Source organism: Drosophila gunungcola, unplaced genomic scaffold, assembly GCF_025200985.1.
Source record: "Drosophila gunungcola strain Sukarami unplaced genomic scaffold, Dgunungcola_SK_2 000010F, whole genome shotgun sequence".
NCBI classification, from domain to species: Eukaryota; Metazoa; Arthropoda; class Insecta; order Diptera; family Drosophilidae; genus Drosophila; species Drosophila gunungcola.
In genome coordinates this window covers 2,763,997-2,908,175 of record NW_026453198.1, presented here as the reverse complement: position 1 = coordinate 2,908,175, position 144,179 = coordinate 2,763,997, and the positions used below count along the sequence as shown (strand labels likewise).

The 144,179-nt window shown below is 39.6% G+C and overlaps 1 protein-coding gene across 2 annotated transcripts; it reads right to left on the bottom strand.

The window, feature by feature from the left end:
- Window positions 1-68,307: 68,307 nt before the first annotated feature.
- On the bottom strand, window positions 68,308-141,179 carry LOC128263665 (uncharacterized). 2 transcript variants are annotated; one of them, XM_052998737.1, is made up of 4 exons: window positions 141,054-141,179; window positions 68,983-69,602; window positions 68,802-68,916; window positions 68,308-68,745 (listed from the first exon to the last, which is right to left on the bottom strand). In XM_052998737.1, exons 1-4 carry the CDS (start codon window positions 141,115-141,117, stop codon window positions 68,399-68,401), a joined length of 1,146 nt encoding a protein of 381 aa, XP_052854697.1. In that variant the 5' UTR covers window positions 141,118-141,179; the 3' UTR covers window positions 68,308-68,398. The 2 variants fall into 2 exon arrangements, with proteins under 2 accessions (XP_052854697.1, XP_052854699.1); XM_052998739.1 differs by lacking the exon at window positions 141,054-141,179 and having other exon boundaries at window positions 68,983-69,127; window positions 69,306-69,493.
- Window positions 141,180-144,179: the final 3,000 nt, after the last annotated feature.

Sequence of the window (144,179 nt, the reverse complement as noted above, 5' to 3'; positions counted from 1 at the left end):
ATTAAACACATAGAAGTTCGGCACCACTTCAAACAGGATATGCATAAAAGTGGCGACATTGATGTGAAATACACACAAGCGAGGAGATGCCTGCGGACGTGATGACTAAAGGACTAAGCAGACTAAAGCATGTGAATTGTATCTCATCTTTAGGCATAACATGTATTTATTATTTAATTTACATATTGTTACTTTAAGAGATCGTGTTGTAAATTAGGGTTTTTCTAGCAAAGCAACAAGTTGGTTACACTACTCGCCGCGAGAAGATGTAAAAACTAAATACTTCTTAAAATTGCAAAGATTACTTCTTATAATCTTAACGTTCGGTTATAGAGCATTATTTATGGGCGGATTCTACCTATTGGAATCTCACGCAGGATTTTCACAAACTCCCACAGAGATCACATTGAATTTATGGCGGGTGAGGACGGACGGTCTCATCGCCGTTCTGGAGGGCCTCAATCCCGACGGGGTCGTCCTCGATTACCCGGGGGAAAAAGAGCACGACGGCCAGACTACGCCCACTCCGTCACAGGCGATCGTCATATCGGACGAGGGCGTGCCCACCGAGTACCCGCCGGCTGCCAAGGGCAGCAGAATCGGAAAGGAAACTGGCCTCAGCCCGAATCCGGTAGTGTACATGCAAACAGAGTACACCCTGTGCATCGGCAACAATGTTAGCCAAATCTGCAGGATCAGCACTCTTCAAGTGCTAACGTAATTTGACCAGCCTATTCCCACAGTTGGCGACTGCAACAATTATATCCATGTATGCAAATTATATTTATCACTAGTAATTTTGTTAAAAAAATAAATTTTTTTATGGAATTTGGTGTTAAACCATTTTATTTAATTTCCCAAGTACAATACACATTATTTTTCACATTCGAATTTTATACTTCCGAATTCTAAAATATTATCCAACGAACCTCAGCCAGAAGCTTTTCTTTGAGCTTCTAGAACTTTTCCTTTTGTTTAGAATATAAGCTTAGGATGGCATCATGGCATCCTATTGTGAAATTCAAATATGCTGACCGAAGCAATTTGTTTGGGCTTGGATCGCAATAGTTTGAAATTAGAACGCAATTGATTGGGCTTCGAGTGGAAACTTATGTTTACTTTAAGTTTTGTTTGTTTATCTTGGTAGGGAAACCAAAAGCGGACCCCAAAGCCAAAGACATGGGCAAAGACAAAGGCAAATGCAAAGGCATAGGCAAAGATTGTTTAAATTGAATTTTGAAAATTGTTTATTAATTCCATAGGCGGCCCGGTTTCACGGGTTGGTTAACTCTCCCCCTTCTAAAATGGATCGCCCCGATTCATTATGAATTTCTTTTAACGTTCTCTTAGTTTTGAAAAAAAAGCATTGGTCTTGGTTTATTTCTTTTTCTTTAAAAGTTTCTTCGTGGTTTGTATTTTCTTCTATTAAAATTTCTTCTTGGTTTGTATTTTCTTCTTTTAAAACTTTTTCTTGGTTTGTACTGATTTCTAGTTCTGGCCGTTGTTTTTTGGTTACAAAATTTCTGTATATTATATAAAGTAATAATATTATAAATATAATGATAAAAATTAATAATATAAAGGAAACTGATATTTGGTATTATTAATTTTTATAAATGGATTGACAATTTTTATATTGTCAAGAGTTAGCTCCGAATTATTTGAAGCAATATATTCGGAAATGTCATAATTTATGAATTTATGCTGAGCTATATAGTTTAATATTTTGAATTCGCTGTTAATGTAGATGTTGTTATTTATAATAATTGAGTCATTGAACAAAATTAAATGTGAACTTTTTAATTGAGTGTTGTCTACTTTATTTGTTCCTGTTATTAAAATGGCACCATCCTGTAAGATATCTATTTTATTATTAATTTCTCTTATTTTAGAGCAATTGGCTTTTTCGCCGTTTAATAATTTTATAAAACAATAAGTTTCAAAACTTAATTTACAATAGTTGTTAAACATTTCTTTCTTAAAATTAGTCATTAGGTAATATTTGTTTTTGCAATTGGAAACTCCATTATTTATTAATAATTTTCCATCGGATTTTGCAATAGCTCTTGTTTTGTAAAGGTCACATTTACCGTTAATCATGGGATATTTTATGTAAACTACAAGTAAATCATTAGTTAATAATATTTTAAAAGTTGATATGTCATTAGGTCAGATAAAACTACAGATTATTTTTCATGATTGTAATGTGATTAACCGCAAACGATGTTTTCCTAAAATTGTTTCCTCGTTGAAAACTACATTTTTTAAACTTTCAGTAAGATATTTACTTCATTAAATAATTTTGAATTTATTGTGAATTGCTTGTTGTTGTTTTCAATTAGGCTGTCTATTTTGTTCTGAACCTTTATGAAATCATCATGATCAGGAGTACCTGCTATCAATTTCCATAAAGTTCCTACATCATTAATTCCTCTTTTTTGTCTTTTGGCTTTATTTCCGATAAAGTTAATTTGATGAGTTTCAAGTCCATTGAAATTTCCCATTCTATTTCTACTTTTAATGTTTTGGTCAAAGATCTGGTTTCCGTGTTAAATATTTCTTCATAAAAACTTAAATTAGTTATGTGAAATAAATCTGCGTACGAATCGTACGTCAATACGTCTTTATTGTCCTTAAATAATAAGTATTCGTGACTTGTATAGTCAATTATTTCAGAACTTGTTAAAAGTATTAGGTTGAGTATAAGTACTGAAAAAAACATTTTTCTGAAAAAAATAATAAAAAATTGTTGTTTATATTAGATTTTAAGATTATCTTTATGAATAATCCTATTTCTGTTGTTGATTATTATTTTGTTGGGCAAATTTTCCTTTACAACTTGTTTTTTATGTCTGGATTTAAGTTTGTTTCGTTCCCCATGTTTCTTTTCATAAACAATTTGTCCTACATGATAATCTTTTTCTTTTCTGTTTTCATTATGGGTTTCTTACATTCTTGATTGTGTATTTTTCAAGATAATGGGAATATTATCATGAACAATTTTATTATAAAGGATATCAAATGGTTTTTAGTTTGTTGTGGAATGAATGCTCTGATTATATTTTTGAGCTGTTCTAATAACTATTTCGGAATAATTAGTTAAATTAAACTTCTCTTTTATGCAGCGAGCTATTTCTGTTAATGTCGAGTGTGCCCTTTCTACTTCTCCATTTGAAGTACTATGTCTTGGGTCGGCGTAATGTTAAGTAATTCCACACCTTTGTGCAATTGATTTAAATTGGGCCGAGGTTCGTTATCGGTCATAATTATTTTTGCTTGTGGAAATTGTTGAAGTAGTGCCATTACCATAATTTCAATGTTTAACGTATTTTGAATTTCTTTTACAACAACGTATTTTTAATACGCGTCTATACAAGTATAAATGTTAAATTTTGCGCGTAGTATATAACTATATGTAAATTGTATCCTTCTTTAGTTGGAATAGGGGCTTCCCCGATTGGAATTTTTATTGGGTGCCTGTTATATTTATTTTCATTACAAATCTCACAATTTTTGATATATTCTTTCAATTTTTTAAATAAGTTTGGCCAATAATATAACCTACTGATTTGTTTATAATTTTCATCTTTATATTTTTTTTTTTTTTGGGTAAAACTTTCTATGAAAGAATACCATATTTTCATTTCTACGGTGGGATTTTTGTCCGTAATCGTGAAAGACAAAGATTGTTGGTCCGTTTGGATTTCTACACCAATTACTCCGTACAAATAGTTTCTCAAATTTTTAAGGCCCATACTATGGCTAGCAGTTCCTTTTTGTTTGTGGCATAAAGTTGCTCGGTTTTATTAAGTGTTTTCGAAATGAAAGTAATTGGTTTGTTATCCTGTGATAATACCACCCCGATAGCTACGTCTGATGCGTCTGTTGTCAAAGTGAATTTTTTACTATAATCTTGTTGAACTAGTTCAGCTTGTGCTATTAGATTCTCTTTAAGTTCGTTAAAAGCTTGTATAGCTGAGTCGCCCAACTGTATTAAAACTTTTGTAGATATTCTTTTAAAAAATTTTCTTTTTTCCCCTCCTAAATATTTTGTAAGAGGTTTTGCAATTTTTGCACAATTACGGACACATTTTCGGTAATAGCCAGTTAAGCCTATAAAACTTCGAAGATCTGTAATATTTTGTGGTAACGGATACCTTGAAATTGCGAAAATTTTTTTAGGATCTGTTTTACATTAAAAGGAAAAATGTAATCAAGAAAGGAGGTTTCTAATTTAAAGAATTTAGATTTTTCGAGAGAAATTTTCATATTTTCTCTTTGTAAAATGCCTATTATCTGAGTAAAATCTGAGAAATGTTGCTCGATTGTGAAAAAATTATAATATCGTCCATGTAGAAGTGGCATGTTTTTCTTTCTTGTTCTCTGAGAATATCATCCATTGCTCTCTGAAAAATTCTGGGCGCATTTGTTAACCCGACAGGCATGCGTAAAAATTCAAATTTTCCGTTGTTAATAGAAAATTATGTTTTTTCAATATCTGAGTCTTTCATTAGAATTTGATGGAATCCTGATTCCAAATCAACATGTTGAAAAAAATTTTGCCTTTCCTAAGATGGCTAATATAACAGATGGGTCTTGCATCGGGTATCTATCCGGTATTGTGTTTAGGGCTACCGTCTTCGTTTTGACCCTTTTTGGGTACCACCAGTACTGACGAATTGTAAGGACTTCTACTCGGCCCTATAATATTTTCATTTATCATTCTATTGATTTCATTGTTAACGAAATCTGAAACTGATAACGCATAGGGATATTGTTTACTATAAATGGCCCTGTCGTTATTTGTATTTATTTCGCCCCGAATATCAGTTCTAAAAGGAATTTGTAGGTTTATTTTAGAGTGTTCCTTTTCAATTATGTCTATTCTTTTCTCCAAATCTTCATCTTCCTTATTTTGATATTATTTATTTTATTTCTTTCAGAATCCTTTGATCCCAAAGTTGTTACATTTTTATTGACGGATAGTTCGACGTCGGCGCGTTGAGGGTTTTGTTTTCCCAAACGTTTTAACTTTTTGGTGACGGAAAATTCTTCGTCGGCGTGCTCAGGATTTTTTTTCCCAAACTAAATAATTTTTTGTTGACGGATATTTCTACGTCGGCGTGTTCAGGACTTTTGGATCCAGAACTATACATTTTTTTGTTGACGGATAATTCAACGTCGGCGTGTTCAGTATTTTGAATCCCAAACTATACATTTTTTTGTTGACGGATAATTCTACGTCGGCTTGCTCAGGATTCTGAGATCCCAAGCAAAATAAACTTTTTCCACCATTTGTGAATTTGTTTTATATCCACTTTGCTCTTCAAAGTGTTTTTTTATAATATATTCTTTCAATGGAAGGATTTGTTAGCGATAATTGGTTTAAAGAATTATCCTCATCGTAAAGTAATGTTTCTTTTTTCCCGTTTTGATAGTCCTTTTTTGAATATCAATTACCGCTCCTATTTTTTTTAAAGGATTAAAACCTATAAGTAGGTCGGATTCTAACCCTTCTATTTCATAAAATGCTTGTCTTGTGTTAAATATCGTTATTAAATGATAATATTTTATTATTGTAAACCTATTAATGGTTGAAACTCTGTTGTAAATAGGGAGCTCGTTCTAATTCAGATGGTTTGTCTTGAGTGACGCTTATATTTGTTTTATTGCGCTTGGTTTTGATTATAATTATTTCTTGGATAATAATTATTATAATTTTGTCTGTTATTATTACCCCTGTTAAAATTATTATTAGGACGATTTTGATACTGGATTGATTCATCTATCTCCATGGGTTCAGGAGCAGACTGTACCTGATTGTTATTAAACTTCCAATTATTATTTTGTCCCCACTGATTATTATTATTCTGACTCTGATTGCATTGATTATTTTTAACTTGTTGCGGGGATCTTTGATTGTATCTCAAAAAATTTGAATTATTGTAATTAGTGGTCTTTTGATTAAAAGAATTATAATTTTGTTGCCATTGCTATAATTTGAGTTATAATTTCTATAACTCATTCCAACGAAATTTTGAGCGAATTTTGCTCTCATATTATTACTTTCCATCTCCTGTACAAACGCCTTTGCATTAGGCAAGTCAGTTGGGTTCATGGAATACAGAGTCGATGATGTTGGGCCGCTAAGGCCAGTTACGAAAACTCTTAGTGCACTCTGTCTATGTCTATCATTAATTTCTGAAGTGATTGGCTTATTACGACCATATGTCATTATAGTTTTGTTTGTCAGTAATGTTTGTTTCCTGTACACTTGGTTATATGTAGTATTCCATTACACTTAGTTTTCCTTGTGTAAGAATATTTAATTCTTGTTCGATAATGTGTAGCGGTCTTCTATTGCTAAAAACGAAATCTAATCTGGCTAAAATAGCATCAAAATTTAGGACTGTTCCGTGGATGGTTAGAGCATCGTTTGCTTTTCCTGTTATCTTGTTCCCTAATATTGATAGTGCTGCGAAATATCGCTTACTTTTTCGAATATACTGACTCATAGCGTCTTCTGCTGCTTCCCTCCAACTCACATAATTTTTTAAGTTCCTCCTTAAATTCTGGAACTGATTGAATGATTTCATAGGATTCTTCACATTTTATCAAATTGTCAACTTCTTCAATTTTATAACCTTCCATTCGTTTGAAGTTCTGTTTTTAGTGTTTCTATTTCGTTTTTTAAAGAATTTACCTCTGTTGAAAAATCTGTTTTATTAGTTCTTTGGTCAAAAAGGCTTGCTTTTCTAATTCTTGATTCGCCATTTTACTTGTGCTTGGCGTATCGGTCATTGCTAATTAATTAAATAGATTCAACAAATCTTCTAGATCTTCCAGGATGTATTATATAATTTATCTTTCAAATTAAATTTTTACTTAAAATATAATTGTTCTTATTTCTTACGATCTTTTAATTTTTAAGCTTGTCTTCTTTGATTATTATTATTATATATTATATATTACCAGCTATTTAAATGGATTATTGCATTAATTGATTTCCATTTAAATTTTTAAATCACGATCACTTTCACAATGCTGGGTGTCGTCGGTTTGTTGTGGATGTTTTAATTTTTCCACTAAAAACGGTTGGGTTTTTGCGGCGCAAGTTCCTTTTTTATATTAACTTGTTACAATTAATTATTTTTCAGAACTTTTTAATCACCGCCCCTCGTTGGGCGCCAATTATATATATCACTAGTAATTTTGCTAAAAAAATATATATTTTATTTTATTTAATTTGGGGTTACACCATTTTATTTAATTTCACAAGTTCAATACACTTTATTTTTCAGATTCGAATTTTTTACTTCCGAACTGTTTCTTGATCAAAGATGGACAGCCGGCTTAATTCTAAAATCTTATCCAACGAACCTCGGCCAGAAGCTTTTCTTTGAGCTTCTACAACTTTTCTTTTTGTTTAGAATATAAGCTTAGGATGAAATCATGGCATCCTATTGTAAAATTCAAATTTGCTGACCGATGCAATTTGTTCGGGCTTGGAATGCAATATTTTGAACTTAAAACGCAATTGATTAGGCTTCAAATGGAAACTTATGTTTACTTTAAGTTTTGTTTGTTTATCTTTATAGGGAAACCAAGAGCAGACCCCAAAGCCAAAGGCATGGCAAAGACAAAGGCCGTGACCGAGTGACAACTTTCCAAGAACCGAAGAATGACCTTGACACCCTGCAAATCAGAAGTCGCCGACCAACATCGGTTAAGAAGATGACTGCTGATTATAATTTAAGAAAAGGGTAGCGCACTTAAAGCTGTTATCTACAGTAGTTCAACATCTCCAGCGTGCGAAAAAAAGCTAATGATTTAGACAAAACCTAAAAATAATATATCAGAATAAAAACTCCAATTATTATTATCATTATAAAAAAAAATTTTAAGTGCGACTTTTGATAAAAATAAATGACAAAATAAAATTAAATATTCTTTTAATCTTAAAAATGGCTAAGGAATTACAACCCTATAAGCAATTGAAGAAGTTTATGTCAGGTATGCCTATTTTGCAAATAATTCAGAAATTAGCCTCAACGACTCCAATAGGCATATATGATTTAGAAATTAATTATTTGGAAACCTCCAATAAATTGCACTAAAACACAAAAAGCAATCAGTTGTAAATGACCACCCAATGCTAGGAAAAGCCCTTATATATGTAGTTTTTAAAATTAATTAATTAATTTCTACAAATAATGGAATGGAAGGAACTACGTAAAAAATTAAGAGAAGAAAAAAATATTTATGATAGATTTTATAAACCTTTGCTTCAACAAAGCTCGTTCACTAATATATGACCAACGAGACACGTTAGAAAAAGCACATTGGTCCCAAGTATCTACATTTTTGATCAAATTACGATCAAATTTGATAAGTATAAAAGAAAAATATAGTTTGGATATAACAGTTTCGACTATCCCAAACACACCACTGACATAGAACTAGAACCGGAAGCCGAAGAAATTGACTTAGAGGAAAAAGAAGAGTTTGATTCCGATAACGTAGAAATAAAAGAAAAATATTTCAGCGATCTAACAATACCCGCCATTTTAATTCAATCTGAGCTATCAGATCAAGAAATAACAGATTTTGATTCTGACAATAGCGTAGCAGAAAATAAACCTTGCACAATGGCCAACGAAGCAGCCGCCCAAAGGGCGTACATCAAAGATAATTTAAATGAATTCGATGGAAGAAAAATAAATCTAAAATAATTGGTGTCAACGCTTTACAAGGTCCAAAATTGATGCAATAATTACTAAACTACAAAGCACAATTGTTGGCGAAACCTCAGAAGTACTAAAAGCTAAAATGGCATATATCTACCAAAGGGGAAAAACAGCCACTCAATTCACAAACGAATTTGATAACCTTCGTAAATTACTAGAAGCATCTTATATCGACGAATGACTAAATGCAGAACAGGCAGACAAATTCAGCACAAAAGAAGCAATATCTACTTGGATAAAGAATTGCGAAAGCGGAAACACCAAAACAATTTTGGGAGCTAAATAACTAAATACATTCACTGCAGTACCCAACAAACAAATAACCAAAGTGTAATTTATACAAACAACCGATTGTAGGTGAAACTATCGAGGTAATTTCATACGTGCTAGAAATAACTTCTACCAGGGAAATTATCGCGGTAGAGGCCAATATTACCAATATAAAAATATTAGAGGAAATATTAAAAATCAACATAATAACAGCAGAAAACAAACAGGTTTCTTCCGAAATAACTCAAATAATAGAGGAAACTCAAATGCTTGAGTAAAAACCATTGAAACAGAACAGGAAAACTAAAAAATTCCATTAAGAAGAAAAGGCCACACAAAGTATATATAAAATAAATTTCAGTCTCAACATTAATATACAAATAAATAAAACTAAAACACCCTTAACCCTTTTAATAGATACAGGAGCTAATTTAAGTCTTCTAAAAATAAATTCTAATAACTATTATGACATAGACACAAAAAAAAAAAAAAATGTTTGGAATAGGAGAAGGTACTCTTAAATCAAAAGGCTTAACATTTATATAAATACAAACAGGAAAATTCGTAATCCCTTTCAAATTCCAAATAGTTAATGATGACTTTCCAATAACCTGTGATGGTGTAATAGGAATGGTCTTCCTAAAAACATTAAATTGCCAACTTGATTTCCAAACAGATCATGACTGGTTAATAGCTAGACCCGAAAACTTCGATCAAGAGATCAACATTCCAATTGTACATTCAATAGACAATAATCTAATAACATCATTTCTCTATCATAAGGCCAGAGCAAATCAAGTTGTATCCAGGCCTTCCGGTTCTCCAGAACACGAATTTGGTTGGATCATTGCTGGACAAATCAACATGTGCTCAAAAATGCCACAAAATTGCATGGTAGTTTCCTCAGCCGAGGAAGCCAAATGGTCGTCGCAAAAATTCTGGAAACTAAACGACATGGAACCATTAAATAAATACAGGACGATAGAGGAAAGACATTGCGGGAAACATTTTTTGGAAAATCTTCAACATGCACAAGACTGAAGGCTAATAGTCAGATGACCTTTTTCTGAAGATCCCTCAGCCCTGGGGAAGTCTTGCGATATTGCGACAAGTCGTTTCCTTTCGTTGGAACGAAGAACCAGCCCAGACATTGAAATTTTGTATAACGAATTTATGGCCGAATACGAAAAACTAGGTCATATGAAACAAGTATAGCCTAATCAAATACCAACTGGTAACCGGAAACTTTAAGAGTAGTTTTTGACGCTTCCTGTGAAACATCTATAGGAAATTCATTAAATGATGTACTTTATCCAGGACCAGTTGTTCAAAGTGATCTGTTTTCTATTCTATTGAGATTTAGAATTCACAAATATGTTTTTACGGCTAATATATAAAAAATGCATCGGCAAGTTTGGGATAAATCCAAAGAACCAATTCAATCAATTGTTCAATTGTTTGGCGCTACAATCCGTCTGAAGTAATAAAATCTTACCGGCTGAAAACTATGATTCATTGGCCAATAGAGCAATTGGCCAATAAACATTTAGAAAAATGGACATTGGGATCAAATGCACTGAAGAACGACTTCTATGTTGATGACTGCCTAACCGGAGCAGACACAATTATAGATGCTACAAGGATTCAAGGAGATTTGAACAAAACCCTGCTGACTTGTGGATTTAAGCTTGGAAAATTGTGCTCTAATTCACACCATCTACTAAAGAATTTTTCAACATACCAGTGCTAAGAAGATGGGAATTATTTGGAGCCCTAAGGATGACAACTTGTGTGGTAAGGCTCAAGAACATAACTCTCAAACAAAAAGGGTGGTACCCTCTGAGTCTAGTCAGTCTTTTTGCTCCAGTCATAATAAGAGAATAAATCTTTCAACAAAAAATCTTTCAGTCCTTAAACTATGTTGGGACACAGAGATTTCAGTTTCCTTAAGGGAGAGGTGGGAGGCCTTCGGACAGGACTTCGTATGTTTAAACAAAATAACTATTCCACGAGACATTTACGATGGAAAAATTTATCATAAGCAAGTACTACAAATATTTGTGGATGCTTCTGAAAAAGCGTTTGGTGCTGTTGCTTATATAAGAGCCATATATAAAACAGACCAATTCTGCGCTTATTATGCGCTAAATCAAAAGTAGGACCTCTTTAAAAGCAAAACCTACCGCGGCTGGAGGTATGTGCAGCTGTGTTAGGTGCAGAGCTTGATGAAAAGGTGAAAAAGGATCTAAACTTACAATCAGAATCCATAAAATGTCATTACTGGAATTTCCATACATTCGATGCAAATAGGTTGTCGAAAATACAAGAAACAACCTGTCCGAATCAATGGAGCCATGTGTCATCAAATCTCAACGCCGCAGATGTAGAGGGATACCCGCATCTCAATTAAACGCTCATACATTGTGGTTATACGGACCACTGTTTCTTCATAGATCTAAAGAGAAATGGCCAGCTCTATTTAAAGCTCCAAAGGATAACACTAGTTCTTTGGAACGGAAAATTAAAATTTTTATATTGACAACATGTTCACTAGGAGAAGAAATATATCGAATTAAAATTTGAAACTCGTTTAATCGCTTGAACGTATAATACGATTTTGTTATCGTAAAAATAGAAAACAAACCTAGCTACTGGAGTTTGACGAAATGGAACAAGGTAGGCGGATAATAATACGCTGTATACAACAGGCTGACTTCACAAATGAATTATAACGACCATTACCCAATAGCAGCAAGGTCGCTTCACTTCATCTCCATTTGGACGAAAACTCTATCATAAGAGTAGGAACAAGGGTGGAAAATGCCCCAATTTCTCGGGATGCAATGAATCCCTACTACCATATAATGACGAGATCGTCAAAATGCTGCTACATAAACTTCACGAAGAAAATATGCACTGTGGTCAAAATACTTTTAAGGGTATTGTACGACAACAGTATCACATTATCAAAATCACTCTAATGGTTAGAAACTTTATCATGAAATGCGTGCCATGTACCAGGTTTCTTCCAAAATTTCTTTCTCAAATAATGGGAAAACCTACCTGAGCATAGAGTCTCACAAAAGACGTTTTAATACCGAAGTCACAAAATAGACCGTTGCGGACCCTTCTAGATACACCACAAGGTCCGAGGCAACGACCTGATAAAGCATACATAGCAGTATTTGTATGTTTCTCCACAAAGGCTGTCCATCTGGAACTTGTGGGAAATTTAACGACTGCTGCATTCCTTGCTTGGTCCTCAAGAACTAGTGGGATGGTTCGAAGGGAGGCTTAGCTGAGGCCACCAGACGGGTCGCAGGTTGCGGATAGCGAACGACCTTCTGGGAACGTTAGTTGCGAATAAGCGCAAGCAAATAAGCAACCCCGGACAAACAGCGGGTATACCGATGGAGGTATACCGACAGGACGCTTGTTTGGCCGTCTTAACACCATAGCCTTACACACCCCCTCCCTCAAAATTACCTACCTCTATCCTATCCTCCACATCTCACCTCGGTGCCGGACTAAGGTGTCATTCGACCCGTGCCGATAGTCAGCCTGGCTGGGTGCCCGAGCTAACAAATAGCCCAGTCGCAAACGGAAGGTTCAGGCAAGTGGCGACCGTCTGTCCTAACTACGCCATACCCGGGTACGGCGGATCTCTGCCCGGGCGGACTATCTACTTCTCCGCAACTCGTGGGACCCCATGAAGAAGACAACAAATTTAAAAATCCCGCAGGATATCTCTGCAACCGGTGTCGCAAGACACTTCGAGGACAGATCCCTCGACGGCGACAGACCCCAGGCGGCAGCGCATCCGTCTAGGACTTCACCAGCAGCCCAGGCGAGAATACCTGCGCCGCAGTCATTCCCAGCCAGGGAGCGTGGTGTGCCAGCAGGAGCTACCCTACCAGCACGCCCACCTCTCGCGTCTGATAGGCCAAATTCTATTAGACAGCTGAAGAAGCAGGACGCTCTTTCAGCCCTAGGACAGGTGGGAGGACTGGACGACCCCAACAGGCGTGGCCTGCCATGGTCGAAGGCAAAGTGGTACCTTAGGTATCTTATGCAGGGCATGTCACCGGAGGAGGCCTTGAAGAAGGCAAAGGAGCCGAGGGAGCAGCCGCTGATCACCAGCCGCACACCACCAATGGACACCCCCAAGAGGTCTAGGCACGGGCAAGAGGGGCCTAGCACAGCAGCAGCAGCGGCAGAAAAGGCAAAGGTGCAGGCCAGGAAGATACCTTCCCAGCCCCACCAAAACCAGAAGCCGACAACCGCTGGAGGACGACCCTCTAGCTCGGCACCACCGGTCATCGGTACCCCGTCCGACATACGCGGAGGCTGCCAAGAAAGCTACGCTCATCAGGGTAGCCATACTCCCGGAGGGTTTCCCGGCGGCCAGCCTGACCGCGGAGGAACTATCCGGACTCCAGGAGTCGGTCATGAACGAGATGCTCACGTCAGCGTGGAGCGGTCCGCTCGTTTTCAGGGAATCCACTTCAGGGTGGGTTACCTGAATATCGACTGCCTGGATGAAGGCTCACCTGAGTGGCTTAAGACTGCCGTACCTCAGCTGCGGACGTGGAAGGGAGTACCCCTAGAAACCCGCACGGGAGCAGACATCCCGGCAGCTTACAACGCCACGTTGTTCTGCCCGAGGAGCTCAGACCGGACCAATGACGAGATACTAGCCTTTATTGGTTTCCAAAACCGTGTCGAGACGGACGCCTGGAAGGTCATCTCCAGGAAGATCGACGGACTCCTACGACTCCTGGTCGTAGGGATGGACCAGACCAGAAGGGATGAGATAGTGGAGCGTGACCACAAGATCAACTTCCGGTTTGGCCACGTCACCGTGAGCGGTCTGAAAAAGACTAGGAAAGCTCCGGAAGCGACACCCAATGAGGGTATCTGTAAGGCTGTCGAGGATACCCTCGAACCACTTAACGTGGAGCCGAAGTTGCAGAGTCGGGAGCAGGATGGACAATCCATCACCAGCATAGACATTGGGGACAACCAAGGGGATGGATACCCTATGTCATCCCAATAGCTGGCCCAGTAGCTACTCCTGGACGACAGCTGCGAGGAAGCCGAGGTTACCGTGATAGACGGTGGTGGAGAGACTTGCTCTCTCTCTTCACCAGACATCACGGAGCACCAAACCTCGGAGTGATGGCTGCAACAAGCAGCACTCGGCTAGCCCAGGTAAACATCCATCGGGCCAAAGCAGCATCTGCTGTCTTGGTGAGGATGTTCACCTCCCAACACCTCGGGCTAGCCCTTGTACGGGAGCCATGGTGGCACCATGGCGTTAAAGGCCTGTACACGAAAGACACTAAGGTAATATGCGATCCAGGAGGATTACCTCCCATATCATGCATCGTTTTAAGGAAAGATATCAATTATAGTATCTTTTCAGAGGTCATGAGCAGAGACTGCGGCGCCGTAACCATCAACGGCACAGAAGCTGCACCGAAGCTAGCAGTGGCCTCCGCCTACTTTGCCGGGAAGGAGGCCTGTCACCGCCAGGAATACCCGGGCTCGTGGACCACTGCCGGACGAACAAGATCCCCCTCATCATAGGATGTGATGCCAACGCGCATCATGTGATCTGGGGCAGCACGGATGTCAACAAATACTAGAATTTATTTTAAACAATAACCTAGAGATCTGTAATGTCGGCACCAGGCCGACATTTGTTACTAAGGTACGGGAAGAGGTGCTAGACATAACTCTGGCAACCAATTCATTTAAACCCCAAATTAGGAACTGGCATGTGTCACCAGAAGAATCCATGTCCGACCACAGGACAATTTTGTTTGAGGTAGCCTTCAATACAAAAAGATGTAACCCTAAAAGAAACCCCAGAAAGCAAACTGGGACAAATTCAAGTGAACTCTAGAGCTCAATCTTTCAACGAACCGTAAGGATACCCTAGACATCCCTTAGAATTAGACAGAGCGGTAGACAACTTAGGCCACAAAATAGTGAATGCCTTTGAAGACAGTTGTCAACGAGGGCGCGAGACTGCACAAAGCAATGGATAAAAGTGCAAGGGATAGTAATTTAGCCCTGAGAAAAGGGAATAACACCTTCACCTCCACGGATCGGAAGAAATTAGAATTGCTATTTGACACGCATTTCCCGGGGAGTACTCTCACTACGGGAAAAATAAGGCGTGATCAACATAGAACCCCTTGGACAGTAGCTAGTGACTGGGCAGCAGCCAAGTCTATAGTTACGCCCGAGAAACTCAAATGGGCTATTGGAACCTTCCAACCATTTAAATCACCGGGATTAGACATGATCTCTCCAGCTTTTTTACAGCAGGGGCAGGAACTACTCCTAACCCGCCTAAGAAGACTAATGGTGAGCAGCCTAGCCCTTGGGTACATCTCAAGTGCATGGTGCAGCGCTAGGGTGGTCTTCATCCCAAGATCGGGAAGAAAGATATCACCAGCCCAAAGTCCTCCAGACCTATCAGCTTAACTTCGTTTTGTCTTAAAACGTTGGAAAAACTGGTAGACTACAGTATCAGAAGAACAGCTCTCAGAGACTGTCCGCTGAAAAGCACACAGCATGCTTACAGAGCAGGCCGTTCAACAGACACTGCACTTTATCAACTATGTCGCACCCTAGAAGGGGCAATTGACAGCAAAGAAATAGCTATCTGTGCCTTTCTAGACATAGAGGGAGCCTTCGACAACACATCACATGATGATGTTCGAGCTGCCCTGTCCAGAAGGAACATAGATGTTACTACGAGCAAATGGATTGGAAACCTACTTGAATCCAGGCAAGCAACATGTACACTGGGTTCGGATAGCGTGACAATTGCAACCAGCAGAGGCTGCCCACAAGGAGGAGTACTCTCCTTTTTGCTATGGAGTCTGCTAGTAGATGAGCTTCTCAGCAAACTTGCTGAAAAGGAATCTAATGTCAGGGATACGCCGATGACATCGTGATAATCGCCAGGGGCAAATTTGAAGCGACACTCTGCGACATCGTCCCTCTCGGACTAAAGACAACGCTAGACTGGTGCAGGGAGGTTGGACTCAACTTAAATCCTGCTAAGACAGTCATCGTTCCCTTCACAAGGAAGTACAAACTACAGAGAATGAGACAAATCTCACTGCTAGGAACTCCTATAGAAACTAGCCGAGAGGTCAAATATCTAGGAATCACCTTGGATAGTAAGCTGAACTTCGCTTCCCATGTTGAAAAGACATTGGAAAAGTGTTACATAGCACTCTATACCTGTCGAAAAATTGCTGGAAAATCCTGGGGAACCAGGCCTCAGATAATACGATGGCTATACCTAATGATCGTGAGACCAATCTTCACTAACGGAGCACTTGCATGGGGTAAACGAGCTAAGCTCACCAGCATGCAAAACCAGCTAGGAAAGCTGCAAAGACTTGCCTGCGTATGCATGACAGGGGCAATGAGGACCTGTCCTACAACTGCCTTAGAAATTCTGATGGAGCTAACACCACTCAACTGTGTAATTGAAATTCAACGCAAAGCTACACTCCTGTGAATAAGCACTGAGGGCACAGGTAGTGGTTGCATTCTAAATAACAGGGATGCGACTAATCTGTTAGGTGAGGTGCCCCTAATACTCCACCCTAGGGATGAAATGACGAATTAATCTTCGAGCAGAACTTCACAGCACACCTAGGCAATAAGAAAGATTGGACCACATTGTCTGAAGTGCACCCTATGGCTAAACACACCATAGCATGGTACACAGATGGATCCCTGACACAACAAGGCACGGGCCTTGGAGTGGTAGGGCCTCGCATAAAATACCACGAATCCCTTGGCCAATATACCAGCATATTCCAGGCTGAGGTATGTGCCATTGGACGTTGTGCAGAGCTCAGCATACAGCGTGGATACAAGGAAAAGGACATATCGATCCTTTCGGACAGCCGAGCAGCAATTACTGCTTTACATAGTAACAAAATCACCTCGAAGCTAGTCCTAGAGGTGAAGAGTAAGCTAAATATATTGGGCAGCCGAAACAGGCTGGCCATCAGATGGATTCCCGGACATAAAGATATATCCGGAAATAAACTTGCCGATAAAATGGCAAAACTAGGAGCCGAACAGCCCCTGATAGGACCAGAGCCCTACTGTGGCATAGGGAGGCACACCATAAAAGAATACCTTAGGAAAGAGGAAGGCGCCATGAGGCAAGAACACTGGAGGAATACCCAGGCCTAAGGCAAGCCAAAACTCAAAAAAATAACTACAACAAGAAGAGGTTTAAGGAACTTATTCAACTAGGGAAAAATTCAATTAGGATCGTAACCGCATTACTAACCGGGCACTGTAGACTGAAAAGTCACCTAGGTAAGATAGAGAGACATAGAGGACGAAGCCTCAAAACACATCATCGCAGACTGTCCGGCATTAGCAAGTATAAGATGTAAAAATCTTAGGAACCAGAACTCTTACATCTGAGCTCCTAGGAAGAATCAACCCACTAAAACTCCTCGACTTTCCTTTGAGGAAGTGGGTTGATATCTGAGCTGTAGGCGCTGAATGGGGGTACAATAGATCTTACAGGTCGCCGTACACTAAACACCCCGATACTAATAATAATAATAATATTCTTTGGAGCATTACAACGATTTATAAGTCGTATGGGAAGTGTCAGACTCTATACTGCGACAATATTACAAATTTCGTTGGCACCAGCAACCAATTAAAAGAGTTAAAGGAAACAATCTACTCACAGCAGGCTAAGAACTCTTTAAATTTATTTTACCGAGATCCCCTCACTTTGCTGTATTATGGGAAGATGCAGTAAATCAGCAAAAATGCTATTACTAAAAAATGTGTCAACTGCTTAGCTCACCTTTGAGCAGTTCAGCACTGTTATCACAAATATCAGATGATCCTAATTAAATTACAGTACTTACACCAGGTAATTAACTGATTGGAGAAGCACTAGTCGCTCAGCTAGACCCAAAAAAACGCAAGGAAAAGAATGGGGAAGAGACCGAAGAAGACCAAGAACCAGAAAGGCGGAAGAGCCCATCCTTACCAATGCTATTCAGTTTTGATTCAAAGCTACGAATTTATTATGAATAAATTAGATCTACTCGACTAGCACTTCAGACTGGACAATCATAGCTTATTATAATTTAAAGCCGTACCTCGAAGATGTAAAGACATTTTAAATGTGTTCACATATACAACCAGTCCAAGCATGTGCTGCTGTATATCATCATTTAAACACGTTTATGAAGAAAAAAAACTGAAAATGATTTACTCCACATGTCAAGATCGCTTCGTTCTCCCTTGGATATTGTTGCAAATATTGCAAACAGTTTATTTGGCGTATTAGACACAGAATATGCCAAGAGGATGTCATTGATTATTAAAAAGATTAAATCGAATAAATATTACATTTTAGAATTAGTGAAGAATCAAGCTTCAATAATTGTTTCTACAATAATCATTATGAGACGAGATGAAGCTGCTATCGATAAAAGGATAAAAATAATGACTCAGCAAATGGAGGATATAGCTAATGCTCGTCTAGATTCAATGGTATATTGCTTTGTAGAATCAATTATCCATATTGGCGACAAGTCTTTAAAGAGTTGAGACATGTTCTGACAAAAGTACATCACAATGAAATTAGTCCCACTGCTCGTTTCTCCCAAACAGCTTCGACAACATTGAATAAACTTAAAATTCACATGCCTCAAGGAAAAATGCTCCCTCTCGTCAACGACGATATACTTCAACTATATAAGTTAATGAGGGCAGAAGCAAAAGTGTAATCTTAAATTATCACTGCCGTTGTTATCAACACAGTTATATATAACTTGAGTCCAATATAGATAATCATGAACAATAAATGATTGTGATGATAGATGAGTTCAATTCATTACTATTTCGTCAAGTGACTTTGAACTTTGTAACATACTTAAGGGCGAAGAGTATATTTGCTCAGATAATCAATCCATGTTCTCCATTGACAATCATTGCGAGTTTCAATTGTTTAATACAAATCCTCGTCATTGTGCCAAACAAAAAGTATACGAAATTATTCTCATGCCAATGATTGAAAACAAAAAATCAATGGATATTTCAATAAATCAATTAATCAACCATGATGATCAATTATCAACCATTACAATTGATAATATCGGACCTTTATTTATATCAGGTAACCGCTACTAAACATTAAAATTATCATATGCTCGATTTGGTAGTCTAACATGATCTTTAATCTTGCTAAATTTTCACAAGCAAATAATTCAATAAAGCTAAGATATAATGATTTAAATGAGCTCAGCAAAGAATTGATTCCAAGAATAAAATTAAAAATGCCAGACAAGGTCGTCGAACTACAACACGATTACATAAGTGCCTATGTCGCCCTAATTTTATTACTTGCGTTGATAATATGTATGGAGACGTTTCCAAAAGAAACGCCTCAACCAACCACGTCATCGTCAAAGGACATAGACTTGCCAGAGAGGTCAATGTTAATCAACTCCCCAAGAGTATCCGACGCCTTTGAGATCAATATTGGATGATGTTGAACACCTGTTCAACGGCCGGGAGTATGTTAGCGTACCACTTGAGTCGACGCATACAGACGGCGCTGGATCTGTCCGTTTTGCCTTCAAAGCCCGGATTCTATTTTACTCTTGCCTATAATTTCCGTGTGTGGGAGACAAACATGTTGACTCTGTATATCTTAGACCCTAAACAATGCAACATATTTTAACTAACACCCCATTCTACTTCTCCTGCCCCTTTGGTGGCCCCTTTGACCATGAAATCGTGTGTATAAACCCGACCTCTGCCCTAATAAAAATCATTACTCAAGGAATCCTTGTGTACTCAATTACTCTGCATTCTACGAGTCAGCATCGCTGTATCTTAGGTGTTGCTTTAGAGTCCTACTGTCACTAGATTATGTTCTAGGGCAACCATAAATTGAAACCTATTTTCTTAAGTACGGTCCAATGGATACATTTATTACGGACATTCAGTAATGATTTATGTAAAACATTGAAACATTGAAAAAATAACTTTCTAACCGCACACCACCACCAGACTTTAAGTACAATCGAAATAAGTCACAGAACATTTAACGGGTATGTTAGATCATACATCAGACAAAACAGATTGGGATGTTTGGCTTATTTACCTTTCATATTGTTTTAACACCACACCCTCTATGGTACAAGCATTCTTCCATATGAGCTTTTGTTTAGTAAATGCCTAAATTAAACATATCATTTAACACTTATGACAATATTACACCTCTATTATAATGTAGATGATTATGCCAAGGATCACATTTCAGATTTGAGAAATGCATATAAAAGAGGACGATCAATTTTGAACAAAATTATAAACGGCAAAAGAAATAACATGACACCATACTAATGATCTAGTGGAGCTCCGGTCGCTTGTGGACGTGTATTCTTACCGCTCCGGAAAAACAAATAGTGACTCGTCGAAAACGTTCGAAAAAATTTATAACGCGAGGTTTTTGCGATTGGCCGATGCTAATTCCATATCGTAAACTAAAGTTTTAATTAATTAGTAATGTTATCTTTACGCACTAACACTAAGTAAGACATTGGATCAACGCCAAAAACACCAGACGAAGCCCGTGAAAAGCTCAGAGAGAGCAAGACAAACCGTCGGTCTCTCCTTGGCCCGTACATGCTATTTCTCTTCACGAGTAATACTCTAGAACCGAAAGTGCAAGAAAGTGCTAGGTTTACTGACCGCCGAAAACCAGAGAGCTAGTTCTTGGTCTCCCGCTCAAACACTATGGAGAGAGCAATGCAAAACTCCAACAGAGCTTCTGCCAACCTAGTGCAACAACAACAGTATCTACAACGTCAACCACAATGTCTCTGTCGCCAACATGCAATAACGACTCCGCTCTCTTCTTTTGCAGCGGGTAAAGCAACAACACAACTAAGTGCAAAATCGGGTCAAACGGGAAAAAAAAAAGCTACGGCAGGTAAAATGACAATTCCGCAAGACGGGTTCGGCCATGCAGAGAGGCATGGATTGCTACATTAATATACCAAGCGCAAGCTAACACCCCCAAAAAATATGACGGCAATATGCCCAAAATAACCGTACCAACAAAGGCCCTGAAAATCTCCGGTCCATTAAATGAAAATAGATTTCCATTCTGGCGGAGCCTGAAACAGAGTACGAAGAATTAGCCCCAAAGAACTTAAGCCCCCACCTATCTTGTTCGGGAAAAGATCTCCAACGTCCTAGTCAACAAAATAGTTGTGCGTGTCGGAAAAGATAACTTTCATGTTATCCCGCTTATGAAAAAGAATATAAGCGAAACCAAACTTCAAACCAATCAGAAGATGATTTCCGAGCAGTGTCGAAGTACTTAAACGATGTTAAAAAGAATTACTACACGTACCAGCTGAAAAGTTGCAAAGGCTTACAAGTTGTGCTCAAGGGAATAGACCCGATGTGACCCCCTCCGAAATTATGAGAGGATTTAAAAGAAAACGGTTTTTGCGCAAAACATGTATAAATATTAAAAACAAAAACAAGCTGCCGCACACTTTTCAAGGTCGAGCTGGAGCCAGACAGCAGACTTTGAAAAAAAAAAACGCAGTGCACCCAATCTACAAGTTGCAGTACCTTCTGCAACTTCTGCACAGAGCCGAACATCGATAACATACAGCAGGCCATGGGGCAGCCACAAAGCAACATGGAAACTATAATGATACTTTGCAACAAAATATGATGGAATTTATGTCCTTCATGAAACCACCATGCAACTGTAATGCAAAACCAAAATATCTTGTTACAAATGCTTGCAGCTCAGCAGTCCAATAAATTATGCCTAGCCTTCAAATAACTCTGTGGAACGCCAGTGGTGTTTCACGGCATATACCTAAAATACTCAATTTCTGAACGAAAACCACATCGTCGTTATGTTGCTGGCAGAAACGCATCTCAACAGCAAATATAACTTTCAAATACGGGATACACGTTCTACGGCACCGATCATCCAGATGGTAAAGCACATGGTGGAATCAGCATCCTAATAAGAGACCGCATCAAACACCACTTTCACCAACGGTTTGCAAAAAATGATCTGCCAGCTACATCGATAAAATTACAATTAGGCAACTGCAACCTTGCCATTGCCGCTGTCTACTGCCCACCCCCGCTTTACAGTCTCCGAAAACCAATTCATGGACTTTGCAATTCACTTGGAGAGCGATTTATAGCAGCAGTGATTTCAACGCCAAGCACACACACTGGGGATCCCGCCTTGTGACCCCCAAAGGAAGGCAAACTATATAAATCACTCATCAAACCTGCAACAAACTGGACTACGTTTCACCAGGCAGTCCTACATACTGGCCTACAGATCCTAGAAACTACCTGATTAATTGATTTGCTGTGAACAAAAAATATTCCTCGCCATCTGATTCTGCAAAATCGCTTTTGGATCTATCATCAGACACGCTCACCAGTGCTAATAACTTTCTTCAAACCTGAAACTAATCGAGCACCCTGCAGGCGACGTCGCATCGAACCAACTGGCTGAAGTTCAAAAAGTACGTTGTTCCCACATTTGAAATAACTCCACAGCTCATACATCAAGGAGCGGACACTCGACTGCTATGCCAATGCACTGGCGTCTGTACTCGTCGCAGGCAGCCAAAGTCTCTACACCGCAAGGGATGAGGATGGCACACACACCAACACAAAACTAACCTTGAAATCGAAAAGCTTGTTTTGGAGAAAAGACGTTTGAGGTGTGCTTGGCAAACCAGCAGATCGCCATCCTCAAAACATAGTCTTAAGGAAGCTGGACGCAGACTTACCAGGGCTCTAAGGCACGAAGAAAGAAAAAGCACAACGCCAGTACATTGAGAACTTTCACCCAGCAGCACCAAGCATCCTTGTGGAGGGCCCACCCAAATCTAAGTGCGCCGGCCGAAACAGTAACTCCCATAAGAGACTCTTCAGGCAGCTGGGCCAGTAGCGACAAAGACAGAGCTTGTACATTTGCTTTACACCTATGCATAAAATCAGAATGTTACTGCAGGAAAACACTCACAGGATACTTGACTCGTACCTTTACAACAGAGCCTTCGCCGTGAGATGCAACACTACAATATCCGAGGATTACACGATAGAGGCTGGAGTTCTCAAGGTAGCGCCCTTGGTCCAACTCTATTTTTTCCTTTACACCGCAGATATTGCCACGAACGAGCGGCTAACTACTTCTACATTCGCAGACGATACTGCGATCCTAAGTCGGTCCAATACCCAATTCAGGCAACAGGACTGGCGTATAAAACAAAATGCGCAAAAGTGTAAGCACATAAAAGTTTACTCTTAACAGACAAACGTGTTCCCCGCTAACTCTGAGTAACACGCCACTTCCACAAGCTGACGATGTACGTACCTTGGCGTCCACCTAGACAGGTGACTTACATGGCGGAGACATTCGAAGCTAAGAAAATTCATCTAAACTAAAATCCAATAGCCTTCATTGGCTCATAAACGCTCGCTCCCCCTCTGCCTAGACTTCAAGGTCCTGCTCACAATTCAAAGCTTAAGCCAGTCTGGACTTACGGCTCCCAATTGTGAGCAGCAGTAACATCGATATTATCCAGCGAGCACAATCAAAAATCCTGAGAACTATCACTGGGGCACCTTGGTATGTTCGGAACGAGAACATCCACAGAGATCTTGGCATTCTACCCGTTAAATATGAAATATCAAAACAAAAAGCTTCCTACCACACCAAACTAACTTCTCATCCAAACCAGCTCGCCAGGGGCCTAGCCAGTTTCCAACCGGACCTGATACAACGAAATGACCTTCCAGCTCAGCAATAGTTTTTAGAGCCCTTTCATCTCGCTTCAGTCATCTAGACTGTCAGATATATTTAATTTAAGATTTTATATACTTATTGTTAGTCTCAATTCAGAGAAGATTCATAAATAAAATGCATATGTAAACAAAAAAAAAAAAAAAACTTAAGATTTATAATGAGAAGTAGGAGATAAGGTTTTATTAAAAAACGAAACAGATCATAAATTAGATAACCAGTTCTTAGGACCCTATGTAGTAATTGAAAGGAAGTTTATATACCCTTGCAGCTTTTGCAAAAACGAAACTAACTAAAAAAAAAATCAAAAAAAAAATTACAAAATAGAAAAGTTACATATAAAATATATAATATAAAAACTAATTTAAAGTAACTAAAAAAAAAAAATAAAAAACAGCAAAGTTATAATTTTTTTATACTTATTTTTCCGATTGTTCCTATAGGAGCTACATGATATAGTCTTCCGATTTTGATATTTTATTAAGTATATTTTATTAAAGATTTATTTTTTAATAAAAGCCGAACTACTTTATTAATTTTACTTCATTAAATGTATCAATCTAAAAAAAATAATTATACTATTATTAATTTTATTGATAAACAATTTAATATTCCTTTATTTTATTACGTATAGTTTTTACAAAAAACACAAGAAAAGAAAAAAATGCGCTAGTCACTAAAATATTATATATATATATATTATATAATATATATTATATAAATAATTTCAATACATTTTTTTTAAAAGGAGGGAGATGTGGTGTGCATGGATACAGAGTAAACACTGTATCATCGGCACAGTGTTAGCCCAATCTGCAAGATCAACACACTTCAAGTGCAAACGTAATTTGACCACACACGCCATCAGCGTCTGATAAGTAGCTCCAGCTTATTTCCACAGTTGGCGACTGCAACTATTATATCCAGGTATGCACATAACATTCCTTCTCTCTCTTCTGTGAGCGTCGCTCTCGGAGATAAACATAAGCTAAAACATAAGGCGGTTGCGGCGCTGCCGGCTTGACCGACAGCGCCGACTGCGCAGCACATAGAACTAAGCTAAGCTAAGAACAGAGGCGAGCACTCAAGAAATGACAGCGAAACAATTAACACAATAAAAAGCTAGTATAATAAAATATCAAGAGTGCGTTTTAAATTGGCTCATAACAATCCCCAGGACGACACCTTTTCGTGGGAGATGAGCAGCTCGGCGTGGTCCGGGGGACCAACAACGCGTGGAGATGCGAGAAGTCCTTCCGAGTGCCCAGAAGCCGTTAGCAGCTCAGACACGGACCACAGCCAAGGAGTCCATCGCGATGACACCCCCTTCTCCATAAACTGACAAGGACTGGGTCCGGCCGCCGGGCCACTGGGCATTCGAGTAGATGGGGGTCGCATTCCTCGCTCGCGTGTGGAACATCTCCGCCCACAGGAAGGCACCTGCCGGAGAGTAGACCGGAAGTACATCTTCCATGCCGGGGAGGCGGAATTTCGGGCCCAGATTAACAAGCGCGACGAGATCACTATCTCCCAACGAGGGAGAAGGGGAAGATGTAAGGAGCCCAAAGGCTCCACACAAATAAACTGTATAGTCTGAAATAAGACATAGTCCATAATCTTATAAGCATTCAGTATAAGTAGTAAATAAATTAGATTTAAGACCTGGAAGCCATAACAATAACTAGAAAAAAACGCTCATCCCAAGCCCTCACTCGCATTGCTAGACTGGAACGCTGGCCGCACAGGAACACACACCTCACAACGACACAGAACAGCGAAATCACAGTGAGCATCGGTCACATGAGCAGAATGGGAAAAAAAACCCAGTGGGCGATTACCACTCTTTCGGCATGTGGAGTGAAAGCCACGCATAGATCCGGGCAAAACGAAGCCCCTACCCAGCAGCAGCACCCGAACTAGAGCCCCATCAGCGGTTCAGAGCGGCCTCGTGGATCCCCAGGAAGGGAAGCCAGTCGTTAAGTGACGACTGAAGACAAGGAGGAGGTCAGGAGAGGAACGGTTGTGCCGGACCAGGACCAGCGGCGGAGCGCAAGCCTTTCCACACCGGGCGTGTGTATGCGCGAGCGAGATAGGTGAGTGGAACTACGTGAAACCGCAACAAGTGGTAAGCGAGCAAAATCCGGCCAAGAGTGGCCACGTGCATTTTTGAAAATCTCGGATAGCCTCGATGCGGTATCACCCTAGGCTAGATCGACTCAGAAAAAAAAAAAAAAACCTAAAATGTAATGGTGTAGGGAAACGAGATATTTGACCAAAAGCTAACATCAAAATCAACATGTACTTAATCAAACAAGAGGAAAAAAAAATAATTTTAGAAAAACAACAAAGATAAATTCAGATGGGCGATACATTGTGTCGATTAAATTTAAATGTATTATATTTTATGTCACCTTCGAAGATTCAAAGAAACAAACGACGGCTCGTCAAATCTACAAATCTGTAGAAAAAATTAAAATTTTAGCAAAAATTAATAATAACAAAAGTTTGGGTTGGTGGGTTGTGGGTTGGTGCACGAGTTCAAAAAGATATTTTTGACATTATCGTTGAATGTAGAAAATAGGAAAATGTAGTTTTTGCGGATGAAAAAATGTATCGTCAGATAAAGATTTATGATTATGATCAACAATATAAATATATTTAATAAAAATATTCTCCAAAGAAAACAATTAAAAATTATAAATTGACAACGATTACATATGGTACCGCATCCGAGTTCTGGTAGATATTACTCATAAATGTTAAAACAAATATCTAAATGAAATAATTTGGAATGATTTCTATATGACCAATTTAATTTAACTTATTTCACAAGATCTTCAAAAAGTTGGAATTAGTTTATGAAAATGGATTCCCAACAATTCCAAAGTATCGCAAACTGTTAAGAACACAGAAGATAACAAAGTGCTCGCTATTGAGCGTAATGAAAGCACTAAAAAAGGATGGTGTTATCGACATTATCCAAGGAAGACATAGATTATTGGAAAAATTATAGAGAAAATTTGTTATATTTAGATAATATTCGAATCCCAAGATGGGTTAGTTTCAAAAATTGTTTGGTAACACAGCTGCATGGAATTGCTGACGCTTACGAAATGGCATAAGCAGCTGTAGTGTATGCTAAAGTTGGAAACTGTGTGAATATAATAGCTAGCAAAAGTAAAGTCAATCCAATTAAAAGTAGAAAAACTATTCCCAAACTTGAGTTATGTGTAGCTCACTTACTCAGTGGATTGATTAAAAGAATTAATCAATTTATTGTTAGTACAGGAGAAATATGCGTTTGGAGTGATTCCGTTATGACTTTGGCATGGATATACAGCAAGGTCAAATTTATAAGACGAAAAATTGAGTGGAATCATGAACTGTCAGAAAAAATTCCTGAAGATTTAGCATTAAAGGAATTAGTTCTAACGAATTGACTAACTGTGATCTTTGGTGGAATGGTCCGAAATGGCTATCTGTGCGCCAGCAATCCACATGGAAACTGTATTCACAAATTCAATTTTAAATAATGAAACTAATGATCCTATTTACAACTTATTGAAAAAGTTGTTCAGTGAAGAAAAAATTATACGAGTAATAGTGTACATGAACAGATTCATTCAAGTTATTGTTCCTTTCATCAAGAATATCAATTCAGTGTAGATATATAAATATAATAAAGACAAATAATAGGATAGTATCGTTCAATCCATTTTTGGATAAGGATGGTATACTTCAAGTGGAGACTTAAATACTCCGGTGCAGAATATAAAGTAAAGGATCCAATAATTCTAGACAAGTGCCATTAAACAAACTCACAAATACACAGAAACTCTGCATGGAGGAATAAACCTTATGCAAAATTATATCTAAAGAAGGTATTGAATTTTTGGGTCAAAAAGCATTAAAAAGTGTTTGAAAGAATTGGTCTAGTGTTCGAGGTTCAAACAAAATACAGCTCAACTAATAATGGGCAATTTGCCTAAATACAGAGTTACGATGTCGTACCCTCACGCATACATTAGCGCTCTTTGTCTGCGTTGTCAGACGATTTCTCTCTTCTTGCTCTTCTGGTTTGTTTCTGATTCCTACATATATATGCATTTACCGTATAAAAAACTTAAATATTTACATTCACTCAGAAATTAGAAAAAAAATCGCAAAAAAATCTTTTTTTTTCAGCCTCGGAAACCATCAGCAATCAGAATAGCCCCAACCGTCCTCTTGAGAAAAAACTGAGGGAGATGGATAACGTGATTGAGAAGTTACAGCGAGCGACAATTTTTACGACACTGGATTTGACCAACGGTTATTTTCATGTTCCGGTAAAAGTAGACTCCCAAAAGTATACCTCATTTGTTACACAGAACGGACAGTACGAGTTCTTGTATGTGCCGTTTGGCATTTCGAACTCGCCGGCAGTTTTTACGCGTTTTATAATGGTTGTTCTCAGGGAGCTCATCAAAAACGGTGACGCAGTGGCTTACATGGATGATATTATCATCCCTAGCAGTGATGTCATAGAGGGAATACAAAAGCTGCAAAGAGTTTGTTTGCGCACTTGGCGCTTGTATTTGAAATCACTAGTTGTAGGGCGAGAGCGGTATTATAACTTTTACTTCTTTAGTTATTTAGGCCAGTAAATAAACGATATTTCTTGAAAATTAAACTCTTGTTTATTTACTCTCTTCGACAGCTTTTTGGTTATGTTCGCCCAGTGTGACCGCAGGCTGGAAAGTGAATTATACCACATATGGTATATCTTTTTGAATTTGAAACATTTATCTTCAACACTTTCCTTTGTGAGAATTAAAAAAAAACAATTCAATTGACAAACTTGAAAATTTTATGACTCTATATAAAGCATAAATAAATGGTGTTTTTCTCCTTCAGAAGAGTCCAATCTTGTTGCAAAGAATCCGGAGACGAATATTGAGGATCGGCTTCGTCATCATATCTGCGAGTTGTTCCTCAGTCGGGATTTGTTCGATCCCAAATTCTCCCTCAGCAATTCTTTCCCTGATGAAGAAGTGCTTGTTGGCTATGTGCTTGGTCCTCCGATGGAATTCGGGGTTTTGGGCCAGTCTCATGGCAGCAGCATTATTGACCTGGAAAATCGGGGCTCGGTCCAATCTGTCGATTTCCTGAAACAATCTTTTAAGCCAAATTATTTCTTTTGCAGCTTCATTGGTTGCTAACGATCTCAGCCTCTGTAGTAGAAATGGCCACCATAGTCTGCCTTTGACTTTTCCATGAAATGGCTCCTGAGACAAACATGATGATTATCCCTGATGTAGACCTCCCAGTCTTCTTGCAGCCACCAAAGTCAGCAGCGCTGTAGCATTCGCGGATTCCCTTCTTCTGTTTCCGATAGACTTTCCCAACGTTGATTGTTCCGGAAATGTAACGGAAAACCCTCTTCACTTGTGCAATGTTTTCTTTTGCAGGATTTTCAAGCGTTCTTGAAAGAAATCCGATGCTGAAAGCCAGGTCTGGCCTAGTCCAAGCATGAGGTACATGAGAGCTCCGATAGCTTGGCGATAAGGGAACGCAGTCGTCTCTGATTCTTTCCTTGCTGTCGTAATTTCCAAATTCTTGAGAAGTGGGGTTGAAACAGCTTTGCAATCCGAGAATCTGAATCGCTCCAAAACCCTTGTGGCAAATCTTTGTTGACTAATTTTTAGTCCATTTTCTTGTTTCTTGATTTCGAGTCCCAAGAAGCACTCAGCCTTGCTTGAGACAATTTTGAACTCTGATTTTAACTCGTCCAAAAATTCTTCCAAATCTTCGTATCTGTTGCTGCGGCGAGTCCGTCATCTACGTAAACAACGAGTAGAATTCTTTTGCCATTCCTTTCCCTGATGTAGAGACATGGATCTGCCTCGCTGACTTTGAAATTGTGTTTCCGCAGGAAACCTCCGAAGCGTTATTGCCAACATCTCGGCCTTTGCTTAAGCCCGTTGAGACTCTTCTTCAATCTGGACACAAGCCCCTGTCTTTGCTCGTATCCCTCAGGTTGTTGCATATAAATCTCCTTGTCGTCCAATTCACCGTATAGAAAAGCTGTCAAGACGTCAAACTGGACCAAAAACATATCATTTTTGGCTGCAACGCTCAACACTTAGCGGATTGTTTCCATTCTTGCGACAGAGCTAAAAGTTTGGTCGTAATCAATCCCTCGTCTCTGGGCGAATCCTTTGATGACCAAGTGAGCTTTGTATTTGTCGATACTTCCGTCGGGGTGGGTTTTGACTCGATAGACCGACTTGCACTTGGAAGTGCTTTCGATCCTCTGGGGAGTCTTGTCAAGCTCCAGGTTTCATTCTGATGTAAGGAATCAATTTCCCTGTCCATTGCCTTTTTTCCCCTCGACGTTGCTGTTGATGGCTTCATGGAAAGAATCTGGACTCTCCAGCACAAAATTCTCGGCTGCTGCTCCGTAATCATCCAGATGCTCCGGTCTCTTCCCTCAACCGCATTGGTTGCATTTCTCTCTTGTTGTTTTCTTCGTCAAAGCTTGTTTCTACTCCGGTTTCGTAATTGTCTTCGCTTCCTGTTTCGGCTGTGTCTTCTTTCAAGTCTTGCTCCTGAAGTGTCCCGCGTCTTCTTCTTCCTTGTCTTCGTCCTCGCTCTGGTGCAAGCTCACGTCTTCTTCTTCCTGGTCTTCTACGACGTCCTTGGATCCAAAATCTTGAAAAGGCAGGTTGATGCCTGGTTCACAATTGCTGAATTTCTCTTGAAACTTTACGTCCCTCGACACGACTACTTTGTGCTGCTCTGGTAAGTAAATACGATATCTCTCATCTCCGTCGTAACCAACCAGGTACCCCTTTTCAGCTTTTTCGTCCATCTTCTTCCTTTTTTGGCATGGAATGTGTACATAGCACGTCGATCCTACGATTCGAAGATGTTTGATTCTTGGTTTCTTGCCCAGCCAAAGTTGGTAAGGGCTCAGACCCTTCAATGAATATTTGTCCGTCCTATTGAGAACGTAGAATGCTGTGCTGACCAACTCGGCCCAAATTGCTTCTGGAAACTTTATTTCTGGATTAGATTAGTTCTCGCCATTTCGACTATCGTTCGATTTTCTCTCCACACACCACCGTTTTGTTCTGGAGTATAGGGAGCGGTGAGTCGAAAAGTTATACCAGCTTTCTGAACAGTTTCTCTCACTCCTGCACAGTCGATTTCTCCTCCATTGCCGCTCAGGTATTCTCGAATTGTGTGCCCTTGTTGCTTGGCGTGAGAAACCATGTGTCGCAGCACGTCCTTGACCTCTTATTTCTGCTTGACGATGTACCCGTATCGAAACCTGGTGAAAAGATCCTTAAAAACTACCAGATACCTGGAAAGAATCCTCAAATGGGCCGCAAACATCGCCTGACATCAGTTCCCCTGGCTTCATCGCTGGTTTCCTCGTTCCAAATGCGAATCGATGCGCTCGCAAAAGCTACTCTCAAGCTTGACTTGAATGCCCATTTCTCTTTTGAGCATGTCCTTGATGTGGTTCTTGTCCTGATGTCCCCACCTCTCGTGATAGAGTTGGATAATTGAAGTTCCTGAAGTTGCGACGTTGACATCGACGTTTCGTTCTGGAAGTATTTGCTCGATCGCTGCTCTGTAGAGTGTTCCTCCAACTTCTCTAGCTCCAACGAGGACAATCTTGTCGTTAATTTGAGGGTGCACTTGGTTGCTGACGACTCAAAACGACTGCTTGGATTATTGTCTTGGGCAGCCAAAACTGAAAACAGGTCCTTCGTTATATTGGGAACAAACCATACATTTTTCAAAGAAAGAAAAAGAATTTTTCCATTGACAATTGTTTCGACTTTGATTGTGCCCTGGCCCAAAGCTGACAAGGTTTCATTTCCAGCTGCTCTGATCCAACGACGATGCTCCTTTTGTGCTGTGGTAGAAAAAGCCTCCTGGCTTTCCTTTTCGTCATTTTCTTTTGTTCTAAAATTTCTCTCAAACATGACAATTTGATTAGTTAATTCGTCGAAAGTCTTTTCTTCTTCTTTTGTCAAGAGCATCCAACTTTGACGGAACGTTTCAAAGGTTTTTGGCAAAACATGTTTTACAAACAAGTATTTAATCTGGCAGCTTAGTTTCAATTTTAGCCTTCAAAGCTTGATTTAAATCGTTCCATAGACTACGCAATTTTGCTATGTGGGTTGATGCATCGTTACCTGGATTCCAAGAGAAAGCGAAAAACTCGTTGCACATCCTGAATACCTGGTCCTTCGCTGTTTCTTCAAACTGATTTTTCAGGGCTTCCCACGTATCGTGTGCTGTCTCCTTGTCCATGATCTTCTGGTACACCGAGTCCGTGACCGCAGTGGTAATAATGGATTTTGCATAGCTGTTGGCCTTACGAAAAAAGTCGCCCTTCTCCTTGTGCTTCTTTTCATCTTCTGTTGAGGCACCTTCTGGCAATGGATCCGGTTTGACGATCTTTCCGTCCAACGCGTCGAGAGCACCGTCGTGATAATCTATCAGGTCCCTAATTTTTCTTTTCCAAATCGGCCAATCGGTCGCACCTGAGAGCTTCGTGAAGTGCTTCGCCAAATCCATTGTAATCGAGCAAAATTTACTTTTTTCTTTTACTTTAAACTGAACAAAACGTTCCTGGGCCCATAACCTAATTTAACTTTTACTTCTTTAGTTATTTAGGCCAGTAAATAAACGATATTTCTTGAAAATTAAACTTGTTTATTTACTCTCTTCGACAGCTTTTTGTTTATGTTCGGCCAGTGTGACCGCAGGCTTTATCTTCAACAAGCGGGAGCCAATAAAGCTTTCGTCCGTTCGCTCCTGCGAATTCGCCCCGTCTCTCGCCGCCGTAGCATAAGTTAGGTTATAAGAGAAATTATTGAAATATTAAATTTAGTGATCAATCGAACGTCATCGTAACTACTCCTTTTCGTCGTCGTGCTTTCGAAATAGTTTCTTCACAAGTTTCGCAAAATAAATCGTCTCGAACCTTCTGCAGTCACAAGATTCGCGTTATTAATACAAAAGAGTATTACATTTTCTTGGGGACCCCGACGTGATAGCAGTAGAGTTCGCGAGTTGTTTTAATTTTTTTCGGTGAAAAACTATAACGATTACCAGCAAATACCCAAAACCAATTTATTCGTGTCGGTTCGGCCAAAAAATTAAATTCACCAATATTTCATCGCAGGAAATTTTCGGCCGTTCCTTGTGTTGCCCAACACGTTTCTGTAAATTTATTTGCTTAATTTGCTGCTGCCGGCAAATAGACGTAAAAAAGGAAGTTGTAATTATCAAGTCGGCCATCCAGGTATAGAGTGCTAAAAGTTGGAAGTTCATCTGTGGCGTTTTGTCAATTGTGTTTTGGCCCATCTTTCATCTTCTTTTTGCATCCGTGTAAAAATCGGTAGATAGTGAGCATTCTAACCAAGAAATAAAAATTTGCATGTACTAACAATCGAAACTTTGCAATAACCATAATATATTTTGAATTCTATGTGAATCGCTTTGGCCCATAAATACGCAAATAAAATACTCGTCGTCGACCCAATTAGTGCAAACTTCATTCCCCCCGTCGTAGTGAGCACCAATTTAGGGTTCGAGACAGAAATTTATTTCCTCTTTTGATCGGTTTACTTCCCTTTCCCCAAAAAATAACACAAATCGAACGCTACAGAGTATGGTTATATTTTAATAGTACGATTGATTAAGACTACGTTTTCTAACTATAATTATATCGAGCGTGATACTGCTTGATAAGTGGCGTCGGCGCTGCAGAAGGGCCGAATGTGGTACTGCTTGTTGATATCGACGCTGCGGAAGGGCCGAGTATATCGCAGCTCGTTGAGCATCGCACTGCTTTGAGTGCGGGATCGGCGCTACGGAAGGGCCGTATGTTGCACTGCTTGCTGATGTCACTGATCAATGGTTCGAGGAGCTGTTTATTGTTGCCAATGTGTGATGACTGAATACACTGCTTGTTGTCGTCGTTGTGCGGTAGCTGGGTGCACTGCTTGGTGTTTGCGCTTCGGGTTAGACGATTATGTACTGATTGGTGTAGACGATGCGCTGTGACTGGGTGCACTGCTTGGTGTCGGCGCTTCGAAAGGGTCAATTGTGCACTGCTTGGCGTCGTCGTGTCTCGTCGTTCTGGTAGGAACTCACTGAGATGGGCAGGAGTTACGAAAACCGTGCCAGTCTCAGCGATCACGACCGGGCCTGGGTGCGTATTCCTAAACCACACCGGGCGTCGGTGATCCTCACCAGGTCGTAGAGCCGAATTTAAACCGAACTCTTACGGATCCACCACCACTACAAAGACTAACTACCAGAACACTTACCCGGGTATTCCTCCTAGTTGTTGTTTCCTCGAGAGTCGTCGGAACGCAAGTTACTGGTCTGGGGATGTGTCTCCGCTTATATAGGCGCTGCTTAGCGATCTGTGACCAGATCGGACGATGATGATAATCCCGCTTTGGGTCATCGGGTTTACTGGGCGATGATTATCGGCAATCGATAACTTCGTCGAATAAGTGTGACCGGGTGCTGTTGGCTTTGGTTTGAATTAATAAAAGGCCAGTATTTGGAATGTTCTTATTAAGTTTTAATGTGAAAGTTGAATTTTTATATATTTGTGACGGTGGGTCGTCTATCTATCGTTCTATCATGCTTTGCAACCTTGCCTCTTTTGTTTCCTTTACCATTCCGGATCCAGGTGTGGTTTCGTTATACAGGCTCCCAGGTAGTCGTATTTCCTGTCCGTATAGTAGGTACGCCAAGCTGTATCCTGTTGATTCTGACCGGCTGCTATTGATGGCCATTGCTATTTCGGGTAGCCAGTCGTCCCACCGTGTGTGTTCGGTTCCGGAAAATTGAGCTATCATAGTTTTTATTGTCCTATTTGCCCTTTCGTCTGGGTTCTCTTGCGGGGTGTATGGCGCTGTTTACTGGTGGACGATTCCCCGTTTCTGTAACTGTGCCTTAAACTTATTACTCGTAAACTGTACCCCGTTGCCCGAGATGAGTTTTTTCGGTGTACCATATCGTGTGAGGATCTGTTCCCATAAAACTTTTAATACAATTACTGTTGTTGCTTTTCTGACGGCTGCTAGCTCCACCCACGTGGAGAACTTGTCGAACATCACTAGAAGCATGTTATTGCCGTGACTAGACCTCGGTAGTGGACCAACGAAGTCTATGCAGAGTGTTTCCCACGGTGCTTTTGCTATTTCTGTTAGCATTTTCCCTGCTGCCTGCTGCTGTGAGGTCTTGTACCGTTGGCATGTTTCACAGCGACGTACGTACTGTTGTATGTCTCTGTGCATCCCTTGCCAGTAGTACGATGCCATGACCCGATGCTTCGTTTTCCTAACCCCTAGAAGGTCTGCTGTAGCTTCGCTGTGGTTTTCTCGAAGCACTCGTTCTCTTTGGTTCTTTGCCACGCATAGCTTCCACGGTTGTGTATCCTCGTCTGCGGCGCACGACGGTAGATGTCTGTATAGTTTTCCTTCTATTACTGCGTAATCTGGCCATATTTCTGGTTCTTTTTCTATTGCTAGGAGTTTCTGTTTTATTCATTCGTCCTCCTCTACTTCGGCTCCGTGTATTTCTTCCTCGAGCATTCGAGATAATGCGTCTGCCACGACGTTAAGTTTGCCTTTGCGATAGCGTACCTCGTATGAGTATGGCTGCATTGTCAATGCCCATCTGGCAATGCGTCCTGAAGGGCTCTCGATCGAATTAAGACATTTAAGTGCTTGGTGGTCCGTGATGAAGACGAAGTGGTACCCTTTTAGGTACATCCTCATTTTCTGGATGCCCCAGTGTATTGCCAGGCACTCTTTTTCGGTAGCCGAGTAGTTTTGTTCTGTTTTTGTAAGCTTCCGGCTGGCATATGAAATAACGTGTTCTCCGTACTATTGGGTCAGTACAGCTCCTAGTCCGTAATTACTGGCGTCCGTCTGAAGTACAAAGGTTTTTTCAAAGTCCGGACAAGCCAGGACCGGTGCTTCGGTTTAGGCTTTCTTTAGGTTTTTGGTCGCCTCTTCTGTCTCCTCGGTCCCCTTCTTGACCAGGTTGTACAGCGGTTGAAGTTCGGGACGAATCTTCTGTACCAGGAGGCCACCCATAGGAAGCTGTGTACTTGCTTCGTTGTCTGTGGGCTTGGTATGTTGAGGATTGCGGCTTTCCTTTCTGGATCGGTGTCCTAGGTATTTAAGTTCTTCCTTAAAGAAGTGGCATTTCTCTGTGTTGATCTTTAGATTTGCCTTGCGGAATCGCCTCATTAACTGCTGTAGCTTCTCCAGGTGTTCCCGTATCGTGCGTCTGATTACCACTATGTCGTCCAGGTATGCGAACGCGAATGGTTCCATCTCTGGTCCGATGACTGAGTCTAGCGCTCTTTGAAACGTCTCTGGTGCTGTCTGTAATCCGAAGGGCATTACTTTCCACTGAAACAGTCCGCGTCCTGGTACCGTAAAGGCAGTGTACTGTTCACTGTCTTCGTCCATCGGTATCTGCCAGTAGCCACTTTTCAGATCCAGTGTGCTTATGTATTTTGCCTCGCGGAGTTGGTTGAAAATGTGATCCATTCGTGGTACTGGGTATGCGTCTCGCTCAGAGTGCTCGTTCAGTTGCCTATAGTCTATGCAAGGCCTCCATTCCTTGTTTTTCTTCTCCACGATTACCACTGGCGAACTGTAGGCGGAGTGCGAGGGTTCTATGAGGTTCTGTGCTATGAGTTCGTCGACTTGTTTGTTTATTATTGACTGCATTGCTGGGTTTCGAGGGTAGTACCTCTGTTTAGATTTTGTGGCTTGCAATGTGACTTACTCCTTTGATTTGGCTCATCATCTCTAACTCCCTATTGAGGGTTTGTGTCCCGAGTTGTATTGGTACTTCTAGTGCCTCTGTGACCGTTCTGTTTGTTCCGTCTGCAAGTCTTATGGCTTTAATTACTTGTTTTCTTTTCCCATGTCTGGCTATTCTACTGGCTAGTTCTTGGCCGATAAAACTCCGTGTGGCTCCTGTGTCAATTGCACCGCGAATTCTTGTGCTGCCTATGATGACTTGTGCTAGTAGACGTCGGCCGTTGAACTTTATTGATGTTGCGGGTGTGGTGTGTGCTCTGGGTACCCGCTCTGACCCCATGGGCGTCTTCCGTTTCCCGTCGTTTCATTTCTGCGGCAGCAATGAATTGTTCGTATTTCATCCTGCCCGCATACCCAGCAAAACAGTCTTGGTTGGTTATTGCATCCACGTGCTATGTGTCCCAGTAACTTCCTGGTGGTTGGTGTCCCAAGCGAGTTTCCGGTGTTTGTTGCGTTGTCTCCTGAGCTGTGTGCCCATGTGCTTGTAGTGCCTCGAATTCCTCGGCTAGTCGGAGGTATTCTGCTATTCTTTGGCATTTTCCACGTTTAGCATATCGCTTTAACTCCACTCGACTGTTTCGGTACACCCACTCCAGTTTTTTTCTTCTATGAGCGTAGTGAATCGCATGATTTTCTGAGTTCTAGCGCATATTCCTTAGCTGGCCCTGACCATTCTCGCCCTGGTGTCTATGAGTGATGCTTTCCATAGCTTTCTCCTCATGATCCGCTGGCCTGTAATACTCTAGGAATTCTTTCCGGAAGGTGCTCCATGACGGCATCGGGTATGGGTGGGTGTGCCACCAATCCAAGACACTGCCTCTGAGAAGTATTACCATTGCTCCTGCTACATGATCTAGATCTATGCCGTATGCCTCTGCTAATTCCTCTGTTCTACTAATGAAGTCTTCCGGGTTTCCAGTTCCGTCGTGTTCTTCTCCCCAACTTCGTATTACTCTCATCGTCGCCACTTTATTTCCTTCTGTCCTTGTGGGCTTAGGTCCAGGTTTTCCTTCGACAAATTCCATCGGGTTCGGCACTTGCAGATATTTATATTTTTCCTCGATGTGTTCCTCTGTGTCGGTTGTCCCACTAATGCCTTTCGGTTAGTTTCCTGTTCCGTTAGGTGCTGGTGATGGGCTTCTTGCGTGTTTCTGAGCAAGTTCTAAAAGGCGTTTGATAGTTTCCTCGCCGTGGTTGCCGTTCTTTATAAAATCTGACATTTGTCTTCCTCGTATGTCCTCGCAAAGTTTTTCTAGTTTGACCTCGAATTCTATTAGATAGGCTTCCAGCTGGGCTTTATTGGCATTGCTTATCCAGCCTCGAGTTAATTTGTCTGCCATTGTATTATTTTGTGTTGTGTTGAGGAAGAAGGTCTTTGGTGTTTCTATTTGAGGATACTGTCTTTTTGTGTTCAATTTGCTCGGGCGCCACTGTAACGACCTTGTTTTGGGAGGCGGTATAGCTCGCCGTGGCCAGGGTTCCAGACATAAATTTATTTCCTCTTTTGATCGGTTTACCTACCTTTCCCCAAAGAATAACACAAATCGAACGCTACAGAGTATGGTTATATTTTAATAGTACGATTGATTAAGACTACGTTTTCTAACTATAATTATATCGAGCGTGATACTGCTTGATAAGTGGCGACGGCGCTGCTGAAGGGCCGAATGTGGTACTGCTTGTTGATATCGACGCTGCGGAAGGGCCGAGTATATCGCAGCTCGTTGAGCATCGCACTGCTTTGAGTGCGGGATCGGCGCTACGGAAGGGCCGTATGTTGCACTGCTTGCTGATGTCACTGATCAATGGTTCGAGGAGCTGTTTATTGTTGCCAATGTGTGATGACTGAATACACTGCTTGTTGTCGTCGTTGTGCGGTAGCTGGGTGCACTGCTTGGTGTTTGCGCTTCGGGTTAGACGATTATGTACTGATTGGTGTAGACGATGCGCTGTGACTGGGTGCACTGCTTGGTGTCGGCGCTTCGAAAGGGTCAATTGTGCACTGCTTGGCGTCGTCGTGTCTCGTCGTTCTGGTAGGAACTCACTGAGATGGGCAGGAGTTACGAAAACCGTGCCAGTCTCAGCGATCACGACCGGGCCTGGGTGCGTATTCCTAAACCACACCGGGCGTCGGTGATCCTCACCAGGTCGTAGAGCCGAATTTAAACCGAACTCTTACGGATCCACCACCACTACAAAGACTAACTACCAGAACACTTACCCGGGTATTCCTCCTAGTTGTTGTTTCCTCGAGAGTCGTCGGAACGCAAGTTACTGGTCTGGGGATGTGTCTCCGCTTATATAGGCGCTGCTTAGCGATCTGTGACCAGATCGGACGATGATGATAATCCCGCTTTGGGTCATCGGGTTTACTGGGCGATGATTATCGGCAATCGATAACTTCGTCGAATAAGTGTGACCGGGTGCTGTTGGCTTTGGTTTGAATTAATAAAAGGCCAGTATTTGGAATGTTCTTATTAAGTTTTAATGTGAAAGTTGAATTTTTATATATTTGTGACGGTGGGTCGTCTATCTATCGTTCTATCATGCTTTGCAACCTTGCCTCTTTTGTTTCCTTTACCATTCCGGATCCAGGTGTGGTTTCGTTATACAGGCTCCCAGGTAGTCGTATTTCCTGTCCGTATAGTAGGTACGCCAAGCTGTATCCTGTTGATTCTGACCGGCTGCTATTGATGGCCATTGCTATTTCGGGTAGCCAGTCGTCCCACCGTGTGTGTTCGGTTCCGGAAAATTGAGCTATCATAGTTTTTATTGTCCTATTTGCCCTTTCGTCTGGGTTCTCTTGCGGGGTGTATGGCGCTGTTTACTGGTGGACGATTCCCCGTTTCTGTAACTGTGCCTTAAACTTATTACTCGTAAACTGTACCCCGTTGCCCGAGATGAGTTTTTTCGGTGTACCATATCGTGTGAGGATCTGTTCCCATAAAACTTTTAATACAATTACTGTTGTTGCTTTTCTGACGGCTGCTAGCTCCACCCACGTGGAGAACTTGTCGAACATCACTAGAAGCATGTTATTGCCGTGACTAGACCTCGGTAGTGGACCAACGAAGTCTATGCAGAGTGTTTCCCACGGTGCTTTTGCTATTTCTGTTAGCATTTTCCCTGCTGCCTGCTGCTGTGAGGTCTTGTACCGTTGGCATGTTTCACAGCGACGTACGTACTGTTGTATGTCTCTGTGCATCCCTTGCCAGTAGTACGATGCCATGACCCGATGCTTCGTTTTCCTAACCCCTAGAAGGTCTGCTGTAGCTTCGCTGTGGTTTTCTCGAAGCACTCGTTCTCTTTGGTTCTTTGCCACGCATAGCTTCCACGGTTGTGTATCCTCGTCTGCGGCGCACGACGGTAGATGTCTGTATAGTTTTCCTTCTATTACTGCGTAATCTGGCCATATTTCTGGTTCTTTTTCTATTGCTAGGAGTTTCTGTTTTATTCATTCGTCCTCCTCTACTTCGGCTCCGTGTATTTCTTCCTCGAGCATTCGAGATAATGCGTCTGCCACGACGTTAAGTTTGCCTTTGCGATAGCGTACCTCGTATGAGTATGGCTGCATTGTCAATGCCCATCTGGCAATGCGTCCTGAAGGGCTCTCGATCGAATTAAGACATTTAAGTGCTTGGTGGTCCGTGATGAAGACGAAGTGGTACCCTTTTAGGTACATCCTCATTTTCTGGATGCCCCAGTGTATTGCCAGGCACTCTTTTTCGGTAGCCGAGTAGTTTTGTTCTGTTTTTGTAAGCTTCCGGCTGGCATATGAAATAACGTGTTCTCCGTACTATTGGGTCAGTACAGCTCCTAGTCCGTAATTACTGGCGTCCGTCTGAAGTACAAAGGTTTTTTCAAAGTCCGGACAAGCCAGGACCGGTGCTTCGGTTTAGGCTTTCTTTAGGTTTTTGGTCGCCTCTTCTGTCTCCTCGGTCCCCTTCTTGACCAGGTTGTACAGCGGTTGAAGTTCGGGACGAATCTTCTGTACCAGGAGGCCACCCATAGGAAGCTGTGTACTTGCTTCGTTGTCTGTGGGCTTGGTATGTTGAGGATTGCGGCTTTCCTTTCTGGATCGGTGTCCTAGGTATTTAAGTTCTTCCTTAAAGAAGTGGCATTTCTCTGTGTTGATCTTTAGATTTGCCTTGCGGAATCGCCTCATTAACTGCTGTAGCTTCTCCAGGTGTTCCCGTATCGTGCGTCTGATTACCACTATGTCGTCCAGGTATGCGAACGCGAATGGTTCCATCTCTGGTCCGATGACTGAGTCTAGCGCTCTTTGAAACGTCTCTGGTGCTGTCTGTAATCCGAAGGGCATTACTTTCCACTGAAACAGTCCGCGTCCTGGTACCGTAAAGGCAGTGTACTGTTCACTGTCTTCGTCCATCGGTATCTGCCAGTAGCCACTTTTCAGATCCAGTGTGCTTATGTATTTTGCCTCGCGGAGTTGGTTGAAAATGTGATCCATTCGTGGTACTGGGTATGCGTCTCGCTCAGAGTGCTCGTTCAGTTGCCTATAGTCTATGCAAGGCCTCCATTCCTTGTTTTTCTTCTCCACGATTACCACTGGCGAACTGTAGGCGGAGTGCGAGGGTTCTATGAGGTTCTGTGCTATGAGTTCGTCGACTTGTTTGTTTATTATTGACTGCATTGCTGGGTTTCGAGGGTAGTACCTCTGTTTAGATTTTGTGGCTTGCAATGTGACTTACTCCTTTGATTTGGCTCATCATCTCTAACTCCCTATTGAGGGTTTGTGTCCCGAGTTGTATTGGTACTTCTAGTGCCTCTGTGACCGTTCTGTTTGTTCCGTCTGCAAGTCTTATGGCTTTAATTACTTGTTTTCTTTTCCCATGTCTGGCTATTCTACTGGCTAGTTCTTGGCCGATAAAACTCCGTGTGGCTCCTGTGTCAATTGCACCGCGAATTCTTGTGCTGCCTATGATGACTTGTGCTAGTAGACGTCGGCCGTTGAACTTTATTGATGTTGCGGGTGTGGTGTGTGCTCTGGGTACCCGCTCTGACCCCATGGGCGTCTTCCGTTTCCCGTCGTTTCATTTCTGCGGCAGCAATGAATTGTTCGTATTTCATCCTGCCCGCATACCCAGCAAAACAGTCTTGGTTGGTTATTGCATCCACGTGCTATGTGTCCCAGTAACTTCCTGGTGGTTGGTGTCCCAAGCGAGTTTCCGGTGTTTGTTGCGTTGTCTCCTGAGCTGTGTGCCCATGTGCTTGTAGTGCCTCGAATTCCTCGGCTAGTCGGAGGTATTCTGCTATTCTTTGGCATTTTCCACGTTTAGCATATCGCTTTAACTCCACTCGACTGTTTCGGTACACCCACTCCAGTTTTTTTCTTCTATGAGCGTAGTGAATCGCATGATTTTCTGAGTTCTAGCGCATATTCCTTAGCTGGCCCTGACCATTCTCGCCCTGGTGTCTATGAGTGATGCTTTCCATAGCTTTCTCCTCATGATCCGCTGGCCTGTAATACTCTAGGAATTCTTTCCGGAAGGTGCTCCATGACGGCATCGGGTATGGGTGGGTGTGCCACCAATCCAAGACACTGCCTCTGAGAAGTATTACCATTGCTCCTGCTACATGATCTAGATCTATGCCGTATGCCTCTGCTAATTCCTCTGTTCTACTAATGAAGTCTTCCGGGTTTCCAGTTCCGTCGTGTTCTTCTCCCCAACTTCGTATTACTCTCATCGTCGCCACTTTATTTCCTTCTGTCCTTGTGGGCTTAGGTCCAGGTTTTCCTTCGACAAATTCCATCGGGTTCGGCACTTGCAGATATTTATATTTTTCCTCGATGTGTTCCTCTGTGTCGGTTGTCCCACTAATGCCTTTCGGTTAGTTTCCTGTTCCGTTAGGTGCTGGTGATGGGCTTCTTGCGTGTTTCTGAGCAAGTTCTAAAAGGCGTTTGATAGTTTCCTCGCCGTGGTTGCCGTTCTTTATAAAATCTGACATTTGTCTTCCTCGTATGTCCTCGCAAAGTTTTTCTAGTTTGACCTCGAATTCTATTAGATAGGCTTCCAGCTGGGCTTTATTGGCATTGCTTATCCAGCCTCGAGTTAATTTGTCTGCCATTGTATTATTTTGTGTTGTGTTGAGGAAGAAGGTCTTTGGTGTTTCTATTTGAGGATACTGTCTTTTTGTGTTCAATTTGCTCGGGCGCCACTGTAACGACCTTGTTTTGGGAGGCGGTATAGCTCGCCGTGGCCAGGGTTCCAGACATAAATTTATTTCCTCTTTTGATCGGTTTACCTACCTTTCCCCAAAGAATAACACAAATCGAACGCTACAGAGTATGGTTATATTTTAATAGTACGATTGATTAAGACTACGTTTTCTAACTATAATTATATCGAGCGTGATACTGCTTGATAAGTGGCGACGGCGCTGCTGAAGGGCCGAATGTGGTACTGCTTGTTGATATCGACGCTGCGGAAGGGCCGAGTATTACGCAGCTCGTTGAGTATCGCACTGCTTTGTGTGTGGGATCAGCGCTACGGAAGGGCCGTATGTTGCACTGCTTGCTGCTGACATTGCACAATGGTTCGAGGAACTGCTTGGTGTTGCCGATATGTGATGACTAAGTGCACGGCTTCTTGTCGACGTTGTGCGGTAGCTGGGTGGATTGCTTGGTGTTGGCGCTTCGGGATAGACGATTATACACTGCTTGGTGTCGACGATGCGCTGTGGTTGGGTGCACTGCTTGGTGTCGGTGCTTTGAAAGGGTCGATTGTGCACTGCTTGGCGTCGTCGTGTCTCGTCGTTCTGGTAGGAACTCACTGAGATGGGCCGGAGTTACGAAAACAGTGCCGGGCTCAGCGATCACGACCGGGCCTGGGTGCGTATTCCTAAACCACACCGGGCGTCGGTGATCCTCACCAGGTCGTAGAGCCGAATTTAAACCGAACTCTTACGGATATACCACCACTACGAAGACTAACTACCAGAACACTTACCCGGGTATTTTTCCTAGTTGTTGTTTCCCCGAGAGTCGTCGGAACGCAAGTGACTGGTCTGGGGCTGTGTCTCCGCTTATATGGGCGATGCTTAGTGTGACCAGATCGGACGATGATGATAATCCCGCTTTGGGAAATTGGGTTTATTGGGCGATGATTATCGGCAATCGATAACTTCGTCGAATAAGTGTGGCTTTGGGCGCGCGTTTGAATAATAAAAGGCCAGTATTTGGAATGTTCTTTTTAAGTTTTAATGTGAAAGTTGAATTATTATATATTTGTGGCGGTGGGTCGTCACAAATATAATATTTCGAATTATATGTGAATCGCCTTGGCCCATAAACAAGCAAATAAAATACTCGTCGTCGACCCAATTAGTGCGAACTTAATTCCCCCAATTATCGTCATAAACAGCTGGAAAAAAGTGCAAATTGTGAAAAGTGTAGTTCTCAAAAATTAGCGGCAAAAACTTTCGCCGCAGTTTGTCTGAAGATTTTCCCGTGCTTTTCAGAATTTTACCGCGCTTTTCCAATTTTCCCTCGCTTTTCATAATTTTTGCGCGCCTTTCGGCAACAGGCTTTTATATTCGTTGCCCTTAGTTATCGGTCAGTGTATCATTCTCCGTTAGCATTTGCCTAGGAAGAGCCGCTAGCCGCGTACACATACACACGCACACCGACACCGCTGAAGCAGTGCAATTTTCGGCAAATCGAGAAATCCGCTCCGCCAGCAAATCGCCCGCCTCAATGCCGTCTCCCGAGCGTTGCTCTCCCAACTATTAGCGGAAAACACTCCGGATTTAAAAATTTTATAAGCCTTTTCGAAACTATCGTTGACAAAGATGACACTTTACACGATATTGAAAAATTCAATCATTTAATTTCGTGTTTAGCTGGAGACGCTTTAGGAACAGTTAGGGCCTTTCAAGTCACTACGGAAAATTATCCCAAAGCCTTTGCTAGCCTGAAGCGGGAGTACGATAATGATTGTCTTATTTTTTTTTGACAACATATCGACACTTTTTAATTTGCAAAAAATGTCCCAGCCTTCAGCTACAGCCTTGAGAACGCTCATCGACACGGTCACAGCCTTGTATGACTCCTTGCTGTCTATTGGGGATGATAGACGCATTACTAATGCTATTTTAATACATCTGGTAATGAGCAAGGTCGATGCAGGAACTAAAAGAAAATGGGAAGAACAGTTGATTATACTTCGCTTCCACTTTGGAGCGAATGTGAGGCGGGCCTCAACAGGCGATACCAACACATGGTAGCGGAAGAGGCTCTGTTCAATGCGTGTATTGCAATTCAGCTGAACATAAGATAGGAAACTGCGCTTCCTTCGCAGCCCTGACAGTTCAGCAAAGATTCGATTTCGCTAAAAAAAGCATAAGGGTGCATTAACTGTTTAAGAAAGGGTCACACGGTCAAAAATGCAAATCGAATAGATGTAGAGTGTGCAATTCTTCAAATCACACTTTGCTACACATATATTCCCCAAACACAAATCTCGCGTTGCCACCCCCTTCTCAGCCCACGCTCATGCAGGAGTCTCCATCCACGTCGCATTGTTTTGCATGCGAATGCATCGAATTGAGTCATTCTTGCAACTGCTGTTGTGAGCGTCCAAACCAAAAGTGACAAGTTTGTCTTAAATTTTGTGACCGATGAGGGTCAAAATTACAAGAGAGGACGTGTGCATGAGCTTGCGAGGCATTGGTGGAACTAATGCCCAAGCCACAAAAAAAATACACTCGATTGTGAAGTCGCGAGTAGGGAACAGCCAATTGTCGTCCGATTTTTGGATTATGAAAAATATTTCTGGTTATCATCCGGATCAAGCGGTGAACACCAGCGGGTGGAGGGTGCCTGAAAATATTCAGTTGGCAGATCCATTCTTCTTCAAGCCCCAAAAAATAGATATGCTTATCGGCGCTGAAACATTCTTTGAACTTTTATCTATTGGCCAGATAAAGCAGGGGCCTGAATTCCCCATCCTACAAAAGACAGTTCTCGGCTGGATAGTGTCAGGCAGATGTGCCTCTGAAAATAATAAAAACGCTGAAAAAATGGTACATCTCAGCTGCCAGGAGGAAGCGTTGGAGTCAATTGACACAACCCTGCAGAAATTTTGGTCTGTGGAGGACTTGCCGCCCAAGGCTAAAGTCCATACTCCTGAGCAACAACTCTGTCAACAACACTTTGAGAAAAATACTCAAAGATTGTCGTCCGATAGATTTTCGGTTCGTTTGCCGTTTAAATCTGACCCAAATACTCTTGGTTCGTCATACGAAGTCGCGAAACGTAGATTTTTGTCGCTAGAAAGGAAATTGTCAGAGGACCCTTCGCTGAAGAAGATGTATATTGAATTCATATGTGAATATGGGCCACATGTCCTCCACCAATGACAAAATTCCGAATACTCCGCACTATTTCATTCCGCACCAATGCGTTCTACGGCCACAAAGTACTTCAACTAAGTTGAGAGTAGTTTTCGATGCATCGAGCCGTACTTCTACGCAGGTAGCATTGAATGACATCTTGATGGTAGGCCCAACTATTCAAGAGGAGCTGTACTCGACTCTGCTTCGGTTAAGATTGCATAAGTTTACCCTTGCGGCCGACGTCAAAAAGATGTATCGCCAAGTGATGGTGGACGAAGCTCATCGTAACTTCCAGCTAATAGTATGGAGATGAGATCCTTCTGAGTCCCCGAAAATCTTTAAGTTGAACACCGTTACATATGGAACTTCGCCAGCACCCTTTTTGGCGATTCGGTGTTTAATGCGGCTAGGAGAGATGGCGCAAGCAACTCATCCAAAAGCCGCAAAGGTTATTCAGAATGATTTTTATGTTGACGATTTGTTGACTGGCGCCGGATGCGTTGAGGACCTGCAAAGCCTTCGAGACGAAGTTTCTCAGGTCTTGCAAGAGGCAGGCTTTGAATTGGCAAAGTGGTTTTCAAACAGCCCAGAGTTATCCGCATCTGATAGCGCTGTAATGCCACTTATGGCAGACTCAGACGTAACCAAGACCCTTGGCGTGGTTCGGTTACCGGTTAAAGATTACTTTCAATTTCGGTTGGATGACTCTTTCCTGGATCTTCGCGCGACAAAACGAAATATTTTGTCGGTGACTGCTCGGCTTTTCGACCCACTTGGCCTCTTGTGTCCTTTGGTCACAAAGGCAAATTTGTTGTTGAAGAAACTGTGGCTTCGAAAATTAGATTGGGTCGAGTCGCTACCGATGCACTTGCTTACATTGTGGGAGACGTTTAAAGCGACGCTTCTGCAGCTGCCGAAAATTAAGGTATCGCGATTCGTCAAAACAGATTCACAAGACCCGATTCAAATATATGGTTTCGCTGACGCTTCCATGCGAGCGTAAATGCTGAAGGTGTTAAAGTGTCTTTATTGACCGCCAAATCGAAAGTAGCTCCCCTTAAGATGAACACTTTGCCTCGCCTTGAGCTGTGTGCAGCTCACCTTTAAGCAGATCTCTATAATCGTGTCAGGCCATTGCTAAATTGTCCCATTGAGAATGTTTTCCTGTGGACAGATTCCGAGATCACTTTACACTGGATCAAAACCCATTTGGTTCGGTGGGCCTTCGTTCTTGCCAGACTCAGAAAATAATTGGCCTCTTAATACACATTTCGAGCTGACGGCTGATGTAGTGTCGATGGAGCTACGGAAATCGGCACTAGCTCTCGTAGTCAGCCCAGAGCCAAATTATTTGCTTCAGAAAATAAGGTCCTCTTCGTCGCACCTGAAGCTTCTGAGATTGTTTGTGTGGGTTTTTCGTTTTATTCAAAAGTGCAGAAAGGTCACAAAGCCATTTGAAAAAGTATTTCGCCAAGAAAACTGGATTTCGCTTTTGAGAAAATTGTCGAAGATATCCAATTTCACGAATTCAGGGACGACATAAAATTCGGAAAAATAATCCGGTAGCAACGAATATTCAAAAGCTAAACTCTTTTCTTCAGGAAAATAAATTAGATTGGTGTTCCTTGACATTGCTACGAGTTGGGGGTCGGTTATTGAATGCTCCTATCCCGTACGAAGCAAAATTTCCGTTGTTGCAGTCTAAAAGCTCACAGTTCGTCAGATTCATGTGTCATACTTGCACGTTACGAATTGTCACGCTGGCCCACGAGCTCTCGTAAGTCGTCTGCGCGAGAAAATATGGCTAGTTAATGCTCAAGAAGTCTGCCGACGAACAGTTCGGTCGTGCATGCGCTGCTTTCACTGCAAGCCGCAACTCTTGACTCAGATTATGGGGAATTTGCCAGCAGATAGACCTCGAGCTCTCCACCCGTTTAATATTTGTGGCGTTGATTTTTGTGGTGCATTCAGCACAACGTATCGTATCCGTCGTAAGCCACCGTACAAGTCGTACGTGGCCTTGTTCGTCTGTATTGCGTTCAAAGCGGTCCACTTAGAATTAGTGTCTGACCTAACCACTGATGCGTTCTTGTTGGCATTTCAAAGGTTCGTGAGTCTTCGCGGGATTCGGGAGAAGGTTTGGTGCGACAACGCCACCAACTTCGTCGGCGCAGATCGGCACACTCAGGGAGTTCATCAAAAAAAGGATGCGAGTTTGCGTTCATACCGCCCAGAGCACCGCACTTTGCAGGACTATGGGAGTGAAGTCTGCAAAGAACCTGTTCCTTCGGACGGTAGGCCAAGACCTCTTGACCGCGGAGGAACTCGGCACTCTTTTCACCAGCGTGGAAGCCGTGCTCAACTCCAGGCCCCTCGGAGCTCTAAGCAGCGACCCTAACGACGGCGAAGCCCTGACCCCCGGTCATCTGCTCATCGGCGGCCCTCTTCTGGCCCCACCATCAGCGACCCTCCCGGACCAGATCAGCCTGACCTGCTTGCGACGATGGCGAGGTGTCTCGTCTCTCAGGCACAGATTTTGGCAGCGATGGTCCCGGAAGTACATCTCCAGCCTCCAGCAGCGGTCCAAGTGGCACCAGAAGGAGCCCAACAGAAGACAACCTTCCGCCCCAGCAGTGGAGGATAGGACGAGTGGTAGCGGTGCACGCCGGCGCCGATAGGTTTGAGTGGCGGACTTCAGGACGCAGGAGGGGCAGTATCTGCGAACAGTCCACCGACTGGCCCTGTTGCCCGTTCTGGGTTGAAGGACGTCGTCCCTTCAGACAGGCGGTGTTTTCGCACTTGGCGCTTGCTTTTAAAATCACTCGTTGTAGGGCGAGAGCGGGAGCCAATAAAGCTTTCGTCCGTTCGCTCTTGCGAATTCGTCTCTCGCCACCGTAGCATAAGTTAGGTTCTATGAGAAATTACTGAAATATAAAATTTAGTGATCAATCGAACGTCATCGTATCTACTATTTTTCGTCGTCGTGCTTTCGAAATAGTTTCTTTACAAGTTTCGTAAAATAAATCGTCTCGAACCTAGTGCAGTCACAAGATTCGCGTTATTAATACAAAAGAGTATTAAATTTTCAGAGTTCATGAGGTCGCAGAACAGAATGGGTTGAATATCGATTGGACCAAGTGTCAAATTTTGCAGAGCAGGGTAGATTTTCTAGGATATATTGTCGAAAATGGTTCGATCACACCCAGCGATGAGAAAATCAAAAAGCCATATAGCGATTTCTTGGTTTGACATCATATTTTAGGAAGTTTGTGGATGGATACGCAGTAATAGTTAAGCCATTTTCAGATTTGCTGAGAAAGGATGTAAAGTTTGAGTTCAAGGAGTTACAGCAGGTAGCATTCGAGCATTTAAAGGCAGCGTTGACTAGCAAACCAGTTTTGAAACTGTACAATCCTAGGTCGGCTAGGAAAATACACACGGATGCGTCGAAGTTTGTTTTTGGGGCAGTTCTTCTACAAAAGGATCCAGAGGATGGACAGTTACACCCTGTCATGTACATGAGAAGAAAAACCAAGCGTTGTGAAGAAAAATATCACTCATACGATTTGGAGGTCCTAGCAGTCATAGGAGCGTTAACAAAATGGCGTATTTATGTTTTGGGAACGAAGTTCAAAATCATCACGGATTGTTACGCGTTCGCCATGACGATGAAAAAGAAAGAAGTTCCGTTGCGAGTGGCTAGGTGGGCAATGTATCTACAAGACTACGATTACGAGATAGAACATCGATCAGGTACAAAGATGAGGCATGTAGGCGCACTGAGTCGAGTAGCCTCGACCTTGTGTTGACTGACAGTGTAATGTACAAGTTGAAGGAAGCTCAGGTGGCAGACGAGTGGACAAATGTAATTAGGAATCTAGTTAAAACAAAGCACAGTGGTCGGTCTTGTATGGCAACCACGGCCATAAATACTTCGTTTTGGAACTTGTACCAAAAATCTAGAAAAATGTTATAAATATATAGGACAAGAATTGGCCAGATTGTACCACCATATCCTGTAGCTTTCATAGGAACAATCGGGAAAAATGAAAAAAAAATTATAACTTTTTTGATTTTTACATTTTTTGCTTAGTTCTTTAAGATTTAGTAAAAGTTTAATATTCCCGAGTTTCGGTTTTGATATTTTTGAAATCGGACAACTATATCATATAGCTTTCATTGATACGACACAGAACAGAACGCAATCGTGAGAACTGGCACTCCCAAGGAAAAAATAAGCAATTATTTTAAAGAAAAGAATATAAACACAAAACATAACACAAACCATAACACAAAAATAACAACAAACGACAATACAAACCAAAAAACGGCAACAAACTACAACACACAGCAGAAGCACTTGTTTTTTTTTAAATTGAGGTTAGGTTATCTTTTCGTATAATTGCAAGCCGTTAGGCAACTTTCGGCACTTGAATTAAACAGTCTTATATTCTTAAAATGCTTAAGAATATTATACAAAATATTTGTTTGTGCCGAAGAATGCCATCACAACTAAAACTCTAACCAAACACAGAAAAGGCAAATCAAGAAAGCTCACAATTATGTTCTAACTACAATATTGATTTACACAAAATACAACACATACTACATATACTTTTTGTTGTAAAATGGAAGTTAATACCTTTATTTATAATAATAAGCACTTTTATTGCACTAAAACATGTTTTAACAAGCTTAAAAATTTTTAAGGAGAGCTTCCATTGCACGTTGCTTACGCTGAAATACCCAATGAGTATCATGCTCTTTCTTTCGATGCTATTCTTGAATAGGACAGATAGAGCAAAACAAAAAGCTGAATAAATTTAAATAGCTACACCAATTATAAATAAGAATTGGTATATTTAAAATCAAAATTTTTACTTTGATTTTTTTATGGCCAGACAGAGAGTTGATTTACTTACACAGACTGTCGCCGCGATCGGTCGTGTTGTCGGACCGTGCTTAGTTTGTGCAAGCTTTCAAAAAGTGATAATTGGAAAAGTGCAAATCGAAAATAATCAAATTCCGCAAAGACCCTCGGGCACAAATAGGTAGATTGGTTTCTAACCAACCTACTACAACGCGAAAAGACGCTTCTTGCGATGTAATCGCAAACACAATTAATTAATTAATATACGCAGACTATAATTAAAGTGAAGACAATGAGCCAAAACGATATCCGCATGCAACGTCAGCGCGAGCAAGACGAGAGACGGCTCTCATCGATCAGAAATAATGCATATTTCTCGTTTACTGCAACCGAAAATTATGCAAACCCAGACAATACGCGGTCAATCACCCCCAGTTCGACTGACCTCTTGAACGTAACGAGCGAGAGAGCGCGCTCTTGTTCTCCCGCGCTACCATCGATGTCTCTAAAGCCAAAAAGTGCCGAGTGTACTCCAATGCATGTATGCACTGACCTACGCTTATCAGCAATAAGTAGCACAGCAGTGTCTTTAACCACTGCAACGGTAACAACAACAACAACAACAACAACAGCAGCAACGGTATCGACCAACCGTTTATTATCATCATCAGCAACTTCGCCATCGACAAACAAAACCCGTAGCCAACACAAAAACGGCGTTCGCTGCGCTGCCCGAAAAATACACAATAAGCAACGAAAATAAAAGGCCGGCTGTGCAGACTGGTATGGATCGCTACATCCAAATCAAAAGAAAGCTGAGCCCCCTAAATTCTAAGCGAAAAATAACCCGTGCCAATTATAATTCAGCTGAGACTGAAACGCCCATTAATACAAACAGATTTAAAATTTTGGAAGACGCTACTGACGAAGAGGTTGACGAAGCTACCGAAGCTGAGAAGAAGAAACCGAAGCCCCCCCCAATATACACCCGGGAGAAAAGCTGCAATGCACTTGTTAACAAAATAATTGAGCTTATTGGAAAAGATAACTTCCATATAATTCCCCTTGTGAAGGGCAGCATACACGAAACAAAAGTTCAAACGAAGAACGAAGACAATTACCGAGTGTTGTCTAAATATCTTAATGACAAGAAAAAGAACTTCTACACGTACCAACTTAAAAGCAGCAAGGGTCTGCAAGTTGTACTTAAAGGAATTGAATCCGATGTAACACCTGAAGAAGTAAAAAATGCACTACAAGACAAAGGATAGGAAACCGCAACCACTCTTCAAGATAGAGCTCGAACCGGAAACTAAGCCCCTTAATAGAAACAAAGTGCACCCCATATACAAACTTCAGTTCCTTCTCCACCGTAGAATCACAGTAGAGCAACCACATAAGCGCAATGGGCCGGTACAATGTACGAACTGCCAAGAATATGGCCATACAAAGTCATACTGCACACTACGCCCAGTGTGTGTAGTTTGTGGAGACCTTCATGACTCAGCACTCTGCCCAGCGAGCAAAAACGACTCCAATGTAAAAAAGTGCGGCAACTGTGGCGGCAATCATACAGCCAACTACAGAGGTTGCCCAATATACAAGGAGCTAAAAAGTCGCATCCATCAACGAGGAACCACTGCCCGCTCCCACAACGCACAGCTCACAGCATCAAAATCAAACCCTGAAGTCTTTTTTTCGACTGCACTCAGCTCCTCACTAGGACCCGTAACCCTCAACAAAAATGTGACATTTGCAAGCGCTCTAAAATTAGGACTGGCTCCTCCTGTATCTAAAACTTCATTTCCACAAGCAGCATGTCTAGAACACAACATGACTCAACAACGTCAACCAACGGAGCAGACACAAAGCAACTTTGAAGCAATGATAGTTAGCCTGCAACAAAGTCTAATGGAGTTTATGTCGTTTATGCGCACAACTATGCAAGATTTAATGCGAAACCAAATCTTCTGATTCAAATGCTGGTCTCACAACAACCAAAATAATTACGTCCCTACGAATTTCTACGTGGAACGCTACTTTCACAAACAGATACAATTTTCAAATAAGAGGCTACTCATTCTATGGAACAAATCATCCGGACGGTAAAGCACATGGTGGGACTGGCATTCTAATCAGAAGTCGTATTAAGCACCACTATTATAACAAAACTGCTAAAAACTATCTACAGGCCACATCTATAAGCATACAACTGATTACCGGCAACCAACTAACTCTAGCCGCCGTATACTGCCCCCCTCGTTTCAATATAACCGAATATGAGTTTTTGCAGTTCTTCAACACATTAGGTGACCATTTTATAGCAGCAGGAGACTACAATGCCAAACACACACACTGGGGATCTCGCCTCGTGACTCCAAAAGGGAAGCAGCTTTACAATGCAATCATAAAATCCAACAACAAGCTTGACTATGTCTCTTCTGGTAGACCAACATACTGGCCGACAGACCCAAAGAAACTACCCGATCTTATTGACTTAGCGATAACCAAAAATATTCCCAAAAATCTTATAAGCGCCGAATGCCTTTCGGATCTTTCATCTGATCACTCGCCGGTCTTATTTCATCTTCTCCAACAACCAGGAACATTAGAACACCAGTTTAACCTGACCTCACAAAAAACCAACTGGCTCAAGTTTCGAAAATATATTAGCTAACATATTGAGCTATGTCCTCGCCTCAACGACGAAGCTGACATAGACAGCTTTGTAACTACACTGGAGTCCGTACTCGTCACTGCGGCTCGAGTTTCCACACCCCAAACCTCAAATATTCAATGCAAGCAAAAGAAGAGAAATCTACAAATCGAACAGCTTGTCCTAGAAAAACGGCGCTTACGTCGGGAGTGGCAATTCTATAGATCGCCATCTGCTAGGCAGAACTTAAAATACGCCTCACGGCTACTAACTAAAGCTCTAAAACAAGAAGAATCATATTCCCAGCGCCGTTATATAGAGCAACTGTCATCAACTTGCTCAAAACACTCACTATGGAGAGCCCACCCATCTCTTAGCTCACCGAAAGAAACCGTGATGCCTATTAGAAACCCCTCAGGCGGCTGGGCGCGCAGCGATAAAGAAAGAGCCAGCACATTCGCCGACCACCTTAAAAATGTCTTTCAACCAAATCCTGCCACCAATGCATTCACTCTGCCGACTTTTGCATATGACACCCAGCTTCACCATAAGCCAATCGAGTTTCGCCCATTGGAAATCGTTAGCATCATCATCCAGGCTGCGACCTCATTACCCCTAAAATGATCACGGAGTTTCCATATTGTGCCGTTCGTACCATTACACATCTCTTCAATGCCATCTCTAAACATGGCCACTTTCCAAAAAGATGGAAAAAGTCAATTATTATAATGATTTCGAAGCCAGGAAAAGACCCCACATCCCACATACAGACCTATAAGCCTACTATCATGCTTATCTAAACTCTTTGAAAAATGCATATTGACTCGTATAAACACATATCTACGAATCCAGAATGGAATTCCATCACACCAATTCGGATTTCGAGAAAAACACGGAACGATTGAGCAGGTCAACCGAATAACATCAGAAATTCGAAACGCGTTCGAAAAACGTGAGTACTGCACCGCCATATTTCTGGACGTCTCTCAAGCGTTTGATAGAGTTTGGCTAGAAGGCCTAATGTACAAGATCAAGACAATGCTTCCCAGCAACACTCACAAACTTTTAGAGTCTTATCTACACGACAGAAAATTTGCTGTGAGATGTAACACTGCCATATCTGACGATTTTTCTATTTTGGCTGGAGTTTCCCAAGGTAGCGTGCTCGGGCCAACATTATATGTCCTCTACACAGCAGACATCCCGACAAGCAGTCGACTGACAACATCTACTTTTGCTGATGATACAGCTATACTCAGCTGTTCAAAATGTCCAATACAAGCAACTGCACAACTAGCTCTTCACTTGGCCGACGTTGAAAAATGGCGATTGGCGAATTAAAGTAAATGAACAAAAATGCAAGCACGTTACTTTCACCCTGAATAGGCAAAACTGCCCACCCCTCACATTATATGGGGGTATGCTAGCAATAGCAACATCGACATAATCCAGAGGGCTCAATCAAAAATCCTGAGAACGATCACCGGGGCAACGTGGTACGTTCGCAACGAATACATACATCGTGACTTGAACATCCCACCAGTCAAAGCAGTTATCGCAGAACAAAAGGATAAGTACCTCACCAAGCTATCTTTGCACCCCAACCACCTTGCAAGAGGTCTAACAAGGTTGTGCAACCAATCCCGTCTTCGTCGCAATGACTTACCTACCCAGCGACCAACTTGACGGACGCGCAACCAAAATTACAGTCCACTGTTAGTTAATGTTTAACTTTTTGGATTCGAAAACTTATTGTTAGTCTCAAAGCTAAGAGAAGATTCAATAAATAAAGCAAAGTTAATAAAAAAAAACAAAAAAAAGAGAGTTGATTGTAGTTCCATCTCAAATGGAGACTGAGATTATTCAGATTGCTCAAAAGCAAGGTCATTTTGCGGCAAAGAAAACACAGGTGATGGTGCAGAAATCCTATTTCATTCCAAAGTTGAGGGATAAAAAGCTAAAGTTGTAGGCAGCTGTGTGAAGTGCATCTTGGTTAACGCAAAATCCGGAAAACAAGAAGGATATCTAAATCCTATCGATAAGGGGGACAAACCTTTAGTCACTTATCACGTAAATCACGTAGGGCCGATGGAGATCACCAAGAAAAAATGTAATTATATCTTAGTAGTTGTCGATGCATTTTCGAAATACGTTTGGTTGTATCCGACGCGTAGTTCTGGTGTCGATGAGGTGCTAAACTGTTTAGACAGGCAGGCTATAATATTTGAAAACCCCTTCAGGATCGTGTCAGATCGGGGTGCAGCTTTCACATCGCTCTTATTTAATGAATACTGCGACAAAGAGAGGATCCAGCATTTATTGATCGCTACAGGTGTACCTCGAGGTAACGGGCAGGTTGAGAGAATGCATAAGATCGTGTTGCAATGTTGTCAAAGATGAGCCTAGAAAATCCAGGAAGTTGGTACAAACACGTGGGTAGAGGGCAGCAGCTAATAAACAATATCTATACAAAGTCAATGACTTAGTTGCGATTAAGCGTACACAGTATGGGGTGGGTTTAAAGTTGAAAGGAAAGTATCTTGGTCCCTATAAGGTCGTCAAAGTTCACAAGCATGGCAGGTATGATGTGGAGAAAGTGAAAGATAGCGAAGGACCTTTGAAAACTTCCACAGTATCTAAGTTTATGAAGGAGTTCGGGACGAACACCACGTCAGGAGGTCCGAATGTAGGAATCAGAAACAAACCAGAAGAGCAAGAAGAAGAAGAAATATACGGAGTGGACGTCGGTTCTGACAACACAGACAAAGATCGCTAATGTATGCGTGAGGGTAACAGATCAGGAACGAGAAGCTCTAATAAAGTCACTCGATGCCGAAATCTTAAGCAAAGCAGTCCACAGAGGCACACTCCACTTTGTAAATTCATTAAAGTTTAAAATAACACACAACACTCAGTTTGTTAATTAATCAAATATAATAATACTAAATAAATCATCAAAATAGTTTTTTACGTCGTCCTGGAAGTAATTCGTACTAACGGAACTCCCGGGGCCATATATACATATTTTTTAATATTTATTATTTATCCCGGTGCGGCGGTCGGTCGGAGTTTCTTCAAAAAAGTGGAACTTGCAATGCTTAAAGCCTGGACTCACAGTGATATTATAAAAATAAAATAAATTTAAATATATATATATATAATTAAATATTCGTACTATAAGTTTTACATAAAAAAAAACTTTATTTAATTTTATTTATCAACTAGTACAATTATTATTTGGAAGAACACGTCTTAATTGTTTTAGGTCTCAAACTGAACTCGCTTCTTAACTTAAACTTCTTTGACGATCATATTTCGGCTTTGAGCTTTAGAGCTTTCTATGAGTGGTGTTGGCGTTAATTGAGTGAGTTTTCTAATTGCCCTTTGGATTGTTGATTGATAATGCACCAGCCACTCAATCCGATTGTTTAGTCTAAGGCTTGGGTACATTTGCAATTAGATATTGGCTGATTGGGGTACTAAGGGTGTATGTGTGTGTAGGCGTGTGGACATGTGCATAAGAGTTATATGGGATTATGGATATGTCACTCCCCCATTATTTAAATTTGGCCTGTCCTCAGGTTGAAAGGGTTGGATATAACATTATATTTTCTTCTATCTTAACTGAGTTTGGTAGGTCGTTTACAATTTCTGTTCTTTTTGGTGTTTCTTCCGTTGGTTTTACAGATTTTACAATTAATTTTCTTGGTGTGTTCTTAAACTTATAGAATAGATACAATAATATGCTTATGATTGTAATTACAAAAGTAGATGCTGTTATTATTTGAAATACATTATTATATTTTGTATGTGCTTTATAATTTCTTTTGTTTGGATATATGACAGCGGTTCTAATTTTGTTACCTTATTGTTTATATAAATGCTTTGTGTATATTCTAAATTATTATTTGAAAGTATGAGTTCATCGAGCTGTACTGAACAATTAAGAATTTTAATAAAATTATTACCAAATATAGAAATTTCTTTATTAATGCAATTTTGATTTAAAATTGTTTTAGGGATATTCCATGTCAAAAAAATATTTGGTTCAACATAATTAATTTGGAAATTTTTATGTGTTTTGATATATTTACAGCTTGTGAATTCTTGTTTGATTTATCCATTTATACATTCATCGAATACTTCGTTTCCTGTTTCTTTATTAAATACTTTTTCTTCATGAAGGTAATACTTATCAAATATATTTTCTATTTGAATGGTATTATTATCATCTGGATACGGAATTATTTCAAAAATTGGTGCTTTTATGATTTCTGTAGCCAAGTGTAAGTTTTAATTTTCAACAATTTCTCAGAACTTATTCTTGTTAAATCATCATGTTTTAATAATTTTGGATTAAATATACCAAGTCTCGTCAACTGCATTCCCAACTCAATATCCTCTATGTATTTCGTAAAATGTTGTAAGTTAAATATTAAAACACTAGCTTGTTGTTCCCTTTCATCATCTTCTCTTAACTTATTAATAACTTCAATGCCATTATTTATTACATCAATAATCATATTTAAATCTGTGTTTTGTATATTTTTTTTCTGATAGGTTATTTATTTTCTGCTCTAACTCTTCCTTATCATCTTGATCTAATGTTCCGAATAAATATTTGTAAGTTGTGCCAATAATATTAAATAATCCTCGTTTGATACGTTTGGCTAGTTTAATTAAATTTATTTCTCTTTTGAGTTTTTCAGCTAAATAACGAATTTCTAAAATGTCATTAATTTCATTTGCTTCTTTTAAAAGACTTTCAAATATTTGTTCAGTTTTGGTTATGTTAATGCCTTAATAATGATATTCAAAATTGGTTGGAATACCTATTGACTCGGTTTTGAATACAAGGTATCCATTTTGGGCTTTAATCGGATTTATCTCAATGTTTTGTCCCACTGCCTTTTTAGTTATAGTCAATAAAATTATTGACAGAGTGATAATCTTAAGCAGATTGTTGTGCTCTTTGGTTTCCTTCTGCTTCCCTGGAATTATCGTATTTACTTTTATTAATTTTTTTTTTCTTTTTAAACTTTGATTTATAATGAGTTATCTTACTAATAGAGGTATAGTTTCTTCAAAATGTTTATCGTCTATTTTCTTCAGACTTCCTTTTTTTTAAATGGGTTTGTAGTTTTCGACTTTACTAATGGTGATTGTCTAAATCTTGTGTCTATTTCAAAATCATGTCGTTTCTCATTTAGCCTGTCAATCTTTTTCGTTTTTCTTTCTTGTGTAATATATTTGGGACTTCCTGCATACATGAATATGTCAGCTGGTATTCTATTCGTCGCATTATGTTTAGTTTTGTGATTATAAATGTAAAGAATTAATTCGAACTTAGTATACTTGTTTTCTATGTCTGTTTCCTTTCTATATCAGATATACCGTTTTTGCTCGTAGTTACTTGAATTTGTACTCCTTCTGAAATTAACCAATTGTGTAAGGCTACACCCATAAATGCTTTATGTCTTTTTAATATTTTTTCTTTGAATTCTGCATAAGTGAGGATATCTTCTAACTTTTTGATGCATCTTACTACTTTTGTTAAATAATTTGGATTGACTATTTCTAGATATGCTTGTTGGAATATGAGAAAATCTGAATCATCATGAAAGTACAATGCACTTTTTTTTGTGCACAAATATTCCTTGATGATATCTTTTGCGAAGGTGTTTGACATGTTTATGTAAGTTATTTTGATTTTTAGCTTATGAAAAAAATGTTGTATATCTCTAATTTCTTCATTTCCCTTAATAAATTCGATCTCTCGAGAATAATAGTTGATTGGTCTTTCTGTTATTGCAATGTTATTCTGATTATCTTCATTTGCGCTATGCACCGTTGCATCTATGCTATTTGCAGTTTCTCCTAATAAATTTTCTTCGGGGATGTCTTCGAACACATTTTCTTCTATTTTAACCTTGATAGTGCTTCGGCAACATAATTTTCTTTTCCTGGTAAATTTTTTATCTGATAATCGAATTCATTTAATTTAATCTTCCATCTTTGTAGTTATTTGGTTCCTTGGTTCTTTCTTTTTCTATTGTTGAATAATTAATTTCATGTTCATTTAATGTTCGGCTAGCATAACATATTGGTTTATGGTTTTGTGATAGAACTGCTCCTATAGCTATGTTGCTAGCATCTGTAGTTACAGAAAATGTTTTATCAAAGTCGGGATGAATTAATATGTGGTCAGAGGTGATTAAAATTTTCATTTTTTCAAATGCATCAATGTATGATTTTTCTTTAGTGTTTATTGTGGCACCTTTTTTCAATTTCATGGTCATGGGTTTAACTACGTTTGCAAAGTTTGCTATAAATTTCCTATAGAATCCACATAGTCCTAAAAATGATTTTATTTCTTTTGGCGTTTTTGGTAAATTTTTAATTGCACTAATCTTTTTGGGATTTGGTTTTATGCCTGTTGTGGTAACTACATGAACTAGAAATTCTGTTTCTTTTCTCATAAATTCGCATTTATCTAGTTGTAATTTTAAATTTGCATCTCGAAGTCTTCCAAATACTTTTCTCAATGATAAAATATGTTCTTCCAATTAAGTGGAAAAAATTATTATATCATTTAAGTAAACTAAACAATCTCTTCAAGTTAAGTCTTCTAGTAAATTGTTCACACATCTTTGGAAGGTGGCGGGCGCGTTTTTAAGTCCGAATGGCATACGTGTATATTTGGATTGTTGATTGATAATGCACCAGCCACTCAATCCGATTGTTTAGTCTAAGGCTTGGGTACATTTGCAATTAGATATTGGCTGATTGGGGTACTAAGGGTGTATGTGTGTGTAGGCGTGTGGACATGTGCATAAGAGTTATATGGGATTATGGATATGTCACTCCCCCATTCTTTAAATTTGGCCTGTCCTCAGGTTGAAAGGGTTGGATATAACATTATATTTTCTTCTATCTTAACTGAGTTTGGTAGGTCGTTTACAATTTCTGTACTTTTTGGTGTTTCTTCCGTTGGTTTTACAGATTTTACAATTAATTTTCTTGGTGTGTTCTTAAACTTATAGAATAGATACAATAATATGCTTATGATTGTAATTACAAAAGTAGATGCTGTTATTATTTGAAATACATTATTATATTTTGTATGTGCTTTTATAATTTCTTTTGTTTGGATATATGACAGCGGTTCTAATTTTGTTACCTTATTGTTTATATAAATGCTTTGTGTATATTCTAAATTATTATTTGAAAGTATGAGTTCATCGAGCTGTACTGAACAATTAAGAATTTTAATAAAATTATTACCAAATATAAAATTTCTTTATTAATGCAATTTTGATTTAAAATTGTTTTAGGGATATTCCATGTCAAAAAAATATTTGGTTCAACATAATTAATTTGGAAATTTTTATGTGTTTTGATATATTTACAGCTTGTGAATTCTTGTTTGATTTATCCATTTATACATTCATCGAATACTTCGTTTCCTGTTTCTTTATTAAATACTTTTTCTTCATGAAGGTAATACTTATCAAATATATTTTCTATTTGAATGGTATTATTATCATCTGGATACGGAATTATTTCAAAAATTGGTGCTTTTATGATTTCTGTAGCCAAGTGTAAGTTTTAATTTTCAACAATTTCTCAGAACTTATTCTTGTTACATCATCATGTTTTAATAATTTTGGATTAAATATACCAAGTCTCGTCAACTGCATTCCCAACTCAATATCCTCTATGTATTTCGTAAAATGTTGTAAGTTAAATATTAAAACACTAGCTTGCTGTTCCCTTTCATCATCTTCTCTTAACTTATTAATAACTTCAATGCCATTATTTATTACATCAATAATCTTATTTAAATCTGTGTTTTGTATATTTTTTTTCTGATAGGTTATTTATTTTCTGCTCTAACTCTTCCTTATCATCTTGATCTAATGTTCCGAATAAATATTTGTAAGTTGTGCCAATAATATTAAATAATCCTCGTTTGATACGTTTGGCTAGTTTAATTAAATTTATTTCTCTTTTGAGTTTTTCAGCTAAATAACGAATTTCTAAAATGTCATTAATTTCATTTGCTTCTTTTAAAAGACTTTCAAATATTTGTTCAGTTTTGGTTATGTTAATGCCTTAATAATGATATTCAAAATTGGTTGGAATATCTATTGACTCGGTTTTGAATACAAGGTATCCATTTTGGGCTTAATCGGATTTATCTCAATGTTTTGTCCCACTGCCTTTTTAGTTATAGTCAAGAAAATTATTGACAGAGTGATAATCTTAAGCAGATTGTTGTGCTCTTTGGTTTCCTTCTGCTTCCCTGGAATTATCGTATTTACTTTTATTAATTTTTTTTTTCTTTTTAAACTTTGATTTATAATGAGTTATCTTACTAATAGAGGTATAGTTTCTTCAAAATGTTTATCGTCTATTTTCTTCAGACTTCCTTTTTTTTAAATGGGTTTGTAGTTTTCGACTTTACTAATGGTGATTGTCTAAATCTTGTGTCTATTTCAAAATCATGTCGTTTCTCATTTAGCCTGTCAATCTTTTTCGTTTTTCTTTCTTGTGTAATATATTTGGGACTTCCTGCATACATGAATATGTCAGCTGGTATTCTATTCGTCGCATTATGTTTAGTTTTGTGATTATAAATGTAAAGAATTAATTCGAACTTAGTATACTTGTTTTCTATGTCTGTTTCCTTTCTATATCAGATATACCGTTTTTGCTCGTAGTTACTTGAATTTGTACTCCTTCTGAAATTAACCAATTGTGTAAGGCTACACCCATAAATGCTTTATGTCTTTTTAATATTTTTTCTTTGAATTCTGCATAAGTGAGGATATCTTCTAACTTTTTGATGCATCTTACTACTTTTGTTAAATAATTTGGATTGACTATTTCTAGATATGCTTGTTGGAATATGAGAAAATCTGAATCATCATGAAAGTACAATGCACTTTTTTTTGTGCACAAATATTCCTTGATGATATCTTTTGCGAAGGTGTTTGACATGTTTATGTAAGTTATTTTGATTTTTAGCTTATGAAAAAAATGTTGTATATCTCTAATTTCTTCATTTCCCTTAATAAATTCGATCTCTCGAGAATAATAGTTGATTGGTCTTTCTGTTATTGCAATGTTATTCTGATTATCTTCATTTGCGCTATGCACCGTTGCATCTATGCTATTTGCAGTTTCTCCTAATAAATTTTCTTCGGGGATGTCTTCGAACACATTTTCTTCTATTTTAACCTTGATAGTGCTTCGGCAACATAATTTTCTTTTCCTGGTAAATTTTTTATCTGATAATCGAATTCATTTAATTTAATCTTCCATCTTTGTAGTTATTTGGTTCCTTGGTTCTTTCTTTTTCTATTGTTGAATAATTAATTTCATGTTCATTTAATGTTCGGCTAGCATAACATATTGGTTTATGGTTTTGTGATAGAACTGCTCCTATAGCTATGTTGCTAGCATCTGTAGTTACAGAAAATGTTTTATCAAAGTCGGGATGAATTAATATGTGGTCAGAGGTGATTAAAATTTTCATTTTTTCAAATGCATCAATGTATGATTTTTCTTTAGTGTTTATTGTGGCACCTTTTTTCAATTTCATGGTCATGGGTTTAACTACGTTTGCAAAGTTTGCTATAAATTTCCTATAGAATCCACATAGTCCTAAAAATGATTTTATTTCTTTTGGCGTTTTTGGTAAATTTTTAATTGCACTAATCTTTTTGGGATTTGGTTTTATGCCTGTTGTGGTAACTACATGAACTAGAAATTCTGTTTCTTTTCTCATAAATTCGCATTTATCTAGTTGTAATTTTAAATTTGCATCTCGAAGTCTTCCAAATACTTTTCTCAATGATAAAATATGTTCTTCCAATTAAGTGGAAAAAATTATTATATCATTTAAGTAAACTAAACAATCTCTTCAAGTTAAGTCTTCTAGTAAATTGTTCACACATCTTTGGAAGGTGGCGGGCGCGTTTTTAAGTCCGAATGGCATACGTGTATATTCGTAATGACCATTATTTGTGGAGAATGCTGTTTTGGCAATTGATTCAGAGTCCATTTGAATTTGATGGAATCCTTTAGCTAAATTAATTGTAGTGAAATATTGAAATCTTCCCAATTTATCTTATATTTCAACCAATCTGGGTATTGGGAATATGTCATTAATTATTATTTCATTTAAACTTCTGTAGTCTATTACTACTCTGAACTTTGGTTTCCCTGAAGCGTCAGCTTTCTTAGGAACCATCCAGAAGGGTGAACAGTAAGGAGATTTCGATTTACGAATTATTCCCTGATCTATCATTTCGTTCATTTGTTTATTGACTTCATCATTGAATGATTGAGGGTACTTATAGGGTTTCTTATAAATAGGGTCCTCATGTTTGGTTTGGATAGAATGTTTGATCGTACTTGTGAAAGTCAGATTTTCACCTTCTTTGCACTGAATGTCATTATATTCAAATAAGACTTTTTTCAAACATTCTTTTTCCTCTTCGTTTAAATGCTCTAATCTAAATTCATTGCATTCCCGAAGTTCGTTTTCAATGGCGAAAGTAAAAGATTGATCCTCAGATTAGGGTGGATTGAGGCATTTTACTGCGGTCTCATCCTCTTCAATCTTTTCCTTCTTTGCTGATTTGAGATTAAGGCGTTTTACGGCGGTCTTATCCTTTCCACCTTTCTTTTCTGATGATATAGGATTAAGGCAGTTTATTGCGGTCTTATCCTTTTTATCATCGTCACCATACATGACTGTTAATTTATCTTTCACCTAAAGTTATTGTTCCATCATCAAAATTAATCTTAGCTTTACAACCTTTAAGATAATCCCTTCCCATTAGAACATCATAATTGTCTGAAAATTTATGTAAATAGAATTTCTGTTCTACTGGGCAAATTTTACTTGGTTTTATCATAACGCTTTTATTTAATTCCATCGATCCGTTTATAGTATAAACTTTTAAATTTTCATCGTTGACTTCGAGGTTTTAGAATTTTACCCTTTATGATTACTCTAACATAAGGGTAGTATTTTCGGGCTCCGAGGCTGTTTGCTGAAAATTTACATCCATTCTAATTTGTGTACTCTCACTTTCTCTTTGTCTTTTTATCGGAGCATTTGGAGAATGGTTTGATGTTGAAGCTTGGTAATTTAATGAATTTTGGGCTCTACCTTGGGCTAGAGAATTTCTAAACTCTTGTTGAATGCGATTTTGGTTTGACGAAGACTAAGCATTTGTTGAATTTGAATTTGAATTTGTATTTGAATTTGAATTTGAATTTGAATTGAATTTGAATTTGAATTTGAATTGGTAAATTGGAGCTGTGTTTTTGATAGTAGTAATTTTGGTGAGAATTTCCGGAATTCCTACGACTATCATGACGCACAGGTATATAGCTTTCAAAAGGATCCGCATCCCAATGTCCTAACACCATTGCTGTTTCTTTCAAATTATTAATGGTGGAAATATCCCTTTTTGATAAAGCATTATATAATCTGTCGGGAAGTTTCCTTTCTATGCAATTTCTAATAATTTTATTCAAAGCTGCAGTGTAAATTGTTTTGTCTGTGGGGTCTGTTTCTAATTCTAACTTATTAATTATATTTGCAGGTTTTTTCTTTAGTTTGTCTACGAACTTACTGATGCTTCATTTGTAGGTCGTCTGATGGATGATAGCTACGAGGTCTTTAAAGGTCTGTGATCCTTGAATGCTCGGATTAGGGCTGCTTTTGTGGACAACCAATTCACATTTTTTTCTTCTGAAATAACGGCTTTGGCGGTGTCCACGAAGGTCCGTTCGATGGCTCCATAAATTATGTGAACTTGTCGGGCATCCTGAGATGGATATAGCTGTAGTAGGTATTCGACCACCTAGGTCGGCGGGATTGCCATCAAAGTAGGGCAACTCTTTAATTTGACCAATTAGTTGTTTCAAATGGATCTCCGATAATTGGATTGGGTTTGCCATTCTGGTTTTTGTTAAAGTTTCAATATTTCACTTTAAATTATTTATTTAAGCGATATTGACCGAATTGGATTTTTATGTTTTTATGAGGTTTTCAATATTTCACTTTAAATTTTAGTGGTATTGACCGAATTGGATTTTTTCACTGGTTTACGCGACGATTTGCACGTAGAGTCTTTTGCGGATTTCACTTGTGTTTTTAAACGATTTCTGATTTATTCGTACTGGTCAGGATATACTAGTTGTGTAGTATAATCCCTAAGACTAGTTTAAACCGACGTTTAACTTTTCACTTGAAATCCTACCGACTGCGCCAATTAAATATTCGTACTATAAGTTTTACATAAAAAAAAACTTTATTTAATTTTATTTATCAACTAGTACAATTATTATTTGGAAGAACACGTCCTAATTGTTTAAGGTCTCAAACTGAACTCGCTTCTTAACTTAAACTTATTTGACGATCATACCTCGGTTTTGAGCTTTAGAGCTTTCTATGAGTGGAGTTGGCGTTAGTTGAGTGAGTTTTCTAATTGCCCTTTGGATTGTTGATTGATAATGCACCAGCCACTCAATCCGATTGTTTAGTCTAAGGCTTGGGTACATTTGCAATTAGATATTGGCTGATTGGGGTACTAAGGGTGTATGTGTGTGTAGGCGTGTGGACATGTGCCTAAGAGTTATATGGGATTATGGATATGTCACTATATATAATATATATTTGTTTATTGTGCGGATGAACGAAATTAAATTGAAATTGGCGCGGTTTTAAAGTCGGAGGTACCATTTTTACATAAAAAATAAGCCTATTATTGCCTGTAAAAATACTAAAAAAAACTTAACAAAACTTTAGTTTATCCGCAAGTATTTACTGTTTAAAGGATGTGTGAAAATTTTTTAGATCTGATTATTACTTTTTTCACGTTACGCACCGACTTAAAAAACGTAGTTTTGAGAAAACGCGTCTAAAATTGATTACATACCGCAAACTTGCCTTGATCACGATTACGCTATCGACAGGAAATTTTCACTGGATATTCCTAAGATGTAGTATTTTATATAAAATATTATCAGAAAACATTTTTTTTTGCAAACCATCCCTTAATGACTTAAGTAGGAAACAAACCTTAGTCGATTATACGACTAACATTTTGAAAAGAATAACTGATGAAGTTAGCTTAAACTTTAAAGGAATGAATAAATAATTGAGAACATGAAGGCTGTATTGCAAGAATCTTATTATGTGAACAAGGGGCCTGTTGACTTCTTCATAATAACAAAACAACTAAGTAACATTATCAATAATAATTAATAATAACATATTAAGACAAAGATAGTTAAAAAGTTCAATTTCAAAAATAAATTACAATTCGTCTGGGAATTTAGTTTTGCCAGTGAAAATAAAAGGTACAGAATTAAAAGAGGTTCTTTACTAACGGCTAGGGGATTATTTGTGCTTAAAAATTTAATAATCAATGCGAAAATACCTTTGTTTGGTAGACATGCTTCAGTGCATTATAGAATTATCCCAGTAGCAGTTAAATTGGATGAACGCATGATTACAGTAGATTCGCAGTACTAAGTCTACAATTTCAATATATATGCTTATCATCTAATGGCTTAATCGACTCTTAATAAGTGTCAAAGGTGGCAATAAAAAAAAGAGTTTGCGACGGTTGCTCATCACAGTATTCAGATAGAAGATCAAAGGACACTGTCCTTGTCATATATAGGTGAGATAAAAGAAATACCTAAAGTGGTTTGGAACCCGTAAGGTACAGCGATAATTAATCATACAATAGAGATTAAAAACTTATTGACTTAGGCACATCGATAATTAATCATACAATAGAGATTAAAAACTTATAAAAACCCAATAATTGATTTGAAAACACAAACCTTAAAATAACATCAATTAGATTTCCATTATCTTAGTGGTCATACATCGTTATTGTTGGCAATTTTAATTATAATAATTTTAGCTGTATATTTTATAATAAAAATAAATGTACGAAGGCAATCCATATGCTCAATATCTTATCTTATAAATACCTGTCCGACATAGTTTTGTGTAACGTAAATAAATATGAAATTGCAAAAAAATAAAGCCATAGAACTTCGGCCGTTGCAAAGGTGTTAAATTAATAAGTTAGCTGCATAATAAAATTAATCGAAAAATAAAGATAAAATAACAATGTATACCATTTATGTAACTAATAATCCATACACCTAATCTTGCCGGCCCTTGGCAGAATGTTCAGAAGACTAGAGTAAGCATCTTGGAACAAATTTTGGAGAAATAAAACAGGTTGGTTTTTGGAAATCCCTAACAATATATTTGAAAATAAGCGAGTGTTTAATTTTGGCCATCAAAAGTAATTGTTGGGCTCATAGTGCATTGTTAGTGTATAGCGACTTGTGACGACATTGACATCCCCCTATAATGTGTGCAATAACAAAAACAAATGTGCACTCCTGCTCAACGTTTTGCTTCTACGGTCTCCATAAAGGCTCACATTGTGCTGTTATATAAACCTCTCAAAACCAAAATTGTGCAGCTGTTCCAAATTAAAAATACAAGTTTTAGTTGGCTGAAGAAAAGCTTTATTTGCAAAGTTAAAAATAAATACAAATTAATTTGTTTTCTAGGATTAGAGAGATATACATTAGTGAGATATACATTTTTGATTAAATATAGATTCAATGCATTGAGTTTGTCTTTTTATATTTATAATGTATTTGTATACTTCGTATAAAGTAGCTCGATCAAAAAACAGATATGGCTACAGCAGATCCCAATATCCAAAGAATTAAAAATCCAGCAAAGTTAGACATTCCAAGCATGACAGGACCAATGTCTTCTTTTCTGCCGGACATTGTTTCCTCGACTTGTTGTTGTGTCTTCAGATTTAGGTTATCGGCTATTATACGGTATTCCCAGTATTTGTCGAGGCCAGACGAATGCCAGTTGTAGATGAGAGTATTGAATTGCTCAAGAAGTGGCCACAGTCTGGGAACAAAAGCGACCGTGTACTGGAAATATATGTCATCCTGCATGATAACTAACTGATCAATCGCTTGAGGCACCAAATAGTTCCCGATGGCAAAATGACCTAATGGACCAAAAAAAAAGTTGGTCCTCTCTGTGAAATGGTTTTTGATTTATTACCAAAGGGCAAACGCTCAACTGTAAATCCAATGCGCACTCGCTGCTCCTGGGCTAATTGAAGTAGCTGATCGTCGCTATAGATGTGAAAATTGTTTAACAAATCCTGATCCATTGGCTTGTAAAAAAAGGTACAACTCCAACAAGTTTTGCTTTGCTATTCGCCATGTATATACACACTTACCTCTTCAGACCCTCTGATAGCTGAGACCCAAGCCTCAGAGTTAGCTGCCCATTGTAATCGGTGCGATCGCAAACGATGGACTGAGTCGGCCGCCTCTTCCATACTTGGAATTGTCAATATACTGGCAAGGCCGCCGCTATATATGCTTGTAATGATTAAGTCATTAAGAAAGCAGGCAAAAAGAAGCACACGAACTGTAAGAGAACTAGCTTTGCTGCTTCCCGATTGAGATACGAAAAGCTTAAATGTCGTAGACAGTCCGAACTTTGTACAAATCCACCAGCCGTCTCTATCGCTTGCCGCTAGGTATAGTGCCTGCTCACCTCTTAAGCCTAAAACCAATCCTAAAGTTTCCATACATAGACATACCAGGACTGCAGCCCATAGAGCTTCTTGGAAAGGCTCCAAAGGAAGGTACCAACTAGCTTGTCGCAAAGGTGCTGGAACAAGACAAGTTATTCCCGAACGCACAAGATACATAGAGAGATCTAAATATGTGTAGACTTCAGACCAAGAGTACATTGCTCCAATGCATATATCCGCCTTTTGATTGATAACCATACCAAGAGCTCCATCTCCAGATATATTTGGATAAACATTGCCCCAATCGTCCGCGTCAGCTATAAATATAACAAAAATTAATTTAGTGCATTGGACAGACTTAAGAGACTGACATATAACTTTAAAGATATTGCGAAATATTAAAAAAAAATTATTTAATGACATTAACCTAAAAGAATAGACGTATACATTGGTCACAGAAATCTCTTCTCATTAAATTCAAATCAACTGGTTTTGTGATTTAAGCCAAAACGCAAATTTTTAGAGAAAGCTCATAATATAAGAAACCAAATTTCGGAGTTTATTTTATGAATGTATTAAAAACAATCCTATCCTATTCTTGTTATATAGGGGAGGTAGTTGTTTTCAAAGATTCCACAACAAATACGGCCGAGCTGGCACCAAGTGTCCCTAATTAGGTCACAAACGAGTGGCTAACATTGCGATTTTATGGATATCAGTAAGCCCACCTCCAGCAACAGCACAAAGAGGCAGGCGTAAAAAAAAAGAAAAAGAATGTAGCCTCATAACTTTTACTTACAACAGTAGCCTAAAACTGGTACATACTTTGATTGCAAGAAACCACATCTGAAACTCAAAGCATAAAGACTCTGTAAGACTATAGAAGCTCGAAAGTCTTCAAAGACTTAAGTCCATAAATGAATCCGATCAAAAAATCTATATGACACACTATGTATACTATGCACAAAAATTAAGTCTAAAATGGCTAAACTTTTAATAAAATATTTTATCCAGCAATTTTTTCTGCAGATCAAAAATGCAGATCAAATAAAACATACATCCAAAAATAATAAATTTAACTTTTTGTTTTATCCGTATTTATTTATCGAATCTTCTCTCTTAGAGAATAAAGCCTTTTTTCGTAATTTTATAGTATTTTTAATTAATTTATTACAATTAATTATTACAAAATGGTCAAACTATGGTTGGTCTCTTCGTCTCTTCGACGGAGTCGTGTCTGCTGTTATTCCAAATTAAAGTCACCGTAAGTCTATCAAGATGAGCATGAATCTTGACCTTATACTCTGCTTTCACCTTGTTGATTTTGTCTTTAACAGATTTTATATATATATTAGGTTGCCAAAAAAGTCTTGCGGTATTTTCGCTAGTTGGCGCTGAAAGCGCGCAGTTCTTGTTTTATTCGTCGCATCAGGTCATACTATATATATCATATATGATTGATTGTCTTTTCTTTTAAGTCGTTCGTGAGTTAACGCGTCGCAATCATGGAGCAAAATAAAGAGAAAATACGGCATATTTTACAGTACTACAACGATAAAAGCAAAAATGCATCTCAAGCCGCCAATAAAATTTGTGCAGTTTATGGACCCGATACAGTTTCCATTTCCACCGCACAACGATGGTTTCAACGTTTTCGGTCTTGTGTAGAGGTGGTTGAAGATGCGCCACTCTCCGGAAGGCATGTCGTCGTAAATTGCGATACAATCGCTGAATTAGTCGAAAGCGACCGCCATAGTAGCAGGCGTAGCATCGGTTAAGAGCTGGGCATGAGTCATCAAACCGTTATACACAATTTGAAAAAGCTTGGAGTCACTAAGAAGCTCGATATATGGGTGCCACACGAATTGACGCAAAAAACATCTTTGACCGTATCGACGCATGCGAATCGCTTCTAAATCGCAACAAAATCGACCTGTTTTTGAAGCGTATGGTGACTGGCGATGAAAAGTGGGTCACTTACGGAAACGTAAGGCGCAAAAAGCGGTGAAGCGGCCCAGACGGTGACCTAGCCTGGATTGACGGCCAGGAAGGTTCTTCTGTGTGTTTGGTGGGATTGGCAGGGAATAATCCACTATGAGCTGCTCCCCTACGGCCAAACGCTCAATTCGGACCTGTACTGCCAACAACTGGACCGCTTGAAGGCAGCAGTCATGGAGAAGAGGCCATCTTTGATCAACAGGGGCCGAAAACCAAATTGGTGCATTGTAATGGCCTCATGGGCCTGGAGGTGTTGCTTGATGCGATTCTGGAGCAGCTGGAGCAGCTTATCCGTGAGCAAAGATACGGCACAGCTCGGCAATTCTATGATCATTTTAGGGGATATGAAATTGTGAACCGGCGATTTTTATATTTTTTGAGACTTTATGACTATTATTACTTCATCTGATTGAAATTTGATAGGCGAAGTAGCTTCAGGATTGTTTATTATTGAAAGCTCAAAGCTATTTGTTGCTTAAAGTGGTTTGAAGACGTTTTCTAGGTGGACGGCAAGTGTATTTGCCCTCTCTTCGATTTACTTTCGATATGCCTGATTGAGCTTTCCACAGTGAATATCGTGTTCTATTTGGAGAGAGTAGCGCAGAGTGCAATAGGTTTTTGGTATGTCCATATTCTTGGCAAATCGTGTATTTGGTTTGTGGGATTCCTCACGGTGATTCTACGGTGCAGTAAATATTGCCGCTTGTAGATTAGGTGAAATTAATTTTTTTGAAGGTGAACTTTTATGCTTCAACTCTACTTTGAACATTGGTTGGGGAACTTTATTTATATTTATTATGTTCATAGCCTTTTTATACGGGTATGACATTATTTTGTTCGTCTCATTCATGGACAGATTCATTGAAGCCCAGAGACAGAGAAAACTATATGTATACTGCTTGGGATTTTTTTGGTAATAAGATCACGGTCACCGTACCTTTCAAACGTTAAAATCAAACTTTATTGTTTTCTTTATTATATTGTGTTTATCCCGCTAATTTTAACGTATAAAGAGTTTCAGTTGTTACCTTTAAATGGTAAAAAATTATTTCGTATACATTTAAGCCTCGTGTTTTGACTCCGTTTTGTCGTCACCTCCAATCAATGAGCCAAATTGTAAATTTAGATACAATTAATGTATCGGCCCCGGTGGTAGTTCATCGAACGGTATTTTTATACCAAAATTCGGTTCATATTTTTTACTATCGGGTATCGGTTCTGACAATTTTTTCATTCATTGCTTATTGGAATCGTCATAAGTTGTCTTACTCGCATTTACGCAAAATCATATAGTTAAAACTAAATATGAGCAATGAATGGGGCCAACAATGTAGTGTCATAATCCCATTAACATTAAAGCCTTTTTCATTTAGTCCAGCAAGTATCTCGTCGATTTAGACTGTTGTCTTATAGACTTGTAGTCCTTTGCTATTTTTTAGTTTGTAAATGTAGTAATTTATTTTTCCGGTGTTGAGATACTTGGCCAGTGATCGATAAGCTTGTTCGTATACTTGTATTTTTGTCTCATTTAGGTTACCCTTTTTATAGACGTGACATGGAATTTATTTACCCCAATTTGTTCTGTTATTTTTTTTACCAGTTCATCACAATTTGCCTGACGAATATAAATGGGTTGTGACTTGGAATTAGAGTCGAGAATCTGCTTTAAGTCAGCGGATCGTTTGGCACAGTGATTTCAGTTTTGTTTACATTTGTTGTATTTGTTTTCCTTTTGGATTAGCGATTAATTCCAGTTTTGTAGTAACGCTCCGTTAGCAGTTTTCGAGTCGTTTGGTAGGGGTAGTAGGAGATTGACAGAAAGAACTGACGATGTTGGGCGCTGAGTAGGTGCAGTTGATGTGGTAGCTGTAGTTTTTGTTGTCGTTGTTATGGTGCTGGTTGTTGTTGTTGTCAGCAGATCGTTGATAAGGTACTACGGGTCGGGGGACGGGCATTGGACTTATTTTTGTCTTGTCCGCTTGAGCATAGTAATTCAGGGGAAAGAGCTAAAGAGAGCGTGCTCCCTCCGTATCGGTTTTTAGTGTTGCAGTTTTTGTTGGTATTGATAGCTTCTCCGCTCGTATAGAGAAGTTAGCGTTATATAGAGAAGTAAGCGTTATTTCTGAATGACGAAAGGCGTCGTTCCTCTTGTTCTTATTGCCGAATTTTGTTTATTTTTGTACCCTTGCAGAGGGTATTATAATTTCAGTCAGAAGTTTTTTCACTGCAACGCAGTGAAGGAGACATTTCCGGCCCTATAAAGTATATATATTCTTGATCAGCATCACTAGGAGAGTCGATCTAGCCATGCCCGTCTGTCCGTCCGTCTGTCCGTATGTCCGTCTGAGCGTTTGTCAGAATGTCCGTCCTTTTTTAAGCAAACTGGTTTAAAAGCTGTCTGCATGAAACATTCCCAAAAGTTGTGTTTCTACTGCAGGTTGTACATAAGTCAGAACCAGCCGGATCCGACGACTAAAGCATATAGCTCACATAAGAACAATCGGAAAAAAAAAATAAAAAAAATTATAACTTTGCTGTTTTTAAAATTTTTTGTTAGTTCTTAGTCATATAGAAATGGTTAAATTTCAACAAAACCGGACGAATATATGATATAGCTCCCATGCAAACAATAATAATATATAAAAAAAAATTTTTTTATGTAACTATTCTATTTGGTTATACTTTTGCAGAGGGTATTATAATTTCAGTCAGAAGTTTGCAACGCAGTGAAGGAGACATCTCTGACCCTTAAAGTATATATATTCTTGATCAGCATCACTAGGAGAGTCGATCTAGCCATGTCCGTCTGTCCGTCCGTCTGTCCGTCCGTTTCTACGCAAACTAGACTCTCAGTTTTAAAGCTATCTGCATGAAACTTTCCCAAAAGTTGTCTTTCTATTGCAGGTAGTATATAAGTCGGAACGAGCCGGATCGGACTACTATAGCATATAGCTCCCATAGGAACAATCGGAAAAATAAATTTAAAAAAATTATAACTTTTCTATTTTTTAATTAGTTCTTCGACACATAGAAATGGTTAATTATTTCAGAGTTACGATTTAAATTTCATCAAAACCCATAGGAACAATCATAAAAATAAATTAAAAAAAATTATAAGTTTGGTGTTTTTTAATTTTTTTTTTAGTGCTTCGAGATATAGTAATGGTTAAATATTTCAGAATTACGATTTTAATTTCATCAAAATCGGACGACTATAGCATTTAGCTCCCATAGGATCAATCGTATAGCTGCCATAGGAACTATCGAATAATTAAGCTGAAAATCATCATAGCTTCAATGTTTTTAGACATACGCGCAAGTAAATCATAATTTTAACGTTTTCAAGAGTATTTAGTTTTTGAAATAGCTGCAAGGGTATATGAACTTCGGCACGCCGAAGTTTGATTCCATTCTTGTTTTTTTTAAATACTTTTTGACTTATTAATAATTTGACAAATTAGAATTACGCTTTTAAAAAATCGAAAAACGATATCATATAGATGCCTTAGGAACTATCGAATAATTAAGTTGCAAATCAACATATCTTCAATGTTTTTATATACATATACGCAAGTAAAAGATAACTTTAATGTTTTCAAGAATATTTAATTTTTTCAATAACTTGAATTGTAGATAAACTTCGGCTTGCCAAAGTTTGCTTTTTTTCTTGTTTTAAATGTTTTTAGAGTATGCGCTTTCACATGATAGCACTATTTAATAATTATCATGGGCACACGTACCATGCCTCCCCGTTTCTCAAATCAAATTTCGGTTAATTTCCCTATATGTATAATCACACGGCGGAGCAATATGAAATACGTCTGATGTCGTTGACGGTTTACGCTCCTAATCTTATATTTAAATCTTTATGGACATTTGTATTCCGTATGTACCGTGGTGCTCTCTGGATTATTTCCAAGTTACTAACCCATGTTTCTCGGTATGTTAATTCAGTGACCTCTGGAATATTGACGTTGTACAGAGATAGTGGAGGGCAAGTTTGACTGTTTAGAGTTAAGGTGACAACCAGAAAAGCAGCAGAACAATACTTGCGTAGTTTAAATTCATTTCGCATTTCGGAGGCTTACCGATTTTCTTGTTCAATGGTTACCTGTTTTCGCATAAACCTCATTTGTGCATTTTGATGGCATAAAGGTTAAAACTTTTCCTTTCCGGCTTTATTTAGGGGAGATGAATTTTTTGCAGGTCTTTTCTATGTGGAAGTCACATGAAATTGTCCTCTCTTCGTTGCTGCGAGCCTAATCTTTGCGTATGTAATGAAGATTCACTCTTGATTGGTGAATTTAGCTGTGACTTATTTAGCTATTCACAGTGGATATTGTTTCCGATTTGGCGGTGATCTATGAGATTGACACTGTCGCTGAAGCAATATACATAGAAGCACGACTGCTGTTGGAGGGTTTAAAGCTGTTATAATACAGAGTGGAGTGTTGTGAAGCCTACTGAGCGGTTTTCTTTACGGTAAATGTTAATATGGGTTTTTAAATGTTTTCTGTATTCAAGCTGTTTTACTAAAAGTTAGTTGGTATCAAAGTTTAGAGAGTAGTGATGTAAGATGGGCAAGTGATCCGAAGATTGATGTGATAAGTGTTTCGCGCAATCAATCTAGTCAGGCTTCCTTTTACAATCATAAAAATGTTTACCCAAAATCGCCCTAAAAATCAGACTTTTCGTCTGTATACTTGAAAAATCTTTATAAAAAGGAGCCATTACCAACTGGCCCTCAATTTTAGAAAAATTTTTATTTTAATTTAAAAAAATTTTACTGGTTTTAAATTTTTATTTAAAAAATTTAAAAATATATACAATTTTTTTTTTTTTTTGATTTGTTTATAATCTGTTTTGTTGTCCAAATCACTACATTTTTAGTGATACTTAATAGTAATAGTTAATAGGTAACAAACTTTTCAAAAATTTTGTTCTTACATTTCGGCTTTGAGCCCAAACTTAGTTTCTTATGCTAGTGAGAAAAGGTAGGTCCAGAGGGTAGATTCTACTAAGTCTTCTGGGGCAAACGCTATTGAGAAGATTTATGGCATGGATTGGTTGGGATGGATTGATAGCTTGCTGTGATTGTGTTATTTCTTCAAAAACTGTTGAAACGGAAAGGGACTCATGGATTTTTTTGTTTGTGGTGAAGGGATGGGCCCCTCCAATTAGACGTAGTGTCTTGTTTTGTAGTCTTTGTATTATCTTCACATTGGACTTTGCGGATGTACCCCAGAGGTGAATGTGGTACGTCCAGATAGGCTTTAGAATGGCATTGTAAAGCAGGTCGGATAGAGTTTGGATTTCCTGTCAAGTATATGCATTTTTTAACTTTTACGTCGAGCTGCTTTCGTTTGGCTTGTATGTGCGCCTATCATGTGAGCCGTTGATAATGTCTGAACTCGAATTTAATTTCCATTCAAAAATACTGGTGGATTGTCACCTCTTCTCATTGAGAACACAATATCTGAAGATTTCTCAGCGTTTACCTCGATATTTCACCTGAGAAGCAATGAGCTATAAGCAGTTGCCTCTGTAATAAGATTGTTGCAGCTGTTCGGTTGTCTGAGGTAGAAATGAATGCTGTGTCGTCCGCGTAAGTAGCTACCAGAAGTGGTTCGTCATTAATGACTGGTAAATCTGCCGTTAAAAGAGTATACAATACTGGTCCGAGCACACTTCCTTGGGGGACACCGGCTGAGTGGAGTAGAGTGTGAATGTGACTCTCCACAACGCACATGAAACAATCCATCGGTTAGCCAGTCCTTGAGGAATAAGTAGAATGAAGTGGGAATTGACCATTTTATTTTGACCATTTTAATTTGCCTTTATCTGTCGAAGGCCTGTTTGAAAGAATTTTTTCAAAAGAGGTAAGGATTTTATCTTCTAGCCTATGACACTGTTCCGACGTTCCGTGATTCTTACGAAAACCGAACTGATGAGATGAAAAAATACTGGTAGTCTTCGCAGAAAAAGTCTTTCCAGTAATTTCGACAAGATTGACAAAAGACTGATAGGACGATATGAAGATAGATAGCTTTCTGGTTTTCCAGGCTTAGGTATAAGAATGACCTCGGCACATTTCCATTAGGATGGAAAATGGATTAGCTGCAGCTTCTAGTGAGTGCTTTGGTGATGTTGACGTCATCGATCTCTTCAAAAACTTCATGAGGATCAAGCTGCAGGATAGGAAAATCACATGGACAAGAGGATTCCTTATAAACTCACCATAAATTATAGGGTACATTTTTCTAAAATTAATGACGTTTCTTTCTAAAATCTAGGCGAAATAGCTTTGAAACAAGGAAAACTTTTCTAAAAATAAGAAAATGTTATAAAAATGAAACATGTTTGTTCATGATGAATTTGTAATTTCAGCATGTTGAGAGATATTTGTTATATATATTGCCTATGTGATAAAGCATTTGCAATTGTAATAATGTATTTATTGTTTTTGGATATGAAAATTCCAATTTCAACTGGAAAACCTTGGAAAATGAAAGTGTGCGATAAATTACCAATGATATAATATCAGTTTTATAATTAAATTCTGATAGGTATCTGTATCTATCTAAAAAAAAACTTAATTTCTATTCAGCCGTTTCTCGGTGGGAATTAAACCGGATCTAAATAAATATAACAATGTGAAAAAAATAAAAAAAAATTACTGACGGCAGCGGGTTTTGATCTTGCTTGGCTTAAATTACTGACTAGTCGCTCTAACCCCTAGACTATGAGCCTGTCGAGCGAGTAATATTTATATTATTAGGGATAGTTTCATTTTAGGGTCAGGGTACAAAATTTAAGGGGTTACACCACGATAGAGCTAAAAAAAAGTACATTTTGGGAATTTTTTTTACAAAAAACGATAAAAGTTATTGAAAAATATCTTTATTATACAACTCTTATATAATGCTTTTCAAATCAATATTGCGGCTTGGCTGTAGATTTCCATAGACGTCTTTTTCTGATAGCCTTCCATGGCCGGTAAGGTTTCTACTGCAATTTTAATATATAATATCAATACGAAGTACGTAGGATTTTTTTTTTATCAATTTTGCAAAAATGCAGCATTTTAAAAAATAAAAATAAAGCGAAAAAAACTGTTTAAAACAGTTATTTTTTGCACTTAAAAAAACAAAAAACCCCATGTACTACCATAGAGAAACCGAGAAACCGATCGGATAAAAGCTCTTTGTAAAATCTTAGCGTTCAACTTGTTAAATGTTGTTTCGAGAAAACGCTGTCAAAGCTTTAGTTTTTTTTTTGTCAATTATTTATTTTACACGCCACATTATGATGGTTCTGTATCGATTTAAAAAGATAAAAAGTGTCTCCGTAACCGTCGGCACTCCCGTGTCCTTAAACAACACACAATTTTCGACATTTATTCACGTTTGAACCCTTTTAGGAGATGAATTACAAGCTGTGCTCAGCAAGTTATTCCTCAATTTAACGTCGGGAGGACAATGGCCTTGAAGAGTCCCAACATACCTGGATACCTAATGTCTAATGTTACACCAAGGTAGGTCACCTTGTCTTCATGCTTCATGCGAACGGCCAGGGCAGAGAGCAAATGTGGCGTGCTGCGTTTTTTCGACGTTCAGTGCAATGTTCCATCGAGAAGCCCAAAAGTTCAAGTTTAGATGTTAGATGTTTTGCTAACTTGATATAAAGTTAGCAGAACTACTATGTTTATTAAAAAAAAAAAAACCTTAAAACAGGAGCGCCAATTTTTTTTCTTTCACGAATAATTTACGGATGAATAACGGCAAATTCCCAGCAAAATTTTTTTTGGAAAAGTTCAAGTTTAGTAAGATGTTTTGCTAAGTTGATATCAAGTTAGCAGAACATCTCATAATTTTTCAAAAAATTGAGCGGCAAATTTTTTTTCTCGAATAATTTACGGATAAATAACGGCAAATTCCCAGCAAACTTTTTTTGGAAAAGTTCAAGTCTAGTAAGATGTTTTGCTATGTTGATATCAAGTTAGCAGAACATCTCATAATTTTTAAAAAAATTGAGCGGCAAAATTTTTTTTTTTTCACAAACAATTTACGGATAAATAACGGCAAATTATCGATAAGAAAAAAGTTTAAATTTCAAAAGTTGTTCTGCTAACTTTATGCACATCAAAAGTGTTATTAGGCACCTTAGTGCCAAACCCTGTCAAAGGCCTGTCGAACATCAAAAAAGACAGCTGAGCCGTATTTACGATCTTCCAGAGCACCCAGTTATGATTAACTACTACTAACAGCACAATGGCGACTACGAAAGCCAAACTGGTGGTCTGGAAGTGCTTCGTCAAACGCAGCTATAGCTAAAATCTTGGAAAAAGTGGATAGCAAACTAAAGGCCCAAAGGAATCTGGAAAGCACGGGTCCTGTTGCAAAGTCAAAAGGAGTTAAGCGATTTTTAAATTATCTGCAAATACTTCAGCAATCTCGGAACCACTGTGGGACCAATTGCGATCGCTACTTTAATAGCAAAGTGGCTGCACGGGATGCCTCTGTACACCGCAAAATCAATAGCCGACGGAAGGGCATTATTATTCCACGGAAAATGCGTAGGTCCGCCAGTGGCCAGAATCTGCATACTTGAGTTAGAAACAACCGAGTGCACGAACGCCTGCATCCCCAGAAACTGTAGTCATTATAAACCACTTTTTCTTCACTCATTTTAGAAAATAAGAATATCAAAACGATAAGAAACTATAACTTTTTAATACAGAACTTATTATAAAATACAACTGATACGAAGCACGAATAATAGCCTGTACATGTATGAAATCTGTAGTCAACTAGATTACTTTCTAATATCCCAAGCTTCAAGGAAACCAATAACAATGTTACCATCTGCTGATCATTATTATTAGCGCGGGGCGGTACCCTATATTAGAATTAGGTCAGTTGGAGACGCGATAGGAGAAATTTTGGAAGGTTATTTATATGATACTAAGGTATCATATGGGCCAAACAAATTTTTTCCAAAATTTTAAAATCCAATCGTGGTGTAACCTCAACAGAAAACGATTTTTATATTTTAGAAAACATTTATATTTTTAAGGTTAATTTAATTTTGGGAGAAATTTTATTTTATTCCTCTTTTTATTTATTAAGTTTTACTGCAAACTGTCCGTGGACTTAGAAAAATTGTATGAACAAATCCACGGCGGTTGGCCCTAACATTTAGGGCAGGTGCAAACGAATAAAATGACCCGTAGTTTTAGAAATTCAATTTAGTCCGAATTTTTCTTAAAAATAGAAAAATTTTTTACGTTTTAATATCTTTCCTCTTTTTACTTGGTAGATTTATTGAACTTGATACCCAGTTACTGACTCAGCCGCCGCCAGAATTTCTTACAGTTCAATTCTGTATAGAAAACACACAAATATTTCGTTAATTTTTAACTAAACCTTCGAATGTTAATTAGACGGTGCGTTCGTGCAGGATCTTGTAAGCTAAGGGCTGGTACCAGGATTTGGCATCAGACGAAGTATGGAAGTATTCATTGTGTGTGTGACGCCACTGAGAATGCTGCGCACCTGAGGTATTTCAAAGTGAAATGGTCGTCATTATTATAAAAATTACATTATTATATACAAATTTCTGCCAGAAAACTGCTAAGTTAAGCCCAGACCCATATTTAACAGGCTTATCTAGTCCCTTATCAGTGTATTCCTTAAGGAGGGGAACGATTTTCTCAGCAGAGCTTTTTACTATCAGCTGTTTTTTTAAGCGCAGCCGACATAATCTGTGAAATTATTGCCTCCCCAGCGAAAATGCTTATTGCCTGGAATTTTTTTGTATATAAACGCCTACGCGGTTGCAATCGATATTTTTTGAACCAACCAAAGTTCAATAGAATTCACGTCAAAGTACTTTTGAAAAACGCAAGAGGTTATGTGATAGTGCGCCGTAAATAACCATAGTTCCCTCGCTCTGCACTTGAAAAATAAAACATAAGATTAGTACTGGCATTAAATAAAAATAAAAAATAAAACCCAATTTTTTGAGTTGCCAAGTGCATTCTGTTTGGAGATGACAACGGGAAGCTGTTTAGTAAAAACTCCCACAATTTATTTTACACTACAGTTTTCAGGTGTGTACCAACCCCCCAAAAACCTTAAACTTAAAGGCAGTTCATGTGCGCAATTGGAATCGACTTTGCGCAGCAGCAAAGCAAAAAAGCTAACAAGGTTTAACTTTTCTAAACTCTTTAGAAGTCGTGGAGATGGTTGTTGTTCGTATATAAGTACCTGGCGGAGACCCGAAAAAAACCATAACAAAAGCATAAAGTAAAAGCTTTCTTTATGCCAACATAATCTTTATCAGTGTATAGAACTAAAAGCCTGCAACAACAACAACAGGTAACACATTTCTACGCTGAAAGGCCTTTCAACGCTGGAGTTATTAACAGTGTGAGGAATAAATTTGCAAACTTTTATGGTTAGAATTAACCGATTGTCATTTCGATGGTAAGTTCATGATATGCTTCTCATAAAATCCTTCGTCCTTTTTTTGCAAAAAACTGAGCCAGTTGGTTTTCACAAACCTCTTTTGTAGTTAATTTTATACTATACAAATCGTTCGACATTGATAGAAAAAAGGTGGTAGTAACTTGGTGCGAAGTCGGGGCTATAAGATGGATGCAAAAGAACCTCCCATCCAAGCTCTCGGAGCTTCTGGCGAGTCGCTATTGACGAGTGTGGTCTAGCGTTGTCCTGATGGAAAACAATTCTTTTTCTTTTGGCCAAAGCGAAGCGCTTCTGGGCAATTTCTTCCTTCAGACGGTCCAATTGTTGACAGTACAAAACCGAATTAAGTGTTTGGCCATAGGGGAGCAGCTCACACAGCACCCACCAAACACACAGCGAAACCTTTCTGGCCGTCAGTCCTGGCTTAGCCACCGCCTGGGCCGGCTCATCCTTGTTGTCGTAAGTGAGCCACCTTTCATCACCAGTCACCATCCGCTTCAAAAACGGGTCGGTTTTGTTGCCAAAAGGTTATTTTTAATAGCTCATGTGGCACCCATACATCGAGCTTTTTTGTGTATCCAGCCTTTTAATAGTTCCAAGCTGTTTTTTGCGCAAAGTTGAGCTCTTGGGCAATTAATTTAATGGTTAAATGACGGTCAGACAGATTATTTTGTCGTCATTTTTTACGATTGGCCTTACCGCAGCGTGCCTCATCTCAAAACATCCAAATTCACAGAACGAAATCGAAGAAACCAGAATCGTGCATGGCTGGCAGTTACAGTATTAAAGCCATTTACTCCATTTACATTTTCCGCTGCCTGGCTTGCGTTTTCGCCTTTGTCAACAAAAAATTTTAAGTCATAGCGAATTTTTTCTTTGCCGATCTCCATATTTATCGAGCGCTTAAAGCGTTTGTGTTATCGATCAAAAAACTTTTCTAAAAAGCTTTTATAGTACGAAAGCCCAACTTTCCAACGCCACCTACTAAAATTACAAGATACAGATCACTAAAGTCATCTATTGTTCAAACAATGGATTACTTTTTACTTGACCTTATGTGTTGTTGTCTATTTTTAAGCCGATCTCTCAGGTTTTTCCTATAACAGTCGTATTGGATTCAAATGTATTATATCCTATACTGAGAGTTTGTTGAATGCTTGTAAACTTATAATGATTATTTTTGGAAAATCAAAGTGAAATAATAAATAAATATATATACTGTTGCAAAAATTAAATATTCTTGATAACATTCTAATTTCGATTAATATGCGTATATGTTTGTAAATTTTGAAGCTATGATGATTTTCAGCTTAATTATTCGATCGTTCCTATGGCAGCTATAAGGTATGGTTTTCTGATTTGAACCAAAATTATAGGCGTAAATCTGTACTATCAAATTACTTCTATGACCTGAAGAATTTTTAAAAATAATTCAAAAATAGCACAGTTACATTTGTTTTAATTTAATTTTTTAGTATTCCGATTGTTCGCATGGGAGCTATATGATCATATATATGATCACCCGATTTTAATGAAATTTAAATTCTGAATTTAATTCTGAAGTATTAAGCCATTACTAAGTTTCGAAGAACTACAAAAAAAAAAATAAAAAACAGCAAAACTGACGGACATGGCTAGATCGACTCTTCCAGGGATTCTGATGAAGAATGTATATACGTTATACGCTGGGAGAGCGAATCCTTCACTGCGTTGCAAACTTCTGACTGAAATTATTATACCCTTTGCAAATATCCTTGTTAAATCCAACAATAATTATGAAAATTATTTAAATTACATACGAACCTGAAAGCACAATAAAATAAGAACGCCGCTTTACCAAGCCGCTTTTTGGACGGAAAAAAAAGTAAAGCAAAAACAAATAATGATGTCTAGCAACAACTTTACCCAATAAGCATATTGAAATAAATTGTAACATTAATACTCTTTAGAGCAACAATTGTCTAGGGTCTTAAACACCTTCGGTATAAAAATACATATGAAATGTATTATTTGAACGAAACTTGAACTGATAGAAGTGTGTTTTTCCTGAACTGACATGGCAACTTAAATCAAATCGGAAGTATCTCTATGGAATCTTCATACCATTATAGTGTTGGAATAAACAGTTATCTGGTTTATCGCTTATCCCGTGCATCCTTTTAGGGATACCTCGGCTTCTCATCCTTAGTCAACCATTATATTTCGTTTGATGCCCAAAGTGCGGCATTCTTTTAGGGATACCTCGCTTCTCATCCTTAGTCAACCATTACATAACTCTTGGAGCCCAACGTGGGGCCACTATTAGAATCATTATATTTAGTGGTACAAATAAAAATTAGTGTCTAGGCTTATATCATTAGTGTTGTAGTGGTTTAGACTTGGTAGGTCGTACTATCACGTTAAAGGGTACAAGAAAAGTCAATTCTCTACGAGGCCTAAGAGGCCTACGACTGATATTCAGCTAAGGATAATAGACCGAGAAGCTTATGAGACTTGGCCTACACTATTATAAAGAAATGAATATAGCAACAACATCAGCTATAGGAAATCTTTTGTTACTCACAACAAATGCTCGTTTAGGTTAATTTAGGTGTTTGTTTTGATTTACCTTATGGTAAGAAAGTAAGCAATTAGTCTTCTGTGTTTGATGAGAGAATATTGTGAATTTGACTTAGATCGTATACTACTACATAGTTATACTATTTTGTTGCAGGAGTCTACTGTGACAAACCCAAAAAACCCCTTGCGGTTAGATTTTCAATTGCCATTAAGAATGCGTCCTGAGGGTAGCTGTTGTCTGGAACTTGTTAAAATGCTTTTCAAGGCTTTTATTATGTTATGTGCAATCCTTGTTATTTAGTGGCGTGCAAACATGTCTTTCACAAAAATTATGTAAAGGCATGGTTACAGAAAATTTTTGTTGTTACACTTGTAGTGCCCCAATTACCAGAATTGAAATTAAATTAGTTGAATGAAATTTTTCGCCATACCGATCGCAACAATTGCCACCTCCAACCAATCCGAATCAGCGAGGAGTCGGAACCAGTAAGTTAGCTCAATCAGAAGATAGTAATACGGCCAATATACCCGAACCTATCCCTTTAAACAAAAGTAGTGCTCTTTCTTTTGCTTTGGACGCGTGCCAGAGTACCATTCATATTAAAGGCATTGCTGATAGACCATCTAGTGGTAGGCCCCGCGCAGGAAGATCGGCCCGCACCACAAATACCCGCCGAAATCCAGATGTGGATTATAATACCATTCAAGATATGATATAACAAATTTTCAGTAGACTTATATCGTCTTTCAATATACCTAATCGTCCACTAACTGCTAATATTCAGATACTAGAAGTTCGAGAATTACCATCTTTACTTAATCGTCTATACATATTAGGCAGACAGGCAGTCGACATTATGCAAAAGTGGGGTGTTCATTTTGAAGGATCAGCTTAAGGTTTAGGAGTTGAAGAGTTTACAGGAAAAGCTCCATCTTGGTATTGGAAATAACATAAGTAAGTAGAAGAAATTGTTTGGTCAGAAATTTTTGCTTCACTCCATCTACAATATTTGGACTATAAATCAGACTTATTGAGCAAGGAGTTGATCAGAGCGCGTAAGCAAAAGCATGGTGAATCGCCTTTATTTTATATGAGTATTAAATTTTCAAAATCAAAAGGAATTTAAAAAAAAAAATTGTTTTTTATATTTTTATTGTTCTTATTTTACCATTTGTCGAAGAACTAAAAAAAATTAAAATCAAGAAAGGAAGCAAACTTCGGCAAGCCAAAGTTCATGTACCCTTGCAGCTATTGCAAAAATTAAATATTCTTGAAGATATTAAAATTATGATTTACTTGTGTGTAAATTAATTGCCTTCCGGAATATTTTAATAAAAAAATTTTTTATTTTTTAAATATTATATAGTGATAAACCTTTGTTGATAAAAATATTAACACAATTATTTCTATACACTTTTTGTTTCTTTCTATTACCGATCGCGTTCTCGATCAAAATTTGACTGTCTTTTCCAATCCCAAATCAAATGTCCGTCTGTCCCTCCGTCCGTTAGTTTTAAAGCTATCTGCATGAAACTTTCCCAAAAGTTGTCTTCCTGTTGCAGGTAGTATATAAGTCAGATCGAGCCGGATCGGACGACTATAGTATAAAGCGCCCAAAAGAACAATCGGCGAGAGAAAATGGAACAAAAATATAACTTTGCTCTTGTTTTAAACATTTTTTTTTGTTTTTGGAGATAATAATAAAAATTAACTTGTTAACTTCTCTAATTATCCTTTTTTTATAATTCTTTTGGACATAGTAAACCATTACTATGTATCAGAATCACTCTTTAAATTTTATTCAAATCGGAGAAGGATATAACTGCCATGGGAACGATCGAATAATTTAGCTGAAAATCATTATGGCTTCAATGTTTTTTAGCATATCAGTATAAACGACAGTACATGTAGTGATGATTTACACCAAGAGCTGTGCATAGGAGACTACTCTATAAAGCCGCGGTATTGAAAATCTGCTTTGATGGTCCTAACGTAACTAGTAATACACCAATCGCAAGGTATCGCTAAAAGAATAGGAATGGCATACCAAGACTTTAGACTTTTCTGGAGAAAAAGCGCTGAAAGTGACATACTCAAAATCTGTTTAAGTTGCTCGGATCCGTTGCTCCATTCAAAAGTTATTAAAAAAACTTTGTTTTGGTATATTTCAATATGACTATTTTTCGGGGTCTGTTTTTCAGTTACAAAAATGGTAAGGATTTGTTTAAGAATACTGGAATATTTGTTCATGTGTTGGGCAGGTTGTTACAGAATGTTAGTCATATAAGCGGGAAACTTTCTTAAAATAGCGAAAAAAAAGTAACCAAACTAGCAAAGTAGTACAAGTAGCCAAACTAGTAAAGCTACAGGTAAGTGATAAAGTCATTAAAAAGGTATTACATGCTTATACTTTTTTCGTCACAATTTGATTACAATTATTTTGAATGTTGAAGGTGCGAACGTCACGACATTTTTACCTCTTTAAAAAGTGTTTTTGTTTGATACGCATATATGTGGGAGTGAGATTGCATTATTCCCCGAATCCCTCCCATAAAACCCCAGCATTCGTATGACATGACGCCCTAGACAACGAGAGAAGCAGCTAAAACTAAAAAGACGAGTAGATGGTCAAAAGACGAATTCCAAGAACACGAGCGTTCCAGGAAGACGAGCCGATGGAAAGAAGACGACGATCACTACAACGAGATGTGACGACGAGGAGACGAGCAGAGCAACATATCGAGAGGACGAGCGACAGTTGCTGACGGGATCGAGTTGAGTAAAGACGTGCTCAAGCGAACGACGTGTGACGACGAGACGACGGTTAAATCAAACACAAAGATTCCGATTTCTTACTATGTTAATTAATATTAACTTGGTCCTCAAGAACTATTGGGGTGGTTCGAAGGGAGGCTTAGCTGAGGCCACCAGGCGGGTCGCAGGTTGCGGATATCGAACGACCTTCTGGGAAGGTTAGTTGCGAATAAACCCAAGCAAATAAGCAACCCCGGACAAACAGCGGGTATACCGACAAGACGCTTGTTTGGCCGTCTTAACACCGTAGCCCTACACACCCCCTCCCTCACAACTACCTACCTCCATCATATCCCCCACATCTCATCCCAATAGCCCAGTCGCAAACGGAGGGTTCAGGCAAGTGGCGACCATCTGTCCTAACTACGCCTTACCCGGGTACGGTGGATCTCTGCCGGGGCGGACTATATACTTCTCCGCAACTCGTGGGACCCCATGAAGAAGACAACAAATATAAAAATCCCGCAGGATATCCCTGCAACCGGTGTCGCAAGACACTTCGAGGACAGATCCCTCGACGGCGACAGACCCCGGGCGGCAGCGCATCCGCCTAGGACTTCACCAGCAGCCCAGGCGAGAAGACCTGCGCCGCAGTCATTCCCAGCCAGGGAGCGTGGTGTGCCAGCAGGAGCTACCCTGCCAGCACGCCCACCTCTCGCGTCTTATAGGCCAACCTCTATCAGACAGCTGAAGAAGGAGGACGCTCTCCCAGCCCTAGGACAGCCTGGAGGACTGGACGACCCCAACGGGCGTGGCCTGCCTGGGTCGAAGGTTAAGTGGTACCTTAGGTATCTCATGCAGGGCATGACACCGGAGGAGGCCTTGATGAAGGCAAAGGAGCCGAGGGAGCAGCCGGCATTGGGGGCAGCACCGGCTGGCAAACGGATACCCCCAAGAGGTCTAGGCACGGCACAGGGGCTAGTGAGACGCCCTCACGGGTTCCTGGGCAAGAGGGGCCAAGCACATCAGCAGCAGCAGCGGCAGAAAAGGCAAAGGTGCAGGCCAGGAAGATATCTTCCAGCCCCGCCAAAACCAGAAGCCGACAACCGCTGGAGGACGACCCTCTAGCTCGGCACCACCGGTCATCGGACCCCGTCCGACATACGCGGAGGCTGCCAAGAAAGCTACGCTCATCAGGGTGGCCATACTCCCGGAGAGTTTCCCGGCGGCCAGCCTGACCGCGGAGGAACTATCCGGGCTCCAGGAATCGGTCATGGACGAGCTGCTCACGTCAGCGTGGAGCGGTCCGGTCGTTTTCAGGGGAATCCACTTCAGGGTGGGTTTCCTCATTATCCTGCCTGGTCGAAGGCTCAGCTGAGTGGCTTAAGATTGCCGTACCTCAGCTGCGGACGTGAAACTGAGTACCCCTAGAAACCCGCACGGGAGCAGACATCCCGGCAGCTTACAACGCCACGTTGTTCTGCCCGAGGAGCTCAGACCGGACCAATGACGAGATACTAGCCTTTATTGGTTTCCAAAACCGTGTCGAGACGGACGCCTGGAAGGTCATCTCCAGGAAGATCGACGGAGCTGGAGCACTCCTGGTCGTAGGGATGGACCAGACCGGAAGGGATTAGATAGTGGAGCGTGACCACAAGCTCAACTTCCGGTTTGGCCACGTCACCGTGAGCGGTCTGAAAAAGACTAAGAAAGCTCCGGAAGAGACGCCCAATAAAGACATCTGTAAGGCTGTCGAGGATACCATCGAACCACTCCTCCTCCTGGACGACAGCTGCGAAGAAGCCGAGGTTACCGTGATAGACGGTGGTGGACAGACTTGCTCTCTCTCTTCACCAGACATCACGGAGCACCAAACCTCGGAGTGATGGCTGCAACAAGCAGCACTCGGCTAGCCCAGGTAAACATGCATCGGGCCAAAGCAGCATCTGCTGTCTTGGCGAGGATGTTCACCTCCCAACACCTCGGGCTAGCCCTTGTACAGGAGCCATGGTGGCACCATGGCATTAAAGGCCTGTACACGAAAGACACTAAGGAAATATGCGATAGATATCAATTATAGTATCTTTTCAGAGTTCATGAGCAGAGACTGCGTTGCCGTAGCCATCAACGGCACAGGCTCGTGGACCACTGCCGGACAAACAAGATCCCCCTCATCATAGGATGCAATGCCAACGCGCATCATGTGATCTGGGGCAGCACGGATGTCAAAAACAATAACCTAGAGATCTGTAATGTCGGCGCCAGGCCGACATTTGTTACTAGGGTACGGGAAGAGGTGCTAGACATAACTCTAGCAACCAACTCATCAACTCGGAATCCATGTCCGACCACAGGACAATTTTGTTTGAGGTAGCCTTCAATACAAAAATATGTAACCCTAAAAGAAACCCCAGAAAAGCAAACTGGGACAAATTCAGGTCAACTCTAGAGCTCAATCTTTCCAACGAACCGTCAGGATACCCTAGACATCCCTTGGAATTAGACAGAGCGGTAGACAACCTAGGCCACAAAATAGTGAATGCCTTTGAAGACAGTTGTCCTCTAGGCAGACAGAAGCGGGAAACAGACGCACCATGGTGGAATGCTAGTCTTGAACGACTACGAGTAACCACTATGAAGCTCTTCAACAAACCAAAAACTGATAGGAACTGGGAACTATACAGGCAAAGCCTGACGCTCTACAACAAAGAGATCAGGAAAGCCAAACGGAAAAACTATAGGAACTTTTGTGAGGCAATAAGTAACGTCAACGAGTGCGCCAGACTGCACAAAGCAATGGCTAAAAGTGCAAGGGATAGTAATTTCGCCCTGAGGAAAGGGAATAACACCTTCACCTCCAAGGATCGGGAGAAATTAGAATTGCTATTTGACACGCATTTTCCGGGAGTACTCCCACTACGGGAAACATAAGGCGTGATCAACATAGAACCCCTAGGACAGTAGCTAGTGACTGGGCAGCAGCCAAGTCTATAGTTACGCCCGAGAAACTCAAATGGGCTATTGGAACCTTCCAACCATTTAAATCACCGGGATTAGACATGATCTCTCCAGCTTTTTTACAGCAGGGGCAGGAACTACTCCTAACCCGCCTAAGAAGACAAATGGTGAGCAGCCTAGCCCTTGGGTACATCTCAAGTGCATGGTGCAGCGCTAGGGTGGTCTTCATCCCCAAGATCGGGAAGAAAGATATCACCAGCCCAAAGTCCTCCAGACCTATCAGCTTAACTTCGTTTTGTCTTAAAACGTTGGAAAAACTGGTAGACTACAGTATCAGAAGAACAGCTCTCAGAGACTGTCCGCTGAAAAGCACACAGCATGCTTACAGAGCAGGCCGTTCAACAGACACTGCACTTTATCAACTATGTCGCACCCTAGAAGGGGCAATTGACAGCAAAGAAATAGCTATCTGTGCCTTTCTAGACATAGAGGGAGCCTTCGACAACACATCACATGATGCAGTTCGAGCTGCCCTGTCCAGAAGGAACATAGATCTTACTACGAGCAAATGGATTGGCAACCTACTTGAATCCAGGCAAGCAACATGTACACTGGGTTCGGATAGAGTGACAATTGCAACCAGCAGAGGCTGCCCGCAAGGAGGAGTACTGTCCCCTTTGCTATGGAGTCTGCTAGTAGATGAGCTTCTCAGCAAACTTGCTGGAAAAGGAATCCAATGTCAGGGATACGCCGATGACATCGTGATAATTGCAAATTTGAAGCGACACTCTGCGACATCGTCCAATTCGGACTAAAGACAGCGCTAGACTGGTGCAGGGAGGTTGGACTCAACTTAAATCCTGCTAAGACAGTCATCGTTCCATTCACAAGGAAGTACAAACTACAGAGAATGAGACAAATCTCTAGGAACTCCTATAGAAACTAGCCGAGAGGTTAAAAATCTAGGAATCACCTTGAATAGTAAGCTGAACTTAGCTTCCCATGTCCAAAAGACATTGGAAAAGTGTTACAGAGCACTCTATACCTGTCGAAAAATTGCTGGGAAATCCTGGGGAACCAGAGCTCAGATAATAAGATGGCTATACTTAATGATCGTGAGACCAATCCTCACTTACGGAGCACTTGCATGGGGTAAACGAGCTAAGCTCACCAGCATGCAAAACCAGCTAGGAAAGCTGCAAAGACTTGCCTGCGTATGCATGACAGGGGCAATGAGGACCTGTCCTACAACTGCCTTAGAAATTCTGATGGAGCTAACACCACTCCACTGTGTAATTTAAATTCAACGCAAAGCTACACTCCTGAGAGTAAGCACTGAGGGCACAGGTAGTGGTTGCATTCTAAATAACAGGGTTGCGACTAATCTGTTAGGTGAGGTGCCCCTTATACTCCACCCTAGAGATGAAATGACAGCCGAATTAATCTTCGAGCAGAACTTCACAGCACACCTAGGCAATAAGAAAGATTGGACCACATTGTCTGACCGTGCTCACAGTCTTTTCTACTTAGGAGCAGGATTTCAAAGGGGGCGTTATCAAATTCTATTGGTTTACATAGGTCCGTTTTGTTTGGGATTGATTTGTCTTGCCTGAAAATTCAGTCTCTCAACCGAACCACCGCCTTTTTAGCCCGTTCCATGCCGGCTAAGTCCAGACAAGGAAGACTCAACAAAAGCGTTCAGCGCGTCGTTTGGGGTACTGCGAAGGGCACCACTTATGCATCCGTTGAACCTTGTTAAGGTTTGCTGTGGTTCTATGCGTAATTAACGCAGGCCACCAACTAGACACTCCGTAGTGTAGAATAGGCTTGATGATTTTTGGGGACATGCCCCAATATGTCCCGATGCCTTTCTTGAGTGTGTGGAGGGCAATTGGTGCTTTCCTCATTCTCTCTTGGTTGTTCGGTTTTCATTTCATACGCTTATATAGTACAAACGCCAGCTATTTAGCGTTGTTACTGAAGGAGATAATGTAATTGTTTAGTATTGGGGGGTTTAATTTTGGAACCTTATATTTATTAATAAATAAGCGCTATTTAGTTAGTTTTTGAGGGATTTTTGTCGGATTTTTGAGGGATTTTTGTTGCACTATGCTCAGTTCAACCAAGAGACCTTTACGACACTAAGCAAAGCTTGTTACGCGCGGAGCCCTCTTCCCCTCGGGGCGTTAAAACGAGATCGCGAGAAATTATAGAAAAGGGACAGTAAAAGAGCGGACATACCAATTCAAAATATAAACCAAACTAAAATACTACCCAATAATACTAATTGTGAATGGTAAATACGATGGTAAGTTAATTAGGAGAATTCTACTAGAGTAAGCTGTTAAGATAAGGTTTGCATCCCACTTAACGCTCCGTAGAGCAAATATTAAAAAGGTATTGTTTGCGCTCCTGGCGCTTTTACTTAAATTGAAATCACTAGTTTTATGGCGAGAGCGGGAGCCAATAAAGCTTTCGTCCGTTCGCTCTTGCGAATTCGCCCCGTCTCTCGCCACCTTAGCATAAGTTAGGTTCTAAGATAAATTATTGGAATATTAATTTAGTGATCATTTGAACTCCATCGAAACCACTCCCTTTCGTCGTCGCATTTTCGCACAAATTTTACACAAATTATTATCTCAAATAAATCAGCCGAATCCTACTGCAGTCACCCAAGTTTCCCGTTTCTTTAATACAAACTAGTATTACATTTTCATGGTGTCCCCAACGTGATCGCAGTAGAGTTCAATATTTTTTATTAATTTTTTTTCGGTGAAAAACTAAAACAATTATCAACAAACACACACAATAAAATTATTCGTTTCGGTTCGACTAAAAAATTAACAAGTTTAATTTTCCGAAATAAAGTTCGTCGTTGGAACTTTTCTGCCTTTCCTTTGGTTGCTGCCCAAGCCATTTCTTCGTCGCCGCTGCAAATTTAACTGTTGAATTTGCCTGCTGCCGCTGGAATATGGATTTGAAAAAGAAGTTGCAATTGTCGAGTCGGCCAACCAGGTATAGAGTGACAAAAGTTTAAAGTTAATCTGTGGCGTTTTGTTAATTGCCGCAGTGTGTCTGAACATTTTCTCGCGTTTTTCGGAATTTTCCCGCGCTTTTCGGCATCAGGCTTATATATTCGTTGCCCTTAGTAATCGGTCAGTGTGTCATTCTCTATTAGCATTTGCCTAAGAAGAGCCGTTAGCCGCGTACACATACACACGCACACCGACAACGCTGTCGCTATTTCGAGTTATCTTTGGTCGTTTTCGTTCTCGATCGCTGGGCAGAGCAATTTTCGGTCTACTTAAACGTTTGTTCGTATTTTCAGTACGCTTGAGCTGAGCGTTAGCTCCCCTACAGTGCGTGCGTTCGGTATATTACTCGTTGGTTTTTTTTAGATTATTAAACAAATAATAATAAATAAAAATAAATATTTAACACGTCTTCGATACCAACAAAATAAATAAAAGGATATCGAAGAGCTTAAACACCAACGAGATGTTTGCAGAAAAAGTATTAACCGAAATAATCGCTATTTAAAAGATGCTAAATTATTTATTACATTAATGTTAGAAAATATATCTGCCAACATAAACATAGTTTTCGACTCACATCAAGCGAAAGGGGGCAAGGGCAGGTGAGTTAGGATGTTTGTTACAATAAAATTAACAGAGCATTCGAAAAATTTAAAAAAAATACAGTTCATCATATTGTGAACACAAAACGCGAAATGGATCATGCACCTCGAAATTCGTCTGATAAATATCGAGGACAAAAGGTCGAAAGTGACGAGTTGACCTTAGAGGGATGGAGAACCGTATTTGACGTAGTAGGTAACTTGAATTACAAGTCCACTTATTCATTGGTGAAGGTGTGTCACACAGGCAGGTCCGTCGATCCTTGAGAGAGGGCAGGTTCAGTATACGCAGTCTATCCACGAAAGATGGTAGGTGACGATGAGTATCCCAATTTAGACCACGTAAAGCAAACAAAAGGAACTGTTTCTGTAAAGTCCTGATAAGTCCTGATAAAGTCCTGATAATTTGTTTATTCAGGAGACGAAACACACGAGCAGTATTCAAGAATTGGACGAACCAAGGAAATGTATAAGTGTTTCGTGGTATAGGGGTTCTCAAATTTCTTAGCCCAACGTTAAACAAAGGCAAAAACCCCTTTTGCTTTACTAACCATAATGCAAATGTGATCAGAAAAGTTTAAGTTGTGGTTAAATAACACTCCAAGGTCTGTAACGAAATTTATGCGTTCAAGATTACATTTACTTATGAAAATTCCAAACAGTAGGGGTTCTAGGTGGCTTCCTTTCGGAACACCTGAGGTCACGTGAACAAAGTTCCGGATCGACAGGTATGTTGAAACCCATTTCGTCAACGGGATCGGGAATCCTAAGAGTATTAGTTTTTTCAATAATAACTGATGGTTCACGAAATCGAAAGCCTTACTGAAGACCGTAAAAATAACATCAGTTTTATAGCTATTCTTTAAAGCGCTTCTGATGATTGAGGTAAATTAAAGAAGATTTGTTGTCGTTGACCTTCGTTTCATAAAGCCATGCTGAGTTGGGGAGATTACTGACCTGCATTGGTGCTGTAGCTGAGCGGTAATAAGCTGTTCAAAAAGCTTATGGATCGCGCTCAGTTTTGCAATATCACGGTTTTTTATAATGTCCGATTTGCTTCCATTTTTATGAAGTGGAATGATAAAAGATTCCTTCCAAACTTCAAGGAAATACGAATGTAGGAGGCATATCTGATAAAGTTTAGATAAAGGTTTACATAAAGCATCGGCACATTTTTTGTAACATAGCTCGGTACAAGACCAGGTCCCGAAGAGAAGAGAGGTTGTCTTGGAATTCAATTCTGCAACGGTTTAGACAATTATTGTAACATTCGGAATAGTGAACTAAGAAATTTAAACGAGCAATTAGATACCTCGAATGGTCAGCCCAGTTCTCTTAAATTTCTTTAAAGGTCCTGGACATTGAGTTTCTCAAAAATAAAAGTCTACGAGAGAACCACGGGGGCTTATGAGACGCATTTGCAGAGGGAAATGAGGGAACGAACATATCGAAAGCTGAATAAAGTATATCATAAAACTGTTCTACAATGTTTGAATCCATAAAAGACCAATTGAGTTCCGATAAATGCCTATTCGTTTCTGCGAATTTAGCTCTTCGAAAACAGCGAAAAGATGCTGGTTCGATTTCGGGACATGACAGTAATGGAGCAGATGCTTCCAAAATAACCTCAAGCTTAGGAATTAGGCGTCTTCAGGATTTGAGAGGGGGCTAATTCGAGTTATGTAAGCATTTGAGAACTCCGAGATAAAAATAAGGTCTTTTCTGGAGCAGTTCAAGACTGAGTGAAGTTGTCCTAAGACCGTGAACAAACTCATAAGATGATCGTTATAGCCGAGGGTTGAATGAATACTCTGTATTTGAGGCAAATGCTGAAGGTAGAGGCTAGGATCAGAACAAGGGGGAATATACCAGCATTATTTAAAAACGAAATAATCGTGAAGCTTAATCCGAACTGCAACCAATTATCGGAATGCGGTTAGAGACAAGATCGGACTTGACGGCAATAAGAACACCACCGCCAAGACGCATTTTGCGGTCACATCTATATATAACATAATTTCCAGCAAACATTTTGCAGTCAGACACAGAGGAATTAAGCCACGTTTCTGTAAAAGCAATCACATTGGCATTGAAGAGACACTGTTGACTTGCTGTTTACTAAGTTTGCCCAATAAGCTGCGAGCATTCTGTAAGTGTAAGGTAAAATAATTATATAGTATTTTTGAATGTTCGTTAAAGGAATCGGAGGCCCATGGACCCGAGAAACATTCAGTTTGCTGCTCAGGTAGTTTTTGACGTCATCTTCAGAGGCACCAGGATTAAGGCGGGAGACAAAAATAAGCTTTTTTAGTGCAACGCCCGATAAGGGCTTAGGTTCCAGATGAGCGACTGCAGTTAAGGTTGACTGCGGTGGTCCCGTGTTCGTATTAGAAGGCGTCAAAATTATGGCAGAACCAACTGCAACAGCACACGACGTAGATTCCTGGTCAATGTTGACGAGTTGGGGATCAGAAGGTGTGAGTCGATCGGCCGAGAATATGCAGCGGCTGGTGAAGGTCCAGATGGTCCAAAACTAACTGCAGCAGCACACGACGTAGATTCCTGGTCAATGTTGACAAGTTGGGGAACAGAAGGTGCGAGTCGACTAGAATAGGCAGCGGCGGGTGAAGGTCCAGACGAAGAGTCTGCCGTGCGGCCGTCAGCAACATCAGCAGAGGCCATCCTAGTAGCCAAACGGTTTTTAAAGTGAATTCAGCCTTTTCAAATCGAGTGAATAATTCCTTAAAACCGGCCAATAAAGACTCGTACTCCAGATCGGTTTGCCTTATGAAAGCGATAATATCGACTTTAATATGATGGCAACTGGGGCAGGTCCAATCCATGTTAGAATTTGGTTAGTCCGGTCAGCAATAAGGCCAGCACTATGCCCAAAGTGGGCACATTTAGGGTGAGCAACGTTCTCACACAGCCAGCAACCAATTGTAGGATGTCGAGAGGAGATTTTACCATTTTAAAGGCAGGGCTTGATGCAGCAGGCAAACATAGTAAATTGTTATGTTGCAGTCTGATATATACGCGTACGGAAACCACGTAGAATGTAGAAAGCGCAGATTGCATTTGGGTCGGTGATAAGCTTTACGCGCGATGTGAGTGTTCGCGACGAAACGATGAGCAAGCAAATGACAACATTTCAACACTTTTTAAGTTGCCAAAAGATTTTCAGCCTTCAGCTTCAGCCTTGAGAACCCTCATCGACACGGTCACAGCCTTGTATGACTCCTTGCTGTCTATTGGGAACTGAAAGAAAATGGGAAGAACAGTTAGATTACACTTCGCTTCCACTTTGAAGCGAATGTGAGGCGTCCATCAACAGGCGATACCAGCATATGGAAGTGGAAGAGGCTTCCAAGCCCAAAACTGTTCAGCAGACCCAATCTAACCCTAAGAAGAATAGAAATAGGAGTTTTTCGTTTGTCGCTGCCAGGAACGACTCTGTTTAATGCGTGTATTGCAATTCAGCTGAACATCAGATTGGAAACTGCGCTTGCTTCGCAGCCTTAACAGTTCAGCAAAGATTCGCTTAAAGAGCACTCTTATGCATTAACTGCTTAAGAAAGGGGCACATTATCAAAAAATGCAAATCGAACAGATGTAGAGTGTGCAATTCCTCACATCACACGTTGCTACACATATATTCCCCAAACACAAATCTCGCGTTGCCACCCCCTTCTCATCGCATGTTTTGCATACGACAGCATCGGATCGAGTCATTCTTGCAACTGCTATTGTGAGCGTTCAAACCTAAAGTGGCGAGTTTGTATTAGCTCAAGAATTGTTCGACTCTGGTGGAGGGTGCCAAAATATTCAGTTGGCAGATCCATTCTTCTTGAAGCCTCAAAAAATAGATAAGCTTATCGTGCAGATACGTTTTTTGAACTTTTATCTATTGGCCAAATAAAGCAGGGTCCTGAACTTCCCATCTTACAAAAGACTGTTCTCGGATGGATAGTGTCAGGGAGATGTGCCTCTGAAAATAAAGTAAAGGCTGAAAAAATAATACATCACAAATGCCAGGGGAAAGCGTTGGAGTCAATTGACACAACCCTGCAGAAATTTTGGTCTGTGGAGGACTTGCCTCCCAAGGCTGAGTCCATACTCCTGAGCAACAACTCCGTCAACAACACTTTGAGAAAAATACTCAAAGATTGTCGTCCGGTAGATTTCGGTTCTTAGCCGTTCAAATCTGACCAAAATACTCTTGGTTCATCATACAAAGATGCGAAACGTAGATTTTTGTCGCTAGAAAGGAAATTGTCAAAGGACCCTTCGCTGAAGAAGATGTATCTTGAATTTATGGAGGAATATGTTTCAATGGGCCACATGTCCTCCACCAATGACAAAATTCCGAATACTCCGCACTATTTCATTCCGCACCAATGCGTTCTACGGCCACAAAGTACTTCAACTAAGTAGTTTTCGATGCATCGAGCCGTACTTCCACGCAGGTAGCGTTGAATGACATCTTGATGGTAGGCCCAACTATCCAAGAGGAGCTGTACACGACTCTGCTTCGGTTTAGATTGCATAAGTTTGCCCCTGCGGCCGACGTAAAAAAGATGTATCGCCAAGTGGTGGTGGACGAAGCTGACCGAAACTTCCAGCTCATAGTATGGAGACGAGATCCTTCTGAGTCCCTGAAAATCTTTATGTTAAACCCGTTACATATGGAACTTCGCCAGATCCTTATTGGCGATTCGGTGTTTAATGCGGCTAGGAGAGATGGCGCAAAGAACTCATCCAAAAGCCGCAAAGGTTATTCAGAATGATATGTTGACGATTTGTTGACTGGCTCCGCTTCTCAGGGCTTGCAAGAGGCAGGTTTGAACTGGCAAAGTGGTTTTTAAACTGCGCAGAGTTATCCCCACCATTAGCGACCCTCTTCTGGCCCCACCATCAGCGGCGCTCCCGGACCATACCGGACCAGCAGTTCGGTACTCTCCACATCCCCCTGAATAGTTTACGCATAAAAGAAATAAATAGCATCATTCTTCGATTAGCTAGAGACGGTAAATTTATTAGAAGAAGTCTACTAGAGTAAGATGGACAGATTGAAATTGTATCCCAATTAAAGCCCCGTAGAGCAAATTTTGAATTTTTTTTGCACAGACTCAGTCTATATGTTCACCTTTTTGGGGACTCCAAACTGGTAAACAGTATTCCAGAATTGGTCGAACTTATGAAATAGATAAGATCTTTGTGACATACGGATCAAAGAATTTGACAGCCCTTTTATAAATCCAAACACTCTCCTGGCTTTATTCACCATGGATAAAATGTGGTCAGAAACTTTAAGTTTTGGGTCCAGAGGACGCCAAGATTGATGACCTTTGTATAATTCTAGTCAACTCACAACCACCCAAAGTATACGTGGCATACTGTGGATTGGCCCGATAGAATGTCATTATTTTGCATTTAGCGCTTTTCAGGTTCAATAGATTTTCACAACACCATGTTTAAAAGACGTCAAGAGCCGTTTGTAATTCTGAACTGCGGAAAATATAGAAATATTGCAGGCATAACTTAACGTCATCTGCGAGCGACTTTGTCAAGAGTAAAGGGAGATCGTTAGTAAATAATGTAAAAAGAAGTGCGTCAAGATGGCTTCCACCTGGCGCGCCTGAAGTGCTAAGAGACCGAGCTTTGAAAAAGGACTAGTTGTGTCCTACCACTCAGGTAATTCGAAATAAATTTAAGAAGGTCGTTTAAAAATCCTTATAAGTCTAACATCCATGCCTTGCTTAAATCCGAGTACACTACGTCGTCTGAAGTTTATTTTTAAAGCCATATTTAACGAATGATATTAGCTCCAAAAGGTTTGACATGGAGATTTAATCGATCTATTGTACAAAGATGTTGCAAATGGGGGGTAATAACGTTTTTGAAATCTTGGGGATAGCGAACAACTTTACTACCTTTATAATTGCTAGTATTTGATTTATTTCCATTTTTATGAAGGGGAGTAACAAATTATTCCTTCCAAATAGGTGGGAAGTCAGTAGTTCATAGGATATAGGGTAATCAATTTGTGAAGTGGTCTGCACAGGGCAGTATCGAAGCACACAGCCAGGAACACCGTCAGAACCCGGCGAGTAAACTGGCTTTACCTTATGCAGATCTAGACGAAGGGAGGTTTCACTTAGACTCGAAAACATTAAGTTATACTTCGAAATTTTATCTGAATAGGAGTGAGTGAAGGAAAGGACGTAGCTGAATATTTCGTTTTGAAAAACTGCGCAAAAAGAACGGCTATTGCCTGGTCAGTGTTTGCCGTAGAATTTGCAATTGATAGCGATGCTGGGTAAGAAGCGGATTAACGCTTAGTGTTAAGAAAATTATACAACTTTTTAGGATCTTTTGAAATCAAGACGAGTTAAATAAACTATAACATTGAGCGTTAAGCACGGTAAAATTAGACCAAGCACTGTATCTGATATATGTTATGTAAGCATTTGAGAACTCCGAGATAAAAATAAGGTCTTTTCTGGAGCAGTTCAAGACTGAGTGAAGTTGTCCTAATGAAAGATCAATAAGACCGTGAACAAACTCATAAGATAATCGTTATAGCCGAGGGTTGAATGAATACTCTGTATTTGAGGCAAATGCTGAAGGTAGAGGCTAGGATCAGAACAAGGGGGAATATACCAGCATTATTTAAAAACGAAATAATCGTGAAGCTTAATCCGAACTGCAACCAATTATCGGAATGCGGTTAGAGACAAGATCGGACTTGACGGCAATAAGAACACCACCGCCAAGACGCATTTTGCGGTCACATCTATATATAACATAATTTCCAGCAAACATTTTGCAGTCAGACACAGAGGAATTAAGCCACGTTTCTGTAAAAGCAATCACATTGGCATTGAAGAGACACTGTTGACTTGCTGTTTACTAAGTTTGCCCAATAAGCTGCGAGCATTCTGTAAGTGTAAGGTAAAATAATTATATAGTATTTTTGAATGTTCGTTAAAGGAATCGGAGGCCCATGGACCCGAGAAACATTCAGTTTGCTGCTCAGGTAGTTTTTGACGTCATCTTCAGAGGCACCAGGATTAAGGCGGGAGACAAAAATAAGCTTTTTAGTGCAACGCCCGATAAGGGCTTAGGTTCCAGATGAGCGACTGCAGTTAAGGTTGACTGCGGTGGTCCCGTGTTCGTATTAGAAGGCGTCAAAATTATGGCAGAACCAACTGCAACAGCACACGACGTAGATTCCTGGTCAATGTTGACGAGTTGGGGATCAGAAGGTGTGAGTCGATCGGCCGAGAATATGCAGCGGCTGGTGAAGGTCCAGATGGTCCAAAACTAACTGCAGCAGCACACGACGTAGATTCCTGGTCAATGTTGACAAGTTGGGGAACAGAAGGTGCGAGTCGACTAGAATAGGCAGCGGCGGGTGAAGCGGCCGTCAGCAACATCAGCAGAGGCCATCCTAGTAGCCAAACGGTTTTTAAAGTTGAATTCAGCCTTTTCAAATCGAGTGAATAATTCCTTAAAACCGGCCAATAAAGACTCGTACTCCAGATCGGTTTGCCTTATGAAAGCGATAATATCGACTTTAATATGATGGCAACTGGGGCAGGTCCAATCCATGTTAGAATTTGGTTTAGTCCGGTCAGCAATAAGGCCAGCACTATGCCCAAAGTGGGCACATTTAGGGTGAGCAACGTTCTCACACAGCCAGCAACCAATTGTAGGATGTCGAGAGGAGATTTTACCATTTTAAAGGCAGGGCTTGATGCAGCAGGCAAACATAGTAAATTGTTATGTTGCAGTCTGATATATACGCGTACGGAAACCACGTAGAATGTAGAAAGCGCAGATTGCATTTGGGTCGGTGATAAGCTTTACGCGCGATGTGAGTGTTCGCGACGAAACGATGAGCAAGCAAATGACAACATTTCAACACTTTTTAAGTTGCCAAAAGATTTTCAGCCTTCAGCTTCAGCCTTGAGAACCCTCATCGACACGGTCACAGCCTTGTATGACTCCTTGCTGTCTATTGGGAACTGAAAGAAAATGGGAAGAACAGTTAGATTACACTTCGCTTCCACTTTGAAGCGAATGTGAGGCGTCCATCAACAGGCGATACCAGCATATGGAAGTGGAAGAGGCTTCCAAGCCCAAAACTGTTCAGCAGACCCAATCTAACCCTAAGAAGAATAGAAATAGGAGTTTTTCGTTTGTCGCTGCCAGGAACGACTCTGTTTAATGCGTGTATTGCAATTCAGCTGAACATCAGATTGGAAACTGCGCTTGCTTCGCAGCCTTAACAGTTCAGCAAAGATTCGCTTAAAGAGCACTCTTATGCATTAACTGCTTAAGAAAGGGGCACATTATCAAAAAATGCAAATCGAACAGATGTAGAGTGTGCAATTCCTCACATCACACGTTGCTACACATATATTCCCCAAACACAAATCTCGCGTTGCCACCCCCTTCTCATCGCATGTTTTGCATACGACAGCATCGGATCGAGTCATTCTTGCAACTGCTATTGTGAGCGTTCAAACCTAAAGTGGCGAGTTTGTATTAGCTCAAGAATTGTTCGACTCTGGTGGAGGGTGCCAAAATATTCAGTTGGCAGATCCATTCTTCTTGAAGCCTCAAAAAATAGATAAGCTTATCGGTGCAGATACGTTTTTTGAACTTTTATCTATTGGCCAAATAAAGCAGGGTCCTGAACTTCCCATCTTACAAAAGACTGTTCTCGGATGGATAGTGTCAGGGAGATGTGCCTCTGAAAATAAAGTAAAGGCTGAAAAAATAATACATCACAAATGCCAGGGGAAAGCGTTGGAGTCAATTGACACAACCCTGCAGAAATTTTGGTCTGTGGAGGACTTGCCTCCAAGGCTGAGTCCATACTCCTGAGCAACAACTCCGTCAACAACACTTTGAGAAAAATACTCAAAGATTGTCGTCCGGTAGATTTTCGGTTCTTAGCCGTTCAAATCTGACCAAATACTCTTGGTTCATCATACAAAGATGCGAAACGTAGATTTTTGTCGCTAGAAAGGAAATTGTCAAAGGACCCTTCGCTGAAGAAGATGTATCTTGAATTTATGGAGGAATATGTTTCAATGGGCCACATGTCCTCCACCAATGACAAAATTCCGAATACTCCGCACTATTTCATTCCGCACCAATGCGTTCTACGGCCACAAAGTACTTCAACTAAGTAGTTTTCGATGCATCGAGCCGTACTTCCACGCAGGTAGCGTTGAATGACATCTTGATGGTAGGCCCAACTATCCAAGAGGAGCTGTACACGACTCTGCTTCGGTTTAGATTGCATAAGTTTGCCCCTGCGGCCGACGTAAAAAGATGTATCGCCAAGTGGTGGTGGACGAAGCTGACCGAAACTTCCAGCTCATAGTATGGAGACGAGATCCTTCTGAGTCCCTGAAAATCTTTATGTTAAACACCGTTACATATGGAACTTCGCCAGATCCTTATTTGGCGATTCGGTGTTTAATGCGGCTAGGAGAGATGGCGCAAAGAACTCATCCAAAAGCCGCAAAGGTTATTCAGAATGATATGTTGACGATTTGTTGACTGGCTCCGCTTCTCAGGGCTTGCAAGAGGCAGGTTTTGAACTGGCAAAGTGGTTTTTAAACTGCGCAGAGTTATCCCCACCATTAGCGACCCTCTTCTGGCCCCACCATCAGCGGCGCTCCCGGACCATACCGGACCAGTAGTTCGGTACTCTCCACATCCCCCTGAATAAGTTTACGCATAAAAGAAATAAATAGCATCATTCTTCGATTAGCTAGAGACGGTAAATTTATTAGAAGAAGTCTACTAGAGTAAGATGGACAGATTGAAATTGTATCCCAATTAAAGCCCCGTAGAGCAAATTTTGAATTTTTTTTGCACAGACTCAGTCTATATGTTCACCTTTTGGGGACTCCAAACTGGTAAACAGTATTCCAGAATTGGTCGAACTTATGAAATAGATAAGATCTTTGTGACATACGGATCAAAGAATTTGACAGCCCTTTTATAAATCCAAACACTCTCCTGGCTTTATTCACCATGGATAAAATGTGGTCAGAAACTTTAAGTTTTGGGTCCAGAGGACGCCAAGATTGATGACCTTTGTATAATTCTAGTCAACTCACAACCACCCAAAGTATACGTGGCATACTGTGGATTGGCCCGATAGAATGTCATTATTTTGCATTTAGCGCTTTTCAGGTTCAATAGATTTTCACAACACCATGTTTAAAAGACGTCAAGAGCCGTTTGTAATTCTGAACTGCGGAAAATATAGAAATATTGCAGGCATAACTTAACGTCATCTGCGAGCGACTTTGTCAAGAGTAAAGGGAGATCGTTAGTAAATAATGTAAAAAGAAGTGCGTCAAGATGGCTTCCACCTGGCGCGCCTGAAGTGCTAAGAGACCGAGCTTTGAAAAAGGACTAGTTGTGTCCTACCACTCAGGTAATTCGAAATAAATTTAAGAAGGTCGTTTAAAAATCCTTATAAGTCTAACATCCATGCCTTGCTTAAATCCGAGTGCACTACGTCGTCTGAAGGTTATTTTTAAAGCCATATTTAACGAATGACATTAGCTCCAAAAGGTTTGACATGGAGATTTAATCGATCTATTGTACAAAGATGTTGCAAATGGGGGGTAATAACGTTTTTGAAAATCTTGGGGATAGCGAACAACTTTACTACCTTTATAATTGCTAGTATTTGATTTATTTCCATTTTTATGAAGGAAAGTAACAAATTATTTCTTCCAAATAGGTGGGAAGTCAGTAGTTTCATAGGATATAGGGTAATCAATTTGTGAAGTGGTCTGCACAGGGCAGTATCGAAGCACACAGCCAGGAACACCGTCAGAACCCGGCGAGTAAACTGGCTTTACCTTATGCAGATCTAGACGAAGGGAGGTTTCACTTAGACTCGAAAACATTAAGTTATACTTCGAAATTTTATCTGAATAGGAGTGAGTGAAGGAAAGGACGTAGCTGAATATTTCGTTTTGAAAAACTGCGCAAAAAGAACGGCTATTGCCTGGTCAGTGTTTGCGTAGAATTTGCAATTGATAGCGATGCTGGGTAAGAAGCGGATTAACGCTTAGTGTTAAGAAAATTATACAACTTTTTAGGATCTTTTGAAATCAAGACGAGTTAAATAAACCCTATAACATTGAGCGTTAAGCACGGTAAAATTAGACCAAGCACTGTATCTGAAAAAGTCAGCTTGTGATCAACATATTTTATATTTATTATAAAGTGCGGACTTAACATTTTTTAGGCGAAATAACTTCTAATTAAACCATGGAGGTGTATTTTGCTCGACGGATAATTATTATTGTTGAACTTTGATGCACTATAAACAGTACAAGCAAGGGGCCCAACGAAACCAAGCACGAGCTTGTTACGCGCTGGCCCTATTAGCATAGTGGGCAGTTGTCGAGTTCGCGAGGAAAGCACAATTAACATCATGTACAGACATTTATAAAAATCTAAAAATAAGTACGGCGCAAATATGTTAAAATGTAGTTTTTATACCTTTGCAGAGGGATGGAGTTGAATTGCAAATGTGATTATATAGATTGTTATATTTATTACAAAGAACACGATATGGTTCATGCAGGCCAAAATTTTAGGTACATTTTGGCAATTTAAGAGAATGGTAGTTGCGTATTGGTCTAAAAGGCACATTAAAAGTTAAGCGGCTTACCAATTCTATGGAGTCAATATACCTTCGACGAAGTTTGTGCATAAAAATAGTTCCAAGCATGATTCTACGATTTACAAGAGTAAGTAAATTAAGCAACCTTGCGTTTTGATCCCAGTTCAAACCACAAAGGGCGAAAAGAAGAATTTTTTTTTGCACCAACCCATACGATCAATTTGTATGTTCACGCTTGAATATGGATGATTAGGTTGCTGGTGCAACATCACTTCAGATTACACTTGTGACCTAAGAAGTATGTTCCCCTTCCCACATAAATTGGATGGGATAACCCAAATAAGTGACATTTGACATTTATGACATACACATGTCCCCGAAATAGAGTATATAAACTCCTAGAATTAACCCCTGGAATTGGTTATACATAAGAACACTGTAACTCTTTACATAAGTGGAAAAGGGTATAAAAGACGCGAAGAGCGCCAAATAAAGTTCAGTTCCTAACGAAATACTATTATGTTTTAGTGAAGGATTCGGCGGTTAGCGGTATAAGTTGCTTGTTTAACGGAGCGGTTTTAGCTGCCCCCAAGACACGCGATATACGCTGCTAACATATGGTCCTTCGAGCATAAGATTGGCAAGCGACAGCGGAGGCTTAAAATTAAATATATAACGGCGTGGGAGGTCCACGAAATAATACGAATCAAGCGTCGGACTACGGCTAATAGGATAGCGTCAGTGGAGGCTTGAAGCAAACAAAAAATCCAAAGATCTAGAAAGAAGAAGCAGAGAAGGCGGAAAATAAAAGAATTGTATAGGCTTATCAACCTCTCAACAGGGGAATATAAGAAACAATTGTTCAAAGAATTAGAATTGTTAAGAAATAAATCCACTAATAAATAAATAGTAAAATGGTACACACAAAAGGAACAATGAACTACTCGATGTACCAATTGGTTGGATATCAGGAAATGCGCTTACACGAGTACAACCAAGCAAGACAAGCGCTTCATGGAACCTTAAAAACTGCGGGCGAAGACCCGAAACTACAACTAATATATATGAAATATATTGAGGAAGATTTTCAGCGACTTACTGAAAATCTAAAAGAATTAAAAATAAATGGACAAATTACCCCAACTATTTTAGAGGGTGTGAGAAGATAAAAATGGAAAAAAGAAATAAAGAAATTTTGATGCAACAGAATAAATTCGAAGAACGTCGAGTTTCTGTTAGGAAAATTGAGATTCCCGCATTTTTTGGAGACATTTCCGCATGGTCGGGATTTTTTGACATGTTTAAGGAAATGGTTGACAGCGATGAAATGATGAAGCCTAAGATCAAACTAATGCGACTGAAGGGAGTTGTAAAGGGAAATGCATCATATTTGATAAAACATCTGCTGATATGTGATGGAAATTTTAAAATAGCTTCGGATATTTTAAGAAATAGAACGAGAACAGACGTCAATTGTTTATTACAAATTTTCATCAAATTCTTGATTTGCCTATGATGAACAGCGAATCAGAAAGAAGTGTTGTAAACATGCTGGACACAGCTGCACCCATGCCATCAACCGGTTATAAGAGAGGATAGTCTTACTCTAAACTTCGGATGGTGGTTGACGCATCGTCAAAAACAACAAATGGAAAAAGTCTAAATGATATTCAATTGACTGGACCACACATTCAGAAGACTATGTATATTAGAAATAATTATGAAATGGAGAAATTGGAAGTATGTGATAACAGCTGATGTTGAAAAAATGTACAGACAAATATGGGTACATAATGACGTTCAAGACTTTTTGCGAATATTGTGGAGGAGGAAATCAAATGAAAACATTTTTTTTTTTTTTTTTAAATATGCATTTTATTTATTGAATCTTCTCTGAATTGAGACTAACAATAAGTATATAAAATCTTAAATTAAAAAGCATATCTGACAGTCAAGTTGACTGACGCGGGATGTAAGGGCTCTAATAACTATTGCTGAGCTGGAAGGTCATTTCGTTGCAATCGGGTCCGGTTGGAAACCCTGGCTAGGCCCCTGGCGAGCTGGTTTGGATGAGAAGTTAGCTTGGTGTGGTAGGACGCCTTTTGTTTTGAAATTTCATCTTTTACGGGTAGAATGCCAAGATCTCTGTGGATTGTGTCGTTCCGAACATACCAAGGTGCCCCAGTGTTAGTTCTCAGGATTTTTGATTGTGCTCGCTGGATAATGTCGATGTTACTGCTGCTAGCGTTTCCTCACAATTGGGAGCCGTAAGTCCAGATTGGCTTAAGCGTTGAATTGTAGAGCAGAACCTTGAAGTCCAGGCAGAGGGGGGAGCGAGCGTTTATGAGCCAATGGAGGTTATTGGATTTTAGTTTTAGATGAATTTTCCTAGCTTCGATATGTCTCCGCCATGTAAGTCTTCTGTCAAGGTGGACGCCAAGGTACGTTACATCGTCAGCTTGTGGAAGTGGCGTGTTATTCAGAGTTAGCGGGGGACACGTTTGTCTGTTAAGAGTAAACGTTATGTGTTTACACTTTTGCGCATTTATTTTTATACGCCAGTCTGATAAGCACCTCTCCACTACCACGAAATGATCAGCTAGTTTTGCTGTTGCCTGAATTGGGCATTTGGACCGACCTAGAAGTAGTTAGCCGCTCGTTCGTGGGAATATCTGCGGTGTTAAGGAGAAATAGAGTTGGACCAAAGGCGCTACCTTGAGGAACTCCAGCCTCTATCGTGTAATCGTCGGATATTGTAGTGTTGCATCTCACGGCGAAGGCTCTGTTGTAAAGGTACGATTCAAGAATCCTGTGAGTGTTTTCCGGTAGTAACGTTCTGATTTCATGCATAAGGCCATCGAGCCAGACTCGGTCGAAAGCCTGCGCAACGTCAAGGAATACCGCACTGCAGTATTCCCGAGACTCGAATGCAGTTCGTATTTCTGTTGTTAATCTGTTAACTTGCTCTATTGTTCCATGGCTTTCTCGAAAGCCAAATTGATGCGCCGGAATAATGTTGTGCTCTTTCAGATATGGGATTATGCGTGTCAAAAGGCATTTTTCGAGCAGTTTTGACAGACACGAGAGTAAACTTATCAGTCTATATGAGGCTGGTATTGTGTGATCTTTTCCTGGCTTTGGGATCATTATGATTACCGACTTTTTCCATTTTTTTGGGAGGTAGCCAAGTCGTGTAATCCCGTTAAATAGTTTACAAATTACCTCAACTGCACAGTTTGGGAGTTCAATTAGCATCTTAGGAGTTATTAGATCACCGCCTGGGGCCTTTTTGTTTTTAATTGCTCGCTGATAACTTTAGCAACTTCGTTTGTTTGGAACAGAATTGGCGCCGTCTCCGTTCCACCTCGAATTGATGGCGACGGTAGTGTGAATGAATTATTTGCAGGGTTTGGCTGAAAAACATTTCGAAGGTGTAAAGCAAATGTACAGGCTCTGTCTTTGTCACTTCTGGCCCAGCTGCCTGAAGAGTCTCTTACGGGAATTACTGTTTCGGTCGGCGCACTTAGATTTGGGTGGGCCCTCCACAGGGGATGCTTGGTGCTGGTGGGTGAAAGTTTCTCAATGTACTGGCGTTGTGCTTTTTCTTCTTCGTGCCTTAGAGCCCTGGTAAGTCTGCGACCAGCTTCCTTAAGACTATGTTTTGAGGATGGCGATCTGCTGGTTTGCCAATTACGCCTCAAACGTCTTTTCTCCAAAACAAGCTGTTCGATTTCAAGGTTAGTTTTGTGTTGGTGTGTATGCCCATCCCTCCCTTGCGGTGTAGAGACTTTGTCTGCTGCGACGAGTACAGACTCCAGTGCATTGGCATAGCAGTCGATGTCCATCTTGAAGTGGAGTTAGTTCGATGTGGGAACTTACGTACTTTTTGAGCTTCAGCCAGTTGGTTCGATGCGACGTCAGCCTGCAAAGGTGCTCAATTAATTCCGGGCTTTGAAGAAGAGTTATTAGCACTGGTGAGTGGTCCGATGATAGATCCAAAAGCGATTTTGCAGATATTAGATTGCGAGAAATATTTATGAAAACATAAGCTAAAAACGGTAACGGTAACATCTAAAAAAATGTAACGGTGAAAGAATAAACGAATAATTCAGAATGATTTTTACAATAATGATTTAATGACAGGTGCTGAACACATCGAAAGCTGTACTAAAATTCAGAACAAAATATCAACAGATCTGCGAAGATATGGTTTGCATTTACGAAAATGGGCGGCAACCATCGTAAAATTCTAGCATCGTTACCAGAAACTTCAATGGAGAGTGTTTGAAGTAAACAATGAAGAGACAGTGAAGACACTGGGATTGATTTGGAAACCCCAAAGTGATGAGTTCGGGTTTAAAATCAGGAGGAGCTCTATCGACCTTAGCAAGAATTTTTGATCCAATGGGATGGTTGGCACCATCGGCAATCATAGCAAAATTATTTATCCAAAGGCTGAGGATATCTGAAGTTGGATGGGATGAAGAGCTTAACGAAAAAATTGCTGGTGATCGGAAAATTAACCTATAGAAATACAAGGGTTTGCATCGGAGCTAGCATATGTATCAGTAGTATATGGGAAGACATCATGTGGAATTACCATAATTGCAAGCAAAACAAAATTTAATCCAATTAAAAATCTTAAAACTCTGCCAAAATTGGAACTGTGTGCCGCACACCTGCTAGCAGAATTGTTGAATTTAGTTACTGCGACCATAGTGACGAAAACTGATGTCTATGCTTGGAGTGATTCAATTGCGTTAAGTTGGATAAAAATTGCAGAAATAAAGACAGGCTTAACGATCAAAAGAAGAAAAAAATCAAGCAACTGGCACCAATGACTGCATCGAGACATATAGGGTCAAAAGAAAATCCTGCTGATTTAGGAACGAGAAGCATACAATTGGACAAGCTTGGAAATTCTGAACTTTGGTGGAAAGGACCGAAGTGGCTTAGTAAAGAAAAGAAAGACTGGCCCTTGGAAGATGAGGATACAGGAAAATGTTATGCATGATATGGAAAATAAATTCAGCAATATGGGAAAATTGATTAAAGTAATGGCTTATGTACTGAGATTCATAAATCGATGTAAAAAAGAAATCGTGTCAGAATCGAATATTTATCAGTAGAAGAATTGGAACGAGCAGAAATTAAAATTTTCAAGCAACATCAGCTTAAAGAATTTCCCGAAGAAGTCAAAAAATTGAAAAGGAAAACACCCATTTATGGATAGCAATCTATTAAGGATGTTTGTTCTATGTACCTATGTGCAGATCTTGTTGATTATCGAAAATGTTTTATATATTTCCTTCAATTATATTTCTGTCTGTAGCATCCATGGTTCCAAATAATATATGGTGTATAGTTCCAATAAACTCAAAGGGTGCTCTTTTCTGCCATTTTGCTTTAAATATCAACTCGTTATTTGCTTTAAGTTGTTTAATTCTATTATTAAATTGCGTACCATTATTTGACAAGCTCCTTCATATAAAATTAAAGCCTTTCAATTAACGGCTAGCTCCCAGATATATTTATCTATCTGTCTTAACTCGGTATTGTATGGCTCCAAGTTATAATATATAATATCATTAAATTCCATTTCGACGCTGCGATGTCCATAAGTCCCAGATTGTCCAGGTATATGATCGTATTATTTTCCAATGGTTGCATATTTGTTATTCCGCTATCCGATTTTGCCAATGCAATTATCCCGGTAATAGGGGATAACATTAAAAGACAATTTATTAAAGCTGACGATTTTTTGTCAGGCCTCCTCCTATCTACCTTTTGATCTGTTTCCAATGGACATAGTTTTACAATTTGTATTTTATTAACTCCACTTTAAGTTTTAACAGAAACGACTTTGACCTTTCCATCGGCTCTACTACTACTACTATTCTACTATTTAGATGGACTTGTACTTTCATTTTTAATAAGTAGCCTCATATTAGGAAGCTGTATTTGCTTGATGCCATTGGTTTTATTTTTTCTTTCTTAATATTAAAAGCTACTGTAATCAGTGTTGCTACCAGCTCAGTTATATTGTCTTCTCTGATTATTTCGTGCACAGCTGCTAAAAGGTGTTGACCATTGCGGGCTGAACATCCATTGCGCAGTCTCAGTACTCCTTGGGTTTGAATTTGCGTGACCTGACTTCGATGGTTTCCACATGTCCATTCCAACACCGGGTCGTTGAAAACCTTATACAGCCAAGAATTTGAAGTAGACAATTCTACTCCTGGAATTCACATACTGGGTTCCGACTTTGCTTTAGGGCAGATAACATAGGAATTGTCATGGCTGATTTCCAGACCCGACAAAAAAAAATGCTGATAACTTTGACGAGAGCAGGCGTTTAATTGTGTATTTGTTTTCAAAGCGTAAGAGTCTTTGTTAAAGTTGTATGTTAACAAGTGAGCCTTTAACTGAGGAACGATTGTTTTGCCATAACTTCCGAATGGTATTGGTATCATTCTATACACCGTTGATGCTTCCTGATCGAACAATGGTATTTCTGCGTGTATTACGAGTTTCTCATCCATAATTATAGCTTGGGCTGTCATTAAATTGTATATTTCACTTATTTCTGTTCCAGTTGCTGATCCAGGTAGCTGTAGGTTCGGTGCTAGTTTTCCCTTAATTAGCACAATTTCCTTTTTATTTGCGGTGTTTTAACAAATGAGGGTTAACCCGATCGTGATTGGGATTAATTAATAAATTTGTAATTGATAATTGCGTTTTCTCACAACTTTCCAGCAATTGTGTAATTTGAAACAGCATCGTTTGATATGCTAGTGCCATCCGATTGACTTATTGATTTTCGTGTACTTCCTTGTTCAACCTCATTATTTCGTATTCCATCGCTTTGAACTGTTCGTTCATTTCCTCTGAGGTTTTTTTTAGTGATATTTAATGTCGAATCTATTAAGGATGTTTGTTTTATATACCTATGTGCAGATCTTGTTGATTATTGAAAATGTTTTGTATATTTGCTTCAATTATACTTCTGTCTATAGCATCCATGGTTCCAATGGTGTATAGTACAGTTATCCCAAAGCCCTTGCTAGCCTAAAGCGAGCGTACGACAGTAATTGTCTTATTTTTTTTTTTGACAACATTTCAACACTTTTTAAGTTGCCAAAAAATTTTCAGCCTTCAGCTTCAGCCTTGAGAACCCTCATCGACACGGTCACAGCCTTGTATGACTCCTTGCTATCTATTGGGAACTGGGAAAATGGGAAGAACAGTATGATTACACTTCGCTTCCACTTTGGAGCGAATGTGAGGCGGCCATCAACAGGCGATACCAGCATATGGAAGTGGAAGAGGCTTCCAAGCCCAAAACTGTTCAGCAGACCTAATCTAACCCTAAGAAGAATAGAAATAGGAGTTTTTCGTTTGTCGCTGCCAGGAACGACTCTGTTTAATGCGTGTATTGCAACTCAGCTGAACATCAGATTGGAAACTTTGCTTCCTTCGCAGTCCTAACAGTTCAGCAAAGATTCGCTTAAAGAGCACTCTTATGCATTAACTGCTTAAGAAAGGGGCACATTATCAAAAAATGCAAATCGAACAGATGTAGAGTGTGCAATTCCTCACATCACACGTTGCTACACATATATTCCCCAAACACAAATCTCGCGTTGCCACCCCCTTCTCATCGCATGTTTTGCATACGACAGCATCGGATCGAGTCATTCTTGCAACTGCTATTGTGAGCGTTCAAACCTAAAGTGGCGAGTTTGTATTAGCTCAAGAATTGTTCGACTCTGGTGGAGGGTGCCAAAATATTCAGTTGGCAGATCCATTCTTCTTGAAGCCTCAAAAAATAGATAAGCTTATCGGTGCAGATACGTTTTTTGAACTTTTATCTATTGGCCAAATAAAGCAGGGTCCTGAACTTCCCATCTTACAAAAGACTGTTCTCGGATGGATAGTGTCAGGGAGATGTGCCTCTGAAAATAAAGTAAAGGCTGAAAAAATAATACATCACAAATGCCAGGGGAAAGCGTTGGAGTCAATTGACACAACCCTGCAGAAATTTTGGTCTGTGGAGGACTTGCCTCCCAAGGCTGAGTCCATACTCCTGAGCAACAACTCCGTCAACAACACTTTGAGAAAAATACTCAAAGATTGTCGTCCGGTAGATTTTCGGTTCTTAGCCGTTCAAATCTGACCAAAATACTCTTGGTTCATCATACAAAGATGCGAAACGTAGATTTTTGTCGCTAGAAAGGAAATTGTCAAAGGACCCTTCGCTGAAGAAGATGTATCTTGAATTTATGGAGGAATATGTTTCAATGGGCCACATGTCCTCCACCAATGACAAAATTCCGAATACTCCGCACTATTTCATTCCGCACCAATGCGTTCTACGGCCACAAAGTACTTCAACTAAGTAGTTTTCGATGCATCGAGCCGTACTTCCACGCAGGTAGCGTTGAATGACATCTTGATGGTAGGCCCAACTATCCAAGAGGAGCTGTACACGACTCTGCTTCGGTTTAGATTGCATAAGTTTGCCCCTGCGGCCGACGTAAAAAAGATGTATCGCCAAGTGGTGGTGGACGAAGCTGACCGAAACTTCCAGCTCATAGTATGGAGACGAGATCCTTCTGAGTCCCTGAAAATCTTTATGTTAAACACCGTTACATATGGAACTTCGCCAGATCCTTATTTGGCGATTCGGTGTTTAATGCGGCTAGGAGAGATGGCGCAAAGAACTCATCCAAAAGCCGCAAAGGTTATTCAGAATGATATGTTGACGATTTGTTGACTGGCTCCGCTTCTCAGGGCTTGCAAGAGGCAGGTTTTGAACTGGCAAAGTGGTTTTTAAACTGCGCAGAGTTATCCCCACCATTAGCGACCCTCTTCTGGCCCCACCATCAGCGGCGCTCCCGGACCATACCGGACCAGCAGTTCGGTACTCTCCACATCCCCCTGAATAAGTTTACGCATAAAGAAATAAATAGCATCATTCTTCGATTAGCTAGAGACGGTAAATTTATTAGAAGAAGTCTACTAGAGTAAGATGGACAGATTGAAATTGTATCCCAATTAAAGCCCCGTAGAGCAAATTTTGAATTTTTTTTGCACAGACTCAGTCTATATGTTCACCTTTTTGGGGACTCCAAACTGGTAAACAGTATTCCAGAATTGGTCGAACTTATGAAATAGATAAGATCTTTGTGACATACGGATCAAAGAATTTGACAGCCCTTTTATAAATCCAAACACTCTCCTGGCTTTATTCACCATGGATAAAATGTGGTCATCTGCGAGCGACTTTGTCAAGAGTAAAGGGAGATCGTTAGTAAATAATGTAAAAAGAAGTGCGTCAAGATGGCTTCCACCTGGCGCGCCTGAAGTGCTAAGAGACCGAGCTTTGAAAAAGGACTAGTTGTGTCCTACCACTCAGATAATTCGAAATAAATTTAAGAAGGTCGTTTAAAAACCCTTATAAGTCTAACATCCATGCCTTGCTTAAATCCGAGTGCACTACGTCGTCTGAAGGTTATTTTTAAAGCCATATTTAACGAATGACATTAGCTCCAAAAGGTTTGACATGGAGATTTAATCGATCTATTGTACAAAGATGTTGCAAATGGGGGGTAATAACGTTTTTGAAAATCTTGGGGATAGCGAACAACTTTACTACCTTTATAATTGCTAGTATTTGATTTATTTCCATTTTTATGAAGGAAAGTAACAAATTATTTCTTCCAAATAGGTGGGAAGTCAGTAGTTTCATAGGATATAGGGTAATCAATTTGTGAAGTGGTCTGCACAGGGCAGTATCGAAGCACACAGCCAGGAACACCGTCAGAACCCGGCGAGTAAACTGGCTTTACCTTATGCAGATCTAGACGAAGGGAGGTTTCACTTAGACTCGAAAACATTAAGTTATACTTCGAAATTTTATCTGAATAGGAGTGAGTGAAGGAAAGGACGTAGCTGAATATTTCGTTTTGAAAAACTGCGCAAAAAGAACGGCTATTGCCTGGTCAGTGTTGCGTAGAATTTGCAATTGATAGCGATGCTGGGTAAGAAGCGGATTAACGCTTAGTGTTAAGAAAATTATACAACTTTTTAGGATCTTTTGAAATCAAGACGAGTTAAATAAACCCTATAACATTGAGCGTTAAGCACGGTAAAATTAGACCAAGCACTGTATCTGAAAAAGTCAGCTTGTGATCAACATATTTTATATTTATTATAAAGTGCGGACTTAACATTTTTTAGGCGAAATAACTTCTAATTAAACCATGGAGGTGTATTTTGCTCGACGGATAATTATTATTGTTGAACTTTGATGCACTATAAACAGTACAAGCAAGGGGCCCAACGAAACCAAGCACGAGCTTGTTACGCGCTGGCCCTATTAGCATAGTGGGCAGTTGTCGAGTTCGCGAGGAAAGCACAATTAACATCATGTACAGACATTTATAAAAATCTAAAAATAAGTACGGCGCAAATATGTTAAAATGTAGTTTTTATACCTTTGCAGAGGGATGGAGGTTGAATTGCAAATGTGATTATATAGGATGTTATATTTATTACAAAGAACACGATATGGTTCATGCAGGCCAAAATTTTAGGTATATCTTGGCAAGTTAAGAGAATGGTAGTTGCGTATTGGTTTAAAAGGCACATTAAAAGTTAAGCGGCTTACCAACTCTATGGAGTCAATATTACCTTCGACGAAGATTGTGCATAAAAATAGTTCCAAGCATGATTCTACGATTTACAAGAGTAAGTAAATTATGCAACAGTAATCTATAATACTAGAGAATGAATGCAACCTTACGTTTTGATCCCAGTTCAAACCACAAAGGGCGAAAAGAAGAATTTTTTTTTGCACCAACCCATACGATCAATGTGATGTTCACGCTTGAACATGGATGATTAGGTTGCTGGTGCAACATCACTTCAGATTACACTTGTGACCTAAGAAGTATGTTCCCCTTCCCACATAAATTGGATGGGATAACCCAAATAAGTGACATTTGACATTTATGACATACACATGTCCCCGAAATAGAGTATATAAACTCCTAGAATTAACCCCTGGAATTGGTTATACATAAGAACACTGTAACTCTTGTACATAAGTGGAAAAGGGTATAAAAGACGCGAAGAGCGCCAAATAAAGTTCAGTTCCTAACGAAATACTATTATGTTTTAGTGAAGGATTCGGCGGTTAGCGGTATAAGTTGCTTGTTTAACGGAGCGGTTTTAGCTGCCCCCAAGACACGCGATATACGCTGCTAACATATGGTCCTTCGAGCATAAGATTGGCAAGCGACAGCGGAGGCTTAAAATTAAATATATAACGGCGTGGGAGGCCCACGAAATAATACGAATCAAGCGTCGGACTACGGCTAATAGGATAGCGTCAGTGGAGGCTTGAAGCAAACAAAAAATCCAAAAGATCTAGAAAGAAGAAGCAGAGAAGGCGGAAAATAAAAGAATTGTATAGGCTTATCAACCTCTCAACAGGGGAATATAAGAAACAATTGTTCAAAGAATTAGAATTGTTAAGAAATAAATCCACTAATAAATAAATAGTAAAATGGTACACACAAAAGGAACAATGAACTACTCGATGTACCAATTGGTTGGATATCAGGAAATGCGCTTACACGAGTACAACCAAGCAAGACAAGCGCTTCATGGAACCTTAAAAACTGCGGGCGAAGACCCGAAACTACAACTAATATATATGAAATATATTGAGGAAGATTTTCAGCGACTTACTGAAAATCTAAAAGAATTAAAAATAAATGGACAAATTACCCCAACTATTTTAGAGGGGTGTGAGAAGATAAAAATGGAAAAAAGAAATAAAGAAATTTTGATGCAACAGAATAAATTCGAAGAACGTCGAGTTTCTGTTAGGAAAATTGAGATTCCCGCATTTTTTGGAGACATTTCCGCATGGTCGGGATTTTTTGACATGTTTAAGGAAATGGTTGACAGCGATGAAATGATGAAGCCTAAGATCAAACTAATGCGACTGAAGGGAGTTGTAAAGGGAAATGCATCATATTTGATAAAACATCTGCTGATATGTGATGGAAATTTTAAAATAGCTTCGGATATTTTAAGAAATAGAAACGAGAACAGACGTCAATTGTTTATTACAATTTTCATCAAATTCTTGATTTGCCTATGATGAACAGCGAATCAGAAAGAAGTGTTGTAAACATGCTGGACACAGCGCAAAAATGCACCCATGCCATCAACCGGTTATAAGAGAGGATAGTCTTACTCTAAACTTCGGATGGTGGTTGACGCATCGTCAAAAACAACAAATGGAAAAAGTCTAAATGATATTCAATTGACTGGACCACACATTCAGAAGACTATATTAGAAATAATTATGAAATGGAGAAATTGGAAGTATGTGATAACAGCTGATGTTGAAAAAATGTACAGACAAATATGGGTACATAATGACGTTCAAGACTTTTTGCGAATATTGTGGAGGAGGAAATCAAATGAAAACATTTTTTTTTTTTTTTTTTACATATGCATTTTATTTATTGAATCTTCTCTGAATTGAGACTAACAATAAGTATATAAAATCTTAAATTAAAAAGCAATATCTGACAGTCAAGTTGACTGACGCGGGATGTAAGGGCTCTAATAACTATTGCTGAGCTGGAAGGTCATTTCGTTGCAATCGGGTCCGGTTGGAAACCCTGGCTAGGCCCCTGGCGAGCTGGTTTGGATGAGAAGTTAGCTTGGTGTGGTAGGACGCCTTTTGTTTTGAAATTTCATCTTTTACGGGTAGAATGCCAAGATCTCTGTGGATTGTGTCGTTCCGAACATACCAAGGTGCCCCAGTGTTAGTTCTCAGGATTTTTGATTGTGCTCGCTGGATAATGTCGATGTTACTGCTGCTAGCGTTTCCTCACAATTGGGAGCCGTAAGTCCATATTGGCTTAAGCTTTGAATTGTAGAGCAGAACCTTGAAGTCCAGGCAGAGGGGGAGCGAGCGTTTATGAGCCAATGGAGGTTATTGGATTTTAGTTTTAGATGAATTTTCCTAGCTTCGATATGTCTCCGCCATGTAAGTCTTCTGTCAAGGTGGACGCCAAGGTACGTTACATCGTCAGCTTGTGGAAGTGGCGTGTTATTCAGAGTTAGCGGGGGACACGTTTGAGTAAACGTTATGTGTTTACACTTTTGCGCATTTATTTTTATACGCCAGTCTGATAAGCACCTTTCCACTACCACGAAATGTAAAGGAGAAATAGAGTTGGACCAAAGGCGCTACCTTGAGGAACTCCAGCCTCTATCGTGTAATCGTCGGATATTGTAGTGTTGCATCTCACGGCGAAGGCTCTGTTGTAAAGGTACGATTCAAGAATCCTGTGAGTGTTTTCCGGTAGTAACGTTCTGATTTCATGCATAAGGCCATCGAGCCAGACTCGGTCGAAAGCCTGCGCAACGTCAAGGAATACCGCACTGCAGTATTCCCGAGACTCGAATGCAGTTCGTATTTCTGTTGTTAATCTGTTAACTTGCTCTATTGTTCCATGGCTTTCTCGAAAGCCAAATTGATGCGCCGGAATAATGTTGTGCTCTTTCAGATATGGGATTATGCGTGTCAAAAGGCAATTTTCGAGCAGTTTTGACAGCAAGAGAGTAAACTTATCGGGAAGCTTGGTGCTGGTGGGTGAAAGTTTCTTAATGTACTGGCGTTGTGCTTTTTCTTCTTCGTGCCTTAGAGCCCTGGTAAGTCTTCGACCAGCTTCCTTAAGACTATGTTTTGAGGATGGCGATCTACTGGTTTGCCAATTACGCCTCAAACGTCTTTTCTCCAAAACAAGCTGTTCGATTTCAAGGTTAGTTTTGTGTTGGTGTGTATGCCCATCCCTCCCTTGCGGTGTAGAGACTTTGGCTGCTGCGACGAGTACAGACTCCAGTGCATTGGCATAGCAGTCGATGTCCATCTTGAAGTGGAGTTAGTTCGATGTGGGAACTTACGTCCTTTTGGAACTTCAGCCAGTTGGTTCGATGCGACGTCAGCCTGCAAGGGTGCTCGATTAATTCCGGGCTTTGAAGAAGAGTTATTAGCACTGGTGAGTGGTCCGATGATAGATCCAAAAGCGATTTTGCAGATATTAGATTGCGAGAAATATTAATGAAAACATAAGCTAAAAACGGTATTATATGGAACTGCATCTGCTCCATTTTTAGCAACAAGAACTCTATTAGAAATTGGAAAAAGATGTAACGGTGAAAGAATAAACGAAATAATTCAGAATGATTTTTACAATAATGATTTAATGACAGGTGCTGAACACATCAAAAGCTGTACTAAAATTCAGAATAAAATATCAACAGAGCTGGGAAGATATGGTTTACATTTACGAAAATGGGCGGCAAACCATCGTAAAATTCTAGCATCGTTACCAGAAACTTCAATGGAGAGTGTTTGAAGTAAACAATGCAGAGACAGTGAAGACACTGGGATTGATTTGGAAACCCCAAAGTGATGAGTTCGGGCTTAAAGTCAGGAGGAGCTCTATCGACCTTAGCAAGAATTTTTGATCCAATGGGATGGTTGGCACCATCGACAATCATAGCAAAATTATTTATCCAAAGGCTGATGATATCTGAAGTTGGATGGGATGAAGAGCTGGACGAAAAAATTGCTGGTGAATGGATAAATTTTAATGCAAATAAAAAGCAATAGAAAACATAGGGATTCCACGATGGACTGGAGGATCGGAAAATTAACCTATAGAAATACAAGGGTTTGCAGACGCATCGGAGCTAGCATATGCATCAGTAGTATATGGGAAGACATCAAGTGGAATTACCATAATTGCAAGCAAAACAAAAGTTAATCCAATTAAAAATCTTAAAACTCTGCCAAAATTGGAACTGTGTGCCGCACACCTGCTAGCAGAATTGTTGAATTTAGTTACTGCGACCATAGCGACGAAAACTGATGTCTATGCTTGGAGTGATTTAATTGCGTTAAGTTGGATAAAAAATTGCAGAAATAAAGACAGGTTTAACGATCAAAAGAAGAAAAAATCAAGCAACTGGCACCAATGACTGCATGGAGACATATAGGGTCAAAGGGAAATCCTGCTGATTTAGGAACGAGAAGCATACAATTGGACAAGCTTGGAAACTCTGAACTTTGGTGGAAAGGACCGAAGTGGCTTAGTAAAGAAAAGAAAGACTGGCCCTTGGATGTATACAGTGCTACAAAATTTGAGCACTTTCAACAGGAAAATGTTATGCATGATATGGAAAATAAATTCAGCAATATGGGAAAATTGATTAAAGTAATGGCTTATCTACTGAGATTCATAAATCGATGTAAAAAAGAAATCGTGTCAGAATCGAATAATTTATCAGTAGAAGAATTGGAACGAGCAGAAATTAAAATTTTCAAGCTACATCAGCTTAAAGAATTTCCCGAAGAAGTCAAAAAATTGAAAAGGAAAAAGGAGATAGACTCCAAGTGTAAATTAGCACCCTTACACCCATTTATGGATAGCAATGGAATTTTAAGAGTCGGAGGCAGACTACAATTTTGGAACTAAATTTTAATCAAAAACATCCAATTATAATAAACAAGTCACAATTGGCTAAGCTGTTAATTGAAAAAACACATTTAAGCACGATGCACGAAGGAAATCGGATAATAAGATAATGGGTTTAAAAAATACCATTAAAACCGTCGTACATCATTGTGTACGGTGCACCAGATTTCGACACCAATTAATGGGGCAGATTCCGGAACAAAGAGTTACTACATCACAACCTATTAATATGAGAGTTTCCAAACGAAGAGGACAAAAATCGTACAAAGGATACATCGCCGTTTTGTATGTATGAGTACAAAGGCCGTTCACTTAGAAGCAGTAAGTTATCTTACCACCGAAGCTTTTATGACAGCCCTCAAAAAATTTATAGCAAGAAAAGAACAATGCAGACATATATATTCTGACAATGGTACTAACATTGTTGGTGCAAAAAGAGAATTATATATGGACCTCATAGAAGCTCTTAAACGAAACAGTATAAATCCGACCCTAGCTGATGAACTCATACAATAGCATTTTATTCCCCCGGCAAGCCCCTCACTTTGGAAGAATTTGGGAAGCTGGAGTGAAATCAGTAGAGTATCATTTAAAACGAGTCATAGGAGATAGTTCATTATTAGCTGAAATTGAAGCTAAATTGAATTCCAGACCATTGTATCCGATTGACGATGGAAACAATCTTGAAGAGATTTTGACACCAGCGTATTTTTTAATTGGCAGACCAACACTTGATGTACCGGAAGATACAACGGAAATATATTTATCACCTCTTGATAGATGGAAGCTGTTAACAAAAATTAAGACTCATTTCTGGCAGAAATGGAAGGACGAATATCTCGTTACGCTTCAGAAACGACCAAAATGGGAAGGTGAAAAAATTAATTTGGAAGAAGGGCAAGTAATACTTATAAAAAATTAAAGTACAAGTCCAAGTAAATGGCCGCTTGGAAGGATAGTAGAAACTCATCCTGGAGCCGATGGAAAGGTCAGAGTCGTTTCTGTTAAAACTCAAAGTGGCGTTATTAAAAGACCCATTGTAAGACTATGTCCATTGGAACGGATCAAAATGTAGATAGGAGGAGGTCTGACAATAAATCATCAGCTTTAATAAATTGTCTTTTAATGTTGCTTTTATTACCGGGATAAAAGCATTAGCAAAATCGGATAGCGAAATAACAAATATGCAAGCATTGGAAAATAATACGATGATATACCTGGACAATTTGTGACTTATGGACATCGCAGCGTCGAAATGGAATTTAATGATATTAATATTATAGCTTGGAGCCATACAATACCGAGTTAAGACGATAGATAAATATATCTGGGAGCTATATCTGGGAGCTATCTGGGAAAGACTTTAATTTTATATGAAGGAGCTTGTCAAATAATGGTACGCAATTTTAAAAATAGAATTAAACAACTTAAAGCAAATAACGAGTTGATATTTAAAGCAAAAAGGCAGAAAAGAGCACCCTTTGAGTTTATTGGAACTATACACCATATATTATTTGGAACCATGGATGCTATAGACAGAAATATAATTGAAGCAAATATACAAAACATTTTCAATAATCAACAAGATCTGCACATAGGTATATAAAACAAACATCCTTAATAGATTCGACATTAAATATCACTAAAAAAAACCTCAGAGGAAATGAACGAACAGTTCAAAGCGATGGAAGACGAAATAATGAGGTTGAACAAGGAAGTACACGAAAATCAATAAGTCAATCGGAATGCACTAGCATATCAAACGATGCTGTTTCAAATTACACAATTGCTGGAAAGTTGTGAGGAAAACGCAATTATCAATTACAAATTTATTAATTAATCCCAATCACGATCGGGTTAACCCTCATTTGTTAAAACCACCGCAAATAAAAAGGAAATTGCGCTTATTAAGGGAAAACTAGCACCGAACCTACCTGGATCAGCAACTGGAACAGAAATAAGAGAAATATGCAATTTAATGACATCCCAAGCTATAATTATGGATGAGAAACTCGTAATACACGCAGAAATACCATTGTTCGATCAGGAAGCATCAACGGTGTATAGAATGATACCAATACCATTCGGAAGTTATGGCAAAACAATCGTTCCTCAGTTAAAGGCTCACTTGTTAACATACAACTTTAACAAAGACTCTTACGCTTTGAAAAGAAATACACAATTAAACGCCTGCTCTCGTCAAAGTTATCAGCATTTTCTTTGTCGGGGAAACTGGGTCTGGAAATCAGCCATGACAATTCCTATGTTATCTGCCCTAAAGCAAAGTCGGAACCCAGTATGTGAATTCCAGGAGTAGAATTGTCTACTTCAAATTCTTGGCTGTATAAGGTTCTCAACGACCCGGTGTTGGAATGGACATGTGGAAACCATCGAAGTCAGGTCACGCAAATTCAAACCCAAGGAGTACTGAGACTGCGCAATGGATGTTCAGCCCGCAATGGTCAACACCTTTTAGCAGCTGTGCACGAAATAATCAAAGAAGACAATATAACTGAGCTGTTAGCAACACTGATTACAGTAGCTTTTAATATTAAGAAAGAAAAAATAAAACCAATGGCATCAAGCAAATACAGCTTCCTAATATGAGGCTACTTATTAAAAATGAAAGTACAAGTCCAACTAAATAGTAGAATAGTAGTAGTAGTAGAGCCGATGGAAAGGTCAAAGTCGTTTCTGTTAAAACTTTAAGTGGAGTTATTAAAATACAAATTGTAAAAATTGGAAACAGATCAAAAGGTAGATAGGAGGAGGTCTGACAACAAATCATCAGCTTTAATAAATTGTCTTTTAATGTTGCCTCTTATTACCGGGATAATTGCATTAGCAAAATCGGATAGCGGAATAACAAATATGCAACCATTGGAAAATAATACGATGATATACCTGGACAATCTGGGACTTATGGACATCGCAGCGTCGAAATGGAATTTAATGATATTATATATTATAACTTGGAGCCATACAATACCGAGTTAAGACAGATAGATAAATATATCTGGGAGCTAGCCGTTAATTGAAAGGCTTTATTTTTATATGAAGGAGCTTGTCAAATAATGGTACGCAATTTTAATAATAGAATTAATCAACTTTAAGCAAATAACGAGTTGATGAAATTTAAACCATAATTCTGAAATATTTAACCATTACTATTTGTCGAAGAACTTATAGAAAAATTTAAAAACACCAAATTTATAATTTTTTTAAATTTATTTTTATGATTGTTCCTATGGGAGCTATATGCTATAGTCGTCCGATTTTGATGACATTTAAACCGTAATTCTGAAATATTTAACCATTACTATATCTCGAAGAACTAAAACAAAATTAAAAAACAGAAAAGTTATATTTTTTTTTCATTTATTTTTATGATTGTTCCTATGGGAGCTATATGCTATAGTCGTCCGATTTTGATGAAATTTAAACCGTAATTCTAAAATATTTAAACATTACTATATCTCGAAGAACTACAAAAAAAATTAAAAAACAGAAAAGTTATAATTTTTTTTTATTTATTTTTCCGATTGTTCCTATGGGAGCTATATGCTAAAGTCGTCCGATCCGGCTCGTTCCGACTGATATACTACCTGCATTAAAAAGACAACTTTTGGGAAAGTTTCATGCAGATAGCTTTAAAACTGAGAGACTAGTTTGCGTAGAAACGGACGGACAGACGGACAGACGGACGGACAGACGGACAGACGGACATGGCTAGATCGACTCGCCTAGTGATGCTGATCAAGAATATATATACTTTATAGGGTCGGAGATGTCTCCTTCACTGCGTTGCAAACTTCTGACTGAAATTAAAATACCCTCTGCAAGGGTATAAAAACCTCAGAGCAAGTGAACGAACGGTTCAATTAATAATTCTGAGAACCATCACTGGCGCACTATAGTATGATAGTGATGTATATGAAACAAACATCCTTAATAGATTCGACGTTAAATATCATAAAAAAAAACCTAAGAGCAAGTGAACGAACGGTTCAATTAATAATTCTGAGAACCATCACTGGCGCACTATGGTATTTTCGCAACCAAAACATCCACAGGGCCCTCGGTATTCTTGCAGTAAAAGATGATGTTAGTTAGGTTTTTAAAATAAGTAGTATCCGAAAGGAAAATTTTCAATAAATAAATAGCAAAACAATTAAAAAAAAAGAAGCCGTATTAAGCACAACTATTGTTAGCAGCGTATATCGCGTGTCTTGGGACAGCTAAAACCGATCCTTTCAACTAGCAACTTATACCGCTAACCGCCGAATGCCTGACTAAAACACTGATCTCTATTTGGCGCTCATCGCGTCTTTTATACCCTTTTCCACTTATGTACTAGTTACAGTGTTTTATGTATAACCAATTCTAGGGGATAATTCTAGGAGTTTATATGTATACTCTATTACGGGGAGAAGTATATTTTATAAATGTCAAATGTCAATTCTTTGTGTTATCCCATCCTATTTATGTGGAAAGGGGAACATACTTCTTAGGTCCATGTTCAAACGTGAACATTCTGAGGGGGGCCTTAATGCCTTTATTTATTTGAATTTAATATATATTTTTTGGTAGCCCGAATTCTATATAAATTTGTTTCTTATCATTATTACAAGTACGTCTAACATAAATAAAACTTATTACGATTATTGTTATAATTATAACTATTAGAGCCAAATGCCCACTAGCAGTATGGATATCAATTCCTCTTAGCTTAATATTTTCTGTTTTTTGTTCTTCTTGTTGTTCTTTAATGTTAATTATATCATATGTATTATTTATAAGAATCGATGCCATTGGTTTTTTTTCTTTCTTAATATTAAAAGCTACTGTAATCATTGGTGCTACCGGCTCTGTTATATTGTCTTCTGTGATTATTTCGTGCGCAGCTGTTAAAAGTTGTTGTCCATTGCGGGCTGAACATCCTTTGCGCTGTCTCAGTACTCCTTGGGCTTGAATTTGCGTGACCTGTCTTCGATGGTCATTGAAAACCTTATACAGCCTTAGGACCGATAATCAGTGGCTGATTTCCAGACCCAGTTTCCCCGACAAGGAAAATGTGTATTTGTTTTCAAAGCGTAAGAGTCTTTGTTAAAGTTGTATATTGACAAGTGAGCCTTTAACTGAGGAACGATTGTTTTGCCATAACTTCCGAATGGTATTGGTATAATTCTTTACACCGTTGATGCTTCCTGATCGAACAATGGTATTTCTGCGTGTATTACGAGTTTCACATCCATAATTATAGCTTAGGCTGTCATTAAATTGTATATTTCTTTTATTTCTGTTCCAGTTGCTGATCCAGGTAGGTTCGGTGCTAGTTTTCCCTTAATAAGCGCAATTTCCTTTTTTATTTGCGGTGGTTTTAACAAATGATTAATAAATTTGTAATTGATAATTGCGTTTTCTCACAACTTTCCAGCAATTGTGTAATTTGAAACAGCATCGTTTGATATGCTAGTGCATTCCGATTGACTTATTGATTTTCGTGTACTTCCTTGTTCAACCTCATTATTTCGTCTTCCATCGCTTTGAACTGTTCGTTCATTTCCTCTGAGGTTTTTTTTAGTGATATTTAATGTCGAATCTATTAAGGATGTTTGTTTTATATACCTATGTGCAGATCTTGTTGATTATTGAAAATGTTTTGTATATTTGCTTCAATTATATTTCTGTCTATAGCATCCATGGTTCCAAATAATATATGGTGTATAGTTCCAATAAACTCAAAGGGTGCTCTTTTCTGCCTTTTTGCTTTAAATATCAACTCGTTATTTGCTTTAAGTTGTTTAATTCTATTTTTAAAAATTGCGTACCATTATTTGACAAGCTCCTTCATATAAAATTAAAGTCTTTCCCAGATAGCTCCCAGATATAGCTCCCAGATATATTTATCTATCTGTCTTAACTCGGTATTGTATGGCTCCAAGCTATAATATTTAATATCATTAAATTCCATTTCGACGCTGCGATGTCCATAAGTCACAAATTGTCCAGGTATATCATCGTATTATTTTCCAATGCTTGCATATTTGTTATTTCGCTATCCGATTTTGCTAATGCTTTTATCCCGGTAATAAAAGCAACATTAAAAGACAATTTATTAAAGCTGATGATTTATTGTCAGACCTCCTCCTATCTACATTTTGATCCGTTTCCAATGGACATAGTCTTACAATGGGTCTTTTAATAACGCCACTTTGAGTTTTAACAGAAACGACTCTGACCTTTCCATCGGCTCCAGGATGAGTTTCTACTATCCTTCCAAGCGGCCATTTACTTGGACTTGTACTTTAATTTTTTATAAGTATTACTTGCCCTTCTTCCAAATTAATTTTTTCACCTTCCCATTTTGGTCGTTTCTGAAGCGTAACGAGATATTCGTCCTTCCATTTCTGCCAGAAATGAGTCTTAATTTTTGTTAACAGCTTCCATCTATCAAGAGGTGATAAATATATTTTCCGTTGTATCTTCCGGTACATCAAGTGTTGGTCTGCCAATTAAAAAATACGCTGGTGTCAAAATCTCTTCAAGATTGTTTCCATCGTCAATCGGATACAATGGTCTGGAATTCAATTTAGCTTCAATTTCAGCTAATAATGAACTATCTCCTATGACTCGTTTTAAATGATACTCTACTGATTTCACTCCAGCTTCCCAAATTCTTCCAAAGTGAGGGCTTGCCGGGGGAATAAAATGCTATTGTATGAGTTCATCAGCTAGGGTCGGATTTATACTGTTTCGTTTAAGAGCTTCTATGAGGTCCATATATAATTCTCTTTTTGCACCAACAATGTTAGTACCATTGTCAGAATATATATGTCTGCATTGTTCTTTTCTTGCTATAAATTTTTTGAGGGCTGTCATAAAAGCTTCGGTGGTAAGATAACTTACTGCTTCTAAGTGAACGGCCTTTGTACTCATACATACAAAAACGGCGATGTATCCTTTGTACGATTTTTGTCCTCTTCGTTTGGAAACTCTCATATTAATAGGTTGTGATGTAGTAACTCTTTGTTCCGGAATCTGCCCCATTAATTGGTGTCGAAATCTGGTGCACCGTACACAATGATGTACGACGGTTTTAATGGTATTTTTTAAACCCATTATCTTATTATCCGATTTCCTTCGTGCATCGTGCTTAAATGTGTTTTTTCAATTAACAGCTTAGCCAATTGTGACTTGTTTATTATAATTGGATGTTTTTGATTAAAATTTAGTTCCAAAATTGTAGTCTGCCTCCGACTCTTAAAATTCCATTGCTATCCATAAATGGGTGTAAGGGTGCTAATTTACACTTGGAGTCTATCTCCTTTTTCCTTTTCAATTTTTTGACTTCTTCGGGAAATTCTTTAAGCTGATGTAGCTTGAAAATTTTAATTTCTGCTCGTTCCAATTCTTCTACTGATAAATTATTCGATTCTGACACGATTTCTTTTTTACATCGATTTATGAATCTCAGTAGATAAGCCATTACTTTAATCAATTTTCCCATATTGCTGAATTTATTTTCCATATCATGCATAACATTTTTCCTGTTTAACGTGCTCAAATTTTGTAGTACTGTATCCTCATCTTCCAAGGGCCAGTCTTTCTTTTCTTTACTAAGCCACTTCGGTCCTTTCCACCAAAGTTCAGAGTTTCCAAGCTTGTCCAATTGTATGCTTCTCGTTCCTAAATCAGCAGGATTTTCCTTTGACCCTATATGTCTCGATGCAGTCATTGGTGCCAGTTGCTTGATTTTTTCTTCTTTTGATCGTATAAACCTGTCTTTATTTCTGCAATTCAACTTAACGCAATTGAATCACTCCAAGCATAGACATCAGTTTTCGTCGCTATGGTCGCAGAAACTAAATTCAACAATTCTGCTAGCAGGTGTGCGGCACACAGTTCCAATTTTGGCAGAGTTTTAAGATTTTTAATTGGATTAAATTTTGTTTTGCTTGCAATTATGGTAATTCCACTTGACGCGTCTGCAAACCCATGTATTTCTATAGGTTAATTTTCCGATCCTCCGGTCCATCGTGGAATCCTTATGTTTTCTATTGCTTTTAATTTTGCATTAAAATTTATCCATTCACCAGCAATTTTTTCATCCAGCACTTCATCCCATCCAACTTCAGATATCCTCAGCCTTTGGATAAATAATTTTGCTATGATTGTCGATGGTGCCAACCATCCCATTGGATCAAAAATTCTTGCTAAGGTCGATAAAGCTCCTCCTGATTTTAAACCCGAACTCATCACTTTGGGGTTTCCAAATCAATCCCAGTGTCTTCACTGTCTCTTCATTGTTTACTTCAAACATCTTCTCCATTGAAGTTTCTGAATGCGCTAACTACCCGGTATTTGAACCATTCCTGTTATCCTAGTTTAGTACCTTGACCTATCATGGTTTCTTCCTGCTTCAATCCTTGAGTAATAATTTCGGCCAAGAGATATCCTCCAATCAGAACATCAATCCTGCTACGCTTGTTAAAGGTTGGGTCCGCCAAGGTTGTATCTTCCCATTTTCGCATATCATACTCAAATGATTGCGGCGGTTGTGGGTTTAATAACTTCTTTAAACCACTGCTTCGGTCTCAAATTGATCATTGCTGGAAAATCTTGGACGAATTTTAGCGGGATCGACACTTTTGATAACCCAACCAAACTTTCTCCTAATCCATATATATTTGTGTTCTCTTTTTCTTTTTGGATACTTTTAGCATTTGAACTCCTTTTTTAGAAACGACTGTAATTTTCTTGGTCCACTAATGCTCGAAGGGTTATCCATGCTCCACTCGCATCTTGGACCTCAATCTGCGCTGTTGCCAATAAGGTTGTTTTTCCCGTTCTTGATATAAGACTCGTGATGGGGTCTACCACACTGCGAACATCCTTGTTCCACTTGACAGACCTTGTAAAGGGTATATTTGTGGCCCAAGCACTTGAAACAAATCCTTTCTTGACGAACAAAATTTCACTTTTCCGTAATAGCCAGTTGACAAAATTTAATGCAATCTTGTAATTTATGCCCTGGAGTTTACAGTATGGGCAGTTGCCACTCATAACCGCAGCCAATACTCTCGAAGTTTCTCGGGTCATGTGTCTGGGCTGCCTTACTGCTTTTATGGCTTGCAGATGTTTCTCCAAAAATTCCAACACATCTTTAAGCGGTGAAGACGTTTTTTTGTTATTTTCGAAGAATGTTCGTATTTTTGTTGTCCTTGTCGATTACATTTCCACAGTAATATTCCAGCGATGAAAACATCGGTGTCATCTAATGCGATACACATGCCCTTGATGGCTTGAGTGCATTTTTGCGCTGTGTCCAGCATGATTAAAACACTTCTTTCTGATTCGCTGTTCATCATAGGCAAATCAAGAATTTTATGAAAACTTATCAAATATGATGCTTCTCCCTTTACAACTCCCTTTAGTCGCATTAGTTTCATCTTAGGCTTCATCATTTCATCGCTGTCAACCATTTTCTTAAACATGTCAAAAAATCCCGACCATGCGGAAATGTCTCCAAAAATGCGGGAATCTCCATCTCCCTAACAGAAACTCGACGTTCTTCGTATTTATTCTGTTGCATCCAAATTTCTTTGTTTCTTTTTTCCATTTTTATCTTCTCATACCCCTCTAAAATCGTTGGGGTAATTTGTCCATTTATTTTTAATGCTTTTAAATTTTCAGTAAGCCGCTGAATATCTGCCCCAATATATTTCATATATATTAGTTGTAGTTTCGTTCCATGAAGCGCTTGTCTTGCTTGGTTATACTCCTGCTCCTTTCTTCGCCGCTGCTGCCCAGAGATCCTGCGCCTTTTCCAATACTCGTTTAAACTTCTGATGAAACTCTTCCATCCAATGGTGACTCTGCCGGGGATTACGCTTCTACGTGTCCGGTGTCGCCTGGCCGATGTGGTGATTTTTTCTTTGCACCAAGCCTCCACTGACGCTATCCTATTAGCCGTGGTCCGACGCTTGATTCGCATTATCCTCCCACGCCGTTATAGATTAATTTCAAGCCTCCGCTGTCGCTTGCCGATGTGTAAGCCGCGGTCCGATACTTGGTTCGTGGACCTCCCACGCCGTTGTAGCTAACTCTTAAGCCTCCGCTGTCGCTTGCCGATGTGTAAGCCGCAGTCTGACACTTGATTTCGAAATATTTGTGGACCTTCCATGCCGTTGTAGCTGCGCTGCAGTCACAAGCATCCGCTGTCGCTACAATTTTAGCCGCGGTGCACTTGCTCCTCGTTGAGTGGATTTCCCACTCCGTTGCAGCTCTGTATTCAAGCGTCCGCAGTTGCCTCCTTAAAAGGCCGCACTCTGTCGCTTGACCCTGATCTTTCTCACGTTTACCGCCTTTTCGTCCCACGCAGCAAGCTTAGGTTGCAATCGTCGATTTATTTATTTTTGTTTTCCTTATCTTGCCGTAGTGCACCGTTAAGTGCGCCTTGCGGACTTTTCTACCGTGGATACTGTCAAGTATACCGATCGGCTTGGCAGTCTACATGAGCAAAGAAATCTTATGCTCGAAGGACCATATGTTAGCAGCGTATATCGCATGTCTTGGCTAAAACCGCTCCGTTCAACTAGCAACTTATACCGCTAACCGCCGAATTCCTGACTAAAACACAACAGTATTTCGTTAGGAACTGAATTTTATTTGGCGCTCATCGCGTCTTTTATACCCTATTTCGCTTATGTACTAGTTACAGTGTCCTTATGTATAACCAATTCTAGGGGTTAATTCTAGGAGTTTATTTGTAAACTCTATTTCGGGGACGTGTGTAAGTCATAAATGTCAAATGTCAATTCTTTGGGTTATCCCATCCTATTTATGTGGGAAGGGGCAACATACTTCTTAGATCACAAGTGTAATCTGAAGTGGTGTTGCACCAGCAATCTAATTATCCATGTTCAAGCGTGAATACTTGTGGATTTCTAAAGTTAGACGTTAAGCACAACGACCAAAAAGAATACCTTGCCTTGAAACGGTCCGGCGAAGTCAACATGTAGATGAGACCAAGGTGTTTTAGTGGATTCCATAACGTGTACTTCTGATCTATTCGGCTCATTTCGTGTTTCTTGACAGGCTTGGCAGCGCTTAACTGTGCGTGCAGATCATTTGCTCGATCAATTTTGGTACTGGGCCACCCCCTTAACAACCAGTTAAGTACTTTTCTCAGGGCTGGCTCCTTAGCAGTATGCGAAGCGAGTGACTGTGCTTTGACAATAGGTTGGGCTTCCCATTCAATCATTAAAACATCGTCCTTGGTAAATCTTTGCTGTTCGGTCGATTTTATGCAACGGCACAAAAAATCAGCATTGCCATTGCTTTAGAACCAGGGATAAAGGTCAAATCGTATGCACTCAAGAAAATTGCTCGTCTTAGCATCTGATTTGAGATGATCTTTGGCACTGCCTTTATTACAGTAAAAATGCCCAGAAGGGAGCGATGGTCTGTGATCAAGGCGAATTGACGGTATGGCCGTTAGTTATGGAATTTTTAACGCCGGAAATATGCGCGACCGCCTCTCTGTTGAATTGTGCATAGTTCCTCTCCGCCTTAGACAACGCCCGTTTTCCATTTTGTGACTTGGTACAGCTCCGATTCTATACGGAGAAGCATCGCAAGCACCTGAAACGGTGAGCTGTTTTAACTTGGTGAAAGCCTTATGATGTTGCTGAGACCATGAAGAATTTGTATCCATAATGCGTAGCTTTATTATGATGAAATGAATGATACAAATTAGTGAGTCCCAGAAAGGCTTGTCAGTAGTGGCATTTAACCCTGCGAAGATGAAGGACGGCCTTATCAAGTCAAGAAAGGAACTCGCTAAGTCTGACTGATAATTCCTTGTCAGTCTTCCCCATGACCACAATATCGTCAAAATACGGCAACACTCCCAGTATATTCTGAAGGATATTTTCTATGCAGCGGTGTAATATTCAGGGGACTGATAATATCCCGAATTGAAGCCCCGTGACCTTAAATGTGCCTTTGTGTGTCGAAATTGTCTGCATCATTGCTGAACGATCATCAACTACGAGCTGCTGATAAGAATACAAACCCGCCTCCTATTCATGACATTAGCGTGTTTATGGCCGGATTTGGATGGTAATGTAGTTGGTCTGCTCTTTTCAAGGTCGATTTGTAATTCCCACAAATGCGAATGGAAACGTCCTTTTTAACGACAAAAACCGACGTGTGGCTAATACGGAATATTTTAGAGGTTCTAAAATACCTTGTGCGCACAGACGATCGAGTTCTTCTTCATATGGTTTTTTAAGAGCAATGGGGATGCGACGTTAAGGCAACCTGATCGACGAAATGTCCAGGCTAACGTGGAGTGCCACTGGTCGTCCGGTGTATCGTCCTAGCTCCGTTTATAATAGATGTTCAAACTTCATTAGTACCTCTGATATGCTACTGCCGCCGGTGACACCGTGAATTTCTTCGATACGAATTCAAAGAGGCTCAAACCAGTTACAGCCTAATAGGTTGGCCCCGACTCCAGATACTACAATCAGGGGCAAGTTGTCGATCTCACGGCGATCCCCTTGATCGGGTTCTTTTGATAATCATTATATTTTATAACACACCTTGCTAGATCTGGCTTCCCGCCTGGCCAGATTTACCTGAAAGTAGACTCCTTGATGGTGGTCACTGTTGATCCAGAGTCTACGGATTGATACGGATTACTTTTGACTGACCTGCGGCAATATCTGGTTTACCCGAGATTACCTGTTTCGGTTTGACCGGGAATTTGGCGTTAAGCTAAGTCCGTGAAACGCTGCTACACACTTTCTTGATATGGCCGCTGGGACCACAATTGTGACAAGTGGCATTGCGAAAAGAGCTTATCTTGTTTGCCTCCACAGCCTGCGCACGGCCTTTCGGGTGCGACTGTGGTTCGTGGCCAATGTCGTGAATGAAGTCAGAACTCGAAAAGTTCTAAATTGCGCAAATCACTTTGCTGCTCGCTCACTCGTTACAGCTCGCTGCACCGTAAGTTCAGTTTCCGCGAGTAGATTCCTCTGCAAGCCGTCATTTCGCATTCCGCAAACAAAACGAGTACGAAGCATCCGATCTAGGGCAGTTCCGAAATTGCAGTCTTCCGCCAATCTCTGTAAGACCGCAATGTTCGCCCCGACTGATTCGTCTGAATCCTGGTCCCGCTTATGGAAATGGTAGAGCGCAGCATCTTCAGAAGGGCGAGGAGTCAGATGATCGGTTAAGAATTGGTATGTCTCTGATAAATTCAGATCGGTGACCTGCCTTGGTAATGCAAGTGAGGAAAGGAGCTTCCAGGTATAGCAAGGGTATTCCGATTCTTCTTTCACTCTATTGTCGGCGCTTTTCCTTTCAGCTTGATCTATAATTACTTTGTTGTCCATGTGCACGCAGTAAGAGAACAACATAACTCTGGCCTCTCAGTCAAATATGCATGCGCTTCTTGTCCGTTCGGTGCCGTTTTTTTTCTTGTCCTCTGTAACTCTGCGTTCTTCCTAATATAATTTTACTTGGATTAAGGCTTGCACAGCTATTTTACACGTTTGCAAAAATCCCATCCTCGCCGCCACTATACGACAGTACGACAGTGCAAGATATAACATAAGATATGATAATATGTAGTAGTATGTGATGACATTTGCCTGTGGACTGCCGGACCGCTGCTGCAGTTAGATCTGCATTGGTTGACGACTGCGTATGGACCGACGATAGAAAGAAGAGTAAATGGGAAACAACTGCCCATTTACGCATACACAACACATATAAATAAGGATTTTAATGCACTATAAAAGATACTAACGGCCTCAGCCATGTTAGTGCACTAATAAAGGTCGGATCAATTTAAGCCAGATTTACATGTATTTAAGCGGTCAAAGTTAGTCTTGCGAAAGCAGTGGATTCGTTTAACAAACTTTTAAAATTTTTTTTTAAGCTCTGATCCCGCATCAGCAGTCAGCTCTAAAGTTGGGTAATAAGGAACATAAAAAACATAAACAGTTTAAAAAAAATTATTCAATTTTTTATTTATTTTTTTTACTTATTTTGCAAATTATTAAAAAATGTTTTTGTTTTACGTATATAGCTCTTGAGATTTCTCAACTTTTGGTATTTAACACGGCACGCTGAGATTAAAAATGCCTGTGTAGGCAAAATACTTGTAAGGTGCGGTCCGAAAGGGAACATTTAAAAAAGTGTATTTATTTTTACCTTTTTCGTCACAAAATTTGAAAGCATATAATTTTTATGTTACAGTTGCGATCGACACGACTTTTTTACCTCTTTAAGAAGTGTTTTTGTATTTTTGCGTATCAAGCATATAAATTGAAATTTAAATGTTAGGTTAGGTTAGGGCGGTTGCCAGACGTAGTCTGGCACACTTAGTTCCCCTTGACCTATTGTCTGATGCTCCGTTGCAACTTATTTAGCAATGCTCCCATCTGGTTGCTTCCATGAACGTTATTATTCTTGTTAAGCTTTTGTTAGCAAGTTCTGAGAGATTAATCATGAAGGGATTTCCTAGGTGAGTCAATCTTAATCTACATAGGGCCGGACAGTAGCGGTGTAACTGTTCCACCGTTTCCTCATCCTTCTCGTCGTTGCAGCTTTAGCAGAAATTATTTTTGGGTGCGCCTAGTATGCTGGCATGTGAACCCACTTACCAGTGTCCTATGAGTACCAGTATATCATTCCGCACTCGGTACGATTGAGTCTTAGTAATTTTCGATTCTACAATGGGCCATGTCTGGCGAGAAACGAGGCAGTGTCTTACATTTTGGTAGATTAACTAGTCGTAGCCAGGTAGCTATCGGCATAACAATATTCTCCTTAGCCGGAGAAGAAGAGGTATGGTAGTGCCATGTCTTGCCAGCTCGTCACCCATACAGTGCCTGCGATGTTCCGGTGTCCGGAAACCCATATCAGGTTGATGTTATACTGCGGAATCATCTCGTGCAGAGATCTGCGACAGCTTGATATTGTATGATGGCCGCTTTGCTATCGCTGTAGATGTTAATCTATATTCTTTGACAGTTGGTGTTGCTTTCATGCACAAGTGCTTCTCTTATGGCATATACTTCCGGTTGGAAGACACTGCAGTGATCAGGAAGTTTGAGTCTATTGAGTTATGTATACCCCCGCCTACGTGGTTATCAATTTTTGAGCCATCAGTATAGATGCTAACTGCTCCTGTGGGCCCTGACTGACCGTGCTCCCAGTCCCAGCTCGAGAATTCTAGCATGACCTTATGTTTGGGGTTTCAATTGTCCAGTGTCTCCCCCTTTACCCCCTTCCATACCGGCTAAGTCCAAATTAGGAATGCTCAACATAGCGTTTAGCGTGTCGTTTGGGGTACTGTTTAGCGCAGGCCACCAGATAGATAATCCGTAGAGTAGAAAAGGCTTGAATATTGCCATGTATATTCAGTTGACGATTTTTGGGAACATGCCCCATTTCGGCTTTTTTGCAGGTGTAAAGGACAATTGTTGCTTTCCTTGTTTTCTCTTGGCTGTTCAGTCTCCATTTCATTTGTATTTTCCTTTTAAGTATGCATGCTGTGCTGCTGATATTTGTTTTGGGTCGATGATTGTTCTAATGTGCAGTCAAATCAACCTCTCAAAACTTTTAAGAAGGAAGGAGGTCAGATCTATCGGTTTAAAATCCTTAGTTGATGTGTGTGAGGCTTTGCCCCTTTTTGGGTATGAAGACCACTTTTATTTCCCTCTATGCTGACGGTAGTGTTTTTTATGGCCAGCTGTCCTGCATGTTGTATATGTACAGGTGAAAGGTGATCAGTTCCTGGTTATGTGAAAGTTTTGAAGCTGTTTAAATGTTTTAAAGACTACTTTTTTTAATACGTTTGCTTCCTTTTTTGTTTATTTATTTTTTCGGTTGTATTTTCAATAATATATACTTAACAGGCTCAGAAATGTTTTATCTGCGGTACAATCTTTTACTGAAATTATAATCCCTTCTGCAAAGGTATAAAAGTAGACAAAAATCGATTTACCTGGAGAAACACAAACAAACAACTGTCTATTCGCAAGCAGACGAAACTGAATCTTATCAAATATCAAGAAGAATACTCACATAACATACGTAAGAAGTTTTCAAAACACTGTAATTTAAGTTTAAAACAAGAAGGAAAGCAAACTTCAGCAAGCCGAAGTTCATATACCCTTGCAGCTATTGCATTATTTAAATACTTTTGAAAACATTTAAATTATGATTTACTTGAGTATGTGCTGAAAAACATTGAAACTATGATGATTTGCAGCTCAATTATTGGATAGTTATTCTATATATTTTTATTATTTCTATGGGAGCTATATGCTATAGACGTCCGATTTTGATAAATTTTATTATTTTATTAATTCTGAAATAATTAAACAATGCTATATGTCGAAGAACTAAACAAGAAATTAAAAAACAGAAAAGTTTAAATTTTTTTTCATTTATTTTTTCGATTGTTCCTATGGAGCTATATGCTATAGTCGTCCGATTTTGATGAAATTTAAAACGTAATTCTGAAATAATTAAACAATGCTATATGTCGAAGAACTAAACAAAAAATAAAAAAAGAAAAGTTAAAATTTTTTTCATTTATTTTCCGATTGTTCCCATGGGAGCTATATGCTATAGTCGTCCGATTTTTATGAAATTTAAACCGTAAATCGGAAATATTTTACCATTACTATATGTCGAAGAACTAAACAAAAAATTAAAAAACAGCAAAGTTATAATTTTTTTTCATTTATTTTTCCGATTGTTCCTATGGGAGCTATATGCTATAGTCGTCCGATCCGGCTCGTTCCGACTTATATACTACCTGCAATAGAAAGGCAACTTTTGAGAAAGTTTCATGCAGATAGCTTTAAAACTGAGAGACTAGTTTGCATATAAACGGATGGACAGACTGACGGACATTGCTAGATCGACTCTACTAGTGATGCTGATCAAGAATATATATACTTTATATTGTCGGAAACGTCTCCTTCACTGCGTTGCAAACTTCTGACTGAAATTATAATACCCTCTACAAGGGTATGAAAATACAAGAAAAATGAACAGTTTGCAAATATTGATTTACCTGCCTCTCCAGAAAAAATAATTTTAATATCCTTAACTCGTAGAGCGAAAGGGTATATTGTATTCATTAAAAAGTATGTAACAGGTGGAAGGAAGCGTTTTCGACCATTTAAAGTATATATATTGTAGATCAGGATCAATAGCCGAGTCGATCTAGCCAATCCGTCTGTCTGTCCGTCTATATGAACGTCGAGATCTCGGAAACTATAAAAGCTAGAGATTTGGGACATTAGTAGTTCCTAGGCAGCGTAAGTTTATTTCAAAGACGAACTAATGAACTACTAGCGGGACGTGGGGGTGCTCCACGTATTAGCTTCTAGTGTTGGTTATGCAGTTCGACAGATGGCGCCACCAAAACTCCTATACTTTCGGAATACTTAGTTTGAAGATTGTTGGCTGTATAAAACACAAGCTTAACAAATCAGTAGAAAAAAGAAATGACGGTTGGTTACCTAGTTTGTTAAATATTCCTCCTAAAAAGTGCGTATAATGTTAAAAACTTAAAATTAGTTTACTTAAGATAAAAATTAAAAAAAATACTTTACTCATATCTTCCAAAACATCATTTCGGCAGACATCGATTTCGTTTTGAAAAAATCTATGTATCAATGGTGCTTGCTGTACTGAGTCTTGAGTCTTTTAGGCTCCTTATTTCCAACAGAAGCTATGGTCTCAAAAACAGTTTTCAGACAAATTTTTTTCACCAAAAATTAATAGGTTTCAGAGCACCAAAAGCCACACATACTGTCACATGTTCGTACTTCATTTGTGTAAGGAGCTTTCACGGCCAACTTTGTCAATGTGTGTGAGCCGACTGCGGTCTTATTCTGTTCGAGTACTTCCTCTGCCGCTTGCCAGCTGTCAAAACACAATCCTATGCTCAAAGATCGCTGATTAAAAGCCTTAAAATTAAATGTTTAATTTTTTTTTTAATGTTATCATTGAGTGTAAACTGAATTTCATCTTTTTGTTAAAAGATGTTTTAAATATAATCTTAATTTCTAATAAAAATGTTGCATTCTCAATTCAATGGATTTTGAATCTTGAAAGGTCGAAAATGATCGATGCACTAAGTCTTGCTGTTACCATAAATATTTTCTTTGTATTTCCCCATTAATTTTTTTTTACGATTTCATTCATTGGCGGACTTATTGAAGCTCAGAAAGGGACAACTATATATAAGAATTGCTTGAGATTTCTGTGGCAAACAGGCCATTATTCTTAAGCCGTTAAATTCGAAACTAAAACATGTATATCAACCTGATTTAAACGTTTAAAGCTTGGCCATTTTTACCCTTAAGGGCATATACATTGTAGAACATTCAAAAATCTGTTCATTCCTTTAAAAATATCCTTTAAAATCGGCAAGGTAGAATCTTGAAAGTTTCGAATGGCAGGGTTATAAACAGCGATCGTTTGCACGAAACGACATTTCTCAAAATTGCTGATATCATAATTCAACGAGAACTGGACCGATTGATTTTAAAATAAAAACTACTTCGCCTAGCCTAAACTTATATAACTATAACCATTAAAAACCGTAAATAATATACCTATACTGTGCACATTCAAATCAATTTAAAAAAATTAAGTTATAAAATTTTACATATATTTTTCCGTTCGTTCCCATCGGAACCAAACGATATATATTACACCATATTTCTAATATATCAAACCATTTCTATATCTCAAAAAAAAATCAAGTACCAAATTGAAAAACAGCGAAGGTATAAATTTTATACCCTTTCAGAGGGCATTATAATTTCAGACAAAGGTTTGAAACGCACTGAAGGAGACATTTCCGAGGATCTTTATCAGCATCACCAGGAGAGTCGATCTAGTCCGGCCGTCCGACCGTTTCTACGCATACTGGTCTTTTAGTTTTAAAGCTAAAAGTTGTCTTCCTATCGCAGGTCGTATATAAGAAGGAGCCGTGTCGGACGACTGTAGCAAATAGCCCCATGTGAATAATCGAAAAAAAAATAAAATATTAAAACTTTTCGGTTTTTAAATCTTTTTGTTAGTACTTCGAAATTTAGTAATGTTTTATTATTTTAGAACACGTTTTAATTTTGAATGAAATCGGACATCTATATCGTACAGCTCCCATTGGAACAATCGGAATACTATTGTACATGGGTTTTGTATAGGCAAATAGAGATGGGGAAAAAGTGCGTCAAAGTGCATCAGACTACAAAAATTTAGGCTATAAGATGTTTCAAAGATGTTTCTATATTATGTCAAAGCTGCAAGCGTATAAAAACTTCGGCTTCCTGAAGTTGTCCTTCTGTTGCAGGTAGTATATACATACATAAGTCGGAACATTGTAGGGATGCGATTGCTGGGGTCGGCGTCTCAGTCAACCCAGGATCCTCCCCAGATAAATTTAAAATCTGTTGAGACAAATTGATGACGGGAGTATCGGTCAAAGGGATTTATTTAGGGCACTCTCGTGGTCGGAAACTTGGAAATTCTAGCAGGGATTCATACTTGAATGCATTGGAAAAAAACAAGTTAAAATTACACAGCCAGCGTAGTCGCAGGGAAAACTAGCTAAAAATACTCAGCCCGCGTAGCCACAGGGAAAACTAGCTAAAACTACCATGTCCGCGCATCCGCAGGAAGCCTTGACCAAAACTGACACCCCCGCGTAGCCGCAGGGAAAATCTAGCTAAAAAAAAACTACCATGCCCACGTATACACAGGGACTCTTGACCAATCCCTTTAGATCGTGGTTGCTTCGGTGTGGTAGCCCTGTTGTGTGGTTGCCGGACCGGGTGTTCTGTGAAACTGGCTATTCTAGCTATTTGCTGGCTCACTAGCTTCTTTCTGGCTTATAGAGTGCTATTTGCAAATAAGTACGCGGTAATTCTATGGGCCGTAGGCTAAACTTATAATTATAAATCCCTTCAGTGGGTCTTATGCTAGTGATTACATGTGAGTATATATATATATATATATATATATATATGTACAGAAAGAATAAAAAATGCGATTCCTCACGTGACGTCGGGTAGCTCACCGGCCAGGCTGTCGATCGCGTCCTGAATGGATGCAGTGTTCCGTGGGTTCGTCCCACATGTCATCCAGAGCCCCGAGGGGTGGTCTCGTCGTCGGCTGGTGTCCTCGGCGTCGGAAGCTGCGTCGGTCGGTGGATGATCTGTTGAACGCTGCTGATCCATAGTGCAACTCGTAGTGCTGTAGACATATAAGACTTAGAATATTCTTAAATATCCTACAAGTGCGACCTAGTTTTTCCCTATCCTGTCGTACGAGTGGTTTTCAAGTAAGACTAATGTTCTTAACTCTCTCACTTAAAATATTTCGAGAGCGTTAGTTTTCAAGTCGTCTCGTATTCCTGGGTTAGAAACGCTGTCATGGTGCGTCGGTGCCTGCTCTGCCCGTTCGTTGTCCTCGTCGGTGTCGTCGTTAGTATTCTTTCAAGTCGCTGAGGCCGGCGATGCGGCGTCGTCGTCAAGTTCCCAGTACCTGTGATTGGAGGCGTTTTCGGAAACGGAACTTGTGGACCTTAAAGGGTCCTACGTATTTGGCTGCAAGCTTGGCAGTGAATCCTTCGGAGGCCTTTGAAAAGACGTGTCGGCGCTGGAGAACCCAGGATCCTACTGCTGGTCGCCACTCCCGGCGGCGAAGGTTGTAATAACGACTCTGTTCGACCGATGCTCGTGCAGCGTTGACCCTGACGGCTTGAAACAATTCTTTCATTCGCTCTGCCTTCTTCTCCGGGGTCGGATGATCCGCGTGTTGATCCCGAGTGACCTGATCAAACAAAGAGTTTGGCAGTCTAGGTTATCTTCCTTGCACTAAGTAAGCGGGACTGAACTTCGTCGTAGCAGAGACGCTCGTGTTTTGGCAGTAGTTCGTCTCACCTATTCTGCTCAGCTCCGTCTAAATACGCCGCAATCATAGTTTTAATAGTCCTATTGGCCCTTTCGGTAAAGTTTTGTTGGGGACTATAAGGGGCCGTGTGTTGGAGTTCCATTCCCATACCCTTACAAAACGTCTTGAAGGACCTGCTTGTGAACTGAGTGCCATTGTCACATTGAAAGCGTCCAGAAAGGCGAGTATGACGGTGTTCCCATGCCGAGAGTGTACTTCTGGCAAGTTAGGCATCGACAAACGTATTGTGCTACCTCTCGAAATAATCCCGGCCAATAGTATTTTCGGGCCACTCGCTGGCTAGTCTTCCGCGTCCCCAAATGTCCATTTGTTGGATGGTCGTGGCATTCCTGTAGTACTCGAAGGCGATAGTCTCGACCAACACAAAGTTTCCACGGAGTTCCGTCCTCCTCGTCCGGTACTGTTCCAATCCTTCGGTAAACCCTTCACACCGCATCTTTCGAATGGCCCACACTATGGCCAGGCCCTCCTTTTCTTTTACGGAGTAATTTTCCTCAATACGGGTTAATCGGCGGTTGGCGTAGGCTATAACCCTTTCTACTCCGTCGATGGCCTGGGTCAACACTTCGCCCAATCCATGTTCGCTTGCGTCGGTCTGTAGGGAGAAACTCTGAGCAAATTCGTGGCATGCGAGAACGGGTGCCTCCGTAAGTCGGGTCTTCAAAGTCTCGAAGGCCTGATCCTGTTCCTCATTCCAGCTCCACTTTCTGCCTTTTCTGAGAAGCGTGGACATGGGTTCCACAATGGTTGCGAAGTTTGGTACGAATCGTCTATACCATGACGCGACACCAAGGCAACGACGTAACTCCCGGTTTGAGGGGTTTGAGGGTTTGAGGGCGGCTGGAACTCTCTGATTGCAGCGATTTTGTCCGGGTTAGTATGTATCCCTGCTTCGCTTATGACGTGTCCTAAGTACTTCAAACTCCGCTGGAATAAACTACCTTTCTCCCTGTTGAGCCTCAGATTCATATTGTAGAGTCGCTTGAAGACTTCTGTAAGATTTTCCACTTGTTTCTCGAGGGTAGTACCGATGACTATGACATCATCTAAATAAGCGAACGCATGTGGCTCCATGTCGGGACCTATGACGCTGTCCAGAGCCCTTTTAAACGTGGCTGGAGCTGAGTGAAGCCCGAAGGGCAGCACTTTTCAGTCAAGCAGACTAAAGGGAGCAACTGGGATTTGCCAATATCCGCTTTTGAGATCAAGAGTTGAGATAATCCGTGCGTTACGCAATCGTTCCAAAATGTGATGGATTCGAGGTAACGGATAGGCATCGGCTATTGACCGCGCATTAAGTTGGCTATAATCTACGCCCATCCGGATATCACCAGTCTTTTTCCCAACAAGCACTATTGGAGCAATATGGGGACTCTTGGATGGTTCGATTCGACCATCGCGTAGCAGCTCATCAACTTAGACATCTTACTTGGACTTACTCCTAAGCTGCTGGTCCTTGCTTGTTGTTTGTTGCACGCCTCGTTCGGTGCGTCGTTCCACGCTGGTAATCCTTGCGTTCCTGTGGACCAGTTGGCGGTGTCAGTTACGGATCCCAGGTGTAGGTGATTTCCTCCACAGCAAAGGGTGGCTTTAATACCGCAGAGGAAATCTACTCCCAGTAGTAGGTTATCGAGCACGGTGGGCATAACTTAGAGGGGCATCCTGACTTTGTTTTCTCCCAATTGAATGTTTGCCATCAGTGCTTGAGTGAGGGTATGTCGTGATCCGTCGGCTAGTTGGACCCTCGTACGTATCCTTCTTAAGTTATTTCCACGGTTGAGCTCCAATGCTCTTGATTCACTGATGAAACTCCCCGGTGCCTAGTGGGGCCATGAATCTCGGGGAGAGCGGTCCCCAACCGCTCGAAGCCCGGTCTCGTTTCCCGATTCTGGTCTTCGGCAGCACTCGAAGGTACGCAGGCCTCTGCGGCCACATTCCCAGAAGAATAACAATTGGGGATGCTGGTGAACCCCGCCCGCTCCATGAGCAAGCGCAGGTCTACTAAATAGATCTTAAACAGCTTATCTGGCCTCTGGACATGGGTCCTGTTGTTTCGGGAAGGTTATCCTGATTTACGAAAGCCGCAAGCCTGCTACGTAGTTCTTCTACGGTTCCAGCCCGAACGCGGCAGTTATTGCTTCGAGCTCGTCCTTCCTCCCATCTCTGCTGATTTTTTTTTTTTGTTTTTATTCGCCTCCTTTTATTTAATATTGTTGATCCTCGGTTTTAT

Excerpts from the sequence above, each read along its gene's own strand:
- LOC128263665 (XM_052998737.1), bottom strand. The coding sequence starts at position 141,117 with ATGACATGTGGGACGAACCCACGGAACACTGCATCCATTCAGGACGCG. Across the intron at positions 69,603-141,053 it reads CGCGATCGACAGCCTGGCCG|CTGACGCGGACGATTGGGGC; the intron begins GTGAGCTACCCG and ends TTATATTTATAG. Across the intron at positions 68,917-68,982 it reads CTATCAGAGGGTCTGAAGAG|CCAATGGATCAGGATTTGTT; the intron begins GTAAGTGTGTAT and ends TTTTTTTACAAG.